This window comes from Panicum virgatum, chromosome 5N (assembly GCF_016808335.1).
Source record: "Panicum virgatum strain AP13 chromosome 5N, P.virgatum_v5, whole genome shotgun sequence".
Taxonomy (NCBI): Eukaryota; Viridiplantae; Streptophyta; class Magnoliopsida; order Poales; family Poaceae; genus Panicum; species Panicum virgatum.
This window is the reverse complement of record NC_053149.1, coordinates 57541732-57681727: the sequence shown is the minus strand read 5'-3', so window position 1 is coordinate 57681727 and position 139996 is coordinate 57541732. Positions and strand designations below refer to the sequence as shown.

The window sequence follows — 139996 nt, the reverse complement described above, 5'->3', positions numbered from 1 at the left end:
GCATAACAGAGAAAGAACACGAACTAATCTTTTGTCACATGCTGCGCAATCAACTCGCTCCAGTTTTAACTCCTTATGACCAATTGATCTAATCAAACCGTGTAAAAGTAATAGATCCAATCTACTACAAAAACATATCACCTATTTGCTAATGATCCAGACCAAAAACTACGCAAGATGGCTCTGGTACCACTGTAGGTAAACGGGTAGGCTACGCTAGCATCACTACCGCATATACCCAAGATGCTTGCGAGTAGAAGATCATAGATCGTTACCACTAGACGCGCAGCGCAGCGGAAGAAGTCGCGCGTCGATATAGAGAAAGTAGTCGATCACGTCCCACGAACCGAGCTCCTCGTATTTGATCCCAACAGCCGATCAGCACAGCAGTCGCAGCAGCGTCTCCACGGAGTCCACACGTACGGGGATGAAACGCCGGGCGTCGGTGTGCTAGCACCGCACGCACGGCAAGGGCGGCGGCCAAGAGAGGGGGGCGGCGGCTAGGGAGGTGGTGCGGCTCACAGGGTTGTGTCGCCCCCTAGCCCCTCCCTCATATATATAGGGTGTACTAATGGGCTTCTATTCTTAGGCCCATTAGTAACCTTTAAACCATATTGTGATGATGGGCTTTTGGTGATATCACCGACAACAACAACAGAAACACCGGCTTGATGTCCGCGACAATCGTCCACAACAACAGCACGAGGAGGCCGGACGTGGCTTTGATAGTCGGAAGCGACACTTACACCACCACAGCGACCGTGGACTTGCCAAGCTTGCTGCCGGAGCATGTTGCTAGCTGTCGGCTTCTCGGAGGGGACCGGGAATACACTAGCAATCACACCAGTTCGAGTCTGATTAGCCTCCATCGTCCATCGCCGCCTGACCCTGATTACCAAGTCCGTAGACTGTAGGTGAGCCTGCTGACGACGTTGTGCTACTCGTTTTCGTGTCCTTGGTGCTGGCATCTACCTCCTTCTCCTCTACATCACCAGCAATTCCTACACTGGTGCTCTTCTTGTCCTAGGTGATTAGGTGTGGGCGTGTAGCGCTTGCTCTCACAAGAGGGCCGCTCTACTTTCCTCTTTCATTAAGCTTGTCTTCGTCTACAGACGTAAATTCAATTACACCCTTCTCTTTTATCTATAACTATATACCTACTTCAAAAACAAGTAAAATTTTCACCTAAATTTTTGATTTGGTCCGTCTTGTGTCATTGATAGGTAGGCTTTAGTCCATTTCCTATACGAGTCGGATGAGCTTTTCATCAGTCAGAATCCTAATTGGAACCCGGACAACTTAATCAAAATTATAGTCGGAACCTTGATAAATCAATCGGAATCCCAATTGGATTCTGGACAATTAATGTCTCGCATGATCACAAAAATAGCCTGTACATGAAGTGAACGAGCACAAAGTTGGTGATATTACTTTATTGGTGATATTATGTAGATTTATTATATTACCCATAGCAACGTAATCAAGTAAAGTTTCCACCTAAATTTTTGGTTGTTCCGTCTTGTGTTATTGACAGGTGGGTCTCCACCCTGTATACGAGTCGGACTAGTCATTCGTCAATGAGGAATCTTGACAAATCAACCAAAATCATAATTGAAACCTGGACAAACCAATTGAAATTCCAATCAGATCCCGATTATCCGTAGCAACGCACGGGCACTATGCTAGTATTATATGTAATTCATGAAGAATAACATTAATATTATAAATTAAATTCTAATAATGTTAATATATAATTCATGAGATGCTCGCGCAGGCCACGGTGGCACCACACTAGGCGGCATGCGTGTGCGTGATTACGTGCCGAGTGCGTCGGACTCAGGTCTTCGGTTTTGATGTCTGGTCGTTTGGAGAATGAGAACACCCGACGCCGAATCCGATGAAGCAGATGAAAACGAAACGTCGAAGCTTGAGCCGCGATCACAACTCAGGAGGACAGAAGTGCTGCATGACTGGCTACATACCTGCTGCCTACTTATATACTCCGAGTTAGACCAAATATTAGTACTTAGTACATACTCGATCTTAGGCCCCCTACTCCGTGGGCCCCGGGCCATCGCCCTGGCTGCCCCGCCCTTTAAGCCGGGCCTGCGTGCAAACCATGCAAACTCTAATCTGGGCCACCGGATCAACATCCAAAGGGAGGAGGAGGGCGCAGATAGTGAAAGGGGGAATTTGCAAAAGTGTGATTACCCAATTTAAGAACAGACGGTTAATTATAAAATTATATATGCGCGCGCATATATATAAATAAGTACCGGGCATGGATGGATGATTCAGTGATCTCGCCACAACTGGCCAAAATGAGCTCGACCGACTATCGACATGGACAACACATTGGATGATTCAATTAGGGATGCAAATGGGTGACCCTTAGGTGAACCTCCAACCCTCTTTAGTTCAAAATTTTATACTAGTTTTCTAAATTGAGATACGGTTTTGGAAAATTAGTACAAAATTTTGAACTAGAGAGGATTGGAGGGGCACCTAATGGTTATAACTTGGCACTCCTAGATTCAATGATCAAGGGTTCAAGGGCTCAGGGCTGCCCTTGTTGTATATTAGTATATTATGGTGCACTGTTTGTTGCTGCCGCCACTTTCGAACGAACAAAAGGAGGAAATTAAAGGCCCTGCTGGCAGCAAAGCAGTAGACAAATTGCACTAGAAAAGACGAAACAAATGAGGGAGGAGATAAAGAAAAGAAAACCAGACGCGCGCAATCATCTCTCATCTGAGCCATTATTTGTCGTCGCACGACGACGACAAGAGGAAGCTCATATGCCGAGATCTTGCTGCTGGTCAGTCTTGCATTGTCAGATCAACACCACACGCCAATCAGGCCGTGTTTAGCTCGGTAGGCTGTAAACGCAAAAAAAATTGGGAAAATTCGATTGATGCCACCACAACTCCGTGAAATTGGGTGTCATGTTGAAAATCATGCCACTCAATGGCATGGATTTCAACATGAGATCTAATTTCCAGAAATTAGAGTGGCATGGATCCAACTGACCCAAAAAAATTTGCATTTCGAATCTTCCCAATTTGAAGCACTAAATGAGTCTATTTACAAAACTTTTTCACAGATGGGTTGTAAATCGCGAGACGAATCTAATGATGCTAATTAATCCATGATTAATCAATAATTAGCGGATGGGTACTGTAGCATCACTGTTGTAAATCATGGATTAAGTAGGCTCATTAGATTCGTCTTGCGATTTACAGCCCATTCATGTAAAAAGTTTTATAAATAGATTTTATTTATTACTTCAAATTAGCAAAATTCTTTTTTACTTTAATGCGTTTACGATTTTTTTACGTTTACAAGGTGGGTGGAACTAAACACACCCTCAGCCGATCTATCTGACCGGTCATACTATAGGACACCACAAGGATTAGGCTGGAGGGGCATGCATGAGCAGCTGCTACAATCCTAGAATCAAGAGCGCTAGCTTCAACTCGCACTCGCCGTTTCTGCGGAAAATTTGTCCGGATCAGGACGAGGAACAAAAAGAAAGGTTTCAGATTCAGAGGATCGCCTGCACTGTTCGTACGATCAGACGTGGAAGCTTGCGTCCGGGCAGAGAGAGTTGCGATTCGCCACGGCAGATCGTGATCGTCCCCTGGTGGAAAGGCGAATCGCGCGCGCAGAAAAGACACCGGGCTCTCTGACTCAGGACGAGCTGAGAACTGTGCACGAGCGAACGGCCCCATCCAGGACCGTGCGTTCCTGCGTGCGCGTGGCCGATTGCTGGACATTCACAACGTGCGGTTTCGAGACCGATCTGCCATGCATGCTTGCCTACGACTACGCGTGCGCGCGCGCGTCGCCCCGCAGCTTCACCTGTCCCGTCGAGATCATGGCGACCTTCGGCGATCGCGGCGGTGCCTGAAACGAATTGACAGTTGCAGACGAGACCCGGCCCCTGTCACTGATTGCCTATCAGCGGCCGGCGTTGCACGCTATGACGACGCTAGTTTTCTTGAGGTCCCAACCCTGCGTCGTCCCTCGATCACGCGCCTCACGTAGGAGTTCTCATCCCGGAGAACGGCGTCGCGTTTCGGAGCCAGGGAGATTTGAATCTGATAGCAAGCAACAGCAACAACACTACAGAAGTAGTGGATGATCTAGCACCGAACGGCAATGTCGCGCGCCCGCAACAGTGGCGCCGAGCTCGGGCCTTATCGTGTCGACTTTTCGAGCATCGAGGAGGATCGGTTGCGTTCTTCCTAGCTCTAGCTCTTTTCCAGCCGCCTGCTGGCTAGCACATCAACATGCTCCTCGCCATGGCGGCTCGACGCGTCCACGGACGATCATGGACGGGCGCCGGCGGCGGTGGATAACGCCTCAATTATCCACGCGCGCGCGTCTTTAACTACTTGCTTTCTCCAATCGGCAACGCATGGCCTGTGCGTTGTGGTTCCTGACACGGATCTATGGAGCCCCCTTTATTTCTCTCCCCGCCTTTTACCAGCAGCGAACGTCAAAAGCAGGAGAGGAAAATATTCTCCTGGAATTATTGGAGCCAATGAAGCCAAGCTGCGTGCAGCAAGCCAGCAACAAGTGACAAGAGGCTGAGGCTGCGAGGGCAGAGATCGCGTATCCCTGGCCGGATGCTTCGCGAATCGCGAGCGCAATGGACAAGCGGCGTAGTATTGGCCTGCCTGCGCACTGTGCAGTTTGACACGCCACGGCCGGCGCGTGCCCGGGGTCGTGACGATAAAAAGATAGAAAAAAAAGAAAGAGGACTAGGGCTACGGGGGAGGCCGGTAGTCCTCGCGTCGCTGTCGTGAGGCACATGCACATGCGTAGCGCTCGTACGCACGCGGCGCGCACAGGCACAGCGTGTGATCCGATCCGATCCGGAACGCGCCGGCTGCTGATCCTAGCTAAGCTAGGGCACTCGCTGATCCACCCGTCCGGTTCCGGGGGGGGGGGGGGGGGGGGGGGCAGCTGCACGTTCGCGAGCCTCAGCAGGGGGAGGAGGTGTGGATCCGCGCGCCTCGCCCGACGCGCAGGGAGTTTTGTCGAGGGGATCTATTCCCCGCATATGCGAGGGGGGAGCATCGCGTCACAGAAGGAGGGTCGGCCGCCGCCCCGCCTTGCTCCTCCGCCTCCCGGGCCCGGCGCCTCCGCCGCAACCCTCCACCGCCGCCAACACCAACCGAGCTCTTCTTCGCGCCGTCCAGCCGCCGCCTCTTCTCGCCCCTGCCGCCGGCACCGCCCACCGGGGGTCCGGCCCCGCCCGGCCGACGGCGCTCCCTCCATCCCCTCCCCTCCCGTCCTTGCTCGCTGGCTGCACCGCCTCCTCCCCTGTCCGGAGGAAGAAGATGAACAGAGGAGGAGCTCGCGCGCGCTTCGTGATGGTGCGGCCAAAAATCGCACGCACGATGAATATATTTACCGGTTTTGTCTCGCCTGCCGACCACGCCAAGCCGCCGCCACGTGTCCTGCGCACCGTCCCGTCTCCCTCGGCCGACACGTACGCCACGGTACACTACTCCCGCTGGACGCTGGTGGTAGTCGCGCACGGGTTGCCCTGCTTGCGCGCCACGTGTCGCGGGCAGGAGTAGATTATACTGCCGCGCAGCATCTGGTCCACGCGACATCCTCTGACTTGGCGCACAGCAAGGGCGAGGATCCACGCGACATACTCAGGCATTTCCTATAATCAGATCAGACATGTCCTAAGCCGTGTGGAACAAGTGTCAAACGCACCCCGGAACTTGAACGACCACGTCAACGCCCAACCAGTCCGGTCAACCAGAGGTTATAGCGTACGGTCTCACCTCATGTGCAAATTATCGAGTCCGGATGCGGGCCCTCCGGACTGGAGAGTTCGGGTCCGCCCAAACGCCCATCCACGGCACGTGAGCCGCGGGTGTAATTTTATCAAAGGCCCGTGCCCCGTGCAGACACCTGCCCGCCCCAGATCCCGTCCCGTTCGTCTTCATCCCCGAGCGGTCTCGCCGTCCCGCTCCGCCTCGCGCGCTGTCCCGGAGCCTTGTCAGCACGCTCCGCCCACGAGCGGCAGCAGAGGCCAGCAGCTGGAGGTGCAGGAGATCGACGACGACCGGAGCTGGTGCTGGTGCTGGTGCCGCTGTTCCCGGGGCCAGGCCGCGGGATCGACGGGTGGCGTTGCGTGCGGCCTCGCGGGCCTCCAGCGTGCGTGTCCGGCGCCTGGCAAACCCTCGGGCCTCAGGCCTTGTCGCAGAGACTCCTACGCGGACGTATTGGACGGTATCGGAATATCATATGATTGCCATTTGGCATTTGCCAGCACCAGTAGTGTATTGTTCGTACGCGGATAGATGCACTGGATGCTAGCGTAGCGACGGCCTTTTCAAACCTTTTTGCCTGCCCCCCCTGGCTTTTCCTTTTTAATAAAAGAAGCGACGTATGACTTCTCAGTTCTAATACCGGTGAAGAAATACGAGCATATATACTAGCATACAGTTATGCGGTTCCTTCTGCCCTGACAAAGTGAGAACAATGCAACGCCGATTGGCTTCTGGACTTTCTGTTTTTGCGAGTCTTGGATGGACCTTTAGCATCCCAGATTCCCAGCAGCGATCAGCGGCCTCCCGAGGCTTGGATTTGGAGCACACACGCATCGACCTGCAGCAGAACGATCGGCGACATGCACGCTCAGGTGTTATCTCGGTTCAGAGCACAATCATTCCCCGGGCTATGCTAATTGTCCCCCCTAATCAGCCGCGCACCTGTCGACGACGGCATTACGCGCAGGTCGCCGGAGCAAGGGGCACGATCGGCTGGCCTCCATTCATCGCAACAGCGACGGCACGAGCCAGCCAACACATCATATGTCTCTGTTACCGCTGCTCCCTGCGATTCCTCCCTCCCGGCTGCAGCGCAGGTCCGCAGCAAGGCGCGCTCCAGGCTCCGGTTTTGCAGAGGATCCGGCGACGTCCCGGCGCACATGACGCGCCCATGGGAGCCAGGCGCCCAGTCCCCTACCTCGCTCGACCTAGATGACCCAAGTACAAGGTTGGGGTTGGGGAGGAGTGGCAATGATTTAGGGCCGGGGGTTCCACACCTCCACTACTGGCAGGGCCGGCGGGCCAGCCAAGGGATAAGGTGCATGAAAGGCAAAACAGAGTGAACAGGAGCCGGATTGAATTCACAGTTCCTACAATCCTAAGCCTTGTTCGGCTTGCTGATCCAGCCAGCCACCAACAGTGCTTTCATCTCACTTCAAATCAGCTCAGCCACCAGCCAGCCAGGCAGCAGTATTTTTTTCTCACAATAAACTAGCCACCAGCCCAGCCACCAGCCAACCGAACGAGGCGCTACTAGTCGGTCCCTTCCCTTGCACAAGACTACCGCCTCTTTGTGTACATCTCCCATCATCCACGCCACGTTTGAATGAGTGAAACTACCAACAAGAGATCGAGAGACTGGGCAGTGGAAACAGTAGGAAAAAGAGATCGAGCTACTGGCCTACTGCATTGTTGAGCAGCAGCCGCGGCGGCTGTGCTGTGAACTGATCTCACGAGACACGAGAGAGAACAAGATCGAACCAGTTCCCTCTTCCGCCCGTGGCCGGTACAAATACCCCGTGTCCCGGCGCATCCCCCTTCTCCAGCTAGCTCGGCTAGTATCCTAGCAAGGTGCCGCTATATAAAAGCGAGCAGCTCGGACATACCCGCACCGAAAGGACCCAGGCCAGCCTCGCCTCGGGAGCTCGCTCTCTCTCAGCTCGCTCGTGCGCGCATCGCCCAGCTCGACCCCCTTGCCGCCGCCATATGAGCTAGCACGCGGCCGCCCGGAGGTGAGAGGGATAGGCCAGGGAAGGAAGGATCGGCGAGGTCCGTCGGGGGGCATCGATCATCGATGGAGACCATCAAGTGCTGCATCGCGTGCATCCTGCCGTGCGGGGCGCTGGACGTGGTGCGGATCGTGCACTCCAACGGCCGGGTGGAGGAGATCAGCGGGGGCCCCGTGCTGGCCGGGGAGATCATGAAGGCGTACCCCAAGCACGTCCTCCGGAAGCCGCCGTCCACGTGCCCGGCCGACGGCGGCGGCGGCATCGTCGTGCAGAAGCCGGTCATCCTGCCGCCCAATGCCGAGCTGCAGAAGGGCAAGATCTACTTCCTCATGCCGGTCATGGCAGCCCCGGGAACCGAGAAGGCGCCGGCGCCGGGTCCCGAGAAGAGCGCGGCGCCCGCTGCCCATGCCCATGACTCCGCGGCCGCGGCGGCCAGGAGGCGGAGGAGGAGGAAGGACCACGCCACCGCGCGGGAGGGAGCGCCCGCCCGCAGCGCCGCGTCCGCGTCCGCGGCGGGGCCAGCAGCGGGCGGCGCCGCGGAGGGCGAGAAGGAGCGGCTGCTGGCCAACGAGAGGTACCTGTCGGAGATCATGAAGGAGAAGGCGTCCACGGCGAGGGACCGGCGGCGGGGGCGCGTCGCCGTGTGGCGGCCGCACCTGGAGAGCATCACCGAGGATGACTTGTAATCAAGCAAGGTGTCTTGTTCCCCCCTTTTTTTTCCTTCTTCTCTCCATTTCTTTTGGTTTTCGTCGCTACGGGAGTAGTAGTGGTAGTTCTCTTGGCTTTCTCTTTTGTTAATTCCTCCTGCTTTGCCTTCCCTCTGGCCTTTATTTTTTGCCCCGGCCCGCGTCTCCTTTAGAGCGCCACCATCATCGCCCTCATCTCCCCTGCTCACCTCCTTTACAAGGTGAATCATGTCTTTGTGAAGAAAAAAGATACAATTTTTGCTATGCTCCTTCTCTTTACAGTACATGATTAGGTGATGAAGTGTACAGTATCAACACTAGTATTGATTCCGAGTTGGTTGTGTGAGTAAATCTCTAGCAAAAGGTAAGAGAGTGGTTACTAGTAAATGGCATCAATGGATGGATCTTCTCCCCTCCCTTTCTGCTCAACACCCCATGCTCGATTGCCCACACTAGGAGCTCCAAATTCTATTTGTTGAGCAGTAACCTTGATACTGGCGCGCCCCGACTTGTAAATTCCTCCAGAAAATTTTAGAATTCCGTGCAGCGGCCTACACTCCATTTTGTGCTGCAAGACCGCAGCATGCAGGAGGGGAGAGAGAGAGAGAGGGAGAGGGGGAGAGAGAGAGAGAGAGAGAGAGAGAGAGAGAGAGAGAGAGAGAGAGAGAGAGAGAGAGATGCAGAGCTGCAGCTGCTGCTGCTGCGCCTGTGCGTGCATGTTGTCCTGGCCATCCATCCATGATGAGCATGCGAAAGTTCTGAGAGGCGCTAGCACTCAATGAGTAGACCAATCATTGCCGGCAAGGCCCCATGCATCCGACCTCCTCCACTACCAGCGAGAGCGAGTCCAGGGCGGCATGGATGGACGGAGCTCCAGCAGCTTTAGAGGCCGGCCCCCGGGCGCCGTGCAGTGCTGTGGCGCCATTGACGCGCATCACCCCACAACCGTCGTCGGAGCAACCAGCTGAGGAGAGGATTAAACGACGCTATTAGGCCGGGGATTAAGGATAAACACCTCTCGCGCGCCCCGGCTGTGACGACGCTTTAATGGAGCTGAAATGATCGATGCATATATGCATCCAAATCCTCTTGGCTTGGCCCTGCCCGGGGGCCCAATCGCATTGATGCGTTAGGAGCTTCGCTTTGGCTTTAATGATTTCGTCCATCTCCGTAGGGGGGGTTTATGGTTTGTTTTTTGCCTTGTTGGTTGGCTATATCTGCAGCGCTGAGAGCTAGTGCCGATGCTCTTTTCAGTTTTCACTTGGGAGGAATTGAAAAAGAAAGTGGCAAAGTAAAGTTTCGTCCTCGGAGGAGCAATGGAGTGGAGTATGGATTTGACGTAAAGATGGGCACGCACGTTCAATGCGTTTCGTCCCCGTCTTTCTCTCAATCAGACGTCCCAAGACCACTCAAGTCGCCACCCTTATCTGAACTCTGGAGGGCATTTGGTCTGTTCCTCCAGCGAATCAGCGAGGTACGCGTGGACGGTCCTAGCCTCCTAGGAACGGATATATCACACGGGTATGGCAAGAGAAAGTGAGAAACCAACAATGCACCAGAATTACTCTCTTCCTTTATTTAGCTTTCTTTTAGTTGAGCATCATATCAGCCCTTTTTTAAAAACACTGCTGATGGATTAGTTACAAGCAATAGTGTAGTGGTAGTATACTAGCCTATATATGGTTTTGAATCATCTCTGTCGCGGGGATTTTCAGGGGTACCCACAGCCGGGTGGCGGAGCGCACCCGCCTATTCCCAGTGAGGGAGTACTCGGGAAAGTACTAGGCGATGGGGCTAGATCTACGCTGAGATTGGGACTCAGGAACACACGATTTAGAGTGGTTCGGGCCGCCGGAGCGTAATACCCTACGTCCACTGGGAGATGTATTGTCTTGGTTGTGTGAATGAATCTATCCTCTGCTGGTCTTGGCTCTCACCCAGCCTGAGGTTTTCTAACGGCGCTCTCCCCTTTTATAGATCAAAGGGGGGGCGGATACATAGAACGTTGATGCCCCGACAGGTGGGCCCAACGTGACTGTGGCTATAGTGGTAGCGAATCTTTCCTTCGATATGCGTACTGCTGCTCTTCTGACACAGGGGGTCTTCTCTTGTCCCGTCAGCGAGGCGCCCGTTGGAGTAGCGTAGCTTGCGGCGTGGCCTGCTGAGGCTATTATGTAGCGTCATAATGGGTGAAGCCGAGCCGTCGTATCCGACTGTTACGGCAGACTGGCAGACGCGGCATGGGCGGCGCCATCGGCTCCACTGCCTTGGTAATACGCGATCAATAGTGCCCCTGGTCAGTCAAACGCCTCGGCTTCCACTATATCAAAGTGGACGTCCACCTACCGCAATAAATGCGAAGGTAGGTGGACCTCAATATGGAGACCAAGGGCCTCAATATGGAGACCAAGGGCCTCATACACGTGTCGGCCCCGGACCACCCTGAGGCGGGGCGTCCAAACTTTCCCTTGGAGAGGGGTCCGGTTGCTATCCAGGACCCTATGAGGGGTCCGGGACCCCGCGGGGGTCCGGATTCCTTGGGAGGTCCGGAGCCCTGGCTGCTTGCGCTTGAGCGCCTGTTTTTCCTGGGACACGTGGCGTTCCCAGACCTTCCCCGGCCGTGGAACAGGTCCGGACCTTTGTCGGGAGGACAGGACTTCGGACTGCAGGGGTCCGGCTGTTTGGTTGTAGTCAAGGATGACTACAAAGGCTCTTGCCTAGTCACAGCAAGAGGGGGTACCCCAGTCCTGGGGTACCGACAGTGGCCCCCGGCCCCACCTCGGGAGAGGTCCGAACCCGCGGGTGGGGCCACCACCGTGATGTGTTCCTACGCAACTTGATTGCGTTGGTGTGCTCTTGGAGAGAGTGGGCATCCCGGACCCTTGAGGCCGGTATGCTTGTTGCCTGGTTTAGGTACTAGAGTGCTCTCCACGGGGCGACGAAGGTGTAGGCTTAGGGTACAGAACCAAGCTAAGCGGCTACACGGACTTCGGATCGCTCAGGGGGTAGCGCTACTTCCCGGACCCGGCTTTTGTCGACCGTGGCGAGCGGTCTCCGCCGGAGCGGGCCACCGGAGTGGACTTGGAGCGACCGGGGCGAGCGGTCTCCGCCGGAGCGGGCCACCGGAGTGGACTTGGAGCGACCGGGGCGAGCGGTCTCCGCCGGAGCGGGCCACCGGAGTGGACTTGGAGCGACCGTGGCGAGCGGTCTCCGCCGGAGCGGGCCACCGGAGTGGACTTGGAGCGACCGGGGCGAGCGGTCTCCGCCGGAGCGGGCCACCGGAGTGGACTTGGAGCGACCGTGGCGAGCGGTCTCCGCCGGAGCGGGCCACCGGAGTGGACTTGGAGCGACCGGGGCGAGCGGTCTCCGCCGGAGCGGGCCACCGGAGTGGACTTGGAGCGACCGGGGCGAGCGGTCTCCGCCGGAGCGGGCCACCGGAGTGGACTTGGAGCGACCGGGGCGAGCGGTCTCCGCCGGAGCGGGCCACCGGAGTGGACTTGGAGCGACCGGGGCGAGCGGTCTCCGCCGGAGCGGGCCACCGGAGTGGACTTGGAGCGACCGGGGCGAGCGGTCTCCGCCGGAGCGGGCCACCGGAGTGGACTTGGAGCGACCGTGGCGAGCGGCCGTTGCTGACAATCCGATGAAGCATGTTACCGGACCTCATAGTAAGGTGCAAAGAAACCAAGCCTTATACTAGAAGAGAGCCCGGGACCTCTAAAGTCAGCAGTCCTGGATACTAGAGTACTTGTAACAGGGTAGTGAAGTACGTAAACTTAGGGTACATTACCAGGCTAAGCCACGCGGAGCTTCTCTACCCCAGGATACAAATACCACTTCTCCAGAGCAGGTCCCTAGGGGTCCGGACTGCCTTCCAGCTAGAAGGGGTGTCTTCACCTGACCACAAGCCAGCAACTCAACTTGGATTGTTAGCAACAATGGTAAAGACTCTGTTGAGGAAGAAATGGTCAACCGAAAAAACAGCCATCCAGAATGAATGAATGTAACCGGGGTGGAGCCTAGATAAGGTCAAGAAAGAAAATCTCCTTTATCATTGTGGTTATCACGGTATACATCAGAGGTCGGGATTACGAGGTCGGACCTCCACCGCTCCGGACCGCTTTTGCCTGTTTGTGTGATAGGGCCAGAGGCCGGGTTTACAAGGTCGGACCTTAACCGCTCTGGACACACACATAGACACCACGCTATTACAAAGGAGAAATTCTCTTATTCCTTTCTTAGGAGTAACCTACGGCTGCATGCTATACAGCGTGTTCTTCGGAGGTGAAGGCACCTTGGACGTGCCTGAACCGCATCATCCAGGATCACCTCGGGAGCTCGGGGGGCCCCTCCTTGCCTAAGAGCTGTCACATGCTTACATGGCATGAGACAAATTCTTTGGCCTTGAATGGAAGAGGCCCCCTCCCCCTGCCGTCGCCGTTGCCGATGGAAACCAGAACCCTTGCGCAGCAGATGGACCGGTGCGACGCACGGAGAAGTGCGGTCGTTCGCCGGCTTGTCCTTGGTGCTAGCGCCAAGGGCCCCCGCGCGAGGTGGCGGGGTCCTGCCTGCAGCAGCACCGAGCAACGCTGAGGTGGATCTCCGGTGCTGCTGCGGCAGGAGGTCTCAGTCAACTTCCTCCGGGATGGCTGTCGGCTCAAGGCTCCAAGTTGAGAGAAAGCCTTGAGCCGACGTCATGCCATCGCAGAGGGGGCGTGGCCGTTGCTTGAGAGAAAACCTTGAGTCGACGTAGGAGCGGCGGCGCGCAGCGGCGCCTCCGCTGCATGCTGCTACGCCGGCTCTGAGGTGTCGCGGTGGCGACACACAGCAGACGCCGCTGCCGTGCGCCGCCGCACCGAGGTCGTCGGAGCGCCGGTGCCATAGCATGCGGAGTGAGTGTGCCTTCCTTCATCTTCAAGTTTGCCGTTGCAGAGGGAGAACGCAGCCCAGAGGCCTGAAGATCCAGCCAACGCCTGTCTTCCCCACGGACGGCGCCAAAATGTCGCGGGGATTTTCAGGGGTACCCACAGCCGGGTGGCGGAGCGCACCCGCCTATTCCCAGTGAGGGAGTACTCGGGGAAGTACTAGGCGATGGGGCTAGATCTACGCTGAGATTGGGACTCAGGAACACACGATTTAGAGTGGTTCGGGCCGCCGGAGCGTAATACCCTACGTCCACTGGGAGATGTATTGTCTTGGTTGTGTGAATGAATCTATCCTCTGCTGGTCTTGGCTCTCACCCAGCCTGAGGTTTTCTAACGGCGCTCTCCCCTTTTATAGATCAAAGGGGGGGCGGATACATAGAACGTTGATGCCCCGACAGGTGGGCCCAACGTGACTGTGGCTACAGTGGTAGCGAATCTTTCCTTCGATATGCGTACTGCTGCTCTTCTGACACAGGGGGTCTTCTCTTGTCCCGTCAGCGAGGCGCCCGTTGGAGTAGCGTAGCTTGCGGCGTGGCCTGCTGAGGCTATTATGTAGCGTCATAATGGGTGAAGCCGAGCCGTCGTATCCGACTGTTACGGCAGACTGGCAGACGCGGCATGGGCGGCGCCATCGGCTCCACTGCCTTGGTAATACGCGATCAATAGTGCCCCCTGGTCAGTCAAACGCCTCGGCTTCCACTATATCAAAGTGGACGTCCACCTACCGCAATAAATGCGAAGGTAGGTGGACCTCAATATGGAGACCAAGGGCCTCAATATGGAGACCAAGGGCCTCATACACGTGTCGGCCCCGGACCACCCTGAGGCGGGGCGTCCAAACTTTCCCTTGGAGAGGGGTCCGGTTGCTATCCAGGACCCTATGAGGGGTCCGGGACCCCGCGGGGGTCCGGATTCCTTGGGAGGTCCGGAGCCCTGGCTGCTTGCGCTTGAGCGCCTGTTTTTCCTGGGACACGTGGCGTTCCCAGACCTTCCCCGGCCGTGGAACAGGTCCGGACCTTTGTCGGGAGGACAGGACTTCGGACTGCAGGGGTCCGGCTGTTTGGTTGTAGTCAAGGATGACTACAAAGGCTCTTGCCTAGTCACAGCAAGAGGGGGTACCCCAGTCCTGGGGTACCGACAATCTCTACTCACTAGCTGCTACTAGCTAGCCACAACAGTATAGTGGCAGTATGGTTTAGCATTAGAGTATGGATACACATGCAAGAATATATAAAACGCAAGTTGTTGCGAGGCCCGGAATGGAAATTGCTTTTGCCGGGGATTGCCGACCGCTGCATGATTATCGATCGACCCCTCAACCATCCCCACACACACGCACCCGGCTATCTAGTTTGTTATTTATCAATCCTTCAGTTTCATTCCCCAAGGAGAGCAAATCTACTCGATAGATTTACTATTGGATTTGGAAGCTCGCTTTGCTGCCCTAGCGGAGTAGCGGGGCGCACAATCAGTAGCCCCGCGCCTTCTGAAAAAAAAAAGAGAAGAGAAGCCCGGGCCGCCGTAGGCAGCACGACGCCGTCGACAGGCAGGGCCGGGCGCGCGCCGCGGCGGCCTCGGCTCGATCGCCCCCTGTAACCGGCCGGAATGCGAGAAACCTTTGCGCGATCATTGCTCCGGAGTTCGCCGGGAATGATGATTGCCCGGTATATACTTTGGCCGTTACTAAGTCACCTGTTGGCCAATCACAAAGCTACGAGTACCTTTAGTACATACGTCTATCTTCTGTAGATGAAAGGGGGGAGCTTTTCAGCTCATTTAGTTTGTTTTCTTCTTCTTCTTCTTTTCTTGCGTTTTATTTTCACTTGTGATTGGCCTACACTAATAGATCGATTGCTAACTGACAAGGGAACCTCGACCGACCGACCAGCGGTGACCAATGCAACAAGGCTTACTATTTCAGCATTTTCCTGATGTTAATTAACATGAGGAAAATCATCGCGAAGTTAGTTAACTAGTTAGGAATTAGGAGGCCAGTCCATGATGGTGGCACGAGTTATTAGCTTGCTCCATAGATAAGCCGCGCTGTCCGGTTTTGCAAAGGAGGCAAGTGGATGCATGGAGCGGTAGCTTGATATGCAGATTAATAGAAAGGGGCCTTTAAGCAAGTGCCAATGCAAGCTGGTTAAAAAAAAAGAATTGATTGGGCGCCTGCATGTGTGCATGTGTCCCGGGAACCCTTTTTTCAGATAGATATGCGCTAACCGAACTGCTCTGTAGGAGCCCTTTAGGCTTTAGTTGTACTGACATACCATACGACTCGGCCTAGCCTGCCATAGCTCGTGCCTGCAGCGACATGTACCGGAACGTGAAGGTGTCGACCTAATTGACTAGCTGGCCGGCCGGCCGGCCACGGCCATTGCCAACTCCCAAGAGATCTTGAGAGGGAGGGCCGGGGCTTGCTTTAGTTTAGAGGCCATTGCCAACTCAAAAAGCTTGCAGCTCGTGTGCACGCATGTGTGGTGTGTGAGCGCAAGTGATTTCCGTGCGCTTCGTGAGGGGATAGGGAGCGCGGAACAGAAGATGGCGTGTGGGTGGGCCGGGCCCCGCCAAAAGCTGTGTTGATCTCGCCTCGGCGTGGGCCAAACCCATCTTTATATAGGCGCGCAGAAGAGCCGTGGACCACAGGCACCATCATGGCGATGCCTCCACGGCGCACGAGCTAGCTCTCCATCGCAGCAAGCTAGGCAGCTGCTAGGTCGTCTCGTCTCGACGTCTCCCTCCCTCCCTCGACGGAACTTTTGGCGTCGATTCAATTCTCCGTCCGGCGGCCGAGTTGGATGGAGCTCATGTGCTCGGACGGGCCGCCTTTTGGCGAAAAGCTGGAGGGCTCAACTGCTTCTTCCAGGGTAAAAGTGGGGCGCCCAACCACCGATCTCGGAGAGCAGCAGCAACGACTGGGTCGGGACTCGGTGATGGAGCGGAGCCTACGGTTACCTGCTGCCACCAGTTCGTAGCTAACGATGGATTTGACATGACAGTGCCGCTAATTAGCGTACGTAATCCTCATCAGATCAGACCACCACCACGTCTCTCTCTCTCTCTCTCTCTGATAGTATCATCAGTCGCCGTCCAAGCACAATTCTAATAAACATTAAACAGCAGCTGTGGGTTAGTGTGTTATAGCACTCACCGGCATGTCCATCCAGTACATTATTGGCCTTGTTTGGATGCGCGCTAGGATTCTAGCGCTAGTAAATAGTGCCACTTTGACCGTTAATTACGGTGTTAAATAAAGCCAGTTTACAAAACCAATTCCAGAACCCCCGCGCTAGTGACCCTAAAGAATCTAATGAGGCCTTTGACCGCGCGATTAGAGGATGGTTACTGTAGCATCACTGTAGCAAATCATCGATTAATTACCGTCATTAGATTCGTCGCGAAAAGTTACACCCATCCCTAAAAAGGTTTTGCAAATAGACTTCATTTAGTGCTTCATGCATGCGAGATTCTTTTTTCGGGATTCGTGCGCGCTAGTTTCCTAGCGTGCCCAAACAAGGCCATTGTTTCAAGGTTTTGACACCCAAGATAGCAGTCCAAGAGATGCTGTTATTTTACTGTGCCATGCTCGTTGGGTTCTTATCAGCGGACTGCTTACTGCGTGGCGTGGTGCCCTCGTCGCTTGGCAGATCGTCGTCGTGAACTATGGAAGGCAACAGTTTCTGTCAGAGGCCGCTTCAGCAAAAAAAAAAAAAGTTTCTGTCAGAGGAACCTCGCATTGCTTCGAAAATATCCTTCCCATCGTCCTACACACGGCGTCAGAAAACGATGATGAAGATAAGGGGGCAAACGCGACGCCAAAGAAAAGTAATGTAAATCGAGAAAACAAAGCGAACGAATGCCAATGGGCACACTATATATTGATGAGGGGGGAATTGGAATTTTTTTTGCTGTACCATATGCATGCAAAAGTTATGTTTAGGCCCAAGTATTGAATTTCCGGGCCATTATCTGAGTAAGCACAGCAGTCTGCTGGAAGGATGGAAGTCGGGCCTAAGTGTTTGATTGGCACAAGCTCGGGAAGGAGGAGGAGGTCACCAAGCCGAACCGTATAGTGCGTGTGGGCTGGGCTGAGAGCCCTTCCTTTTTCGGCGATTTCTCATGGCCCATCCAGCCCATGTAGAGAGAGAGAGAGAGGAGGGCGCTCGTGTGCATGTGGTGTGGAACGAGGCCATGGGGATCGATTCGATTCCCCACCACGTCCCTCCCGTCCCGTCGGTCTCCTCCCTCCTCCGGTCCTCGCATGCTGCCCCCATGAGACCACCGGCATATTCGCGCTCCACTCCACACCGAAAGCAGAGAAGCGACGCGGAGCATAAGTTGTCAATGACTTTTCCTTAAGCACCCTGCCCCCGATAATGCCACGCCTTTTTGAGCTGTGAGAGACTGTGCGATTGTGCCCCCATGTGTTAGCGCACAAAAGCTCCGCCTCCTTTGCAAACCCGGGTCGTGAAGCGGCAAGGGTGCAAGGCAGTAGTAGGCGTTCGGCGCCGCTTGTACAATACCCCGACGAAGCCGTCGATGGCTCAACGATCCTGAATTTCCCATGGCTCGGGGGGCGCTCGGCACGGAACGGTTGGCCAGGGTCAAATGCAGAGGTCGCGCGGCAGCGGGTTCGCGACCGGAGCACCGGCAGCACCAAGCCGCCCGGCGCTGACCAAGCGGAGTGGTGGTAAGCGAGCGAGAGAGTTCAGCACTTCAGCTGCGCAGACATCATGCAGCGCGTCAGCGGTCAACGGTGCCTAGGCCCCCATTCTTTAACTTCAGCGATTAATACTCTACTTACTATGCACCCCGGAGAGGGAGGCTCGAGAGCGACCGAACGCTCCGTGGGTGACACGTGCCCGGGAGAGGAAAACTGGCGCGGGCTGTCGATTTGCAGCTCCCGCTTTCGTTGCGGTGCTGCACCGCCTTGCCTGCTTGTGGAGCCTGCCGGCGGGAATTTTTTTTACCGCCTTGCCTGCTTGTGGAGCCTGCCGGCGGGAATTTTTTTTAACCTATTTTTCAATTTTATTTTAAAAATAACCCACCCGGACATATATTTGCAGATCTAACTCTTTTGGTCGCGCCGGTCTGCGTGGCGTGACAAGACGTGCCACGTTGGCACGCTTCGGAGCGCTTGGAAGGGGTCTGCCAGCTCATATTCCACGTGTCAACCTTGTCACGCCACTCCCACCGGCGTGACAGTACAGCCTTGTCACGCCACCCCCGCTGGCGTGACAAGGTCTGACTTTAGAAAAATTATATATTTTTCATACGAACTCGGATGGAGATGATTTTTATACGAAAATTGTAGCTCTCAACGATATCTACAACTTTGTAGTTTTGAATTTTTTCATTTGAAGTCATTAAGATGGTTAAATAATTGATTTAAATTTTTGACAGCATATTAAGCACTTTACCTCTATCGGATCATCTCTAACTTGACATGTTTATCATAGTTCTACAAACTAAGTTCTATATAATGTTTGATATATGAAATAATATGGACTAAATAATAATAGTTCGATAATAGATACAATAAGAAATCAAACTATATCATCATTGAGTACGGAATATAATGCAACACTCTATGTATTATTAATTATAGCTATAAACTAGATCAAGTATTTTTTTGAAAGATTAAGATATTAAAATATGATAACAGTTTGAAAAAGATACAAATGTGTAAGTTTTATACTAGTAATTAAGTGGTTTAGATGAAATGGGTACTTTGTTGTTCTCCATCGTATGGCCTTCTTTTCATTGTATCTCCTTTGGTCAGCGCAGCGCTTATCGATTGCACTGCTTGGTTTGGCTAGCCAAGATCATCGCTCAAGGTGCCTCCATGGTCCCACCACTCTAGATATATATTATATTAATAAGCAAGTGTTGTTATAGAAAAAAAAAGAGACACCACGTTCGTCGAGAGGGTCTAGAAACTTATACATTAATCTAAAAAGGAGAAGAATTTACACCATTGTATTTTACGAAGAACTAATGATCTAAACTGACTCAAGAGGCCATATCATATACAATTGAAAAATATCTAATTTCATAATTAAAGAATTAAAAAATTAGAATATAATTATAGAGTCCATGTCGAATACAAAAATTCGTCAGACTTTCCCACCCAATCAAGATTATGTCGTATGGCACGTCTAATGGGGATCAAAACAGGTTGATCCTGATAGATGGAAGTAAAATGATGGGGCATGATGATGGAGTCAAAACAACATAATATATGGATGCAAAAGAATAACACAATTATTGATTGTTTTATATGCTTATCTGTATATGGGCTTCCAACAACGTCAGGGACCGTAAGAAATTCGGCACAACGGTAGTAGAGAAGTCTCCATACAGGTGGTGGTGGCAAAACGGTTGTACATATGCACATGTAACTTCGGAGTTGATTTGTACAAAATAGATATAATGTATATGCACGTAATTTGATAGGCAATGTGAAAATATGTATAATAAGACTTAGTGATGTATAGTGGTTGAAGAACAAACTCCAGGGGAACAAACAAAATAGCCTGCTACAACAAAGTATTTATAATAAAAAAACAAAACGTAGCAAAACTAGCCACGCTATTAGTATGGACCAACTCACAAGTTAAAGCTATAATTAATAATACATAGAGTGTTGCATTATATTCCGTACTCAATGATCGATGATGATATAGTTCGATTTATCATTGTATCTCTTATCGAACTATTATTATATTTAGTCCATATTATTTCATATATCAAACATTTTATAGAACTTAATTTGTAGAACCATGACAAACATGTCAAGTTAGAAATTATCCGATAGAGGTAAAGTGCTTAATATGCTGTCAAAAGTTTAAATCAATTATTTAACCATCTTAATGACTTCAAATGAAAAAACTCAAACCTACAAAGTTGTAGATATCGTTGAGAGCTACAATTTTTGTATAAAAATCATCTCCATCCGAGTTCGTATGAAAAAAGATATGATTTTTCTAAAATCAGACCTTGTCACGCCAGCGGGGGTGGCGTGACAAGACTGTACTGTCACGCCGGTGGGAGTGGCGTGACAAGGTTGACACGTGGAATATGAGCTGGCAGACCCTTTCCGAGTGCTCCGAAGCGTGCCAACGTGGCACATCTTGTCACGCCAATGCATGTGGCGCGACAGCGTGTTTTTGTCACGCCGCGCAGACCGGCGCGACCAAAAGGGTTAGATTTGCAAATATATATCTGGGCGAGTTATTTTTAAAATAAAATTGAAAAATAGGTTAAAAATAAAAAAATATTGGGGGGGGGGGGCGAGGCCGGCGTGGCGTGGAAGGGCACGGCCGCGGGGCGTAGCAGCGAGGAGAAGACCGGCGGGCTGGGGGCGTGCTGAGGTGCGCCGACGCGTGGCCAGGCCCGGAGCCGGGCTGGGGCTGGGGGTGCCCCGCGCGGTGGCGGGGTGAAAGGCGCCGCGGGGAAGGGAGGAGACGCGCGCGCGCCGGCTGCGGCTGCGGCTGCTGCCCCGGCGGCGTCTCCTTCATGCCGAACGCCGCGTCCGCGCCGCCGGGGATGGGGTGGCGGTGCGCGGATCTGGAGGGCGGGCTCGGGGAGCACTGATATGGAGGGTGAAGAGGAAGGCGGGCTCGATGGGGAGCACGAAGAGGAAGCCGCGGATAGCAATGGAATGGGTCAGGCTCAGCATGCGCCCACGCGTGGCGCAGCACAGCAGCCGGCGGTGAGAGTGGCCAGGGAGGGCCGGAGCAGAGCAGGGAGCAGGCGCATGGCGTGTTTTGGGATGGGACAAAGCTCACCCAAGGAGTGGACGGGCGAACGACGCTGCAGGGAGGTGGCGCGGCGAGCAGAGGCGATGGCGGGCGGAGCAGCTCATCGGGAAGCCTGCAGGGTTGGGGAAAACGAGGGGTAATGGCCGGAACGGGTCGAGGGGAGTGTGAGGAAGCTTTGGTTGCGAGCAATTTGAGAAGGGCTCACCGGAGACGACGAATCGAAGATGGCCGGATTTGGGGAAGAAGGAGGTGGCGGCTGCAATGGGGAAGAACTGGAGAGGGGCTAGGGTTTAGGGGCCGGATTGGGGGAGCGGGCGGCCGGGCGCGGCGCCCGGCCACGCTGGCCGAACCCGCGGCTGCCGGCGTGGTGCGCCGTCCCTGCTGCACAATGGTGCACGAGGAGGAACAGGGGAGGGGTGGAAGAAGGCCCTGACGGGTGGGCCCAGGGTGACGTGAAAAAAATGGCTGTGATTCAAAATCTGAAAACAAGGTCTTCCTGATCTCTAAAAATCGCCAAAATTTAACATAAGGAAGACAAACTGAGGAATAACACAACACAACAAGAATCACACAAAAATAACTTTGTAGTTTAGTCTCAGAAAAAAAAAACAAATTGGTTGTTCTTAAACTTTCAAAGAATTTTGCAGCTTGGTCAAGGGTCATAAAATCCCGCAAAAATATTTTAAATTCGACATTTGAATTATAGTATTGGAATAAAATGTTGGAGACACAGTTGCATAGCAAAAATTAAATTTTCTTCACAAGCATTCATTTGCACAAGCCAAATAAACAATCAACCCATAACCACGCCCTCTAGCGTACCTCTCTTCATGTTATGTATACATCAATCATTTTGCTCCACATTTCTAAATGGGCGCTATGATTTTCCTCCACATTTTCAAATGGGCGTGGGCCATCGGCTACGCACGAACAAGATTGCTCAGCCGTAATTCACTAATTCTTCTTCGATTCAAACAGCCAGTGAACGTTTTTTTAAGCAAAAACAGCCAGTGAACGTGAACGGTGAACCAACACAAGCCAATTTTGAGACGACCGGGCAAACGTTCGGGAAACCCTGCTACAGTGCTGGCAGTGCGAGGCTCTACAGTGCTAGCCTGGCAGTACAAAACAACTTGAAGAAATTTACCATGCTACTACCTCCGTCTTAAAATATAAACATTTGTTGACTTCCGCTGATCATATTTGATCATTCGTCTTATTCACAAAATTTAAGAAAAAATAAAAATAATTAAGATATACTTCAAATATATACGATGATAAAACATGTCATAACAAAATAAATAATATTTTCACAAATTTTTTGAATAAAACGAATAGTCAAACATGATTAACAAAAACCAATAAATATTTATATTTTGGAACGGAGATATTATATGTGCACTTCCCATGGGCCCCCTGCTGTCAATTCATTTGAACTATGGTGTGCGTACTTACCTCCTGCCGTCCACCCGTTTCGTTCCACGGCGTTCTCCAACCCCCCAAGCTTTGCTTTCCCTCGGCCTCAGCAAGCCGAGAGCGAGCGGTTTAAAGCAGGCACGCCAGTATCAAAAAAAAAAAAAAGCAGGCACGCCAACCGGAATTAAAGCAAGGAATTCCCCAGCGGGGCGGCGACACGCACCAGGTGGGAACCCGAGCGCCACAACTCGCTCCCTCCGCTCCCCCCTCCCTTCTCCACAAGTCGGGAGGCGGCAGCGCTCTCTCCACAAAGCCCCCGCTCCCACGCGCGCGCCGCCCTCGCCGCCGGGGAGGCGGTGCTCAGGCGGACTCCGGACCGCGCCGCCCTCTTCCTCCGCCACCTCGAGGTACCTCTCCCCCGTTTCCCCAGTGAGGCTGCTCCCGCTCCCTCCGCTGTCACGCCGCCGGGGAGTTCCTGCTTTCAGTGGAGCGCGTGCGCTTGAGTTTGTGGCGTGTTCGCTCTGGAAGTCTGGATTGCTGGTGCGAACACAGGAACACTGCGAGGGGATTAGCGCACGGCGAAGTTTTCTCGCCGCCGGCGGCTGGGAGATTCGGGGGGAATATGTCTGTCAATCACGCCCCGCGAGTGTTAGCTGTCCACCCGTCGATTTTTGTTAGCTGGAGGGTGCGAGGCTTGGGTTTGTTAATTGAGACGATCTGGGACGGCTCTGGATGAGCGGTTGCGAGCGGCAATTAATTATCGCGAGAGCGATGTGCTTGTCCGTTGCGCGGATCGCTGGCGCTGTGCGGGCGCGTGGGCGCGGCAGGCCATAGACTAATGCTACTAGTAGCAGTAGGCTTGACAATGACAAGGCTCGTCCCGGTGCCACAGGAAGGAATACGCATGTGTTAGGGTTGCGGGAGGGGAGGAAAAAAAAACAAGCACCCCGCCTCGGCAAGCCCTAAACGGCAAAGCTCCACCTCGCTAATCCCCTTCCTTCATTCCTCGCAAGGTTTTAAAAAACGCTAGACGTTAGGTGAACGCTAGCCTATGGTTTAGAGTTTTTTGTGATTAAACGTAGATTAAACGTCTTTTGTGATTAAACGACACTGTGATTAAACGCAACGCTAGGCCAAAGTTTAGAGTTTAATCAAGATTAAACGTAGTTTTAAAACGTTTTTTAAAACAGGGATTCCTCGTCCCGTGCCCTGGCCGTGGCGGGGCCGCCGGCCAGCTGACGGCACCCCCCCCGCCGTGGCGCGCCGCCTCTGCTTCCAAACGGCGGCACTTCGCTGGTGAGAACCCTAGCCTGCTTTGAGTTGGATGGATGGGTTGCTCGTTTTGCTGCGAGCCCCGAAATCCAAACCTTCCTTGCCTTTTGGGGGAGTACTGGCTCGTGTTTGTTTTCCAAAACTGTTTGAGGGTTCAGCTGAACCCCAGCCCCCACTCCCCGTGTTTGAACCCCACTTTGGATGCCTACCTTATTGCTAGATTGAGTTTTGCTTGCCTGGTGGTGAACCACTGAATTTTTTTTAGACCAATTAACTGGGGTTCTGCTTCGAGGACCCTTTTTCAGAATCAATTCTAAACACTCATTGATGTATCCGTATGTGTATAAATTTCTACATTATTTGTATTCGTCTCATAATCAAATCTGGTCTGCCTGCCTATTTTGCTTTTCATTTCTATATAGATTTGACTTTCAAGCACCAGTTATGCAAAGGGACACCAGCTCTAGCGATGCTTCTGCTTCTCACACAGGGCGTGTTAGACGTCGGAGACAGCCAAGTGAGGTTAGCAATTTCTTCTTTTTGCTCTTTATCACATTCTGTCTTCTCTATATATTTCAGATAATACTTACATTGCTGCATGGTACAAAGCTTGACTAGCAGCCTGCTTCAGGTGCTCCTTTTCGTAACTAATCATGATAACATATTCAGGCTACCGCGGATGGGAATAGAGCTAATGGACAGCCATTGCTTGTCAATGATCGGAACAAGTATAAATCAATGCTTATCCGTACATATTCAACAGTATGGATGATTGGAGGCTTTGCCTCGATTGTTTACATGGGTCATCTATATATCTGGGCCATGGTTGTTGTGATTCAAATATACATGGCAAGAGAGCTTTTCAACCTACTCAGAAAATCCAGTGAAGAAAAACAACTGCCAGGGTTCCGACTGCTGAATTGGTAATCTTTGGGCCATTTTGATCCTACTACCTTCAAATAGGAATTTGTCAATCCCACAGTTGCCATGCATTTCAACAGTACCTTTTTCCCTTGTGTCGTTTATGTACAAGGTTATTTCCCATTGTAGGCACTTCTTTTTCACGGCGATGCTGTACACTTATGGGCGCTTTCTTAGTCGGCAGCTTGTGAATACAGTAACTTCAGATCACTTACTGTATAAGGTCGTCAGCGGCCTAATAAAGTACCAGATGTTTATTTGCTATTTTCTTTATATTGCAGGTAGGTTCAGTACTTCTTGCAACATGTAATGATTTCCTCTAGTAAAGACATTACAAAACTTCATTCTGGATTTAGAATGTTTCAATGTGATTCTGTTCTAATTATGATCTTGATTCTTGCATTAAAAGATTCTATCCAAACGGACTATATCCTCTTGATAACTTATTAATATATCACTGTCTGCTATTCTTCAGTTTAGTTAGAGGAATGCGATGGTGATTCCATGTTACTCTGCAATTTTTTTGCTAGGCATTGTTTTGGCTGATAGCTGCTCAGTTGATTTAAATGGGAAAATTCACCTTTGTTTTTTTTTTAAGGTTTGGTGTTATTATTCATATGAACATCAGCGGGTGGAAACGTTGCATCAGTAGTTTTGATTATTGAGCATTAGAGTTTGCAAATGTCCAGCGCCCAATTTTTGTACTGTAAATGCCTGCCTAAGTGGTTACCATTACGTACATATTAGTCTTTGCAGTGTCTTCATTGATACACTTAGATTGCATGGGTTTATGGTCATGCTTTAACAACGGATAACCTGCTTATCTCCAATTTCTAGTTCATATCTGGCAAAAGGTAATATTTGTGGCTCCCTTGATCCAGGGTTTGTATGGTTTATTTTGACTCTGAAGAAAAAGACATACAAGTACCAATTCAAACAGTATGCGTGGACGCACATGATACTTTTAACAGTTTTTGCACAGTCCTCGTTCACTGTGGCAAACATATTTGAAGGGATTTTCTGGTAAGTGATTTGTTTCTTTATTAATACCCTGTTTAGTGTTTCAACTTTTTGGGATATGTGGAGTGCTTTGCCATTTTTATTCAGTTTTTAGGTATTAGACATGTATTTATTTGGTATTGCCATCGGCATCCAGAAGATTCGCTGTCTTCCGGAAAAGGAATCCTAATTTTTTATCTTCATCTGTTCTAAACATGCAAATTAATTAAAACTTTGAATTTCATTCTGCCTTACTTTTTGTACAGCCATAAGAAGAAATTTTCTGCACTTCCATTCTCTGACACTATGTGCCTCTCTACAGTATTTAGCGTTCACATTTGTTACTTTAGTAACATTAATACCATGCTCTGGTTTAGCTTTGTTGACCTGTATGAGCTTCTGTGATAGTGAAGGCTTCTAATTAGATCCTGCAATATATCTTATGAATACTAATGTTGGTATAATGCCCTGTGGCCCTGTCTGACTTTTGTGCCTTTTGATTCGTTCTTGCACTTTCCATTTCATTGGAAGGTATATTGTTCTTTTTGTTTCTTCCTTTTGAGTTGAGTTTGAACTATTTTATGCCAAAGATGTATATTGCAGAAGATTTGTTCTTTAATTTACTAAGTAATTGATATTATGCTACAACTGAAACTGATGAACTCCGTGCATCTACAATGCTGTACTTAGGTTTCTTCTGCCTGCTTCACTCATTGTGATCAATGATATCTTTGCTTATTTATTCGGGTTCTTTCTTGGGAGAACACCACTAATCAAGTTGTCCCCAAAGAAAACTTGGGAAGGTTTTATTGGTGCATCAGTGACAACTATCATCTCTGCATTTCTGGTGAGGCTTTGTTAAATTCCCTATCAGGCTACTTTTTACAGCAACATTTGATTTTTTTTAAATGATGAACATTAAGTGTTGCATTGGTCTTCCTGATGTGTTATAGTATTGTCCACTTGTGTTTTCCTGTATGGAAGTGTGGTTAGAGACTGCATTACAGGTTACTAATTACACTGGCACCACCACCTTTTCTCTTGTTAGTTATTACTCACAACCAAAATTCTGACCTCCCTTCTCGTTGATCACTTGCACATCAGTAGTATTACTCATATATTTATAGTGCACTAGGCACTTTTCCCATGCGGACCTCGACAACAGAATCATATTTTCAAGAATATGTTTTGCCCATTCTTTAGAGAAAAATGAAAAGCCCTCAGCGCTTTCTCCATGGCTCAATGTTGTTTAACAATCTCTCGAGCAATGAATGAATCAACAATACTTCCTTTCCGGCTTTCATGCCATCATCCCTTGTGCTGCTCCCATTAAGAAGAAAAATATAACGTATTCTTGAACTATTTCATGCCATAAGGAAGGGTGTAAACCCTACCAGAACACACCCCAACACACAGAACTAGAATATCGCGGTGCCAACTACAAAAGTACAGCGACGAGCCTGCACTACAGGGCTAAAACCTGAGGCAAGCGACTTATTTTCTTTCATTATCAACCTTACAAGTCAAAAACATTCTGCAATGTGAAGATTTATGTTGGTCCCTCAGAGTTTATATATCCTGGGAATACACCTGTATACAAACTCTTGAAGGTTGGGTTTTCAAATAATAATCCACTACAATTCTGTCTGGAAAAATATAGCTATTTGTTTTTAGTTCTAAATGATATGTTGTTCATTTTCTTTTTTCCTGTGGCAGTTGGCAAATGTAATGGGCCATTCCCGATGGTTGACATGCCCCAGAAAGGTGACAGAAATTTTCTTCTGAGTATGATTGTTGTATGGCCAAGTTGCTACTGTGTTACTAATTTTTCATGCAAATAATTTCAGGATCTGTCAACTGGATGGCTTTATTGCGATCCTGGTCCAATGTTTAAGCCAGAGCATTACTCGTTGGGAGAATGGGTAGCACACTGGGTGAGGAAAATGTCTTTTGCTCAATTTAATTATTTTAATATTTTCCTTGTACTCTAAAATGGCGTCTTATTGATAGTAATCCCTAACCAACACATTGTTCCAAAAGGAACAAATTTTTTCATCCAATTCGAGAGGTGGTTGCCCCAAAAAACACCTGGTTCTGTTTTTGTTGAGCTGAAGGAAATAATGCTACTACAACTAGCTCAATTGTGCAGAAACGGCTGATTGTATACATTAAACTTGAACAGAAAAAAAAGGGATGGTATTCCGAGTTCAACTTCAATCCTTTTTGCGATACCATCAAATAAGTACACTTACACTCAGGGGAAGAATAGTCAGATGGAGACTTTAACAGATATCATCTCCTTTTATATGGCCGCTACATGAGATGACATGCCATATTTATGTAGTCAAAACATAGCCATGATTGATCTCATTCTGTTGATGTTGCTGTGGGGAACATGATAATTTTAAATTGCTTGCAATTTGGATACTTGGTTCAAAAGGTAGCTAGCCATTTGAATTTTGTAAAGGAATCCATTCAGACCTCGGGAAAAAACAGTGATATCTGTATGTCATGGATGGTGCCCACATGATCTGAGTAGGAGATCTGAGCCTAACTGAGGTGGTGGGCGGTGTATAGGTGTACATAGCCACCACCCGGGTTCATGTCGTGTTTCCCCCCGAACTTGGGTTCCTATTTCTTCTTATATGCAATGCCACCTAGTTCTTTGTGTTGGTCTTTCCTTTTTCTTTCTGTTGATTGCTTGAGTCCAAACTGAAGATTAAAGTTAGCTTGATTCTTTTTCCCATCCCTATATTATCTTGTGTAGTATTACATACATTAGAATTAGTTATCTTTAATCTATTGCTTCATCATTGGTTTTGTTTTTATCTTTCTAGAGTTTCTGGATCTTTGTTTATTGAACTTATTTAATTACATGTGTCTCTTAACAGTTCCCATGGAAAGAAGTTGCCATTATGCCGGTGCAGTGGCATGCTTTAGCCCTAGGTCTGTTTGCATCAATAATAGCACCATTTGGAGGTTTTTTTGCAAGTGGCTTCAAGAGGGCTTTTAAGATAAAGGTAATATACTGCTCCATTATTTCGCTAACTTTAGGGTTACTTGTATTTTTTTACTTCGATTGATACAACAACAACATAGCCTTTTTTCCCAAGCAAGTTGGGGTAGGCTAATTTTTACTTCGATTGATAGATAATTTTTTTCAAAAAATATAGGATTTTGGTGACAGCATACCTGGGCATGGGGGGATTACTGACAGAATGGATTGTCAAGTAAGTATCTCTGAGAAACATTCTGGCTATATGGATATGTTGCTGACCTATATTTTTGCAAGCTTTTAGCATCCTCATTCTATTGGTATTGTGTAACAGGCCTTTGGGTTGTGGCTAGTCCAAACAATCAGTTATAAAACTATCATTTGAACCAAATGTCTAATCTGATGATGGCAGTAGTAGCAACTTCAAATTACATATGTCATTCCTCCATTTAGCTACATTTTGTGCTGCTTAATTTGTTTGGGCTTGATCTTCATGTGTCTTTATGGATTGACCAATAAACCAACTAGCAAAATTATGTTGAGAAAGTAGAAGTGGTGGGAGATGAACCCTTTGGTATATGACTAAATTTACATTGCTGTAAAACAAAATCTTGGGTAAGTGCAACTGGAGCCACATGAATGGCTATGCGAAAGCTTCATTTGAAAATACATATGTTGCTGGTAATTGTCTTGTTCTTGTGTTGATAAAAACACATCAGTTTATTGAAAGGGGAATTCCGCCCTTTGTGTTTTCACTTGCTCCAAACTGAAGCAATCTCATGCATTAATATCATGATCAATATGTTACATCTTAGAAATTTTTTCTGTATTATTTTCCTCAGATGGTTATGGCAGTGTTTGCGTACATATACCACCAATCATTCATTGCGCCCCAGAATTTCTCTGTTGAGATAATCTTGGATCAGGTTAGGATCATTATACCTTATTATTTAATAATATTTATTCCATTATCTTGAGCAGTTCTCTCTTCTTTTCAGCAATTTATCTTGTGTGATTCTAACCAGTATCAACCTTCTGTCATTCAGATTATAAGAAACCTAACCTATGAGGAGCAAAAATACTTGTACAAGCAGCTTGGCGAAATCTTCCATGAGAGGCAGATGCAAAGCTGAGTTAATGTGCTTATGAGAAGCATGATGTGTTGTGTATTTAAGCCTTCGGCTCATTCTGTAGCTCTAGATTCGTGTATAGCAGCATTGCTCTAATGCACAATGATATAGCGATGCCTTGTTTAAACCATTGTACAGAATGGTAGAAAGGAGAGAATGAATGGCTTTTAGGTGCTTTATTCGCTCTCCACTGACGCTGCCTTATGCAGTTTATCATATATGCCGTGCTAATTATATTCCCTTATCATCTTTTCTTCCCTCTTATATTGTGACCAGGGACCTGGAAAGCTGTATTCTTGCTTATCACTTAGTGGTCCTGATTCCGGACCAAATGTTCGAGGATGCATAGAATAAGAAGGGAGCAGAGCAAATTCTTATTTCCTCGCTTTTTCTCTGCCATCAGGCTCTTCCTTGCATGTTTATTAAGTTAGCATGCGTAGCAAAAGAAATGTTATTGTTTCCCTTAACCTGCATTCATGTGGTGCATCAATGTAAACGTTTCTTTCTACAATCATGCATGCTCCGTTGAAGGGAGAATGCTCGCAAGCCAGGTAGAGGTAGCCAAGACTATGAAAGGCTGAAAGCGTTGATGACATCTACAGTGATCCATATATCATGGCTAGTGGCTACCAGACTCCGAAACCTTCCTTGTGTGCATACGGAAACATCATCGGAGAAAGTAAAGTTGGCGGGACACATCATCATGGCTCGAATAACCGGTGTCTTCCCTTCCGATTCTGTTTCGCCGTGTGCTTGAGGTTCGCCAGTACAAGAATCTGGAGGTGGAGGAACCTGTCGATGCTTTATGTTTGAGCCATGGTTATTGGTTAGTGCGAATCAACGATCATCAACACGCAACGGTTCTACCCTTGGATATCTGCTCCGGGCTAGGCCTTGTTGCTATCTGGGTTGTGATGCCTTGTGATCAGGATAAGCACCTCTTGCAAATCATGGCAATCGCCCATGATATCTTATTGCATAATACGCGATCGATTATGATGTGTTAGTGTGAACATCTGGCAGATAGCTTTCTATTGAGTGAACATGGCCACGTTACAATTACAAAATTGCGAGGTGCCGTATAAAGTTTCCACTTAGGGCAAACAATAATTCTAGTGGGAGGAAAAACACCATATGCATGAGGATAAGAGGATTGTTCTTAAATGGAAATGTATCCATAGTTGCATTATCGATTAACTGTAGTGGGAGTCCTTAAAATGTGTGTAACTTTGGTCACCAACAGACTTAATGGAGAAAACTGGGCAAAACCGGAGATGACATATCCATCCATTTTTTGAACTAACCCATCCTAATCCCTCAATACAAATACAATCAGCCAACCCGAAAAAATAAGGATCATCTCATTCTCCATCCTATCGCAAATGTTAGGGATAGAACCATCCCATCGCATGTTACCCCCAAACTAAATGCATACTTATAGTTTAACACTTATATCACGGACATGCCTAAAACATGATGGAGAAAAATACAAACAATTCGCTTATACTTCTCTAATGCGCAGACTCCCTCAAACCTAGAGCATGGAACATAGGAGCCAACTACAACCATTTTGACTAATTGCGTCCATTAGAATAAACCACTAATCTTGATATCATATTGATTCGTATGCACCAACCAGTTTAATTGTTTCATAAAAAAAACAACCAGTTTAATTCATAAGTTTAAACTGATGGAAATAATTAAGCATTTTACATAGATTTCTACCAATATAAGATTGTCATTTCTAATGATGTCTGAAAATGTGCATAAATGAGCGAGATAGTACCTAATATTAGCTAGGCTAACCATCCGATTCGTTTTAGTAGACCGACCTAAGTTCCGTAGCAATGCATCATCCCTCACTTCTCTTGCGCTTCTAACGACGACTTGCTCCCTTGGCCCTTGCCCTGTCCTTCAACCTAAGGCTGTGTTTGGTAGGAACTTTCAAAAAGCATTTCTCTTCATAAACAAGATAATCTCTAGTCTCTAGCGAACGGCAAACATGAGAATTCATATTAAGGATTCAGAGATAAAAACAAAAAATGTTTCCAGTATCCAACGAGTCTATAAAAGTCTTTTTTTACTACAATTTGCACCTGTATCTCCACAGAAACGTTTCTCCGAGAAACGAATCCCTGAGAAAGTCTCTGATTGATTATGGGGGCGTTTATTCATCACTACCTGCAATCGCATCAGCTAGCGCCCTTACCTCCCACGGCCTCGGCGCCTCTGCCTCCACCACCACCATCGCTAACCAAGCTCGGCGCCGTGCCATCTGTCTACGGCCGCCGCCTTCTCCTTGCCCCCCCCCCCCCCCCCCCGCCGCCCACCCCCACCCCGGCCCCCTCCTCTATAGGGCCGCCGGCCATAAAAGCCTTGGCAACCCAAAACCCTAAAGCAGGGGCGGAGCTATGTGTTAGTGTTGTTGTCAGCTGACAACGATGACTTCCTCAAAAATCAGTGAGAAAACACTGTTCATTCACTGCGCTGACACCAACCTCTAATAAAGCTGACATCGGTGGCTGCAGCGTCTAGCTCCGCCCCTGCCCTAAAGGCTCCACCATCTTGACCACCACCCGCCGCTACGTCCACCTACCACCCCTCGCCAACGGCTGCTCCACCCCCTCCCTCTCCCCTTTCTTCTAACCATCGCGAGCTCAAGGAGGAAGATAAACAGGGCTTGCGGGCTTACCTGCAGGGACGAGCATCCCCTTCTGCGATGCGGCACCTTCTACCCACGCGTGCGATAAATAGATTTGTCGTTGATTCTTACCCGTGATACTATTTGTATCAACATGCTATTTCCTTTACCTCCTGACCACCAGATCTGCTTCCACATCGCCACCGTACCTTCAGCCTTCCTCTGATCCCAGAAGGAATCAAATAAATCTCTCTAGAAAACACATTGCGCTTTAGGAGGTATGAATAAATTAACAAAATTCTTCTTCAGAAAACAAAACTCCCGGCGGGCCTCCAACATGAAACCATCCAGGAGGCGAGGGAATAACGCTCCACTTGGGCCGTCACCACTCACCACCATAGTCCAGCCAAGTCTCCCTGCACAAGCGACGGTCCTGCCCCGTCCCATAAATACCTAATCGCACCAGAGAGAGGCAGTGGATGTCTGTCCGTCGCAGGAAACCCGCTATAGCATCAAGGAACGTTTTTTGTCGTGTTGATCTCCCCCCACCCCGCCCCCCGTCTTGGCCTCACCAGAAAGAGAAGCCTGTTCCAGGAGAGGTGCTTTCCTCTCCTCCCCCTTCGATAGTTCGATCCGTTAGGATTGTACTAGTCTATTTCCTAGATCTTGTTCTTGGAGTGGTACAGTCCCTAGTTCGTACAATGGGTGATTTTTGTGGGGTTTAATCGACATTTATTTTTGCATTCGAGAAAGCCCTGTGCTTTCTTGGAATCCGCGAGGTTAGGTCTCGGCGGATCGTCCTCTCGCAGCGAGAGGTTGTCAAAACCCGGTGGGATTCGATGGATTTCTGGGGCTTTTCTATTCCTATGTCAATTCTTGGGTTTTGATCTGTGTGCTTTCTGTTGCAGGGGTGCGAGCGGGGAAAGGAGGGGTCTTGGGGAGACGGAGATGGCGCGCAATGCGGTGGACAAGGCGACGTCCATCGACGCGCAGCTGCGGCTGCTAGCCCCGCAGAAGCTCTCCGACGACGATAAGCTGGTCGAGTACGACGCCCTGCTCCTCGACCGGTTCCTCGACATCCTCCAGGACCTGCACGGCGAGGACATCAGGGAGACGGTACATTAATGCTCCGCTTGATTCTTTCCCGTGATACTATTTGTACATTAATGCTCCGCTTGATTCTTTCCCGTGATACTATTTGTTCCCGTCCTTTTTGGTGCTGGTTGTCGATTTAGGAGGTAGATAGCATGATCATGCTCGGAAATCTGTTTATACAATTGCGCTTGCATGGTCGCGAAAGCAGAGGAATCAGATAGGGCATTTGGGCCTTGAGGGTTTCAATGGTGACGTTCTTCACATATGAATTTGTTACTCACTCTAGAGGTGGAAGTTAGTGCTGTGTTTAACAAAACATAGTAGTACTGGGGCGGCACCATTTTTTCTCCACTTGATGATCACTCTTGTACAAGATGTACTTTGTGTTTTTTTATGGTACATTACCATGATGTTCAAAACTAGTGGGCTGCCATGATGTGCGGATCACTTGCACTATAATTATGGCCTTCTGATGATCTTTTAGAGTTATATATGCCCTTTGAACTGTTTGCTGGTACAAGGTAGTTTGCGGGTCAAACTTATTTCCATTTCAGTACCTAAGTACCATAATAGAATTGAAAGCTACATTTTTTTATGCATCGGAGTATCAATACACAATTTTACATGATTATGTTGTACCACACACAGTATGTTGCTTCTCTTTGGCTACTTATGGATATCTGTTTGCCCAAATATCTTTACAATGATGCAAGTTTGTTCTTCAACCCACTCTACTTTTCAGTGGTAATTTATATCTTGCAATGCTGTAAAGGTAAAGGTCTCCTTTTGTGTAAATAGGTGCAAGAATGTTATGAGTTAGCTGCTGAGTATGAAAGTAAGCTTGACCCCAAAATGCTGGATGAGATTGGGAATGTGTTGACCAGCTTGGATCCTGGAGACTCCATTGTCATAACCAAATCATTCTCACACATGCTTATCCTGGCAAACTTGGCTGAGGAAGTCCAGATTGCATACCGCAGGAGGATAAAACTGAAGAAGGGTGACTTTGTCGATGAAAACTCGGCAACAACTGAATCAGACATTGAGGAGACATTAAAGAGGCTTGTGCATCAGCTTAAGAAGTCCCCTATGGAGGTATTCGATGCTCTGAAGAATCAAACTGTCGACCTTGTCCTGACTGCACATCCGACTCAGTCAGTCAGGAGGTCACTACTCCAAAAGCATGGCAGGTTAGTTTTAAAGCTTGGTGAATTATTAGAGATGATAGGATAAGATTTATTTGATGGAATTAAAATTCTTGTATGAAAAACTGTGGATTATGTTTGTTATTTGTGTTCAATAAACCAGATGAACACAGTTGCTCATGTTGAATTATATACACATAGGTCTTTCTAGAAAACATGATGTTTTTCCCTTGTTTTTCAATCCTCCTTTTCATTTTTGTAAATATAAGTATTTCCTTGCATGGTTCTATGGTAGACCATCCTTTTAGAAACAACAGAAATCGAAAAAATATTTGATATTCTTGGGTCATGTTGAATCATATGTTGCCTTTTCAAAGCTATAAATGTTTTACCTTTCAATCTGCAGGATAAGAGACTGTTTAAGCCAACTTTACGCAAAGGACATCACTCCAGATGAGAAACAGGAACTTGATGAAGCACTTCAAAGAGAGGTAATTTCCTTATCTTTGACACTTTTATGTGTTATTAGTGTTCTATCTTTGACACTTTTATGTGTTATTAGTGTTCTATCTTTGTACTAGCTAATCATGAAAACTTTGTCATCTTTACTCAAAATTTATTTAAATGGTTCAAATATCACATATTATTTCTTATCTACAGATTCAAGCTGCCTTTAGAACTGATGAAATCAGGCGGGCACCTCCTACTCCTCAGGATGAAATGCGTGCTGGGATGAGTTATTTTCATGAGACTATATGGAAGGGTGTACCCAAGTTCTTACGTAGGGTTGACACTGCCCTTAAGAACATTGGCATAAATGAGCGGGTGCCCTATAATGCTCCTCTTATTCAGTTTTCTTCTTGGATGGGGGGTGATCGTGATGGTACATGACATCTATTGCATGCTCTCTCTCCCTCCCTCCCTCCCTCTCCCTCTCCCTCTCCCTCTGGTCTATTGGATACTTTTTGATAATGTGTTGAATCATGCAAATAAAAGTTTGCAAAATGGATTGAAGTACAATTCTAATCTGATATCCACCACAGGGAATCCAAGAGTCACACCAGAGGTTACAAGGGATGTGTGCCTGTTGGCTAGAATGATGGCTGCTAATTTGTACAATGCCCAAATAGAGGACCTTATGTTTGAGGTAAAAATAGGACATATTTTTATATTAGAATACTGTAGTTATATTAGTCTCACGAGAAATTTTATTATACATGCAGTTATCTATGTGGCGCTGCAGCGATGAGTTACGTGTCAAGGTCGACCAACTACATCATTCCTCCAAGAAAGATACAACAAAACACTATATAGGTGCAGATGACATTATAATAATTTTTTTGTTTAACTATCTTATGTAATACCTTACGCATTGTCTGTAATGTGCTGCCAAGTATTTAAAACTAGTCGCTGACCTATGCTTTGACATGGGATTGAAACTGCTGTACTTTTTTGTCTTATTGCTTGTGAGTATTATGGATCCTCATCAATTAGGAACAGAAGATGACATTTAAGAACCATAATAACTTAATAAGTGCAGGTCCAGTTTGATAGTTTATGCTATTGGGTTATGAATCGAACATTATTAACCACATGAATATGAGTTGCTGAAGAGTGAAGACTGATCTATGAGACATGCAGATCAGGAATGTAGCCTAAGTTCTAACCAAAGTCAATATAGGGGGGACTTTAAACAGTAAAATCCTAGTCTTATTAGTAATTAGAAAAAATGGGGCATTTCCAAAAACTGAGAGAAGAAGACAGGGAAAATCTTTATTACGAAAAGTTTAAGCTTTAAGAATCAGAAGCATTTTAAGGATTTCAAACATTCATTTAAACTAGGGTATCAGGTATGATCCAGAAGCTATCTTAAGAAACAGCTAGATATCATCAGGATTCACATCGGTACATGTGCTTTCTTTTCAACGTTGGAGTCATGGTCTTGATATCTGAAATCTAAATCATGTTTTTCTCTTTCTAGTTTGTGATATATGTGGATGTCTATTTCTGACTTTTACAATGTTTTGTCTTGATTAGAAATTTAGAATCATATCACTGTGCAAGTATTTTCTGAGAGATTGTTGCCATATTCATGCAGCCTGTAATATTTAGCTTGGCATCATAGGAAATTGACATGAATTTACTACATACGTCTTAACCTTTTGTCATTTTGTGTGTGCTTCTTTTTGCGTTATATTCCTTCATATTTCTGCAGTTTATACATAGCTGGGTCAAGTTAATACATGCTGACATTGCTTTTCTTGGATGCAGAATTCTGGAAACAAGTTCCCCCCAGCGAACCTTATCGTGTGATTCTCAGTGAAGTCAGAGATAAACTCTACAACACACGTGAGAGAGCACGACATTTATTAGCAAGTGGGTTTTCTGAAATTCCTGAGGAGGCAACCTTCACTGATGTTGAACAGGTATCTAAAGTGAAATAGTGGTGTTCATTTGATTTGCATGACTAGGATTAAAAAAAAACTCTATGTACACTTTTAGTATGTATTAAGATCAGATTCTATGATGTATGGTAACAGGTTGAAACTTTCCCAAGATAATGGACAATTATTTTGGAACATATTATGTCTTACGGATTGAAGCTTTCTTTTGCAGTTTTTGGAGCCTCTTGAGCTCTGTTACAGATCTCTCTGTGCCTGCGGTGATTGCTCTGTTGCAGATGGAAACCTTCTTGACTTTTTACGGCAAGTGTCCACATTTGGACTATCTCTTGTTAGACTTGATATCAGGCAAGAATCTGACCGACATACGGATGTTATGGATGCTATAACTGAATACCTCGGAATCGGATCATATCGTGAATGGCCAGAGGAGAAACGCCAAGAATGGCTGCTCTCAGAACTTAATGGAAAGAGGCCATTATTTGGTCCTGACCTTCCCAAATCAGATGAGATTGCTGATGTTCTAGAGACTTTCCATGTGTTAGCTGAACTTCCTTCGGACAGCTTTGGTGCATATGTAATATCTATGGCTACAGCTCCCTCAGATGTTCTTGCTGTTGAGCTCTTGCAGCGTGAATGTCATGTGAAAAAGCCACTGAGAGTTGTGCCATTGTTCGAAAAACTTGCAGATCTTGAGGCGGCACCAGCAGCACTAGCCCGGCTGTTCTCTGTTGAGTGGTACAGAAACAGGATCAGTGGCAAGCAGGAAGTTATGATCGGGTATTCAGATTCTGGGAAGGATGCTGGTCGTTTCTCTGCTGCTTGGCAACTGTACAAAGCTCAAGAGGAACTTATCAAGGTTGCTAAGCTGTATGGGGTTAAGTTGACTATGTTTCACGGACGAGGTGGGACTGTGGGAAGAGGTGGGGGCCCTACCCATCTTGCTATACTGTCTCAACCTCCAGAAACTATTCATGGATCACTTCGGGTAACTGTTCAAGGTGAAGTCATCGAGCAATCCTTTGGAGAGGAACATCTGTGCTTTAGAACCCTGCAACGTTTTACAGCTGCTAGTCTTGAACATGGCATGCATCCTCCAATTTCACCAAAACCAGAATGGCGTGCTTTAATGGATGAGATGGCTATTGTTGCCACAAAGGAATATCGATCGATTGTATTTGAAGAACCACGCTTTGTTGAATATTTCCGCCTTGTAAGTCTTCAATTTTCTTTGCTTGTGTTTTCTCTTTCACATACCTTCACTTCATTGCAGCTTTTATCGAGTCTGGCATTTCACTTTTTTTCTGTGTATTGGATATTTTACAACCTAGTCCTGAAGATTAATTAAAATACAATACTGTTCCAAGCAGAACATCTACTGTTATTTCATTACTCATTGTAAAACTCCAAATTTCTTAATTTTCGTAATGATTCTAGTTGTGTGCATAACTAGTCCTGGCATTGTGTTTTTCTTTCGAATAGGCAACACCAGAGATGGAATATGGAAGGATGAACATTGGAAGTAGACCATCAAAAAGAAAGCCAAGTGGAGGCATTGAATCTCTGCGTGCAATTCCTTGGATCTTTGCTTGGACGCAGACTCGTTTCCACCTACCAGTGTGGCTTGGTTTCGGTGCAGCATTCAAGCATGTCTTGGATAAGGACATACGGAATCTTCAAACCCTTCAAGAGATGTACAACCAGTGGCCCTTTTTCAGGGTCACAATAGATTTGGTTGAGATGGTGTTTGCCAAAGGTGATCCTGGTATAGCTGCTCTCTATGACAAGCTTCTAGTTTCTGAGGATTTGTGGTCATTTGGTGAGCGCCTTAGAGCCAACTATGAAGAGACAAAGCGGCTTCTTCTACAGGTGATTGTCTTGCACCTTTGTGAATTCCTTAAACTTGCTTAGTAGGAAATAGAAACTGAATAAGATTGACCGTAAACGAGTTAAAACGAAACCATAACAATCACTGGATCTGGTCATAGGATTTTCACTGCATCTTGCCTCACCCACTGCAACGTGATCTGCTGGATTTCAGGTCGCCGGGCACAAGGATCTTCTGGAGGGTGACCCTTACCTGAAGCAGAGGCTGCACATCCGTGATTCCTACATCACCGCACTGAACGTTTGCCAGGCCTACACGCTGAAGCGCATCAGGGACCCCAGCTTCGAGGTGAAGCCGCGGCCTCACCTGTCAAAGGATATCATGGACTCCGGGAAGCCAGCCGCGGAGCTGGTGAAGCTCAACACCACGAGCGAGGACGCCCCGGGGCTGGAGGACACCCTCATTCTCACCATGAAGGGCATCGCCGCCGGCATGCAGAACACCGGCTGAAGCAGAAGAATCCAGTGCCTTGTTATTGAGCTGGTGTAGCCATAGTAGTAGGGGGAATCATGGACGCCTTGGTGCCGTGGCTTTGCCAGCGCGAACCATTCGCGTGCTTAGTATCTTATGCTACATGCTTATCCATAATAATTTCACCCAATATTCCTACTCGATCGCCATCTCTTATTTCAAGTCATGAGCCGTTTGGTGCTGGTATGTTTGTGTCAAGGAGCTAGTCTAGTGAATACTATTTGGTTAGATCACGGTGTCTTCGCTGCCGCACGGCAGCTTGTAGCAGGCTGCAGAGTGGCCCCGCGGCGTGCAGCACGAGCCGCGGCAAGAGAGGCCACGGCAAGTGGAGCGTGGACGGTGCAGGCTGTGGGCCGCCGCGAGCACCGGGTGGTGGCGCCGTCGTCCCCGTCCAGGCGCGGGCGGCGAGAGATGCGATGCAATGCAACAAGCACGGCGACAGCCTCCGGCCGCCGTTGCGGGCGAGAAGTCGAAGCACGACGGAGCGCGCTGCGCGTCCGTGCCCGGGACGAGAGAGGGGCATCGACCGGGATGATGCTCCACTACAAGTCCACTGGAATATCGATGTGGCGCGCACGCGGAGATCTAGGTCTCTCACTTTACACTGATATGGCTAGGCCGTCAGCTTGTGGCGTCAAGGCGGTTACGCAACGGAACGGATCAGATGCCTTTTCTTATTTACGTTGCTGGAGAAAGAATTCTTCAAAAAAAAACACAAGAAAGAAGCACGATCCAACTCGCACCTCTTTTCTGCTCAAATTGTTTTTGTTTTTCTAAATGCAGCAGAAGTCAGTTGCAGGTCAAATTAGTACCACTAGTACTCCAAGTTGATCAGCGTACTTTACGGATTGAGGACTGGGAGTAGCCGTATCTACGCATGGCACCATGATGCGTACGCCGTGCGCTCCCGTAGTTGCTCGCGAATTTATGCGGCCTGTCCCCCCTCGGGGCCCTTCTCGCACGCCTCCATGTCTCGGCCTCGGGGGTCCCCGGCGAGCCCCTGCCCGTACTCGCCACACCACCATAACTCCCTGGCGTTCGGTCGCACTTGCGCAGCGCCCCAGCCAGAGGCCGCGGCGAGCATGACCAACAAATCATTGGCGAGGTAGGTGCGGCGAGCAACTCACCGAGGAGAGGATCGCGTCGTCCCGTTCGGTCCGGACAAGCTCCGAACGAACGAACGAGCATGCAGACCGGACGCGGACGGGCGTTCTCGCGCGCGCGCGCACGGACCACGGCCGCCGCGCCGCGGCTGCTGCCGCTCCCTCCCAAACTGATTGATGGCACGCTCTGGCTCTGCCGCCGCCGGCACGAGCAGCAGCCGAGGGAGCCGATGCGGCAGGGGCGCGCTCTGGCTCTGCCGCCGCCGGGGCTGGGCGGCTGGGCCCCGTCGCGGCCGGCCCGACGAGGCAGATCGCGCGCGGATCGTATCGCGCGGCATCGTGACCCGTGCGGGAGGCGACGCGAGGCCGACCGGCGGGCCGCGGGCGGAGCCGGAAGCGCTGTACCGCGGACGCGGCAGGCGGAGCCCCAGATGTTGACCGCGTGCCCCGCTCCCCTCCGTTCCGCGCATTCACTCGCTCGCGTCCGCTCCCACCACACCACACTAATAAGAGGGGATGTTTAGTTGATGAAAATTTTTGGTTTAAAGGTCACATTAAATATTTGACCAGATGTCGAAAAGATTTTTCGAACATTAATTAAAAAACTAATTTCAGAACTCACCTGAAAACTGCGAGACAAATATTTTGAGACATTTGACCGCATCATTAGCACATGTAAGAGTTACTGTAGCACTTATGGCTAATTATGTACTAATTAGGCTCAAAAAATTCGTCTCGTCCTGTACATCCAAACCGTATAATTAGTTTTGTTGTTTAACTATATTTAGTGCTCTATGTATGTGTCCAAAGGGAAGTCACAAATTTCGAGGTTGAAATTTTTTTGGTAACTAAACAGCCCCTCATTGATTCACTCATTCACTCCGTCGTCCGCTAGCTCGGCCTGCACCTGCGAGCGAGCCCTGACGGTGCCGGGGGCGCTGGCGCGCACGGCAAAAAGAGCCAGCCGGACTGGCAGAGGCGCGGCAGGGGGACCGGGCCAGGCCATGCGCTGCTCTGCTCTGCTCTGCTCCGCTCTCCGCGCTCCGACGCCGGCCGTACCCCTCCGCGGCGGAGATCTCCATTAAATTGGCGGTGACGCGCCCACGTTCTCTTGCGGGATCGATGGATCCAAGGGGCACGACTGTTCACTGTTGGAGAGGTGGTTTTTGTATGGAGCCGGCCGGTAGCGCCTCAAGCTCTACTCCACAGTTCCACCTGTGCGTGATGAGACCGATGGGGAGAGCACACAGCTCTGCTTGGCCGTAGCACGGAGCGCTGTTAAATCAATCGCCGGCAAGAATCGCCACCGTGCGCGTACTGCTCTGTCTCTAATCAATGCCAAGGTTAGGGGTGATAAGGAGTCTTAAAATTTAACTTATATTATTTAAGAGCTGAGTCGGTTTCTAAAAAAATTAAGCTCTAATTTTATATAATTTTGAGCTAAAAAATATATAAAAATCAACTTAGATTGTGTTGAGACCACTAGAATCATGTAGTCCATTACCACTCATAGCCATACCCCACGGGCTATACAGATTGCGGGTCGGTTTGCGATAGCAGCGTTCAGCGTTCTGTTTTATAAATAATCACGGTGCAAAATCCAAAAGCGTCGCTTTAGGATTATAACAAGAAACAAAAAAAGGCAGCAAGGTTTGGCTTTTCCAACCTAAGCGACGCCCTCTTTTGTCCGCACCAAAAGCTACTGCCATTTTCTTTATAGGGCCAGAGTTGCAAAACGCACGCCAAAAGCTCACCCCTTCCCACGATGAAGAAAGGGATAGATTCTTGTTTTGGATTGTTTGATGCCCCGAAAGCAACCGGTCGATTGGAAAGCGCGGAAGGTGCCTTTGCATTTTCATAGTAGGTCGGTTTCTTAGTAAACAAGACACGTTCGCGTTGACGCTTGAAGCCAACGTTCTGGCCGAAACAGAAAAAAAGCTTTATACATTTTGATTCGAAGAAAAACATATAGTATACTAAGCCAGACAAAATATTCTTTTGCAGGCTGGAAATGCCATTAGATATTTGCAAAAAAAAAAGGTGAGCCCAGATATATATGGTTTGGGATAAACATTCATGGACTATAATAGGATTTTCAGTAAAATCGTATGCCTGTTTTTCAGTAATAGGACTATAATAGAGTTTTTTTTGGATACTGCACATATGTGCCCGCCTATAAGAGCATGGTTAATAGTAGAACCAAGTGATTGGCTATAAACCAAGTGATAAGAGCTAAGTCATACAATAGTTGTCTTATATTTGTCTTTAAAAACTTTTTTTATTATTATGTGATGTCATGTCTTACTTTCTCTTTCCTACTCTTCCTCACATGTATTTTATTTGGGTCCACAAATGTCTATGCTTCTGTGCCAAACTTGGCTCTAGAACAAGAGCCAAGCTCTCTTCTCTTTTCTCCCTTCTCTCCTCCACATCAGCAAAAAATGCTGACTAGCTTGACTTTAAACTCATTGTTGTACCTGCTCTAACTTGATCCAACTATTTTTTTTCTTTTTCTTTTCCTTTTCCGAGATAAGCATGCACCCACATTGAGATTGTTCCAAAAGCTTAAAGAAGACCAAAAGCTGGATGGGCATGCATGGACTTTTTCGGGTAAAATACTGGCACATGCTCGGACGCGGTGGAGGTGGGATCGACGGACGAACCCTAGAGAGAAGAGAAAGAAAAGGGCCAGGGCCGTGCTCGCCCTTTTGCTTTATTCTAACCCTGGAGACTAGTTTAAGTCGACGCCCCAAAAAGTGAGCAGCACGTCAGCTCGGATTTCCGGGGCAAGTGGTAGCACAGCAATATCCTACTGCGAAAAATCCGGCGACCATTTTTATCTTCTGCGTGGCCTCCATCTCCGTCCCATCATCCTGTGGTCGACGACGGTAGCCAGATCTTGTTTAGTTGCGAAATTTAAAATTTCAAATCTATGACATTGAAAAAGAATCTTATATGCATAGAACATTAAATCTAAACAAAATAAAAATAAATTACATAATTTATTTGTAAATTGCGAGACGAATCTAATAAATCTAATTAGATTATAATTAGACACTAAATTGCCAATTGCGAACATGTGACCCTGCACAGGCTGCAGTGCAGAGTGCAGACCGTACCCCCAGCACAACCACAACGGTATCCAATCTTCAACCTGGCGGTACGTGTACGTGCCGGGTCAAAAAGAAAAGTTGCTAATTGCACGGATGGACGCGACACGATGCACTCAGAGAATTGTGGCTGCGGGGTGCTGTCGATAGAATTGTGGCGTAAAGGAAGCTGTGTGTGGCCTGGCTGTCGTAGAGAATCTGTGCTTGAGCTCACTTTCCGAGCTAAAAGGCGATACGGCCCAGCCTTTTCAAGTTGCTATTAGCTCTTTTTTTCCAGAACGAGGCTTTCTCTAAAGTACTTTTCGGGTTCGCTTTTTCCTGCGCTGCCCCAGCGGATTTCCTACGCCGAGCCGGGGGTGCTGGCTGGCTGGCAACCTTTCTTTGTGCATAGGATCATCACTGCGGCGCCCAGAGAGCCACCCAATCGGAGGGAGTCTTTGTTAAAAGCAAGGGAAAAAAGCATGTACTCACGCGCAGGGGCGCCCACCAACTCAGCAACTTTTGGGTTGGTTAAACGTACGTACGCTTCCCTTTGATGCTCGGGGAGCCGATTTATGGCACGGGTTTCGGCGCCCCGGTGCCGGCGAAATCTGTTGCATTGCAGTGCGATCGGTTCCGGAATGGCGTGGTGTGCCCTGCGACCCAAACAGTGATGAATTGGAGTACCTGAGCTGAGCTTTTTTTTCCCCTCAGGAGTGCAACAAGTACAAAAGAGTTTGGAAATGGAACTTTATTATATGCCACTTGTTGTTAGAATTATTACTGTGTACTCCTAGCGAGCACTTCCAGTTTTCTTTGGAAAGTACCTGGCAGCTTTAGTAACTTGTTTGCAAGATAGTATGAAGAAAACTTAAATGCTCAATAGTGGTGGACCTCGCTATAGAAATTTGTAGAATTATGATTCGCGCCTTCATTGCAGCCTTTTTCCTAGCTTTTAACTTTGAACTTTGCGATACTTTAATAGAGGCGGGCTTAGGATTGCAAGAGTGGGTATTCAAAATTGAAAATCTACAAAAAAAAACTGGTTTAACACTATTTTTTTTGGCAACTATGTTCGTGATTAACATTGATTAGTAAAAGTAATAATAGGTATTCAATGAATATCCATGAATACCCCTGGGCCCGCCTACTTATTGATCTAGCGAGACTCCATTTTTGCGCCATCTCATCTATATATCCATTCTAGAGTAAGGAAAATTGTTGGCTGCAAGAAATATTTTCTTCAGCTTTGTTCCGCCGATTACAGCACGAAATGATGGTTATGCAGTAGTAGATTGGTTATTTCAAGAGGCAGAACCATTATGCGAGATGCATTTCAACATTACATTATATCCAGCTAGTGTTCTTTTGTATGGTTGCTAGGATCAAATAGAACAAAATTTTGTTTCCGCACAAGATGGAGATTCAGTTTTAGATTCTTGGATTGACGTTATTGGTAGCATCGGTTGTGTCAGATCGACTCCACCGTCGCTGTACTCTGCAGGGGACACGGGCGGCTTTGCGGGTTACCCAACGACCCGCGGTGTCCCGGCGCGTAGAGGATCCGGCGGGGCACGCCAGCCACGCTACGCTCGGGCGACGCGCCCCCATCCCTTCGCTTTTCCGCAACGGATTATCCCAGGTCCACTGCCAACCCCCCACACGCGCGCAACAGTGCTGTACAAAAACCGCGAGATTCTCCTCGAACCACAAACTCCACATGCACCCACACCCTCCGACCCCCGATCGATCATCGCCGCCCCAAAAACCAGCATCAAAATCACCCCACGGACCGACCCCCACCCATGGTTTCATTTACCGACCGGACCGGCGAAACCGCCGGGGTCCGGGACCGGACCGGTTCGGTTTGGCCGGAAACCGGTCGGTACCGGTCGAATTCAAATTTGAATAAAAAAACTCAGTTCAACCGGTCCGTACCAGTACACCGGTCGATTAGACCGGTTTGAATTCAAATCCAAATTTAAAATCGCATGTGTAACCGGTTTGGAACGGTATACCGACCGGTTTGACCGGTTTACCAAGTGGGCCTTAATGGGCCGTCTCATTTTTTCCTTTTCTTTTTTGGTTTAACTTTAAATGCCCGAAAAGTATGTTAAACGAATGAATTTTTAAGAAAATTTGACACAATTAGATTCGTCGCACCTTGAAGTATTTTTAGAATTTTTTTAGGAATTTTTCATTTTTTTAATTCAAATTTAAATTTTGAATTCGGGCCGGTTTGGTACTGGCCCAAACCGGAACCTACCGCGGAACCGGACCGCTTCCCACCGGTAAACCCTGCCCCCACCCCGCCGTTACTAAGGATGGATTCGGATCGGATACGGATGAAATCGGATCCGGATGTCACCTTTTACCACATTTTAATCCGGATACGAATACGAATGCGGATCTCATCGGATACGAATACAAAACGGATAGTTCGAATCCGGATACGAATCCGAATACCTTCTCGATTTGAAACATAGAGCTATCGTAAGTATGTTTATTTTGTAAATAATCTTATAGTAGATCAAAATCATTATATACTGTAAGTAGGAAGTAAAGGATTAGGAGATAGCTAATAAAAAAATATATAATTATCTATGCATAGCTTTTATATTAAATATATAATACTAATTATAAATGTAAAATAAATAAATATTTAAATACTTAATAATTAAGATATATAAAAAAGATTTTATCATTAAATAAATAATTAATTTGACTCGTATTAAATAATTTTAATCATGAAATAAATATATTAAATAGTTAAAGTTAATTTTTATATCATTACTAATTTTAATAAATATATTATTAGTTATCTAGCTTTCTAAATAATTTAAATATTGTACATCATTAAGTAATAGGTATAAAGATAAGTTTAAGATTGTCTCACTAGTCATTTTTTCTTTGCGGATACGGACGGATACGGATGTAATCGGATATTCTTCGAATACGAATATGGAATCGGATAGAGAAAAGTTCTTAAAATCGAATTCGGATGCATCCATATGACATCCATATTAAATTCGAATACGGATACGGATATCCATATTTACGTTTTAAGCGGATACGAATACGGATAATTCGGATGTTCAGACATCCGAATCCATCCTGAGCCGTTACAGATACAGATAGAAGGGGGAGCCCGAAGGAAGGAAGGAAGCCGACACCGCGCCACCCGCGGCGTGACCTTTTCCCGGCCGACTCATCATGAGCGTGGGCGTGTGTGTGTATCCGTCCATGCACCTGCGGCTCCCGTCCGTATGTGTGAGACGGGACGGGCCTATGAGCTCCAGGGCATTTAAGTAGCAGCAACCCCCTCCGACCCCGCCCCTAGATAGCTCGCTCGCTCTCGCCGGCTCACCGCTCTCTCTCTCTCTCTGACTCTCTCAGCGCTAGCTCCAGGCCGTTCTCTCTCTAGCTAGTGTTTCCTTTCCTTCCTCTTTGCTGGGCGCGCTTCTTTGCTTCCGAGGCGGTTCGGATGCTGTCCCACGTCGAGATGGCCCCCGTGGCCGGCGGGTTCAAGCTCTTCGGCAAGGTCATCACGCAGTGCGCCGAGAGCGCCCCGCCGGTGCCGGTGCAGCCGCCGGCGAGGGGCGCGCGGGAGAGGGACGACCCGGACGAGCGGGACCAGCCCATGGTCAAGCGGGAGGCGGCGGCGGCGGCGGACCACGACTCCGCCGAGAAGCAGCAGCACTCCGGCGCCGGCGGGGAGAGCAAAGGGCTGCAGCCGCGCCCGCGGCAGCAGCAGCAGCCGCAGCACCAGGACACCGCGGAGGCGCGCGCGGCCTCGTCGGCGCCGCCGCTGCCGTGCCCGCGCTGCCGGAGCCGGAACACCAAGTTCTGCTACTTCAACAACTACAACATCAACCAGCCGCGCCACTTCTGCAAGGACTGCCACCGCTACTGGACCGCCGGCGGCGCGCTCCGCAACGTCCCCGTCGGCGCCGGCCGCCGCAAGAACCGGCCCCTCGGCCCCGTCGTCGCCGCCGGCGCCGTGCCCGCCCACCTGCACCACCAGCACCGCGTCGCCGCCGCGGGCTTCGTCCTCGGCTTCCCCGGCGGCCAGCACCCTTCCTCCCCGACCTCCCCGTCGCCGGTCTACGCCGACCGGTGGCCGGTCTGCCCCGACCGCCGGTTCTGACGTGACGACGATCCGCCATCCGATCAGCCTCGCGGGCCCCCGGCTGGGTTTGGCCTGCGTAACTTCCTGCTGAGGTGGGGGAGGCTGCGCCTCTGCTTGCCTTGCCTCCTTGTTGTACGTGCGCCCTTGCACAATCACCAAAAGGGTATGGATGGAATGGATGGATGGATGGGAGGAGGACGACATGGAAAAATGGCCTTTTTGTTTCTTCTCCCTCGCTCTCTCCCCGTGTGTAGCTCGTCCGTTTCCTTCCCTTCTTTTTGTTGTTTCCCAAGCTTTGGATAGAGCTCAAATTGCAGGCGGGGCGGGTTGCAGCTGGCCGCAAACCCGCCGTGTTTGCCACTAAGTTTATTTTGCGGGTTTGCGGCTGCCCGCTAATCTATGCTACGCCGCTGATATGCAGATGGGAAACAACAAAGAGAAGGGAAACAACAAAGAGAAGGGAAACTCTTTGTTGTCTCCCTTCCGCCTGCAATCCGAGATAGAGCTCGTAGCTAGGCTGCAGTCTTGCAGATGTGTGTAGTGCAATGTAAACAGCACCGGCGTGTTGCGAACTCCGTGGAAACGAAAACCTCTCCGTGCGTGCGTGCGGGACCCCTGCTGATGAATGTGTGATGCGATCAGTGATCCCATGCTGCCATGCACTCCTGTCCCTCCCTGGAGTCGGTGCTCACCTCATCACCCTCGGCTCGGCTAGGCCGGCCCGACCCAAAGGGATGGGCACGGGGTCGCGCTCCGTAGCTGCCGCCTGCCGATTCACCTGCCCGTTCCTCCTCACATGTCACGTTACTGGGAAAAGGTGACGACGGGGGGTGAAAGTGAAACCCTGGAACGAACGGTGGCGCTCTGCAGATCTCGAGCTCGCAGACACTGATGTTCCTCGCAGTTGCAGCTTGCAGAATCGAAGTGAGCGAAGAGAATACCCATGCCGCCACTGGAGCTGTGGCTGGTGTTTGACCACGGCGGACAAGACGGTGGGCGGGGGCGAGGCAAAAGGAGGCGCGGCGGCCCTGCTGCTACATGGGCGCGGTGACATTTCTGTGAGTGGGTGGCCCAGCGCTTTTCACTACCTTTTGGGAAGTTTCATCGCGACGGGGGCAACACCTGGAGCGACTTTTACCGGCCATCAATGCGGCCCCGCCCGCGAAAGATCGCGCGGCCTTTACTAAAAGCGCCGGGAGATAAATATTCCAACCGTCAACTTGTCAGGGGTAGTCATGGAGTTGGGGCGAGTCAAGGGCAGGGAAGGAAAAGGGTCGCGAGGAAGAAGAGGGCTAGCCTAGGGCCAAGGAAAAGGGAATCGCTGCTGCCGCTGCCGCCGCCGCTTTGCGGGCTTTTAACTGCTCGCAAAGTTACTTTTTGCGCGGTAGCGGCCGCGAGAGCTCTGGCTTTGCCGCGGGTTTACTGCTCTCCCTCTCTCTCTGCCTGGCTCGCCTCTCCCGTCCGTCGTCAAGTGTGGTTGGGAGTTGCGCGGGCGGCAGGGGGCGCAGGGGACCTTCTCGCGCGGCCGGCTCCTCTGCTGGCAGCTCGCCCACAGCCACAGGGGCGGGCCAAGAGCTGCTGACGTAGTAGGTACGTGGGCGCGCCTGTTTTGGTTTCACAACGAGTCCCCCTAATAAAGTTGTAATGATCGTTTCGACCTGGTGTGCAGTGCAGTAGTGGAACTAGCAAAAGTGCCCATCCATTAATACAAGCTGCTACCCGTGGCAAATTCCTGCCGCTTGGCGACGGCCCGCCCAAAAGCGCACCATCCTGCTGAGAGTAAAATGAAAGATACATTGAATAGAGATGAGTCCTTGTGTTCCCATTGATCAATTATTGCTTATATACAAGACCAAAAAACACCATTCTCCAAGACATATCCCTTTGGGATGGTCCCTTTAAGACACCCTTTGGGGGTGGAAATTCCCCAAGTGGGATTTGCTCCCTCCATATCCAAAAAACCTGACGTTTAGGACAAGGTTTGAGTCAACTCAAACCTTGAAAATATAAATCATGAATAACTCTCAAATTGTTGAGTTTGAAAATGTAAAAATTATATGAATAGATTTGTCTTGAAAAAAACTTTTATGAAAGTATACATATATCACTTTTTGATAAATATTTTTAGAGAAATAAGAAGTCAAAGTTGTGTTTTGGAGACCGTGTCGCTGTCCTAAACGTCAGGTTTTTTTGGGTATGAAGGGAGTACCTACTAATTACAGAATTATATAAATAATTACACTAATTGATCACTAATTAACTATTTTCTTCATGACACATCCATCTTGGTGTATACTGGCGTCTGGCGTCCTCTTTGCAAAAAGTCGGCGAAGCTTGTGGTAAACTTACACCATGAAAGCGATCGGGTGCTCTAGCCTAAGAGGGAGAGGGGGTGAATTAGGCACTCTAAAATCCTTAAACTATGGCTCCAACTAGTTTGCACAAAACTTAAACTAAAATAATCTATCTAGATGTGCAACTACGGTTCACTTTGGTGTGAAACCCTCATCCCAAAAGAGTTTTGCAACCTATAACCAATCCTAGCAAAATACTACACTAAGAAAGTAAAGGCACACAAGTTGCAATATGAAATGCGGAAGCTTAAAGGGAGGGATGCGAGAAAGCGAACTCTCGACACGAGGATTTATCCCGTGGTTCGGTTTGCCACAAAGGCGCCCCTACGTCCACGTTGTTGAAGCACTCACTAAGAGTATCGCTTCCCGGCAATCAAGTCTCTTCCGTGAACACAATCACGGTCACCTTGATCCCGATCTTCACTAAGGGAGATTGCTCACGAAGGAGGGGTCTCCGTCCCCCGCACAATGTTGTCGACGCCACTCCACACCAAGCCGGAGGGTCGTTGACTTGCCGGCGAGCCACTAATGCTCCAAGGAGACCGGCGCACCGAGATACAAGTTTGGTTCACTCTAGAACCACAGCACAAGGATCTAAACCTTGCTTGATCACTCACTCAAGAGCTAACCTAGCACTAACACTCACAAAGCTTGTGCTAAGGACTAAGGATTTGAACTCTATGCTCTTGGATGGCTTGGAGGTGTTCTTGGGTGTGTGTGTGATGTCTTGGGACTCCAGCAAACTCAAAATAGCCGGGGTGATGTGTATATATAGGTCACCAACTCTAGAGAGCCGTTACTAGCCGTTGGCCAGTTTTCTGCGTAGGCATCGGAACTTCCGGTGCATAGGGCATCGGTTCTTCCAGTCACTCTGCGCTCTGAAGTAGCCGTTGGCCTCTCTGACACTGCTGCAGCAACTTCAAGGACCATCGGATGAACCGATGCTAAAGCGTCGGAACTTCCGGTGACATTTGATCTTCATAAAGCCGTTACACCTTGCTGACGTCATTGCACCGACGCATTGCTCCGATGGCCATCGGTTTATCCGGTGCTGAAGGCTTGGCTGCTGCACGCTTGACATCGTCTCTGGAACATGGTACATCGATTGCACCGATGCCTCTGAATGGACCGTCGGTTCAACCGGTGCTTCACTTCTTTCTTCACTTGATCTCCAGAGGCGCTCAGTCTTGCACCAAAGCCAGGCCGTCGGATCTTCCGACAACCATCGGATGCACCGATGTTATAGGCATCGGTTCTTGCGGTGCTACTGATTTCAGTAGAACTCGTCCAATTCAGCGTTTCTTTGAGTTCTTTCTTCGTGTTTTGTTTTGAATGGTCTTTTTACTTCATCTCTGGAATCTAGAAATGTTCACTTAACACAATCATTAGTCCTATTAATTATATTATTATACGATCACCAAAATCACTTAAAATATCGTAAATGGTGCCATGTTCGTTACACACGAGTAGTCACCGGCAGCGGCAGCATGGGGCGACGGCGCAAAAGCACCGGGAAACCGCTCCCTAGTGGCACCGATCGGGGAAAACGACGTGTGGACGGGGGCTCGTCCTAGGTCATGCGTGCTGGGCTCGCCCTCGTCTCCCGCGGTCTCCCGTCGATCGGGATGGAACAGGGCTGGACGGGCTTTGGAGTACTAGTACTAGCTCGGGGATAGGGACAAGGACGCGGTTGCTTTATTACCGCACTGCAATCAAGCGGAAAAGCCCAAGAAAGGAATATTACTGTAGTACATGTTGCCCTCAAGGAAACGATTTTGCTGGGAACATCTGCTGACCACAAGTAGCTACGAGTAATGCATGTGCATGTTAGGTAACATCAAGTAGGCTAATTGAGCAGAGGTTCCTTACTTCCTTATGGTCTGACTTGTCCACTGGGTTGTAGTTACTCAGTTCGTCACGTGTGCTCGTATTATCCTCAGTTTAATTTAGGAAACTAATAAGTGGAGGTTTTTTTCTCAGTGTGCAACATGCTCTATGATACCAAGAAACCATAATATTGTTTGATTGCTAAAGAAACAATCTACCAACATAGAAGGAACTAGGCAATCTGGCTTCATCAGTTATGGTTGGTCACCACTCACCAAGTTATCTGACTCCTCTTCAAAGAAACTGTCTTCTTTTGTGGAAGTAGTCCCTCGGACCCATGAAAAGTGCAATTATATATTTTTTCGGGTGGTGTACATGAAAAGACTCTCATACCCTTATTTATTTGTTACATATGGTTAGTTTTGGCATGTAATTCAAATATGACCATTTAATAGGCAAACAGTTGAGATCCAATCTTTAGAATTGCATTTTTTGTGTATTTTTTTTTCTTTTTTAGGGTCATGTGTGGGATTTTTTTTTCAAATGCAGTATTTTATTTTTCGTTGGACGGAGGGAGTATGGCCATGTTTAGTTCCCAAAAATTTTCAAGATTTTCCGTCACATCAAATTTTGGACACATGCATAAAGCATTAAATATAGTTTAAAAAATAACCAATCGCACATGTCGTGGTGTGGAAAACCACAACCGGGTGGCGGAATGCACCCGCCTAATCCTAAGTGTAGGATGTGCTTGGGGGCAGTCAGGGAACGCTCGATCTAGAGGCGTAAGAACACGGAAGCACACAAGGATTTAGAGTGGTTCGGACCGCCGGAGCGTAATACCCTACGTCCACTGTGTGATGTATTGTCTGAGCTTGTGTGCAAGCTGGGGAGGAGCTATGGCTGTTTCTGCATGTGAAAAACTTGTGGACCTTGTCTTCTAGCGGGCGTGCTCTCCCTTTTATATGTCCAAGGGGAGCACGTACACTGAGCGGGGCCCCGATAGGTGGGCCGACGATATATTTGATATTTTACACGGCGGAGCCTTAAATGGTACAGATCCAAAGATCTTCGTCGTCGGCTTCCGTGCGTACCTTCCGACTGGGTATGGTCTTAAGCCGTCCTGTCGGTGTAGGCAACTACGAACGCAGAGGGTAGGGTGCAGCGCCGTGTTACCCTCTTTGCTCACTGTTGCGGCGTACTGTTACCGAGTTGTCAGAAGTAGGTTAGGGTGCAGCGCCACGTTACCCTCTCTGTTCACTGTTGCGGCGTACTGTTACCGAGTTGTCAGAAGTAGGTCATCATGACTTGCTGTCCATGTGTGGCGCTGGGATTTGACTGCACGCCTCGGTAACTCGCGATCCACACTATGGACTGACAAAAGCTGCCCCGTGCCCAGCGGCAGCAGAGCACGCCTCAACCACTCGCACTTAATGCAGGTGGGTGAGGGAGCTTCCAGCGGAAGGCTTGTGCCCGCGCCCGCACATGCGGGACAGGTGGGCGAGCTTCCTGCGGAAGGCTTGCGCCCGCGCCCGCATCTGCGTGACATGTGGCGGCTCCGGATCCCTCCCGAGCGGAGTGCTGGCCGTGGGCTCGGGGGGTCCGGATAGGCACGTGGAAGTCCTGGACCCAACTGTGGGGGTCCGAATCCATGGCAGAAGACCCTGAGCATTTCCATCTCTGGGACACGTGGCGTCACCGGACCTGTCCCTACGTGGTGGAGTAGATCCGAGGCCGTTGGCCCGGTGAGACGGAGTCGGACCGCTGGGGTCCGGCTGCTCAGGCCCTCAGGGTGTAGTTACGGATAACTACGCGTGTATCAGCCTTGACACAGTAGGAGTGGGTACCCCGGTCTGGGTACACCGTCAGAGACCCCCGGGCCCACCTGCGGGTAAGGTACGAACCCGCAGGTGGGGCCAGAACCATGTCGGAGTCATCGGGAAACGTCGTTCTTCCCGTCCTGGATTCTGCTGTCGAGCGCCTGCGTCGCCTGAAGTCCGCCCTCGGCGCACGCCTTGTCGCCGAGGGTCAGGAGACTGTTCGGATGGTGGCCGAGCAACTCTGCACATGACTTAGGATCGGCGGTTAGTAACCTACCCACGTGGTCCCAAATCCTGTTGGCAGAGGTCCTTTGAGATACGCAGCCGGACCTGTGGAACAGAGCTTAGGAGGCCAGCCCTTAAGCTAGAATGAGGTCCGGACCTCTAGATACGTAGTTCCGGGTACTAGGACACCTGTTACAGAGTGGTGGAGTGCACAGGCTTAGGTACGGAACCAAGCTAAGCGGCTGCATAGGGCTCCGGACCACCCCCCGGGAACAAGTACCCCTTCCCCGAAGCAGGTTCCTAGAGACCCGGACCCCCCCTCTAGCAGTGAGGGGGTCCCAAACTGAACCACATGCCGGCCAACTCAATTCGGACACAGGAGTGGGAACCACGCGGGGGTTAGTGCAAACAGAATGCGTAGATTGAAATTGGAATGTAACATCCTTAGAGGCGAACTGAGAATAAACTTTTCCTTTATAACTAGTTGTACATGAGATGTGCGATGTAAGCCAGAACACGGGTTTATGAGGCCGGAGCTGTCCGGACTTCCAGGGCCCCAGTCTTAGGTACTACGGTACTCGCCCTAGGTAGGTAGAGCATGCAGGCTTATGGTACGGAACCAGGCCAAGTGGCTTCACAGCTCCGGACCTCCCCGGAGGGTGAGTACGCTTCCCTGAACCTGGTTCGCAGAGGTCCGGACCCCTCCACGGGGGAGGCTCACCGGACTGGACCACACGGAAGTACTACCTAGTTGCAAAGGAAAAGGTTTTATTCCCTGCTGGGCCTCTAAGGGTAGGACTTACAGAGATGTAAAGTCGGGGGTGCGACCGGAGTCGTCTTTCCGCCGGAGAGAGCCACCAGAGTCGGCTTAGTGCGACCGGAGTGGGCTTTCAGCCGGAGCGGGCTTGGTGCGACCAGAGTGGGCTTTCCGCTGGAGCGGGCTTGGTGCGACCAGAGTCGGCTTTCCGCCGGAGCGGGCTCCCCCATCGGGTGGTCATGGGGCTCGACAATCCGAGCCATGGAGATGCCAAGTGGGCGATCAAGCGGAACCCAAGCTACCCCCTACCTGGCGCGCCAAATGTCGTGGTGTGGAAAACCACAACCGGGTGGCGAAATGCACCCGCCTAATCCTAAGTGTGGGATGTGCTTGGGGCCAGTCAAGGAATGCTCGATCTAGAGGCGTAAGAACACGGAAGCACACAAGGATTTAGAGTGGTTCGGGCCGCCGGAGCATAATACCCTACGTTCACTGTGTGATGTATTACCTGAGCTTGTGTGCAAGCTGTGGGAGGAGCTATGCCTATTTCTGCATGTGAAAAACTTATGAACCTTGTGTTCTAACGGGCGTGCTCTCCCTTTTATATGTCCAAGGGGAGCATGTACACTGAGCGGGGCTCCGACAGGTGGGCTCGGCGATATATTTGATTTTGTACACAGCGGAGCCTTAAATGCTACAGATCCGGAGATCTTCGTCGTCGGCCTCCGTGCGTACCTTCCGACTGGGTATGGTCTCGAGCTGTCCTGTCGGTGTAGGCAGCTACGAACGTAGAGGGGGTAGGGTGCAGCGCCGCGTTACCCTCTCTGTTCACTGTTGCGGCGTACTGTTACCGAGTTGTCAGAAGTAGGTCATCATGACTTGCCAGCCATGCGTGGCGCTGGGATTTGACCGCACGCCTCGGTAACTCGCGATTCACACTGTGGACTGACAAAAGCTGCCCCGTGCCCAGCGGCAGCAGAGCACGCCTCAATCACTCGCACTTAATGCGGGTGGGTGAGGGAGCTTCCAGCGGAAGGCTTGTGCCCACGCCCGCACATGCGGGACAGGTGGGCGAGCTTCTTGCGGAAGGCTTGCGCCCGCGCCCACGTCTGCGTGACACGTGGCAGCTCTGGACCTCTCCCGAGCGGAGTGCTGAGCCGAGGGCTCGGGGGGTCCGGATAGGCACGTGGAGGTCCCGGACCCGACTGTGGGGGTCCGAATCCATGGCAGAAGACCCTGAGCATTTCCATCTCTGGGACACGTGGCGTCACCGGACCTGTCCCTACGTGGTGGAGTAGGTCCGAGGCCGTTGGCCCGGTGAGACGGAGTCGGACCACTGGGGTCCGGCTGCTCAGGCCATCAGAGTAAAAACAAAAGTGCTACGATAGCCGAATCCAAAAAATTTCGCAAACTAGACACGCACTATGTTTTGAGGACTTTTTCTAGAAAGCCTAGGTCTTGGGTAATCGTTAGTAGGGGCGCCTGGCGGTCTGAAGGTCAGTCCTGTTGGGTGGTTTCCCCTATTTCCCTACCTGTTGCTGTATGAATCATCAGTATTCCCGTTCTTATAATGGAAATGGGTTTTCCTCAGTAAAAAAAAAAGAGTTCTGATCCACAGCAAAAAAAAAAAAAGAGCAGCTAGGAGGATAACTCTTCCGCTGTGATTGTCACCAAATGTCCTTCCCCCCTTTTCCGACCGGCAGTGGAGCTTTTTCTCGGAGGAGAAAAAAAGAAGAAGAAGCGCTGAACCAAAGCTAAAAGATGGACAGGAAAGTGCACTTTGGAGTGATTGATCATTGTGTGCTACTGCACGGAAAGGTTCCCCTTTATGAACGCATCCTGGCGATCAACTTGAAATTGCGTAAAGGCACACAACTCTGACGTGGGGAGCCGAGACCTTTCGCACCCTGAGTACTGCCGGCCCAAATGCGCAGACGAGGCTTAGGGCCAGGCCAAAGTAGCTCTGTATCCATTTCTGCAGTCAAAACTGTCTAGACGAACTGCCACGGAAATACACGGCACGCTACATGTTCCTTTCATACGCTCTTTCTAGCACTACAAGATCGATCAGTTAGCTTAACTCGTTTGAGAAACTTTAAGGCAGCCAAACCCAAACACTGCTACTCCTATGTGCGAGCAGGCGTCAAACTTGTCAAGTGTCAAGCGTGATCCATTTGATCAGACACGAGGCGTCAGGCATCTAAAGGCTGTAACGGTAATACCATTCGTATGAAGAGGAAAAGGGGACCGGTTGCAGCAGCACCCAAAGCTTGAATGTGAATAAATGAATGTGAAGGCCTCAAGCATCTATCTTTAAAACTGATGAATGAACAAGTCACCAGAAAATTGGCAGTTTGTGATTTATTGATCATGGATATGATAAAGAGTTATACACACCCACTGACGGATCGAAGAACCACACATGACGACCTAAATCTTATACAAAGAAGATCTAGCCAGATTATCAGCATTTACATTTGAGCCTCGGCCTTCATGGATGAACTGTACGAACTGAAAGTCTTTGGCCGTCGTCTTGATTTCTTGCACAATCTAGCTATACGGTCCCATCTCAATCACTCACCATCACCAGGTTGTGCAGAAGCAAATTCTTTCCTAGGACCAAGCCTTCCCTGCATGCAAGAGCCTCGTGTGTCGGACTGTCGGGCCGGTTGTAAAGATTGATGATGGGCTTTAGCATGGCAATGTACTGTAGTAGCTAGCGGGGTACGCTATTTTACGGTTGACCGTAAGTTGGCCCTCTTCCGGTCGATTCGGACCAAAATATGTTTCTGTTTCCGGCCCCACTCCATTCTCTTTTGTTTTCGGCTCTGGCCCTCCACCTAACTGCTCTATTGGATTCCCTAACTCACGCTGGAGCTTTGGTTCCGCACCCCATCAAAATTCTGTTGCATATTCTTTTTAGAAAAAACTATATTGATGGGAAGTTTTTTATAATAAAATAATATGAATAGAAAAAAATTGTAAAAAACTTTTTTTACGACAAAATGGAGACAAGAAAAATAGAAGCGAAAAAATTAAACCCAGAATAAAAAATAAAATAAAAATTTAGGACCAAAAACTAAGAGCAGAAATTGAAAAAAAAACTTTGTGTTGAAAAATTTAGGAAACAAAATTTGTGATAAAGTTAAATAAAAAATTTTGAAAATAAAAATATTCAGAAACATTATTTGAAAACAAAAATTCAAAACAAAAAAAATCATTTGATAACAAAAAAGTTTAGGACAAAAATTAACACAGGAAAGTTGGAAAAAAAAGGGTGGAAAAGTGGAGCAAGGAACCGCAGTACCTGTGGTGCGTGGCACCGTAGCCCACTAGCCTAGGACCCTAGGTGCATCCGTGCCTGGCAGTGCATCGACCGCTGGTAGCGCTCGGCGCGGTCGACTGCGGAACCAGCATCGCGGTAGCTAGCTCTGGACGCGCGGCCCAGCACTACATATACTACTCACCATTCCGGCCCGCCGAATAAATAAGTCAACTTGTCGCAGCCGCCACCGAAGGCAGGGCGGGGCGGGACACGGTCCGGCGCCGCCACCGCCAACCAGCCGACTGGCCTCTGGCACATCCCAGGCGTACCCTGCAATCCTCAGCCGCATGCTCGGCGGCCTCCATTTCCGCCGCGCTTTCCTCTCACGAAACACGGCATGGGAAGCAAGCCTAGTGCTGCTGGCTGAGGTGGCCGGCGGCTGCTTGCGTGCGTGCTCCGGGCGAACTTCCAAGTCGGCATCGGCGTCGTTTTTTACGCACCGGAACTGAAAATCGTGTGGAGCGCGAAGCAAGCAGTCGGTGCAGGAGCGGTACTGAAAATCGTTAGTCAACTCCTTCCTCGCCCTGGTGCCGACCTCACCTCGCGGCCCAACTGCCATTGCCACATGCTTCCCGGGCGGGCGTGGTGACCGTTACACGGCACACCCACATGCTCTGACGCGCACGACACTAACATATATGGGGGATCCGCACAACTTTGACACAATACAAACATCACAATCTGAACTTGCATCGCCATTCGCCATTGTCAACTGCCTGTCAAGAAGACTGAAGAACTGCAGGGAGTTATCTATCGATCGATCGATCCAGCTCGAAAGACGAAAATGACGGTGAGTAGTTTCGTCCCTCTAAGCTACGTGCGTGCATTTTTTTTTTCATTCAATCTGTCGGCACCATCATCCCTTTTTTTTTGTGTGTGTGTGTGTCTGACCGATTCATCTCTGCTGGGTGTTGTCGATTCATCCCTGCCGGCGAACAGCTCGTGGAGATGTGCGTGCACATGGACTGCCCGGGGTGCGAGAAGAAGGTCCGGAAGGCGGTGCAGCGCCTGGAGGGCGTGCACGACGTGGAGGTCGACATGGCGCAGCAGAAGGTGACGGTGAACGGCGACGTGGAGCAGAAGAAGGTGCTCAAGGCGGTGCGCCGGACGGGGCGCCGCGCCGTGCTGTGGCCGCAGCCCTTCGCCGGCGCCGCCGCCGGGGCCGCGCACGTCCTGGCGCAGCAGCAGCTCTTGTACAATCCCGCCGGCGCGGCGGGCCCGGCGCACGCCACCCACGCGGCGCGGCCGGGGTCCTCGTACAACTACCACAAGCGCGGCTACGACGACTCGCGGCTGTACGGCGCCTACTACCACCACGGCGCCAGCTCGGCCGTCGCCGGCACCAGGGCCACCGACTACTTCAGCGACGAGAACGCGCAGGGGTGCGCCGTCATGTGAGAATGACTGGCAGGATCGCACGTCGCCGCTCGTTGGCTGTTCTTCCTGTGTCTACTCTTTCGGCTGGAAGGGAAGACGGGGAGGACAGCGGCGGCGACGGCCGCCGGGGAACGGGTCGGAGCCGAAGCCGTACGAATCAGGGGGCTAGGTCGAAATCTACATTGTAAAGTTTACAAATAGCCCTCTACTAATTTGAATCGCAGCTATTATTTACAATTCAAAGTAGAGTTTTCCGAAAATATTCCGATTAGGTATTTATTAGGTGTAGTTCGGGTCGTGATTATTTAATCGCGATCTTTAATCTTTTATATAATTTTAGAATCCATTATTTATAAAAAGCTCCCTAATCGATCCAGTCGAGGGGGCATTGTGTAAATATATATACTGGGGCGGTGCTGGAGCAGCGGGCTCGCCGTCCATTCCAGCGACCCCCTGAAGATTCACCGCCTAGCCGGTGCCCCTATCTCCCGCCTACCTCCGCAGATGCTGTCGCGGCGGCACGACGGGAGCACGGTGGCCTGATCTGAGACGGCTAGGTGCCTACGGCGAGGCGAGACGAAGCTCGAATCGACCAAGAACAGAACTGGTCCAGAGTTGCATGACCTGCCAGTTTTTAGTTGCGAGAGAGATTCGTTTTTTTCATCAGAGCTTGCTGCCGACTGCCACCAGCTCGCCGGACTCCTTCTTGCACCACCACCGGTGCAGGCTGCGGCCGTGAGTTTGCCCTTCCGGCCAGAATCGAGTGGGGACGGGTGGATAGAAAATGGAAAGATTTTGGTGTGGTGTTGCTAATGGTGAATGGTGATGCATAGCTGTGGGCGAACGCACGCACGTTGTGGTGTGCGGGCGAGAAGTAGGACACGGCGTTCTTGGACGGTGACCGCCGGCGCGCCCTCTGCCGTGAGCACCACCGCGGAGCACACGTTGTCCGCCGCCGCCGCGATCGCCCCGGCCCCGGCGTGCCACCTCCCCTACGCGTCCTGCGCGCGTGACACCACCCAAGAAGAAGAAGAAACAGCGCGGCAATTGGGATGCTGTTGGCGGGCGGCAGACGACACCGACGGTGAGCGATGCGAGCAGAGGACGCGGCCGGGGTTCGGCGATCAGGTAATATTCCTTGCTCGAATAGTTTATTCCACCTGTGCAGTAACCGCACGGTGAACGTACTAAACCTCACCGCTCGCCGCCACCATGCCTCACCGGTGCGCCGGACTAGCGGTGGCGCGGTGACCCGAGCCGAGCGCGCACGCCCCGCGCCGCCGCACGGCGTCGGCCCACGCCCCACGATGGCAAGAGCAACAGGGCAGGCACGGAACAAAAGCACCCGGTTCGGTTCTACCCCGCGAGCCAACCAGACCCGATTCTGCCAATTGGCATAGTGGCATCCCCCCTCGGCGGCCACGGCCAGTGGCCTCCGCCTCCTCACGCACTTAAATCCCCCGCGCCGCCTCCCCGTTTCCTCCCCATCCCGCGCCCTCGCCTTCTCATCGCCCCATCGCCTCGACCATGGCGGCGGCGCACCAGGTCTCCGCGGTGATCTTCGATCTCGACGGCACCATCCTGGACACAGGTACGCACGCGGACCCTCCCGCGCTCCGTTCCACTGGCACCGTCGCAGTGCTGTTCTCGGCGTAAAGTGTTGATTGTCCGGGCGCAGAGAGGGCGACGAGGGATGTCTTGGACGAGTTCTTGGCGGCGTACGGGAAGGTCCCTGACCCGGAGAAGGAAGAGAAGAGGCTGGGCCAGATGTACTTGGAATCCACCACCGGGATCATCAGAGATTACGGACTGCCGCTGACCGTCGAGGAGTACTCCAAGGCGATGCATCCACTCTATCTGAAAAGGTTTCTCTTCGGTTTCAACATGTCTGTAAAACATCATGTATACATTTACCAGCACTTATGTTGGGTTGCTGTTACTTTCTCCCCAGGTGGCAAAAGGCAAAACCGCTTCCGGGAGTGAAGAGGCTTGTTAAGCATCTTTTCAAGAACAGAGTGCCACTCGCGATTGCTTCAAATTCCGTCAGGAGAAATATTGATCACAAAGTTCCAAAACTAGAAGGTACGAGGAATCGAGGATGACTGTTTGCTTCAGTCTGTACTTTACCAGTGGCATAACTAGACATGTCTTTTGATCTATCGCTCTTGGAGCAAATTAGTATACCTATACTGAAGGGAATGCAAAGTCTTCCGATGCGATTCTAAGGATTTATTTTGGTGAAATATGCTATGCATACTGCTTTACTCATTGACCGGGCGATGGGCGTCCATACTCAATTTCAGACATCATGATCAAGTAACTAAGCATTGCTAGTCCTGATGCAACATGGTTCGAACAAGTAACTAAGCATTGCTAGTCCTGATGCAACATGGTTCGAACAAGTAAAAAAACGAATGTCGAACTAGTAATGAATAAGCACTCTTATCTATCTTTAGTTGGTACATTTTCTTATGTCTAGCATTATTTGCTTAATCCATGTACTAAGAAACTCCTTTATTGTTTTCCAGATTGGGGAGAGTGTTTTTCTGTTATTCTTGGTGGAGATCAAGTCCCTAATGGAAAGCCTTCCCCTGACATGTGAGTATCTTTAGCACTGTTCACCAATCATCCGTTGTTATTGCTATTTAACTTGCTATATCTCGGGTGCACAACTGTTGTGCTGTTTCCATGCAACTATATACTTATCTTTAGCATCTTGTATAGATTTTTGGAAGCCGCAAAGCGACTTGGCGTAAATCCATCATCATGCTTGGTCATAGAAGATTCTGTGTAAGTACAGGCAAAACTTCTTCCCCGCCAGTTGTTATCTTGTGCCCTCGCAAAGAAAAAGAAAAGTTACCTTCACTGTGCAACCAAATCATATATATAATTTTAAGTAGATTCCAGCATGCCATGATGAGTATGTTTTAAAGCGGATCCCATATAGCTTCCATTGCGCTCAGCCTCACAAATCACAAATTTAAGGAATTGAAGGTTGAAATTTCTTAGCAAAAAGGTTCGAAATTTTCATATGCAAAGATAATGACTTCATATGTAGAACTTCATATCATGTTGTACAATACCTACATTTACAAATGTCATTTTTAAATCATGTACACTTTTCTATGGAAAAAGGTCCTTCAGCAAGTTTGAATCATAATCTTCTCATTTGTTTTTGTTATATCCTTGATGAATGAATGTCCAGGACTCTCATCATAAAAGTTTTTTCTTAATCACTACCCCACACAACTTATCTTTCTTAAATGTTTCCAAGTGTCATGAAGTTTCAAAATAAGTGATGTCTGTATGATGCACTTCTTTTGATCCAGTGGAAATTATAAGGATCACAAACTAATCAATAAGATTTTTTGTAATTATTCCCTCAGATAACCCTATCAACTGTGCTGAAGTGGTAAATTGTATGCTTCCAATGTCGATGCATTGAAAAGAATGCACTTGTTCTGTGCTATTGAGTTACACTTTCTGCTTCCTTGGTGGTATTTCTTAGTGTTGGAGTCAAGGGTGCCAAGGCTTCTGAGGCGAAGGTGGTTGCAGTACCATCACTTCAAAGTCAAAGGAAGCACTATAATATTGCCGATATCATCCTCTATTCACTTTTGGACTTCGATCCTGAGCTGTGGGGTCTTCCTCCATTTGAAGATCGTAAGTCTCTTCATTGACCACTGATTTTGTTTTCTTATCATTATTTAAAATCATATGGGTGACATTTATTGTAGGCATTCAAGGTGTTTTGCCCATTGATCCCTTAATTTCAACTGGTCAAATAGGCGATAGAATTCTAAATAATCTTCATAGGCTAATTTCAGGTTAAACTCTTTCCGACTACTCTTATATACTATACTATTCTTTAGATACCCATGTTTTTACATTGATTATTTGTAAACAGATGAACATACCTACGACTGTATTCCTGACCAAATATCAGGAATTTATTTGGGTTGGGCCAAGTTGAAAGTGCATGGGTTTTCTAAGGTGGTCATAGGTACTGGGTGGGACTTTTCACAGCAGACCGTCGAAAGAGTGATGGTTGGTTCTTTTCCCTCGTATTTGTGGTTGTTTTCATCTGGGAGACCACAGTTGCCTAAATGTTCTCCTCCTATAGTTCTAAGTTTCTTTTCTGGCACAAAATCTGTGAACATTGGTGATCCAGTAATATTTACAAACAGATTATGCATAGCAAGGTTTCTGCACTTTTCTTTCTTGTATGTTTATTTGATTTGTTATTTTCCTTTTGCAGGTAGTAGAGTTTCTTGATTACTCTGGCCAGATTGAAACAGAGCCTGTGAAGCTTCTTGTAATTGGTTACGTCAGGAAGCTACAAAGCACAGTAATAACCGTTTCTTAAATTTTACTAGAAATTAAAGAATCTGACTCCACTGATTTTTTTTCATATTGTTTCATGCCCAACAGTATGGCTTATATATTATGGAATACAATGAGATAATACATTATATTATTTTCAATTCATGGAAATATATGACAGTAACAACTGATACTAATAGTACAAGGAAATAGACTACTAGGAAACCTGGAGAATGAGAAAGCTAAATAACCAAACGGCTCGTCCCAAGCATGAACAAAATAGCCCGTTTCCTGAAGATTCTGTCTGCCGTTACGTTGGCTTCTCATAGCCGAGTATGGCATCTTTATTTTATGTGACATTTCTATTTGTTATTCTGTTACAGATACCCTTTGACAATATGTCATTTGATTCTGGAGTTCTTAATTTATCAACAAGCATATTTCTTTTCCTCAAATAGTCAAACACACATCACATCTCAACATATGACTGACCATGGATATATTTTCATGTTGCAAGGTCACAATATGATTACAGTGACTCAAACATAACCTTTTTTGCAGGATGATATATTGCAAGCTTTAAATGTAACTGATGAAGACAGAAGCATTGCAAGGGACGCATTGGACCTCCCAACTTTCTCTGAATACGCCCACGACATTCATTTTTCCTGAGAGTGACCGCCCACGACATTCATTTTTCCTGAGAGTGACCGTATCTTTGCGAGCTCTCACACCATTTCCTCAGGTTTGGCATTGTTATTGTTAGCTCATGATGGGAGCCACATTTTCGTCCAGGAAACTCTACATGAAATACGTGTCATTCGAAGAACAGGAAAAAAGTACAGAGAAAAAAACGTGGTTCGATGTTACCAATTTACCATATGTTGTAATATTTGTTTAGTCCTCATGTCTTCTAAGAAAATATCATTGCATCTGCACCTTCGTCCTAAAGGGCAGAGTGATATAAAATTTTTTGTAAGCATGAACGAATGGTATAAATGAACCGCACAGGCATTAAACGGGACATGAACAAATCGTTGTTTACACATGCAATGATATTCAGATTTCCATCATATTTACAGAGGCGAACAATAATGGATTCACCCTTCTCTTGACAAGCTACCATCCAACTGTTAACGTATCTGGCTTGAACTTGAGCCCTCTACGCAGTTTACAATACACACAGGGGCTGTTTTTTTTGGAGAAGAATGAAGAATAAACAATCTAAGGACTAGCATATCAACACTTCTAAGACCTTGCGGGCTGGAAGTACGAAGAAATGGTAGAACCCCGTCGCTTGGTGCTCGGCTGCTTCGATGGACGGGTCCACCCCTGTATTTCTCTCTGGATCTCTGGCGGCAGCTCCTTCACTACTGCTGGATCGATATCTTCAACGTTGAACATCCATGCGTTACTGCCAGAGGGTTCAGCACCACTGCTGGTGCTGCTTCTATCTGCACCTTGTGCAGGCACATTGAGCTCTTCAGCTCTGTTTGCTTCCGAGGAACTCCCTGGACCTAATATGATCAGTATTCAGAGACAGAGAGACGTGTCAGCGGTTAGATTGGTATTTGCGTCATTGCATCTGTACACAAGTAGTCCACCACACCTGGATGACTGCAAATCAGTTCATTGGATTTTCTTTTCTCATGGAGGGCAGATTGACCCCGTGAAAGAAACTTCAATATCGAGGAAGTTCCCTATCAGAAAAATAAATCTTGGGTGAGTTACAGGAAAGCTAAGAATTAGTTTGAAACTTCTATACTGCCAATACAAGAGTGAATGATTCAAAAATTATGAAGTGAACGATTAGGACATGTTAAAATCAGAGACTTAGGAAGCCAAAGGTAGCATGTATGTGAAAAGGCCATGTTTTAATCGTTACTCATACAAATAGCAACACAAAGCACAAACGTCTGGGATGTTTGTCAAATTATTAAGCAACAAAGCAAGCAAAAGACTAAAAACAAACTAAGTGTTTCATTGACCAACTGCTGAAGAATACGACCTCACAAGTAATCAGTTTGACGATATCCAGTATCCACAGAGGAGAATAGGACAACTGACCTTAACTTCAGGCAACTTCTTTGAGATTCTTTTTTCTTCATTCGCTGAACATTGTTTGGCTGAAATCCCTGAATATCTTTTACCGTCTTCTTGCTCTGAGATAGATGGCTCGCATTGTTCTTCATGAATTGGCATCCCATATACATTGTTATCTACAGAAGCACATTGGCATATCAGTAAAGTAAGAGCAAAATTTATTTTTGCAAACAATAGTCACACTTGAACTCAGGAACATCACCGAGGGATGGATCCTCCGGTACAGATGAAGAATCAGGTATAGCCGGAGATGCAGCAGAACTAGGACCTTTAATGTATCTCAAGATTGAGCTTGTTCCCTGACGAATGAAATGGAATAAACTAAAGGAATAAGAAATCATCAAAATGCATTCGTGATTTTACATTGGGCCTGTGTCTAATTATGAATAATGACAAATTGCACAACCCTGGCAGCATTAGCTAATATGAGATTAAGACACCAAAATAGAAATGATTGAAAATAAGGCTGCATATATGGTAGCACAGATTGAATAAAAATTTATTTTTTCATTTTGCTCAAAGTAACTAAAGCAAGGAATAAGAAACCATCAAAATGCATTTGTGATTTTACATTGGGCCTGTGTCTAATTATGAATAATGACAAATTGCACAATCCTGGCAGCATTAGCTAATATGAGATTAAGACAGCAAAATTTAGAAATGATTGAAAATAAGGCTGCATATATGGTAGCACAGATTGTGTTAGAAGCTCAATTCTAACTCTCATTGAGCTCAGAGGATGACAATGAACTTGGGGCAATTTTCTGGGTTTTCTTCATTCACAAACTCAAAGCCATGCCGACCCAAGGGGCTGGGGATACATACTTATAGGCAGCCAGGGCAGGCAGCCAAAGATTGCTGCAGCGAGGCAGCAGTCAAGCAAAAGATGCTAAGATGCTAGTCAAAAGAACTAAAGCTAGATGCTGTCCTAGCAAACTGACTGTCCTAGCAAACTGAAATATGCTAAAGGAATAGATGCTCTGGTCCTCGCAAGGACCCTATGCCTTATCCATCCAGCACAAAGACTTATCCATCATTCTCCCCCTAAGTCTTGTGCGTCGTCTTGTGGGAGGATTGGACCATCCCGGTCCTGGAGCAGAGCTCAAGGAACTTGATCCTCCCAAGGGGCTTGGTGAGCAGGTCTGCAAGCTGGTCCTTGGTGTTGATGTAGCTTGCCTTGATGCTCCCGTCCTCCAAGCAGCCTCGGATGAAGTGGTACCTCAACCGGATGTGCTTGCTCCGTTCATGAAAAACGGGGTTCTTCGCCAAGGCCAGGGCGAACTTGCTGTCCACCCTGAGCTCCACCGCTCCAATGTCTCTGCCGAGTAGATCACCAAGCAGTCGAGCGAGCCAGAGCACCTGAGTCGACGCGGTGGAGGCCGCTATGTACTCGGCCTCGCAACTGGACAAGGCCACCACCTGCTGCTTGACCGACTGCCAGCTAACAAGGCACTCGCCGAGGAAGAAGAGGACCCCGCTCGTGCTCTTGCTGGTGTCGATGTCGCCGGCGTGGTCGCTGTCGCTGTACCCGACGAAGTGTGCCGCTCCAGGGCACCTCGGGTAGTGGAGACCGTGGTCGAGAGTCCCCGCAACATAGCGGATGATCCTCTTCACGGCCTGCTCGTGCTCCGTCGTCGGTCGCTGCATGAACCGACTAACGTAGCCGACGGAGAACGCCAAGTCCGGCCGTGTGAGGGTGAGGTAGCGGAGGCTCCCCACAAGGCGCCGGTACCGAGTAGCGTCCACCTCCTCTGTCGTGCTGTCACGGCTCAGCTTCAGCCTCTCCTCCATCGGAGTGAGAGCTGGGTTGCAGTCGGTGAGCCCGGCGAGCTCGACGACGCGCTTGGCGTAGGCGGTCTGTCGAAGTGTGATCCCGGAGTCGTCCTGGTGCACCTCGATCCCCAGGTAGAAGGAGAGAGGCCCCATGTCGCTCATCTGAAAAGTGGCCTTCATCTCCTCCTTGAACGCCACCACCTCATCATCCTTGGTGCCGGTGATCACCAAGTCGTCGACGTAGACACCCACCAGCAGGGCATTGCCTCCATTGCCCCGCCGGTAGATAGCCGCCTCGTGCGGGCTTTGCTCGAAGCCCATCCCCTTGAGCGTGGAGTCCAGCTTGGCGTTCCACGCCCTCGGGGCCTGCCGCAAGCCATAGAGGGCCTTGCGCAGACGTAGCACCTTACCCTCCTTGCCGGGGATCGCAAACCCCGGCGGCTGGTGCACGTAGACCTCCTCCTTCAAGTCGCCGTTGAGAAACGCCGACTTGACGTCCATGTGATGGACGCGCCAGCCCTCCTGGGCAGCCAGCGCAAGGAGAAGCCGCACGGACTCCATCCGTGCCACGGGAGCGAAGGCATCGTCGAAGTCGACTCCCTCCTGCTGCACGAAACCTCGTGCCACCAGGCGAGCCTTGTGCTTGACGACGGTGCCGGTCTCATCCCTCTTCAGCTTGAACACCCACTTAAGGGTGATCGCGCGGTGACCACGAGGGAGATCAGCAAGCTCCCAAGTGCGGTTCTTCTCAACCGCGTCCATCTCCGACTGCATCGCGGCACGCCATGCCGCGTCCCTCGGCCTCTGCGAAAGACCGAGGCTCGCCGTCGTCGCACGCGAGGTGCAACTGCGCCTCCAGGTCGTGAGGCACCAGTCCCGGCACCGGCTGATCGCCGAGAAGGTCCTCCATCGTACGGTATCGCAGTGGCTCACCGTCGTGGTACGCGTCGATGCGCTCCTCGTCGTGAGAGAGCGGAGTAGCGAACTCCACCGGGCTGTGCTCAGCATGAACAGGTGCTGTAGTAGGCGTGCCCGGGCCAAAGGGCCTCTAGCTGAGTTGGTTAGAGGAACCCAGCGGCACTCCTCAGGTCCTGGGTTCGACTCCCCGTGGGAGCGAATTTCAGGCTGAGGTTAAAAAAATCCCCTCGCTGGCCCCGGTGCCAATGCACTGGTGTGGACGGCCCACCAGGTCGGCCTGAGGACCTGACAGAGTTCCCATGGGCTACGGCCCCCAGTGTCAGGGCGGGGCCAGGGTTCGGGAATTTTCTCGGTCGGGGAAGCCGAGGCTTCTTCTAGAAAGTCAATACCGGTGGGGCGGTCTTTCCCCAACCGGCCGAGTTTTTTTTTTAGGCGTGCCCGGAGGAGTGGCTGCCGGTGCTGGAGTGCGCGGCGTCGCCGGCTGTGGTGGTGCAGCCGAGGAACTCGGCGCAGCCGGAGTCGTAGCTGAAGAGCGTGGTGCCGCCGGTGTGGCGGGCGCCGGAGTCGGTGGAGGCTCGGGGACCGGGGTAGGCACGCTCGGCGAAGAAGAGCTGCCTACTCCCCCGGCTCCCTCGAAGTGGACGTACTCGACGGTGAAGTCGCCGTACGTCGGAGCCGAGCCGTCGTCCACCGCCTTGTCCCACGCCCATCCTCGCCCTTCGTCGAACACAACGTCGCGCGCCGTGCACACACGCTGTGTCTCCGGGTCGAGAATGCGGTAGGCCTTCGAACCCTCCGCGTAGCCGATGAACACTCCCGGAGTGCTCCTGTCGTCGAGCTTGCCGATGTGGGCAAACTCCTTGGCGAACGCGAGGCAGCCGAAGACCCGCAGGTGGGAGACCGCCGGCTTACGCCCATGCCAAGCCTCATACGGCGTCATGCCGTCGAGTGCCTTGGTGGGCGAGCGGTTGAGGATGTAGACGGCCGTCACCACCGCCTCTCCCCAGAAGACGGCTGGCATGCCCCTCTGCTTGAGGAGGGCCCGGGCCATCCCCACCACCGTCTTGTTGCGCCGCTCAACGACGCCATTCTGCTGCGGGCTGTACGGCGCAGAGTAGTGGCGCTGGATGCCCTCATCCGCGCAGTACGCCGTGAACTCGGCCGCCGTGAACTCGCCGCCGTTGTCGGTGCGCAGCACGCGCAACTTGCGGCCGCTCTCCGCCTCCGCAGCAACCTGAGCACGCCTGATGGCGTCCGCAGCCTCTCCCTTGCTGCCGAGGATCATTACCCACATGAAGCGGGAGAGGTCGTCGACGAGCAACAGGAAGTAGCGCCGTCCTCCTGGTGTGACCGGTGTCACCGGGCTACACAAGTCCCCGTGTACGAGCTCGAGCCGCTCCTTGGCTCGGAAGCTCGCCTGCTGGGGGAAGGAGTGCCGCCTCTGCTTCGTCAGCACGTAGACGTCGCAGAGCTGCTCCACGTGGTCGAGGCACGGGAGGCCTCGCACCATCTCCTTGGCGCCGAGCCGCTTCAGGGCCTCAAAGTGGAGGTGCCCAAAGCGCTCGTGCCACTGCCATGCCTCGTCGTCCCTGCGAGCTGCAAGACAAAGAGGCTGGGCCACCCCGACATGGAGAATGTAGAGGCGGTTCTTCCCTCGAACCACCCTGGCGAGAAGCTGGCGACGGTGGTCCCAGATGCGGAGGACCCCGCTGTCGATCACCACGCGGGAGCCGCTTTCATCGAGCTGCCCAAGGCTGATGATGGAGTTCCGCAGCGCCGGGATATAGTAGACTCCGGTGAGCATCCGGTGCTCTCCGGACTTGGCGGTGAAGATCACGGAGCCCACGCCCTTGATCTCCACGGCGGAGTCCCCGAACCTGACGGAGCCACCTACGTCGATGTCCAGGTCGGAGAAGAACTCCCGCCGCCCGGTCATGTGGTGCGTGGCGCCGGAGTCGAGGTACCAGCCATCAACCCTGTCGTCGTCGGAGCCGTTGCCGAGGAGAACTCGGGCACGTAGCTCGTCGAGGTGGAGTAGAGCGGTGACAGGCGGTGCCGCCGGATGCGGCTCCATGTCCCCGTGGAGTAGGAACAGAGCCGGCTCGTCATCCGGTTGGGCCTCCGCGACGTGGGCTTGGCCCCCATGCCTCCGCTACGGGCAGTCCCTGGCCCAGTGGCCGGGCCTGCCACAGTTGTGGCAGGCGTCGTCTCGTGCCGCCTTGGGCCTGTCAGCGGCGCCGCCCTGAGCATCTCCGCGGGCGCCACCCTCGGCGCGCCCTCCTGCCCCGGCTTGGGCACCTCCGCGCCCCTTTCGCGGCTTGCCGCGTTTGCGGCCACCAGTCGAGGAAGAGGGCTCCCCCCTCCTCCTGTCACCGCGCCGAGCCTCCCACTGCTCCTGAGTGAGGTGGAGCTTCCCACCGATGGAGATGCCTCCCGAGGGAGGCTGTGACTCGTCGCTGTCGACGACCTTGGGGTGACCTATGTCGACGACCTTGAGGCGACCTATCGCCTCCTCGATCGTCATGGTGGAGAGGTCCAGCAAAGACTCGATCGAGCGAGCGGTCTGCCTGTACTTCTCGGGGATGCAGCGGAAGAGCTTCTCGACGGCTCTCTCTCCTCGTCGTAGGTGTCGTCGCCGAACTGCACCACCTTCTGCAGCAGAGTGTTGAGACGGAGGGCGAAGTCATCAACATCCTCACCTGGCTTGAAGGCCAGGTTCTCCCACTCCTTGCGAAGTGCCTGGAGAGTGGTCTTGCGGGCGCGATCGCTGCCGATACGTGCCGCAGCGATGAGTCCCAGGCCTCCTTGGCAGTTCGCTTCTTGGAAAGTGTGAACTACATCTCGGGCGGGGCTGCTGCGATGAGAGCATCCAGCGCCCATCGATCCTCATCGTAGCCGACGTCGCCGTACCGGACTGCCTCCCACATGTGCTGCACCTGGAGCTTCACCTCCATGACTGCGGCCCACTCGACGTAGTTGGTCTTGGTGAGGGTGGGCCACCCACCGCCGGGACCGACGTCCCTGACCACCGCCTGGAGGCCGTGGTAGCCGGGGGCGCCGCCGCGCGCACCCCAGCCAGGAGCGCCGCCACCGCCCTGCGCGCCGCCGCCAGGGGCGCCGCCTCCGCCCTGCGCGCCGCCGCCAGGGGCGCAGCCTCCGCCGCCGGGTGCGCGGCCCCCTGGACCGTCGCCGGGCGCACCACCGTCCAGGCAGCCGCCGGGCGCGCGGGCCCCTGGACCGCTGCCGGGCGCGCCGTCGTCCAGGCGGCTGCCGCCGGGGTGGGCTGCTGCCCACCGCGCGGTCCGCTCCCGCGCTCTCTCCCTCTCCAACTCCTCAAGGTCCTCGTCGGCGGTGGGCGTCGCCGGCGATGGAGCCGCTGCGGCTGCCGCGCAAGGTCTCAACCTCGACCTCCGCCGCACGCGCTGCATCCTCCGCCTCTTCTGCTTCCACCTCCGCCCTGGCCGCTGCCAGCTCCGCTGCAGCCAGCCTGGCCGCCCTCGCCGCTGCTGCAGCGGCTTGAGCCGTCGCTCGCCTGCGCTCCTCTGCCGCGGAGCTGAGAGGATGACAATGAACTTGGGGCAATTTTCTGGGTTTTCTTCATTCACAAACTCAAAGCCATGCCGACCCAAGGGGCTGGGGATACATACTTATAGGCAGCCAGGGCAGGCAGCCAAAGATTGCTGCAGCGAGGCAGCAGTCAAGCAAAAGATGCTAAGATGCTAGTCAAAAGAACTAAAGCTAGATGCTGTCCTAGCAAACTGACTGTCCTAGCAAACTGAAATATGCTAAAGGAATAGATGCTCTGGTCCTTGCAAGGACCCTATGCCTTATCCATCCAGCACAAAGACTTATCCATCAGATTGAATAAAAAATTAGTTTTTCATTTTGCTCAAAGTTCATTTGTATTTCAGGATGGTAGAAGCTGGCAAAACTTCCATCTAAAAAAAACATATTTATCAGTATAAGCTAGTGCCATCTCAATATATGTTTTGTTTGAAGGAAGAGATTTCAAAATTGCTAAACATCTTATCAGGAGATCAAAATCATGTAATGATGTTTCATTGTTTCTTTAAGGTGGCTGGACAGTATATGACAAATGTATCAAATCATCGATAGTTTATGACAAATGTATCAAATCATCGATTAGTAAGAAAGTTATTGTAAGCATACACTTGGTATATCATATATTTTGCTTGCAGTAACTGAAAGAGATGTTATGCTCCATCCAGTGTTTTGAGATTCTAAAAAATCGTGAAGGCCAGATTGAAATAGCTTCATTGCATCCTCTTGAATTTTCCCAGTCCCATAGCGCAATGGACAGGATTTAGAAGGGAATTTCTTCGTTGAATCACGTTCATTTTCCTGCAGCAAAAGTAGAGAAATGAGGACACTAAGCTGCATAATGTGAAACTGAACTCGATACATGCTGATCATTATGTCAGAAATTAAAAATAACAAAACCTTAAAAGAAAAGATATTACACAAAATACCTTAGACGCTCTGGCGTGAAGAGTGAGTGTTTGAGCAATTCTCTTGTTCTGGTTCAGGTCAGACTGAATCCGTTCACTTAATTCCTCACAAAGTTGATCCAGCCAGCCTTTGACCTAGAACATTATGAGACTGATTGAATCAACAAAATTTGAATCTTAACACTATCTTTCCTAAACTCGTAGTCTCCTATACAGAGATGGGATCTTATCTTTTAGCCATACATATGGGATCTGACTCAGGCAGCTTGAAAACTTATTTAAGTCAGGTAGGGTACTGTTGAATGCATCTAGTATATCCCAAGGTCATCAAACTATCAAAGTGCAGCATTATAAAGCACCAACATAATTCCATGTGTACAACATGCTGCTCACCAAACTATTATTTGATGAAGCGCAGCAAGTAATCAAGTGCAGTGCTTGTTTACAATGAGCCTGGCGTAGGCTCTACAAATGTCACTGACATGGACGGCATGATTCATAAGTTTGTAATATGGAACTGCCAAGTTTTCTTAAGTAGCAGCTGATCATCTCAATGACATGTGGGGGTCCAGATTCTAGACCTACAATGTCACAAGGTACCATATTTTCAATTTGTTTCACCCTAATTAAGTCTGGTTCTTCCGGCATCATTAGCACATATGTTTTTTTCACAAACCAAAACATGTAAATGTTGTAAATGTTTAGATGCTTCTCAGATACCCCGTTTCTCAAGCAGCCAAAAATACTTGAGAACAACGAAAATAACAAGAGTAAACATTCTTACAGAAGCGCTGTTCTTCAGTGCTTTTGGTCCAGGAAATGTCTTTCCACAGCCGTGACTCTTCGGTAGAAGACGATCCTCAACTTCTTCTCCACTAATGCCCCTAGCAATCTTCCATAGCCATGTTCTGCATGAAGTCAAGGCTTATAAAATGACAGTATTAGACACAATGATAAAAAAGTGGATGCAAGGAAGCATGGTTTTTCCATGTTTGATACAATGTACCTACTATCAAGTTAAAAGCTATGTCATCCACTAAAAGCTAAAGGGAATAAGAACACTTAATCTTTAAAATGTGATATCGTATAACTATAAGCTTATGCCTACATAGGTCAAGGCAAACCATATAGTAACTCGTTGATAAAAGCGTTAATATAATTACCCAGTATTTACACCATACTGCTCTTGTAACTTTTCCTCTGTAAAACTTAGAAGATCACCAATGGTCTCGACCCCAAGATCATCCTGCAAGGAACTTCCAAGCTTACCACCAAGCTGTTTCCTGAATAATATGGATATTCTCACCGTTCAGTGTCACACCATGCATAGTTTCAAGTAAAGCATAATGTTATGTGATCTAAATAGCAATGTGAAGTGTCAAAAACTTTTCCCAGGACAAAAGCAAGAACCCAGCAAGGACAGAGGCATCATGTTAGATCATTACATTTTCTTCACAGGTATTGATGCTAGAAAATCTTGAACTGATGAAGAAGGGACAACTGTTTGTTGAGCAGGCTTGTGCATTCCACTGACAAGTTTAGCTAACATCTGTGCGGCATAAGAACAATGAGTGGAGGATTATGATAGGAAGAGCAAGGAATCGAATAGCACAGAAAACAGAAATAAAGGAATTTGAGCTGATATCTTGAGCATGGCAAACTTAAACAAAATAATAACCATGAACTATTAAACATTTTAATCAACAGAAAGAAAAACATCTACTCACTATTATGACTTATTATAAACCTTATTGTGAGCAATCCCAGCAGAGCATGTGAATTGGGTTTCCTCCAGAACTCTGACTCGTAGCTGTGCAACAATTATAGCTCCACATGCCAATAACTTATCCTCGTAATCAGCATCCGGTCGACAAAGCCATGCCCTCACATTCTTTTCCTTCTCACTGGCATCCTGAACATATAATGACCTACGATCATGCTCATATCAAATCGAGCAGTAAAACTAAATTGAAAACATTCTTACAGAAGGAAGGCCCAAGATATTTGACTTTGCTGCCTCAATTAAAATCTCCTCTGGTGAATCTGGGGGAGCTTGTAAGAGCATTTCCTTTGCGGCATCGGTAAGGTCAAGATAAACTTCGTCAATGGATGCCCGCTCACACTTCCCTTTGCTTGCAAGGATTGCAACAACCTGAAAGTCCAGATGCAAAACATAGACTTATAATTCTATATATGCCATGCAAGTCCAGTGCTGTTAACTAGTAGTAAAGTAGCCTACACTGGTGAACATACCTCAGAGCCAGCACTTCTGTAGAGATTAAGGTCGGCCTTGCCACGCGCCACAGGGACCTGAACCAGATTAATACCAGGACAGACCCTCTTTGCCTCATCTCCACGCATGGACCTGAATAACCACCAGGAATCCGGATGTGAGGGCCTCAGCAAATTGCCAAATTCCAAGGAAACGAGTCTGTCAATGGACAATCGAGAAACGGCACTCACCTCTTCACACCAAACCCGCGAGCCTCGTAGCTGACAGCGATCAAACCGCCGCCTTTCCAGTCGTTGTACTGCACCACGGCGGTCGGCTGGCCCCTGAGTGCTGGGTTCCTCCGTTGCTCCACTGCGGCAAAGCAAATGGCCACTCTTTCAGTCGAAGAACGGTTGGTCAATGGTCATGGGTGGGGTGGGAGAGGGAGAGGGAAGGAAAGTTACGGACCTTGGACGTAGAAGCAGTCCATGTCAACATGGGCGATCACCCGGGGCTCCTGAGACTCCGGCCTTGCCACCGGCATCCCCTATCCTCTTCTACGGGGTTAAAAATAACCGCTGGACTCTGCTTCAGCCGGTCAGCCCTCACCTCCGCCTTCCCCTTTCTTCGGCTGACAGGGTGGGTAGTAAACAAGCGCCACGGCAGGTCGGACTGGGAGGTAGCAACCCCTAGCCTAGGTCCGGTCGGCGGCGGCCATGGCAGCCGGCGGGGGTCATTTGGCAAGAGGAAGAAGATGGATGGACAACTACAAAAGGCCCATTTATTAGAACAGCCTACGGCCAACTGAGAATTGGGCCCAAGCCCGAGTAATATCATTAGACATTAGCTGTGGGTGATTTTCTCCCGAAGAGGAAAAACATCCGGGAGATAGGGATTGCAAGCTGCAGCCGTGCCCCGTGCGGTCGCTCCCCTCCCCCGACTCCGGCGAGAAGAAAAGACGGTGGCAGCAGTCGAGACTCCACTCGGTCGCGGTGGTGGCTGCCCATTCTTTTCCGTCTTCTCCTCCTTGACTAAGGTAGGGGGAGAGGATGAGGAACAACTCGATTTCTTGTTATTCTGTTTGAATTTTAGCTAGCTACTAAATACCATTTCATCTTGCTCGCTTAATTTGATCTTCTGCTCCTTTGTAGAATGTTTTGCTTGAGGAACTATTGGTCGCCTGCATTTGCCTTAGTACGGGAACGGGCTGCTGTTCGATATCCTGGGGAAGGAGCTACTGTTGGACATCCTCCAAAGTTCAATTCTGTAGTGGTGAGCTTAATTCTACTCTGTGGCATGCGTTTGGTTATTTTTGTACTTGTTGTGCGGTCTATCCTGATTCTTATTTATTACAAATATGCAACAGGTTTGCGGTGCCAGGGGTCCAAGACCGAGATATCCCCGTGTGTGGAAAACTCGTAAGAAAATTGGGACTATTTCCAAGTCACAGAAGCTTGTCGAATGTGTGAGGTTCTTCTAGTTTCTCTATTTATACTACTGTGCATCGTCCTGTTTAGTTGTTGAGTTCACTTTAGGCCATTCTCACAACCCCACAATCAGGGAAATATCTTTTGGTTCAGATTTTGCAGTAAAAACGTAAAATTTCTGTTTTGTGTACTTGTAGAAATCTCAGGTATGTAGGATGCCTTTATGCTAACTAAGGTGTGAAATATAGCTTGTGTAGGATGCCTTTTGCAAATACACATTTTTGTGCTTGTGCACTGTCGAATCAAGTGTCTGAAACTATCAATATTTTATCATCTCGTGCAGATTAAAGGTCTGTCTAATGTAAAGGAGGAAGTTTATGGCGCACTTGACTCATTTGTTGCATGGGAACTGGAGTTTCCCTTGATAGTAGTAAAGAAGGCACTGAAGACACTTGAGGATGAAAAGGAATGGAAACGAATAATTCAGGTGTTAATGGAAGTTCCTAGTTTTGGTTTGAACTGTCTGGGCTAAATTCTTTTTCCTACATATTGCTATCCATTTCCATGGATTTCTAGTGAATTTTTCATACTATATGAAAATTGCTCTTGGACAAGTCAAGAGTTAGCTGCTCCCTATTCTAGAGGATAGAATTAGCTGCTCCCTTTTAATAGTATAAACCCTTTTTCCTGTATCAAGACTACAGCTAGGATTAGTTTCTCTTTTATAATAGCAAACCCTTATTATGAATCAAAACAATGACTGCATGATTCCTGATCTAGGTTATTAAATGGATGTTCAACAAAGGTCAAGGAAAGACAATGGGAAGCTATTACACCTTGTTGAATGCTTTTATCGAGGATGGGCGGATTGAGGAAGCAGAAGAATTATTTGGAATGATATTTTCACGATATATGGAGGGTTTGCCTCGAACATTTTTCATGAGAATGATTTCTTTGTATTACAGTGTGGGAGCATACGATAAGATGTTTGAGGTAGGAAATGATGTTTTTTTTTCTTATTTAGCATGCCATCTTATAAATGTGCATTTGAATCTAGTGGGTCCCAATTGCATTGAGGCCGAGGGGCAGTAATTTTACTTCAGAGAAGTGAAAGCTGTCTGCTAGTAGTGATATATCAAGAATACCATTATCGTTATCATTATGCCAATGTTTTTTTTCTTTGATGTTACTTTCCTTGGCCACATAGCAGTGTAGAGGTCTGGGTTGATAATTTCTCCTGCTTCAGCAATGCATAATATACATGGTCATCCAATATGTTACAAATCACATTCATGGCCCCTATGCATTTATACCACGCCACGCTGACGCATATACAAGCTTTTCTTTTCTGAGGAGGGTCGGTATTCCAAGGCAATACTACAAGATTTATTTTTCATTTTGGAATTTTTATGGGATCATTTTCCTATGCCAATCTCACTCGGTACCTTGGACCCTGTCTTATATAAAGCCACTTGTTACCTTAAAAAAATTAAAGCCGCTAGAAGCCTAGCCCTCCAAAAGGGGGTTTGATGCGCTTTATTGGGTTTCTCAGGGGAATTTGGGCCATAGCAATATCTTTTACATGTGGAATTTCTTCATGGAAGAGAAAAGTGAATAAATTATGAAGCAATGTCATGCAGATGTAGTTCTGAGGCAGATGATTTTTGGTGAGCAGTGACTTTGGTCTGTTAGCACAGAAATATAAATGATGGTGTCAGATTCCAACTTGAAGACTTCTGGATTAGTGTAACATGATAGCATAAGGCTAACCCCTATGCATACTGTCGGTACCCCAGGACTAGGGTACCCCCTCTTGCTGTGTCTAGGCAAGAGCCTTGTAGTTATCCTTAACTACGTCCAGCAGCCGGACCCCTGCGGTCCGGAGCCCTGTTCATCTGACAACGGTCCCGGACCCGTCCCCTGGTTGGGAAAGGTCCGGGAGCACCACGTGTTCCCGAAGAAGCGGGCGCTCAACCCGAACAGCCGGAGACTCCGGACCTCCCGTGGAGATCCGGACCCCCTGTCTAGTAACCGGACCCCTCACCAAGGGAAGGAATCGACAACCCGCCTCGGGGTGGTCCAGAGCCGCCACGTGTCTGCAAGCACAGACACATATATAAGGCCGCTTGGTCTCCATATTAAGGCTCACCTACCACTGCATTCATTGCGGTGGGAGGACGTCCGCATTGATGTAGCAGAAGCCGAGGCGATTCTTTGACCAGGAGGCACTATTGACTGCGTATTACCAAGATGCATAGTGGGGCTGCTGGCGCCGCCCACGCCGCGCCTGTCAGTCTGCCATGACAGTTGGATACGACGGCTCGGCTTCACCCATTATGACGCCTACATAATAGCCTCAACAGGTCACGCTGCAAGCTACGTTCCCCCAACGGGCACCTTGCTGACGGGACAAGAGAAGACCTCCCTTCGTCAGAGGGTCAGCAGAGCATGGAAGCTTATCGGAGGAAAGATTCGCAACCGCTGTAGCCATTTAAATACTCTGCGCAGTATGCTACACAGTCACGTTGAGCCCACCTGTCGGGGCCTCAACGTTCTATGTATCCGCACCCCTTGGTCTATAAGAGGGGGGCGTCCGCTAGAAGAAAACTCAGGCGGGGTGAAAGCCAAGACCCGGCAGAGGATAGATTCATACACAACCAAGATCAATACCTCTCCCAGTGGATGTAGGGTATTACGCTCCGGCGGCCCGAACCACTCTAGATCGTGTGTTCTTGTGTGCTTGTCTCAGAGCCAGATTAGCCCAATCGCCTAGTACTTCCCCAAGTACTCCCTCTCTGGGAATAGGCGGGTGCGTCCCGCCACCCGGCTGTAGGTACCCTAGAAGTCCCACGACATTTGGCGCCGTCCGTGGGGATGCAGGCCGGGCGCTGGCTGGATCTTCAGGCTTCTGGGGCTGTGTTCATCCTCTGCAACGACGAACGAGAAGATGAAGGAAGGCAGGGCGTCACCCACGCCACATGCCGTGGCACTGGGGCGCCAACGCCCACAATGCGGCGGCGCACGGCAGCGGCGTTTGTTGTGCGTCGCCACTGCGACACCTCAGAGCCGGCGCGGCAACGCACAGCGGAGGCGCCGCGGGGCGCTGCCGCCCCTACGTCAGCTCAAGGTTTTCTCTCAAGCAACGGCCACGCTTCCTCTGCGGCGGCATGGTGTCGGCTCAAGGCTTTCTCTCAACATGGAGCCTGGAGCCGACGGCCATCCCGGAGGAAGTTGGCCGAGTCGTCGTATCGTCTCCGGCACCACCCGAGGTGCTTGGTGCTGCTACAGACAGGACCCCGCCGCCAGGCGCGGGGGCCTCTGGCGCGAGCACCAAGGACAAGCAGGCGAACGACCGCCCTTCTCCACGCTCCGTGCTCGTCCATACGAGCACACATTCTCCCGCTGCGCCAGGGCGGAAAACCAGTTCCTGGCGCAACGAGTAGCAGGCGGGATGGCTCCCGGTGCAAGACGACGACGGCTGGGGGACTCTACCATTCAAAGCCAAAGAATTTGTCTCATGCTACCTAAGCATATGACAGCTCTTAGGCAAGGAGTGCCCCCCCGAGCTCCCGAGGTGATGCTAGATGATGCAGTTCAGGCACATCCAGGGCGCATGCGCCTCCGACAACTATGAAGAATTCAGGAGTGGCCGTACCACTTCCAACCGGAGAAGAACATGCTGTATAGAAGGCAGCTATAGGTTACCCCTAGATAAGACTAAGAGAGTTCCTCCTTTGTAATAATGTGGCGCCTACGTGTGGTCCAGAGCGGTCAAGGTCCGGCCTTGTAAACCCGACCTCTGGTTTTACTGCACAAACAGGCAAAAAAATGGTCCGGAGCGGTAGAGGTCCGACCTCGTAATCCCGACCTCTGATGTATACCATGATAACCACAATAATAAAGGAGATTTATTTTCTTAGTCTTATCTCGACTCCACCCTGATTACGTTCATTCGTTTTGGTTGGCTATTTCTTGGTTAACCGTCTCATTCTCCCAAACATAGTCTTTTCTTTGTTGCTAGCGATCCAAGTTAAGTTGCTGGCTTGTAGTCAGGTGAGGACACCCCTTCTAGCCGGAAGGCAGTCCGGACCCCTAAGGACCTGCTCTGGAGAAGTGGTATTCGTATCCTGGGGTAGAGAAGCTCCGCGTAGCTTAGCCTGGTAATGTACCCTAAGTTCACGTACTTCACTACCCTGTTACAGGTACTCTAGTATCCGAGACTGCTGTCTTTAGAGGTCCCGGGCTCCCTTCTAGTGTAAGACTTGGTTTCTTGCACCTTACTGTGAGGGCCGGTGACATATTTCATCGGTTCGTCAGCAATAACTCAAGTCCACTCCGGTGGCCCGCTCCGGCGGAGACCGCTCGCCACGGTCGACTCAAGTCCACTCTGGTGGCCCGCTCCGGCGGAGACCGCTCGCCACGGTCGCCAAGAGCCGGGTCCGGGAAGAGGTGCTTGCTCCCTGAGCGATCCGAGGTCTGTATAGCCGCTTAACTTGGTTCCGCACCCTAAGCCTACACCTTCGTCGCCCTGTGGAGAGCGCTCTAGAACCTGAACCTGGCAACCGGTGTACCGGCCTCAGGGGTCCGGAGCACCCGCTCTTTGCATGAGCACACCGACGCAATCAAGTTTGCGTGGAAACACATCACGATAGTAGGCCCCACCCGCGGGTTCGTGCCTCTCCCGAGGTGGGCCCGGGGGCCACTGTCGGTACCCCAGGACTGGGGTACCCCCTCTTGCTGTGTCTAGGCAAGAGCCTTGTAGTTATCCTTAACTACGTCCAGCAGCCGGACCCCTGCGGTTCGGAGCCCTGTTCATCTGACAACGGTCCCGGACCCGTCCCCTGGTTGGGAAAGGTCCGGGAGCACCACGTGTTCCCGAAGAAGCGGGCGCTCAGCCCGAACAGCCGGAGACTCCGGACCTCCCGTGGAGATCCGGACCCCCTGTTTAGTAACCGGACCCCTCACCAAGGGAAGGAATCGACACCCCGCCTCGGGGTGGTCCGGAGCCGCCACGTGTCTGCAAGCACAGACACATATATAAAGCCGCTTGGTCTCCATATTAAGGCTCACCTACCACTGCATTCATTGCGGTGGGAGGACGTCCGCATTGATGTAGCAGAAGCCGAGGCGATTCTTTGACCAGGGGGCATTATTGACTGCGTATTACCAAGATGCATAGTGGGGCTGCTGGCGCCGCCCACGCCGCGCCTGTCAGTCTGCCATGACAGTTGGATACGACGGCTCGGCTTCACCCATTATGACGCCTACATAATAGCCTTAACAGGTCACGCCGCAAGCTACGTTCCCCTAACGGGCACCTTGCTGACGGGACAAGAGAAGATCTCTCTTCGTCAGAGGGTCAGCAGGGCATGGAAGCTTATCGGAGGAAAGATTCGCAACCGCTGTAGCCATTTAAGTACTCTGCGCAGTATGCTACACAGTCACGTTGAGCCCACCTGTCGGGGCCTCAACGTCCTATGTATCCGCACCCCTTGGTCTATAAAAGGGGGGCGTCCGCTAGAAGAAAACTCAGGCGGGGTGAAAACCAAGACCCGGCAGAGGATAGATTCATACACAATCAAGATCAATACCTCTCCCAGTGGAGGTAGGGTATTACGCTCCGGCGGCCCGAACCACTCTAGATCGTGTGTTCTTGTGTGCTTGTCTCAGAGCCAGATTAGCCCAATCGCCTAGTACTTCCCCAAGTACTCCCTCTCTGGGAATAGGCGGGTGCGTTCCGCCACCCGGCTGTGGGTACCCTAGAAGTCCCACGACACATACGTTTTTAATTAAAGTTGAGGTTTGGCCTCATAACATTTTTCCCCATGGTAGAAAATCTACTAAACAGAAACATGAGTAGGGGAGAATCATTTAGCTGTTCTCTTCTCACTGTGTGATATATTCCTTGTAAATTCTCCAGGTTTTTGCTGATATGGAGGAACTAGGTGTTAGACCTGATGGTTCAATTGTCCGGATGTTAGGTGATGCATTTCAGAAGTTAGAGATGATGGACAAATATGAAAAGTTAAAGAAGAAATACCCACCACCAAAATGGGAATATCGATACATTAAAGGCAAGCGCATCAGGATGAGGGTTTACCCTGATAGTAAAACTGAAGAGGCAACAAAAGGAGACCCTGTTACAGATGAACTGCAAGAGGCAGAAAGTATACACCTTGATAGTGACTTGGAAGAAGAAGCGGGCTCTGGCCTCGACAGGAATGTATTGGATGATGCATCTTCTGGAGACCTTGAATATGTATAGATCAGAGCTTCTGTTGGTATTTCTGCGCCTGCTTAGTCAAAGCAGGCAAGGGCAAATGAACTGGTAAGAATGTACTCACTCTATTTGTTTCGATCTGTGTTGTTATACTCTAAATCATGGGTGTTGGTGTCTTCAATCTTTTTAGACTGACTATATGGAACCTAAATGTCTAGTTTTAACTTGAACAGTGCTCTCGTGACACTATGGTGATTCTAGTATTCTACAGCAAGATATGTTCTTCAGAGTTTGGTTAATAAATTTACCAGATTTGCTTTCATAAGGCTCATGCTTTGTTAGATGCTATAAATATAACTATGGTATTAACTACAAATTAATATCATTTTTTTATGCTAGTAATGAGTCCATATTTCTGCTTTCCTCAGTTGTGTTGCAGCTTGAAGTTTTGGTGATAGCCAGTTTGCTACTGCTGCCATATTTGGAAATGGAAAAGCAACTCTCGTGTTCAATGGGTGTCCAGCAGTTTAGCATCGCATATTCATCAAATGATCTGGTGATCCTATTCCATGGCTAGCTGTACCTGATTGCTTCACGAAGAACTTGTGGTTGATTGTTAAAGATGGTATTCTGGACTGGCCATCAGCCAGGGCAGTATCACTGGTATCTTTGCCATAGCAATTACGCGTAAGAGCTCTGTATCTCTCTGTATGTATAAAGAGTCATCTGAAGCCGAGGCCCATGTCAACTAGGATGGGATGGCTTTGTTTCCGTTGCTGGTATCGATATGTAGCGAAATCGATCTACGAGTTTTAGTACTGGCCGTGCCTATGATCCACCGGAAGGCGTTCACACCATGATTGGGCCGGGACATTGGCCCATGCAAACAGGGCCATTGTCGGCGGCCTAGGAGTTTAGTACTGGGCCGTGCGGGCTGGCCTCGCCCACAAACAACAAGGTGTACACACTCCTGCTGTTCGGCCCTCCGTCGTCGCCTCCCTCGCCTGTCACAGGACAAACATTCTCTCGCCTCCTTCCCTATGCCGCCGCGCCCATTCATGCCACGTTCTGTGTGTGCTGCGTTCAACCAATTACCAGGGCAATGAGCTGCCTACGCAGCCATTGCTCTCGGCTCACCTGACCTACCTGGCGCAAGCCTCAGGCCTGGACCACGGCCACGGCCCAACAGCCTTTGTCCCTGGCCTCTCTTCTGTAGAGTACGCCCCGAGCTCAGCTCGCCACCAGCAGTAACTAGTGGAGCGGTGCGGCGCAGTAAAAACTATCGGCGCGCACGAAGACTAGGCCAATTTTAATAGAATTATTATAGGAGTGTTATGAACATTAAATATGCTAATATGTATTAATAGTATGATGAGAGAGAAGAAAGGAGTATCATGAAATATGAGAGAAGTACCGGTATAATACTCCACTAGCACAGTTCTCAAATTTTTAATTTTAATAATTATATTGATGACACTCCTACCTCATGCGTGACCGCCGCCGCGGATGCCGAGGGAAACCGCAAAGCTGGGTGGTGGCTCCGCTGCCCGCGGCCGACCGCAGCACGATTGGACTTTTGGAGGCACGGGGTGGCGTGGGCCGTGGCCCCGGCAAGCAAATCCGTTTCTCTTGTCCTCTGCGCCGCTGATGCTTGCCATTGCATCCCGCTTTAGCAGACGTAGTACTGTAGGATTAATAAGCGCGGCTTTGCAGAACTGTTTCCTGCCACGGCTCAGCTCGTGTTCCGAGGCCAATCAGTCTTACTACCATACTTTAACTCGAATAAAAATGAGGGAGAGAGCTGCGTGCTGTGGTGGCCACTGACACTGACGGTGCGTTTTCTTTAATCATTTTGATGGAGATTCATTAGAGAGCAACAGGCTCTTGTGATCTTGCCCCCAGTGATTATCGATTGGTGTAGGAGGTAGTAGTAGCATTTGCAGCGTCAGGCTAGCGAGACGCAGGATTTTAGAGGTCGGTTTGTACTGGAATTCTGGCAGTTGGAATGCAGTTGGAGCCGATACCCTTGTCACTTGTGTTCGCTGTACAAATGCGAAGTTTACCATAGCAGACCAACCATACCCTAAGATCATGCCGAGGAGCTAGGTTTATGAACAGACGTGCTCAAATCAGCCTGTGTTTAGTTGCAAAAATTTTACGGTGTAAAACACTGTAGTACTTTCGTTTGTATTTGGTAATTATTATCCCATTATAGATTAATTAAGCTCATTAGATTCGTCTCGTGATTTACAAGCAAACTATGCAATTAGTTTTTTATTTCGTGTAGATTTAATACTTCATGCATGCGTTAAAAAATTCGATGTGACGAAAAATCTTGTAAAGTTTTGGAATTTTGGATGCAACTAAACAGGGCCTCAGTCTAAGGCCCCGTTTAGTTGCAGACTGTAAAAATTTTGAAAAGGCATCTTTTTATATTTGATGTACTAAATATAGACTAATCACAAAAATAATTACAGAACTCGTCTGTAAATCGCGAGACGAATCTAATGTGCCTAATTAATCTGTCATTAGAGATTATTTACTGTAGCATTACTGTAGCAATTTAGCATCTAATTACAGCCTAATTAGGTTCATTAGATTCGTCTCGCCATTTACAGACAGCAGTCGCAATGCGTTTTTTATTTCGTCTAGATTTAAGTCTCCATGCGGGTGCCGGAAATTTTTTTTTGAATTTGGAAGTTTGCAACTGAACACGGGCTAAGTTCGCAGGAGTCGCTCTGCATTCTGACAGAAACTTGGGAGCTACAAAAAGCTGTCCTGACTCTGGGTGTGTTTAGTTGGTAAAAAAGTTTGGATTTTGACACTGTAGTATATTTTGTTGTTACTTGATAAATAATGTCCAATTATGGACTAATTAGGTTTAAAAAATTCATCTCGTGCTAATCAGTTAGACTGTGTAATTAATTATTTTTTTAACTATATTTAATGCTTCATGTATGTATCTGAAGATTCGATGTGACGAATATTGTGTGAATATTTTTGGAAACTAAACGAGGCCTCTACTGGAGGAAGGAACGGTGGAACCACATAAAAAATGATCCCAGAACATGAGTAGCATTTCACTTTGCCACGCATGATATGGTAGCAGCAACTGTTGATCTCCCAAAGGTTGAGGCACGTTTAGTTCGTGAAATTTTTTGGATTCGAAAACTGAAGCACTTTCGTTGTTATTAGACAATTAATGTTCAATCACAAATTAATTAAGTTTAAAAGATTCGTCTTGTTATTAAACTATATAATTAATTATTTTTTCAATTACATTTAATACTCTATGCATGTGTTCGAAGATTCGATGTGATAAATACTGTAGAAATTTTTTTCGAACTAAACAGGGGCTGACTCTACACTTGATTACATCAGAAGGACATCGAGACCTTCAGAAAAACAGTGTAACCACTGCCATTCTTTCACGAGCCCCGTGCCTTGCCAATCTGGTTACTGACTAATCGTCTCTGGCTAAGCGCGTTGAGTCGATCCTAAGTTACTGTTTTCGAGGTGTATAACGTTCCAGGCGCGTCCCCTAAATGTGATATAAATATTAGTCCCAATGAAATAATAACATATTTTTTACATCAGATGGTACATCACCGTACAACTCTACGCAGTAATGGACAATGAAGCGCCACTATCACAAGGACAACAACTAAAACCCAAACAATAACATAAACCACGTAGAGGTCATCAGAGTCTTGCGTCATACGAAGCTTCCTGCAGGTGACCGTAACCACAGAGAAGGTTGGGTGCAGAACGGAACCCCTACTCAACGTCCTCGGGAATAAAGTCTGGATTTTCCTCTGTAAAAATTAAGTAAGGGTGAGTACAAACGTACTCATCAATGTTGGAAATATGCCCTAGAGGAAATCATAGAGATGATCATATTTCCTTGTATTCATGATTAATGAAGTGTTCCTTGAATATCCATGAAAGGCAACTTGTATTGATTACCAATTATATGAATTGTTTGTGAGACTCTTTACTTGTATGGTTATTCTAAAGCTGTTCCAAGTCAGAGTTCATGTGAGAACACACATGAATATTAGACTAGCACATGTATTAGTTGATGACTATGTTTCACAAGTCATGGACATGTAGATGTCAAATTAATAATGTGGGCTCATGTGGGACATGAGTCTGAACTGACCGAACACGAGAGATGGTGATTTCTCATTACACAATATGTACGCTGTGTCCTAAGACCTGAGATCGTCGTATGTACTCAAGATGTGAACCGACTTACTTAGGAGCCATCAAACGCTGCACCGTAATAGGGTAGTCACAAAGGTGGCTTTCAGGTCTGTCAAGAAGCATGCTGTGAGACATAGTCGGTCAAGATGGAATTTGCCCCTCTCTACAAGAGAGAGACATCTCTGGGCCTGTAACGACCCGAAAAATGCACCAAATAAATCACACACTAAAAATATTTTTTTCAAAACCCTTTTTCATCGTTGAGCTCAGTTATCCCTAAACCCTAATCCCCTCTCAGTTTTTCCGCTGTCCTGTCATCCGATTCCAAACGCCGACCGAACCCTCCTCCCTTTTCCTCACCGCCCGTCGCGATCGTCGCCGCGAATCTCTCTTTTCTTTTCCCTGCCGCGTGCACCCGCGCGCCGCTTGGCCGCAAGCGCCGCGCGTGCCCCACCTCCCCTGGCCCGCGCACCCGGCCGCGTACGCCTCCCCTGGCCCACGCACCCGGCCGCGCACGCCTCCCTTGGCCCGCGCACCCCGCCATCGCCGCCGGCGCGCACTCACTCCCCCTCTCCATCTTCCCTTTTTCTTTTCCCCATTTTACTTCCTTTTTTCCCTTTTCTATTTTCTTTCTCTCTTTTTCTCTCTCTCTTCTCTTTTCCTCTTTTCTTTTCTTTTCTTTTTCTCCATTTTCTTTTCCTCTTTTCCCTTTTTCTTTTCTCCCTTCTCCCTTCTCCTTCCTTCCTTCTCTGCTCCTTGGCCGCACGCGCCCGCGCATGCCCAGCCCAGCTCCCAGTCCCTCCTCGCGCGCGCACGCCCCGGCCCCTGCTCGCCTGACCCGCGTGCCGCTTCCCTCCCCGCGCGCGCCTCTCCTCCCTGCCACGCGCACCCGAGCTCCGCTCCCTGCCCGCGCGCACGAAGCCCCTTCTCAGCTCGCGCACCAGCCGCCTCCACGCGCCCACGCGCTACAGTACGCGCCCCGGCTGATCCCGCGGGCCTGCAATCCATGCGCACACGCGCATGCTCACCAATTCGCAACGCCGCGTGCGCACGCCCGCGCGCACGCAGGAGCTCGCCACGCCGCGATACCGGCCGCTGCGCGCCTCGCTGCGCCCACTTGCGCACGACTGCGGTCACCACCGCGCCGCTCGCTGTTAACGCGCGCGCCCCCACGCGCACTCGCCGCGCCGCTCGCCGGCCGCCCTGACCCCGCTCGCCTCAGCCACCGGCCGCCCGCGCACGGCAAGCTCCGCGCCCACGTGCGTTCGCCGCGCCGCCCGTTGCTTAGCAACAGCGCCACCATGCGCTCTACCACACGCCAGCGCGCGCACGCCGCACGACGCCACTACCCCCCTATGCTCGCCGCTGTGCGCCTCGCCGCAGTGTGCCTCGCCGCTAGCGCCGCCGCGTCGCGACGCCGTTAATGCGGCCGCACCGCTCGCCGGCCTGCGCCGCGTCCCGCCAAGCCCCACCGCCTCTCCTCGGCTATAAAGGGACCTCCCCGCTCCGCTCTTTCGCCCCACGAGCACCCCCACCATCTCCAACCTCTTTCTCCTAGCCCACAGCGCCACCGCCGCGCGCACTGCCGCCCGCCGCCGCCTGCTCCCGTGGCTGGCCCGTGCCACCGCCTCCCTACTCAAACCCAGAGCCCAGGTAGGACCCCTCCCCCTCCCTGGAGCTCACCCGCCGCCCCTAGTCCCGTTCCCATGGCCACAGCACTGCCACCAGGGCCGCCGTTGGCCGCCACCGTGCGCCACAATGGGGACCTCTCCACGGGTCACCCCTGCACGAATTGGGAAGGGGAATCGGTCTCCCAGGGGCCCCTCTTCTTTTTTCCCCGGACCCGAGCGGCCGCCGTGCCTTGAGTCGCCGGCAAGGGCCGCCGCCGGCGCCCCGGGCGCGCCTCCCCTGCTCTGCGGGAAGGAGGAAGGGGAAAGAGAGGGCTTTTGCCCAAAAGCCCCTCCCCTTCTCCTTATTCCTTTAAGAACCCTCCCCCTTTTAGTCAATTTGCAAAAAGAAACCCTTCTCCTTTATATATTTCAAAATAAACCCTTCCCTCGTATAAACTCAATTCCAAATAGACCCCTAGCCCTTCCAGAATGATCCAAATGTTTCCAAAAATTATAAACAGGCCCCTGCCTTCTCAAGAATAATTACAAATAGGTGCCCGACTCTTTATTTAACCCCTAGACCTATATACGACCTATCATTATATGCGCCAAACCATCTCCGTTTGACCCAAAACTTTACCACGCCTTTCCTAGCATAGTTTTGGCCATGCCATTAAGAAATTGTCCAAAGATATTACTTCTATATCCATATTTTAATTATTTCCGATTCGAGCTCGACGATAAAACTTTTATTTCTTTTTCTTGATTACGTGTTTGTTGTATGCGTCATAGACCACGGTGTGAATGAAGGAGAGCCCGTTGACGAGCAGTACTGCGAGCCAGCGAACGAGGACCAGTTCCACGACGCTGAGCCCGAAGGACAATGCTACGACCAGGACCTCCCCGAAGGCTTCGAAGACGGCAAGTTCAATCCCGTCCTTTGATGCATATTTTGTCCTAGTTTTTATGAACACAACCTATTGGCCTGTTTTACAAAATTGCATATGTTTTGCTTGCTGAAAACACGATTGGATAGCCACCCCTTGATTTGTGACAACCATTCCTTGACCACCTAGATTAATGTCTGATTTTACTTGAACGTTAATCGATACTAGAACGCTTAGGACCTGCCACTTTATACAACTTGTTTTATAAAGAAAAAGGTGTGTGTGTGTGTGTGTGGGAAGGGATAAAAGTGGAATTTTCGAATGATGAGTCTAGACGGGATTGATGGCATTTCGGTGTGATTTGCCGTTTGGTGTGCTCGTGCTTGTGTGGCAAAGTAAGGAAGGGAGATATCCATCTTGTCACAACTAAGGACCGAGTTAGTGTGACAGATCACCTAACTCCACTATCGTGCAAACCACTCGACCGTTGTATGGGCAACGGCTTAGCATAAATCCCACTAGCTAGTCTGATAGCCATCAGGAGAGCTGAGAGCAACGGGTGACTAAGGAAAAGGGTTAAGCTCTGGGTGACTTATGCCCCGGTTAAACCTAGGTGAAAGGTCAATAACCCCTTGGTGCATCCCGTGATGGCTAGTCAGGTCTAGATAAGGTGGGTAATGGCTTTGTTGGGACCTGCACCGACACTAAGGTGATAGAGTTGTGGTACCCCCGCTTGTGGGTAAAGTTGCACACCTCTGCAGAGTTAAGAATCTATTCGAATAGCCGTGCCCACGGTACTGGGCGAGTTACGGTGTAGTCACATAACTAGTGTTTATTGTGGGATGGGTTGGCGTGAGTTGTTTTGGAAATGTGTCCGGCAGTTGTGCCGTGTGCTACGGCAGATGAGGAATCCGGTAGCAGCTTAAAACTTGGATTCTGTGTGAATCAACTCCTCGTGTTACTCGGTACAAGAGAACTAGTTTTGGAGAATCTTTCTTTCAAATGAACCCCTGCATAAAATATTGCTTTCCGCAAATCAAACCCTAGCCTTATCCTTGATTTACCCTGTGCATTATATTCTGTTTATACCCCCTCCGTGGGTATGGTTGGACTTGCTGAGTACGTTTGTACTCACCCCATTCTTTATTTTTACAGAAGAAGATCCAGACTTTGTACCTGATGACGTTGAGTAGGGGTACCGTCCTGCACCCAGCCTTGCTTGTGGATTAGGGTCACCCGTAGGAGATACCGCATGGCGCAAGTCTCTGATGACTTCTTTTTTATATTTAATATCGTTGTGTGTGTGTGGATTGTAATCCTCGCGATAGTGGCGCTTCTCTGCTCACTACCGTGTAGAGTTGTACGGTAATGAACCATCTGATGTAATAAATGTGTCATCAGCCTCCTGCGACTGATGTTGGTAACACATTTAAGTCTTCTCTTATGAGGAGACGCTGTAACGAACATGGCACCATTTATGCCATTTCGAGTGATTTTGGTGATCGAATGACAACACAACACTTGGACTAATATGATTATTAAGATGATCATTCTCAGGCTTTTAGGTTCAAGTGATGACAAAAAGAAAGAGAAGATAGGCGTAGCAAGGCCCGAAGGGCTGCCCCTACGGGGGTCGAGGGGGAGCCGCCCCTCGCGGGTCTCAGGGCAGCGCCCTAAAAGCTCTTCGGTTAGGAGCACCGGAAGAACCGACGCCAGGGGCACCGGTGCATCCGACGCTTGTCGGAAGAACCGACGCTACGATGTTTGGTGCAGGATGAAATGGAAGCCAAGTCAGCCTATAGGCACCGGTTGAACCGACGGTCAAAGAAAGGGCATCGGTGTTTTGGCCGGACTGTGTACCAGAGACGATGTCAAGTACCCAGGAGAAGATCCTTCAGCACCGGTTCAACCGATGGTGCATCGGTGCATACCATCGGTGCAATGACGTCAGCTGTCAAAAGAAGACCCTTCAGCACCGGTTGAACCGATGAGGCATCGGTGCATTGCATCGGTTCAACCGGTGGTCTCTGCGTTAGCCGTCAGGAGTCCAACGGCTACTTCGGGTTATGAGTGACCGGATGAACCGACGCTACCCCGCCAAGAGGCATCGGTTCTTCCGGTGGTACACAGATTTTCAGCTAACCGTTGGAGCAACGGCTACAAGACTTGGTGGCCTATATATACGCCTCACCCCGGCCATTTGAAGTTTGCTGGAGTTGCTGGACATCCCACACACACCCAAGAACATCTCCAACCACCATAGAGCTTCATTGTACATCATATAGGCTTAAGCACACTTGTGAAAGTGCTTAGTGCTTGTAATAGGGATTAGTTCTTGCGAGAGCTCCCTTAAGAGAAGTCTTGCTGCGGCAAGCAACTTGTGATCTGTCGTGTGACCCTCCGTATTGGTGTGGAGTGGCAACGACACTTTGTGCGGGGGAAGAGGAGGCCCCCTCCTTGGTGGAGAAGCTCCGTAGTGGATTTCGGCCGGGTGACCGAGAGAGACGGTGGCGGTGCACGAGACTCGGTGTCTTGTGGGCACTTGCCTTTGCTTGCCGGCATCGCCATTGGTGGCGTAGTGCAAGACGGTGATCGGAAGAGCCTCGGTGTCCCGTGGACGTAGGCGTTTGTGCCGAAACACGTTACATGACCGTGTCTACTCGGGAGTTTGCATCCCTCTTGCACTTACCTCTTTACTTACCGTATTACGTTTCCGCATTTACTCTTCTTGCGTGCCTATACTTTCCTAGTTAGTTTGATTAGGATTGGCTATAGGTTGCAAGTCTTTGGGAAAGTAGAGAGTAGCAAAGAAAAACCTTAGTCATAACTAGCATGCATAGGACGTGTTAGGTTTATCTTATGCAAGTAGATTGAGCCCTAGGTTAAAAAGCGATTAGCGACCCTATTCACCCCCTCCCCCTCTAGGGTCGGACACCCCGGTGATCCTTACGGACGCTTCAGGTGGTATCAGAGCCGTAGGTTGGCCGTAGGACGTGACCCTAGGAGCGAAACCTTTTTCTGGCCCCTTGACACTAGAACTTTTCTTTCCTTAATCTTTCTTTTCACACAAACACTCACCACTGGTTCTTGCCATGTTCCAGATGGCTAACAATGGATGGATTGGCAGAATCTGTCACGCAGAGCCCGGCCTTCCTAAGTTGTTGATACTCAGCCTGGAACGCATCAGAGTTGTGGACCCACTAGAGTTTGTCTACCGGGAGTACGACTCCAAGGGCACTCTTCAGTGTGACCTGATGATCTTCGTGGGATAGAGCACCCGCTACCCAGATGTGGACCCTTGGTTCATCTCCACCACTGGTTTTCGCTTCCCGGACACCTATCGAAAAGCCGCCCGTAAAGCCCTGCGACGTCTACGCGTGATCTACAGGCATCACCTTCAGCGGACTCCCATGGGATTTTTCCTGCCGACTGAAGGAAAAGGACGCACATGGATTGCCCGGATGAGAGGACTCGGAAGAGAAGAAGACCTGGAAGATACGGTCTCCCACCTATCCATCTATCTCACCGGCCGGGATGAGCTCTACCGCGAACAAGCGGCACAACTGAAGCAACAAATCCACAGAGCAGAAAAGGCAACCCAGGAGTTGGATGAACAACGGACAAGAGCCGCACGCGCCGAGTATTCCCTGGCCGCTCTCCAAGCTCAAATGCAAGAGTGTGAGGCAGAACTGGAAGAACAACAGACAAGAGCCACACGCGCCGAGAATTCCCTAGCCGATCTCCAAGCCCGAGTGCAAGAGTACGAGGCCCGCAGAGGAATAGGTGGGTGGATAGAAGAAGAAGAAGAAGAAGAACCCATGGAAACCCATCGGGATGTAGGCACTTAGACTGAAGAAGAAGAACCCGAAGAAACTCATTGGGATAAAGGTACTCAGACCGAAGATGACGTGATGGATCAGTATCTTCCACTGAAGAAGCGCCCTCTTAGGATCGAGGAATAATCCCCATGATAGAAGTGGCACCCCAAGCTAGAACCTTTGCCCTAATAATCGTTTATCCATGAAGTCTGTATTCCACCATGTTGCAATAATAAATATCATCTACTCCCTTTGTGTACCCCAAATAATTGTGCAAGTTTATTCACCCTATCTTTGTTTTCAGATGGCTGAGGAAGGATGAACCCAGGGCAATTGCCAAGCTGCACCAGGCTTCCCCAGCCTCTTGATCAACGCCCTGGAAAGCCTTGGCGTCACGGAATGCCCAAGGTACTACAGCAGAGAGTACGAGCACCATGGTACCCTCCGCTGCAGGGTGATCCTGGGCATCGCCAGGAGTGATCGCTACCCCGACATCCAGCCGTGGCGAGTGACCGCTATGGGGTTTAGGCACCAAGACACCTATCCCTTGGCCATCAGAAAGGCACTCCGCTACCTGTGCCGGATTTTTGAAGAACACCTAGCCCCCACACTAATGAGGTTCTTCCCGCCGGCCATCAGAATCCCAGTTTGGGAAGCACGCATGAGAAGTCTGGAACGGCGCCGCCATGAAGAGAACCCTCTGTACCAAGTGGCTACCTACCTAGCTGCCTTGGATCAGCTCTTTGATGACCAAGCCCTAGGTCGCCTTCGCGGATATAGCAATCCGGATCGCGACGCTTCTTCCCATATGTGTGGATACCTTGGAGGTGCTGCATATGCTGCACAAGGACGAGCCGCACGTGAGGAGGTTCTCGCAACTGCACTGTCGGCTTCCATCTATTCGACTACATCGACGCGCGACAGAAGTTCCGCATCCGCGCGTCTAGTGGTAATCCCGTGATCTATAACTGCAGTAATCCTGGTTTATGCGGTAGAAAAATTTCGTTTTGGCTACCCCATATTCCTACAAGCAAGTCCAATCACACCCACGGAGGGGGTATAAATAGAATATATGCACAGGATAAATCAAGTATAAGGCTAGAGTTTAATTTACGAAAAGCTATTTTTATGCATGGGTTTATTTGAAAGAAAAAGATTTTCTGAGCAATTATTTTGTACCGAGTAGCACGTAGGGTTGATCCACCTAGGATCCAAGTTTATAGGTTGCTACCGGACTCCTCGTCCGCAGTAGCACACGGCCCAGCTACCGGGCACCTTTCCAAAACAACTCACGCCAACCCATTCCTTCCCAGAAGAAGTACTAGTTGTGTGACCAAACCGTAACTTGCCCAGTACCGTGGGCACGACTATTCGAATAGATTTTATACTCTGCAGAGATGTGCAACTTTATCCACAAGTGGGGTATCACAACACGATCACCATAGTGTCGGTGCAGATCCCAACAAAGCCATTATCCACCTTAGCTAGACCTGACTAGCCAACACGAAATCCACTAAGTTTCGATATAAAGTGATGCACATAAACCCGGTCGCTGCGGTTGGAGATCAATGTGATTGGTCGAATCGAAACTTAGGGCATAAACCAGATGCATGAGATGCATAGGGCAGTAGATTGGATCTACTGTGAATTCTGTTGTGTTGCAAAAGCGTGTTTTACAGTAAAACAGTCATAACTTTTGCATACGAACTCGGATTTAGGCGAACTTTATATTGATTTATATCTACAAAAAAGTTAGACTTGGTTTAGAATAGCATCGCTGTTTTCGCGATATTTAGATTTGCGAAATTCATCCCAGAAGATAGAGTTTTCGGTGATTTAAGTTCGAACGTCGGAATCGCATAAGTCTGTTTTGCAGGTTTTGTGATCGGTATGGCCCCTATGTGTATGTGATGCATATGTGTAATTATTTCATGACCTACGTGTCATGATTATGACAATTCGGCTGGAGCCATATGAATTGTTGCATTTGATTTAATGGCCTGCGTGCCAATCTGTGATGATCCAAGTCGTGAATGTAATTTTATTTACTAGCTATTAGGTGTAATAGCAAGTTCTAGTTCTTGGAGTTTTCATCACATGAAGAATGGTGCACATGTACATGGAGATGGAGATCAACATGATGAACAAGATCCATGAAGATGGAGATCTACATAGCGAACAAGTTCTATGGAGATGGAGATCACCATGAGAACAAGGGTCATACTGATTCACAATTATGTGCTTGCCATTCTTGACGTTTTACTACTATGTGCGTCATAGTAGAAGTAGAACGACCCCTCACAAATTTCGAGCTACCATGCCCTACCAACTAAACCTTGCACTGTCCCATGTCTTGTACGATTGGTGGTGGGTCTATGAAATTAGGGTGCCACCAGTTTTCCTTGGCTAGACAGGTTCGTATCGGATACTTACACGCATAAGGGTTGGTTAGCTTGACAAGGTTAGCTTAACGGTTAAGGTCCTTGGGGCATAAAGGTTGGGCGCCGAGACATGAGATGTCACCCAACAACAAGAGTCATATGAGATATGATTAGCAAAGAGTTGCTTACCGATCTACCTTGTCCTCTAGCGGTGATGCTAAAGCTCACTAGTCGACTTGATAGTTGTGGGTCTTGAATCACTAAGAATCAATGGAGGGATATTGATTTTAGTGGGAGTAGATTCTGTTAAATGGTTTAATATGATTTACTCCATCATGAATATGTTTGTCTTAGTATTTTGCATTATTTCATTGTAGATCTATGGCATGAAACCACCAACAATTTTTCATTGCGTTCGGTCCTTGAGAAGGACAAACAAAATGGGACTAATTATACGAATTGGATCCGTAACCTGAGAATTGTTCTCAGGACCGAGAAAAAGGAAAATGTTCTGGATACCCCATTACCAGAAGAGCCTGCTGATGATGGCTGTCCAGAATAAGCCTACCTTCAAGAAGAAAGGTTCTTCTTGGAAGAAGAAGGGCAAGGCTAAGGTTGTGAACCCGAAACCGAACCCAACTCCCAAGGCTAAACCTGGACCAGCTGCAGACAAGGAGTGCTTTCATTGTCACCAGCCAGGACACTAGAAAAGGAATTGCAAACTGTACCTCGCTTCGTTGAAGAACCGTTCTTCAACCTCAGGTACGCTTGCTATTCATGTTACAGACATATTTCTCGCTGACTCTTATGTCAATTCTTGGGTATTTGGTACCGGATCAGTTGCTCATATTTGCAACACGATGCAGGGAGTGACCAAGAGTAGGAGCGTTGAAAGAGGAGAAGTTGATTTCTGTGTCGGCAATAATGCAAGAGTTGCTGCTTTGGCCGTCGGGACAACGCAACTACACCTATCGTCAGGATTTATCTTGGAGCTTAATAATTGTTATTTCGTTCCAAGTTTGAGTTGAAACATTGTGTCTCCTTCATGTCTGATGAAGGATGGTTATTCTTTTGCGAGTGAAAACAATGGTTGTGTGGTCTCTAAGAATAACATGTTTGTGGCTCTGGCGTCCATTGAGAATGGGTTATTTGTTTTAAATCTTGATGATTCACCTATCTGTAATATTAATGCTAAAAGGCCTCGGCTTACTGATTTGAATCCTACCTACATGTGGCATTGTTGTCTCGGTCATATAAGCGAGAAACGCATGAAGAAGCTCCATTCGGATGGACTTCTAACTTTGTTTGATTTTGAGTCATACGAGACATGCGAAGCTTGTTTGCTAGGCAAGATGACCAAGACGCCATTCACAAGTTTTCCAGAGAGAGCATCGGACTTACTAGAACTCATACATACTGATGTATGTGGACCAATGAGCTCGATTGCTAGAGGTGGATTCCAATACTTCATAACTTTCACTAATGACTTGAGTAGATATGGCTATGTCTACTTGATGAAGCATAAGTCTGAAACTTTTGAAAAGTTCAAAGAATTTCAGAGTGAAGTTGAAAATCAGTGTGGCAAGAAAATTAAAGCTTTACGATCTGATCGTGGAGGCGAATATCTGAGCCACGAGTTTAGCAATCATCTAAAGAGTTGCGGAATTGTTCCACAACTTACGCCGTCTGGAACACCTCAGAGAAACAGTGTGTCTGAGTGACGTAATCGAACTCTGTTGGACATGGTTCGATCAATGATGAGCCAGTCGGACCTAACGTTATCGTTTTGGTGTTACGCTCTAGAAACAGCAGCTTTCACACTGAATAGGGTGCCGTCAAAATCCGTAGACAAGACACCATATGAAATATGGACTGGCAAGTCTCCCAGTTTGTCTTTTCTAAAAATTTGGGGTTGTGAAGCATTTGTCAAACGACTCCAGTCTGACAAGCTTGCACCCAAATTGGATAAGTGCATATTCGTGGGATACCCAAAGGAGACCTTAGGGTATTACTTCTACAATCGATCTGAGGGCAAAGTGTTTGTCGCTCGGAACGGAGTTTTCCTAGAGAAAGAGTTTCTCAAAGGAGAGAAAAGTGGAAGAACGGTGCAACTCGAAGAAGTTCGAGATGAGCCAATAGGACAAGACTCTACAAGTGATGCTAATGTAGCTGAACAAGTGGAGATGCCTATGGCAACAGAAGCACCTCCGCAACCACAAAGGTCAGCAAGGCTCTGCGCAACGCGGGAATTATTATTGTTAGATAATGATGAGCCTGCAACATATGCAGAGGCGATGGCAGACCCTGACTCCGAGAGATGGCAAGATGCCATGAAATCCGAAATAGAATCCATGAAGGAAAATCAAGTTTGGAACTTGATAGACCCGCCTGATGGTGTGGGAACCATAGAGTGCAAATGGATCTATAAGAAGAAGAAAGATATGGATGGAAATATTCACATCTATGAAGCTCGACTTGTCGCAAAAGGTTTTCGACAAGTTCAAAGAGTTGACTACGACGAGAATTTCTCGCCCGTAGCGATGCTTAAATCTGTTCGGATTATTCTAGCTATTGCTGCATATTTCGATTATGAAATATGGCAGATGGATGTCAAAACAACTTTCCTCAATGGAAATCTGACCGAGGACGTGTATATGATGCAGCCCGAGGGTTTTGTCGATCCGACCAATGCTGGAAAGATATGCAAGCTTCAAAAAAAAATCCATTTATGGATTAAAGCAAGCATCTCGGAGTTGGAATATTTGTTTTGAAGAAGTAGTCCAAGGGTTTGACTTCATTAAAAACGAAGAAGAAGCTTGTGTTTACAAGAAGGAAAGTGGGAGCTCTGTTGCATTTCTAATCTTGTATGTAGATGACATACCGCTGATTGAAAATAATATTCCTATGCTTGAGTCCGTAAAACTTCACTGAAAAATAGTTATTTCAATGAAGGATTTAGGAGAAACAGCATACATACTGGGCATCAAGATCTATAGAGATAGATCAAAGAGGCTTATAGGATTAAGCCAAGATACTTACATTGACAAAGTGTTGAAGCGGTTCAACATGGAAGAGGCAAAGAAAGGGTTCTTACCTATGTCACATGGCATACCCCTTAGCAAGACTCAGTGTCCTCGAATGGCTGATGAGCGGGAGCGCATGAGCAAAGTTCCATATGCCTCGGCAATTGGATCTATTATGTATGCAATGATAAGTACACGCCCAGATGTTTCTTATGCTCTAAGTGTTACGAGCAGATATCAGTCTGATCCAGGTGAAGGTCACTGGACAGCTGTGAAAAACATTCCTAAGTACTTGAGAAGAACTAAGGATGTGTTTCTTGTCTATGGAGGTGAGGAGGAACTCGTTGTAACGGGTTACACCGATGCTAGTTTCCAAACCGACAAAGACGATTCAAAGTCCCAATCAGGTTATGTGTTCACAATGAATGGTGGTGCTGTAAGCTGGAAGAGTTCCAAGCAGGAGACTGTGGCCGATACTACAACAGAAGCCGAGTACTTCGCAGCTTCGGAAGCTATGAAGGAAGGTGTTTGGATAAGGAAGTTCCTTATTGAGCTTGGTGTGTTTCCAAATGCGTCCAGTCCGCTGGACCTTTACTGTGACAACAGTGGGGCCATTGCGCAAGCAAAGGAGCCTCGGAATCACCAGAAGAGAAAACACATTATACGTCGATTTCATCTCATTCGAGAGTTCATTGAACGTGGTGAAATTAAGATATGCAAAATACATACAGATTTGAATGTCTCAGATCCGTTGACAAAGCCACTCCCGCAGCCCAAGCATGAGGCGCACACAAAAGCAATGGGTATAAGATACATTCTAGATTGACTCTAGTGCAAGTGGGAGACTGTTGTAAATATGCCCTAGAGGCAATCATAGAGATGATCATATTTCCTTGTATTCATGATTAATGAAGTGTTCCTTGAATATCCATGAAAGGCAACTTGTATTGATTGACAATTATGTGAATTGTCTGTGAGACTCTTTACTTGTATGGTTATTCTAAAGCTGTTTCTAGTCGTAGTTCATGTGAGGACACACATGGATATTAGACTAGCACATGTATTAGTTGATGACTATGTTTCACAAGTCATAGACATATAGATGTCAAACTAATAATGTGGGCTCATGTGGGACATGAGTCTGAACTGACCCAACATGAGAGATGGTGATTTCTCATTACACAATATGTACGCTGTGTCCTAAGACCTGAGATCGTCGTATGTACTCAAGATGTGAACTGACTTACTTAGGAGCCATCAAACGCTGCACCGTAACAGGGTAGTCATAAAGGTGGCTTTCGGGTCTGTCAAGAAGCATGCTGTGAGACATAGTCGGTCAAGATGAGATTTGCCCCTCTCTACAAGAGAGAGATATCTCTGGACCCCTCGAGTGATTCGGATCAGAAAATGCTTGGCCATGCTGGGGTTAAGAGTTAACCAAGTATTCCGAATCACATGATCGAGAAAGAGTGGTCGGCTTTAAACTAGACCAAATATCGTGAGGCAAAGGGAACAACATGTATATGATATTGTGGCGGCTCATCTGATATGATCTTTGTGTGCGTATAGGAGTTGACATGTCTTGCTAGAGGCCACTGTCTACTATTGGGCCGAGTAAGAGTACTCGGGTTATGTCTATTCGCATATGAGCCCATAGGGTCACACACTCAAGGGAAAGAAGTCTGATAAGGATGAGATCCGAATTAGACTGGGCTTAGGTGTACTAATGGGCCTTTTCGGCCCAAAAGGGGGCGCCCAAGGTGGGGCCCAAGGCAGCCCACCTAAGGGGCTATATAAACACAGGGAAGGGGGGCGCCTAAACCCTAGGCCTTCTACTATTCATAGGTAGCCGCCCTCTCCTTCGCGCTCAAGCCCTAGGTCGCCTTCGCGGATCTAGCAATCCGGATCGCGACGCTTCTTCCCGTACGTGTGGATACCTTGGAGGTGCCGCATCTGCTGCACAAGGATGAGCCGCACGTGAGGAGGTTCTCGCAACTGCACTGCCGGATTCCATCTGTTTGACTACATCGACGCGCGACAGAAGTTCCGCATCCGCGCGTCTAGTGGTAATCCCGTGATCTATAACTGCAGTAATCCTGGTTTATGCAGTAGAAAATTTTTGTTTTGGCTACCCCATATTCCTACAAGCAAGTCCAATCACACCCACGGAGGGGGTATAAATAGAATATATGCACAGGATAAATCAAGGATAAAGCTAGAGTTTAATTTACGGAAAGCTAATTTTTATGCATGGGTTTATTTAAAAGAAAAAGATTTTCTGAGCAATTATTTTGTACGGAGTAGCACGTAGGGTTGATCCACCTAGGATCCAAGTTTATAGGTTGCTACCGGACTACTCGTCCGCAGTAGCACACGGCACAGCTGCCGGACACCTTTCCAAAACAACTCACGCCAACCCATTCCTTCCCAGAAGAAGTACTAGTTGTGTGACCAAACCGTAACTCGCCCAGTACCGTGGGCACGGCTATTCGAATAGATTTTATACTCTGCAGAGATGTGCAACTTTATCCACAAGTGGGGTATCACAACACGATCACCATAGTGTCGGTGCAGATCCCAACAAAGTCATTATCCACCTTAGCTAGACCTGACTAGCCAACACGGAATCCACCAAGGGTCATTGACCTATCACCGAGGTTTAACCGGGCATAAGTCACCACGATCTTATCCCTTCTTCTTGATCACCCGTTGCTCTCAGCCTCCTGATGGCTATCAGACTAATGTTTATGCTAAGCCGTTGTCACATACAACGGTCGAGTGGTTTGCACGATAGTTGAGTTAGGCAAGATGACATATCAACTCGGTCCTTAATTGTGACAAGATGGATATCTCCCAACCTTACTCTACCACACAGGTACGAGCACACCTTTTGGCAATTCCCACAGAAGTGCCATCTATCTCATCTAAACTTATCTTTCATTTAGTTTCCAAAAATTTCACATTCTCCCTTCCCACACACTCACACATTTTCCTTTTATAAAACAAGTTGTACCATGTCTAATGTGTTGTAATTCAAGGTCCTAAGCATTCTAGCAGTGATTAACATCCAAATAGAATAAATCATATTTAGACATTAATCTAGGTGGTCAAGGCATGGTTAGAGCAATCAAGGGGTGGCTATCCAACCATGTTTTCAGCAATCAAAGCATATGCAGTTCTGTAAAACAGGCCAATAGGTTGTGTTTATAAAACTGGGACAAAATATGCATCAAAGGATGAGATTGAACTTGCCGTTCACAAAGCCTTCCGGGAAGTCCATATTGAGGTACTGTCCTTCGAGTTCGGGGTCGTGGTACTGGTCCTCGCACACTTGCTCGCGATACTGCTAGTCGACGGGTTCTTCCTCGGTCACTCCGTGATCTATGGCGCACACAATAAAGAAAAAGAAATAAAAGCTTTTTCGTTGAGCTCAAAATAGGAAAAATTAAGATATGGAGATAGAATATTTTTGGGAGATTTCCTAATGGCATGACTGAATTTATATTAGAGATGGCATGGTCGAATTTTGGGAGAATCGGAGGATGTTTGGCACATGAAATGATAAGTCCAAGGAGTGGTTAGGGGCTAAACGGAGTTTCAAGGGCCTATTTATAATTATTCTTGGGAGAGGAAATGACTTGGTCGCAATTTCTAGGAATATCTGGGCTGAACTAGAAAGGACAGGGGCCTATTTATAGATGTTTCTGTAAGGTGGGAGGATTAGTTTTCATAAAAAGTGAAAGGGAGGGCTTCTTTTGTAAAAGGGACAAGGAGGGGGAGGGGGCTCTTAATTAAAAAGGAGAGAGAGGAGGGGTGTCGATACCCTGTAGCAGGGATACCCACTCCTACTGCAGCAAGGCAGGGCCTGCGTAGTTATCCGTAACTACTCCTAAAGGACGGAGCAGCCAGGCCCCATGGGTCAGGCTCTTACCTCACCAGGCCAACGGCCCCGGACCCACTCCCTTCTTGGGATAGGTCCGGAGACGCCACGTGTCCCTGAGGAAGGGAAACTCTGAAGCTGACAGCCGAGGCCCCGGACCCCCCATAGGGGTCCGAGACCTCCCGCGTCCATCCAGACCTCCCACACGGTAGAACCAACATACCGCCGGGGGGACCGGACCCGCCACGTGTCCCGGGAGCACGTGGCGCGGGCTCGTGCGTGCACTTTCCGCTGGAAGACTCGCCCACCCACCGCATTGAATACAGTGGGATGAGGCGTGCTCTGCCACCACGGCACGCGTTGCAGCCTTTGCCAGACCTCACTATGCACCGCGTATTACCAAGGTACACAGTGCAGCCGCCTACGCCGCACCCGCGCAGAGCCCGTCTGCTGCATTAATTGGATACGACGGCACGGCACTTTTCCATCATGCCGCCTACGCCGCAAGCTACGCAGCCCGTTCAGCTACGTGGCAGGCGACGCCTCTAGCTACGCCTGGCGCCGTTCCGATAAGACGGTGCCTGGACATGCTGAACGGGGGAGAGATCTCCTTTGCCTGTGATGCCATAATGTATGAACATTATGTTATTTTATACTACATCATTGGGCCCACCTGTCGGGGACCCAGCAGCCATGTACGCGCCTCCCTTGAGATATAAAAGGGAGGCGCTCACTGTACAGGACAAGCTCTCTAGATCACACACTCAGGCTCGCCCAAGCTCTCGCGGACTCTCGCGAGGCAAGGCAATACAACACACAGTGGACGTAGGGTATTACTCTCCGGCGGCCTGAACCACTCTAAATCCTTGGTGTTCATCGTGTTCTTGAGCGAGATCGAACTGGTCGCTAGCTAACCCCCGAGTACTCACCCTCTAGGCTTAGGCGGGTGCATTCCGCCACCCGGCTGTGGTTTGCAACACCACGACATTTGGTGTGCCAGGTTGGGGCCAGGTAGCTGGTTTCGGTTCATCGCTTGCTCGTCTCCATGGTTCGGGTGGACGACATGGAGATGACAGAGGGTGTGGCGTCCTCCACGCCACATGCCTCTCGCGTTCCTACTCCAGGGGCAACCGTGCCTGTGGAACAGCCACCGTCGGCGGCGGCGCGCGCTGCTCGTCGGCAGAAGTCAGGGCGCCCGTCAAGGGCCCCCTCACAAGCTGCAAGCGGCGGAGCGCTAGCGGCGGCTATGGAGTTGCTTCGCAACCCTCCGGCTGCTGCAGCCTCGCCAGACGCCCTGAGGCAGTGGCGGGACGACGTCGACTGTCTCCTCCATCTGGCTCAGGCCTCCCCCAGTTCAGCAAAGACTGGGCAACGACCTCCGCCTGGCAATGCGGTGGTACCTTACCGCCGGCGCCAGGGGGGTGCGTCGGCATCCGTGCGCTCCCCCATAGTGAGGGGTGTGCGAACAGAAGACCTGCGGGCGGAGCTCAACCGCAGGCGCGTGGGTGAGGATGCCCGCATCTCCGTGGAGAGGGCGTGAGAGCACCGTCTCAACATCGAGGGTCGCAACCTCAACGCTGACCTAGACGCGGTGGTACCCAAGCCTCCGGTGAATGCCCGGATACAGTCGGGCGCCCCGGTGGCTGGGGTAGGCTGTGCTGCACTCGCGGATCACCTCCGCGCGGTGGCATGGCCGTCCAAGTTCCACCCGCACCTGCCGGAGAAGTACGACGGTACCACTAACCCCTCAGAATTCCTGCAGGTGTACGTTACCGCCATCACATCAGCTGGTGGTAACGACGCCGTCATGGCGAGCTACTTCCATGTAGCCTTGACCGGGCCAGCCCGGACTTGGCTCATGAACCTTACTCCTGGGACGATCCAGTCCTGGGAGGAGCTCTGTGCGAGGTTCACTGCCAACTTCGCCAGTGCGTACCAGCAGCATGGTGTGGAGGCTCACCTCCACGCTGTGAGGCAGAAACCCGGGGAGACGCTCCGGGCCTTTATCTCGCGCTTCACCAAGGTATGGGGTACCATTCCTCGTATCTCCGATGCATCTATTATCACTGCGTTCTGACAGGGGGTACGTGACGAGAAGATGCTCGAGAAGCTGGCGACGCACGAGGTGGAAAGCATTACCACGCTTTTCTCCCTGGCAGACAAGTGCGCCAGAGCCGCCGAGGGCCACGCATGGCACTCAGCCCCCCAAGACGGAGACACCAAGGCTGGTGGCTCCGGTGTTACCGCTCAGGGCGGTAGCAAGAAGAAGAAGAACAAGAACCGGAGTCGTGGGGAACCACATCCTGGCGGACCAGTTGTTGCGGCAGCGGCCCCGGCAACGGCGCCAGCAGCTGTGGCAGCGGCTGGGGGCCTGAATGCGCATGGCAAGCGTCCGCGCCCGCAGAGTGGCAGTGGAGGTTCATGCCCGGTGCATCCCACCACTCGCCACAGCGCCGCTGACTGCCGCGAGATCCAGAAGCTCGCGAAGTGGGTCAGTGGGCAACGTGAGCAGTCCTCCAAGGACGGCTCACCTCCTCCTCGCCAGCGGCCTGGTAAGGAGAAGGCCTCCGACAGCGTGGCCGCGGGCGGGGAGAAGGAGCTGGGGTACCAATCCCCCGCTCGGGAGCTGAAGGGCGTGTACCAAGGCGACAACTCCGACTCCGACGACGGCGACCGCCGCAAGAAGCTGTACGTAATGTACGGTTGAAGCTGGGAGCTTGTCTCCCGGCGGGACATGAAGACGCTTTGCCAAGAGGTCCTTTCGGTGAAGCCGGGGGTCCCGAAGGCGGCGTCGCACCAGAGGTGGATGAACACCACCATCTCTTTCGGGCCATACGACTACCCAGAGAATATGGCTGGGGCCGGTGTACTACCTCTAGTCACCGCCCCTGTCATATCCAACGTGAGGCTTTATCACGTGCTGATCGACGGTGGAGCCGGCCTCAACGTCATCAGCTATGCAGCATTCAAACAGCTGCAGATCCCGGAGTCCAAGCTGACTCCCTCTCGCCCATTCTCCGGAGTGGGCCCACACCCGGTGTTCCCTCTGGGGAGCATCACAGAGAGCGTTCAGTTCGATGTTGCGGAGGTGAACCTCCCGTTCAACGCCATCATTGGCCGGCTGGCTCTCTATCGCTTCATGGCCATTGCCCATTACGGGTACTTGGTCTTGAAGATGCTTTCCCCTGCCGGTGTCCTCACCGTGCGGGGCGACCGCACCGCTGCCGTTGCTGCAGTTGAGAGGCTGCATGCTCTGGCGGCAGAGGCTGCACGTTCCGAGGAGGACCCATCCCCCTCGCAACCCAGGGTGCCTCCAAAGGCACCTAGGGTTCAGCCGTCTGATCCGGACGATGTTCCCGTGAAGACGATGCAGATCGGAGCAGACTCCACCAGGACCACCCGCATCGCGGGGAACCTGGAGGAGAAATAGGAAGACGCGCTCATCGCTTTCCTCCGGGCAAATGTGGACATGTTCGCCTGGGAACCGTCACAGATGCCCGGGATCCCCAGGGAAGTGATTGAGCACAATCTGAGGATCTACCCTGACGCCACGTCGATGCGCCAGAAGCCTCGGAAGCAGTACGTGGAGCGGCAGAACTTCATCCGTGCAGAGGTCCGCAAGCTCCTACACGCTGGCTTCATCGAGGAGGTCCACCACCCGAGTGGTTGGCCAATCCGGTCGTCGTCCCAAAGGCCAACGGGAAGCTTCGGATGTGCATCGACTACACCAGCCTCAACAAGGCATGTCCTAGAGACTCCTATCCTCTTCCACGTATCGATCAGATCGTGGACTCCACCTCCGGGTGTGACCTTTTGTCTTTCCTAGATGCATACTCTGGTTTCCACCAGATTCAGATGTCTAGAGAGGATAGGAAGCATACTGCTTTTGTAACAGTAGATGGGCTTTATTGCTACATTGTCATGCCGTATGGTCTGAGGAATGCCTTTCCCACGTTTGTACGAGCTAGGAACAAAACCTTCTACAATCTAATTAGAGATATTGTTGAGGTGTATGTCGATGACATTGTGGTCAAGACTAAGGTAGGGTCAACACTAGTTGAGGACCTGTCCCTCGTCTTTGACCGACTGCGCGCCACGCGCACGAAGCTGAATCCCGAGAAGTGTATCTTCAGCGTCTCGGCGGGGAAGCTGCTAAGTTTCCTGGTCTCACATCGAGGCATCGAGGCAAACCCAGCCAAGATCAAGGCGATCGAAGCAATGAGGCCTCCTGGCCGCATCAAGGATGTCCAGAAGCTTACTGGATCTCTCGCCGCTCTTAGCCGCTTCATATCGAGGCTGGCTGAGAGGGCCCTCCTCTTCTTCAAACTATTGAGGAGGTCCGGTCCATTTTCTTGGACCGAAGAGGCTGAACAAGCCTACCAGGAACTGAAGCGGCATCTCACCTCACTGCCAGTATTGGTGGCTCCAGAGCCGGGTGAGACGTTGTTTCTGTATCTTGCTGCGTCTGCGGAGGCAGTCAGCATGGTGCTGGTCGCCGAGAGGACGGAGCAAGCCCGCCAGGGGGACACCAGGGTCTCCCCAGTCAAGGGTGGTCAGCCGGACCCCGGACACGGGGCCCCGTCAGCCTCACCTCTGCCTGAAGCTCCGGAACCCAAACAAGGGGGTCCGGAGGAGCCACGTCCCAGTGGGAACCCAGAACCGCTGGATGCCCAAGGACCTGACAAGGCGGACAAGGGCGAGCCGGACCTGGTCACCAGGGTCCGGACCATCCAAAAGCCAGTCTACTACGTCAGCGAAGTCCTCCACGAGGCAAAGGCCAGGTATCTTGAGACGCATAAGCTTATCTATGCGATACTTATTGCATCTAGGAAACTACACCACTACTTTCAGGCACATCGAGTTGTTGTAGTGACCTCTTACCCACTAAGAGCGATCCTACACAACTCCAACGCCACGGGCAATATCGCCAAGTGGGCAGCAGAGCTGGCTGAGTTCCAACTGGACTTCCAGCCTCGCCATGCAGTCAAGAGCCAGATCCTGGCTGATTTTATAGCGGAGTGGACTCCTTCCCCAAGCAATTCTAGGGGTCCGGACTTCAACGCCGGACCCCCGGGGCCGGGAAACAGGACACCAGTCTTCACCGAGCCCCACTGGACACTCTTCTTCGACGGGTCCGCCCGCGAGAAGTGGGTCGGAGCTGGTGTGGTCCTCATCGACCGAAACGGAGATCAGCTGAAGTACATGGTGCACCTTGAATTCAAGGCCACCAACAACATGGCGGAGTACGAAGCCCTTATCTTTGGCCTGACTCAAGCCCTATCTTTGGGGGTCCGGCAGCTTCTGGTGAAGGGAGACTCTTAGCTAATCATCAAGCAGGTCCAAGGGAATTGCAGCTGCAACAATCCCCAGCTCGCGGCATACCTCATCCATGTGAGGAAGCTCGAGAAGGACTTCGACGCCTTGGAACTGCAACATGTTCCCTGCGAACTCAACTCAGCAACAGATGATCTTTCCGCGAGAGCAGGTACCTGGGCATCCGTGCCCGAGGGCGTCTTCGAAAGACGGCTGCCGAGACCTACCGCCCAGCCTGCCGAGCTGGGTGAAGGGGATCAAGCTAGCACCTCGAAGCTAGCGGTCCCGGCGGCATACCACCTTTGGTGCCCGCTCTGGGTTGTGAACTCTGTCAAGGATCCTAGAGACCTCATGGAGCTACTCCCACCTGCTCAGGGAGCTCCCGATGCATGGATCTCCGAGATCCAGGGCTACCTGAAAGATAACATCCTCCCTGATTACGATGTGTCCGCTAAGCGCATAGTCCGATTGGCTAAACGCATTGCGGTGGTAGAAGGGGATCTCTACCGCCGTGGCGCCAATGGTGCCCTCATGCGGTGCATTTCCCAGGAAGAGGGCTGCGAGTTACTCACGGAGATCCATGGAGGCGAGTGTGGAAGTCATTCCTCATCTCGCACGCTTGTTGGCAAGGCCTTTCAGCATGGTTTCTACTGGCCAACAGCACTCCAGGATGCGGCTAAGCTGGTAAAGTCCTGCAAAGCATGCCAGTTCCATGCAAAGCAAATACACACACCGGCCCAAGCTCTGCAAATGATCCCGCCCTCATGGCCATTTGCCGTGTGGGGTGTGGATATCCTGGGGCCTTTCCCCCGGGCCGTCGGTGGGTACCGGTTCCTCTATGTCGCCATCGACAAGTTCACGAAGTGGCCGGAGGTTACCCCTGTGGTGAATATCACTAAAAAGTCAGCAGTCGCATTCCTCAAGTCCATTGTGTGTAGATTTGGCGTCCCAAACCGCATCATCGCGGACAACGGGACGCAGTTCAAAAGCAGACTCTTCCAAGAGTACTGCGAGGACATCGGCATCTAGCTATGCTTTGCGTCCGTAGCACATCCCCGCGGCAATGGGCAGGTTGAGAGAGCGAATGCAGATATCCTCAGGGGACTCAAGACCCGCATCTACAACTGCTTGAAGAAGCATGGTGCCAAATGGGTTGACGAGCTTCCGTGCGTACTATGGGGCAACCGGACGACACCCAACCGAGCCACCGGGGAGACTCCATTCTTCCTGGTCTACGGGGCTGAAGCATGCCTTCCCACAGAAATTCACCTGGGCTCACCAAGGGTCCAGGCTTTTGACGAATCCATCCAAGAGCAGCTGTGGCATGACGACGTGGACTTCGTTGACGAACGAAGGTGGCGAGCAGCAATCCGAAATGCACGCTACAACCTGGCGCTCCGGCGTTATCATCAACGGTTCGTGCACAGTAGGGAGCTCCGGGCTGGCGACCTCATCCTCAGACGGATCCTGAACCGAGCAGGGCTCCACAAACTCTCCCCCAGCTGGGAGGGGCCCTTCAAGGTTACAGAAGTATGCCGGCCCGGATGCGTTCGCCTCGCCATAGAAGATGGAGTGCCGCTGCCCAACCCATGGAACATAGAGCATCTGCGTAAGTTTTACACCTAGGCAGAGCAGGGAAATAAACTTTTCCTTTGTAATAAGATAGAGTTAGTGTGCGGCCCAGAGCGATTGGGGTCCACCCTCGTAAACCCGACCTCTAGCATCCATCGCACCGTCGGCTAACGCGCAGCTCAGAGCAGTAGAGGTCCGACCTCGTAAACCCGGCCTCTGGCATCCATCGCGCAAGCCATGTACATCAAGTTGCAAAGGAAAGATTTTTCCCAGTTCTGTCTTTGAGTCAAAATTTAATTTCGCATTCTGATTCTTGAGACCTTTTCTAACCCCCACGCGGACTTCCACTCTGTCGCTACAACTAAGATCTGTATTGAGTTGCTGGACTGCCGTTCTGATCCGGACCCTCTTGCTGCTAGAGAGGGGTCCGGGCCCCTAGGGACCTGCTCTGGAGAGGGAGTGCTTCTTTCCTGGGGTGGTCCGGAGTACTGTGTAGCCGCTCAGCCGGCTCCGTACCCAAAGCCTACACACTCCACCGCCCTGTAACAAGTGCTCTAGTACCTGGAACTGGGTAATTAGGGGCTCGGACCTTATTCTAGCTCAAGAATTGGCTTCCTAAGTCCTATACGGCAGGTCTAGCTCCATATCTCAAAGGATCGGCTGCGGCAGAGTGACCTCACCCACTGCTAGGAAGGGTCTGGAGCATTAGAGCCTGGTCCGGGAAAGTTGTGTTGTTTCCTGGAGTGGTCCGGAGCCCTGTGTAACGCCTTAGCCTGGTTCCGCACCCTATGCCTACACACTCCACCGCTCCGTAACAAACACTGAACTACCTGGACCTGTGCATCTGGAGCTCCGGACCTCGTACTAGCCTGGGGGCCGGTCCAGAATAGGTCCCACGAGCCTGCTACTAAGCTGTAACTTTGAAGTGGTGCACAGGTTAAGCCTTGACTGGTGGTAGCCAGCCTCACACCATTGAGCATACCTACCAGGGGGTCCCGACATCCACTTTAAGGTTTCATGTAGATCGAGGTCCAGTTTCGATGGTAGACAGACTCAACACAACTGAGTCTATCTCCCAGGGGGCCCGGGGCGCTTGCTTTGAGCCACAAACCAGATCGATCCTGCATGCATCAAAAAGCTAAGTTGCAGTTTCATTGCTTTCATACAAGCGAGTTTGATTCTTCTGTCTGTAGTTCTTTCTGCTACACAGGGAAGAGAATAACACGCTCGCTCGGCTTGCAAACTATGCTACACCTATGCCCAAGGACGCTTGCCCAACCTCATATGGGGGTCCGGAGTGTCTTCTACGGCTCAAGTGGCAGATAGGTCTAAACACCTGAACCTATCCACCAGGGGGCCAGGGCGCCGGGGTGCTGTATACCGCAAACCAGCAATTGACAAAAAGCTAAGTTGAAGTTTTTTTCTATTCCAAAATTTCAACTAGTACAATGTTTGTTACATAACGCAAAAGATGCAAAGGTACAATGCCCAGCTCAAGGCTCTGCAGGCTCCCGCTTGAAGTAGGCGAAGATGAAGTCGATGACCTCCCGCACGCTGTCCCGAGCGGCGGCCTCTGTCTCCGCTACAGGACCGTCGACCACGGGCGTCAGTGAGATGGCCGGGTCATGGCTCCGGAGGCAGGTCAGGATGTGCTCCGCCACCATCCAAATCAGCTCGTGGCCCTCGGCTTCAAGCTGGCCAGCAAGGACCGGCTCCAGACGCCGGAGCCTATCCGAGGCGGAGTTCAGCACGGGGAGGGCGTCAGCTATCGAAGCTGGCGGCTCCGCCACTTGGATTGGGCTCATTCCAAGCGGCACCAGTGCTAAGCTCACTTCGAACGCCCAGTCAGCAATTCGCTGGGCCCCCGCGCGTTGGTCCTCCTGGAGCTTCCGGACCGCCTCCTAGACTGCCTCCTGCACCCGGGTGTCAAGAGCCGCCTTGGCCACCTCCATCTCGCGGGACCTCTACTCGAGCTCGGCCTTCCTCTTCTCCGCCCACTCCTTTTGCTTCTTGAGGGAGTCCCGCTAGCGCCCAAGTTGCTTCTCCGTGTTGGCGGCGTGGGACTCCCGCCTATCGAGGGACTTCCGGTCCTCCTCCAGCTCCACCACGGCAACAGCCAGCTTGCTGGCTTTCTCTGCAGTTGCTCACGCCATCCCTGCAGAGTCGCAGAGAGATTGTCGAGCTCCTACCTCCGGACCTCGAGACCCTGGCTGCGAGTCTCCAGCTCGGACTACTGGGCCACGAGGCGAGTCTCGAGTCGGACCGCTGAGCCGCGAAGCTAACAACCTCCAGGGCGAAGGTCTCCTCCCGCTACGCCACGTTTTTCTCCCGGCTCGACACTGCGAACTCCCGGTCAAACACCTTCCGAAGGTTGACCCGGTAGGCCTCTTGGTCGGCCTTGAGTTTGGACCGGACTTCCGCAGCATGGGAGGCTTCAGCCTTCGTGTGCGCTTCCAGGCAGGTGTGCCAGTCGGAGAGGCGATGGCGCTCGCTCTCCAGAGCAGCCCACTAACGCCGGAAGGCCGCCTCGGCGGAGGAGGTTGCCTCCTCTATCGACCGCTGGACCTGGACCAGCACCTAGGGGAGGGGAGTCGCTTCCTCCTCCGAGGGTTGAAGCTGCAGGAGCTGCCTGCCAAAGACCACCTCCAACTCCTCCTCTGCAACAGGACCGGAGCTGGAGGTGGGAGCTTCTGGTGCAGGCATCGGAGCCTCAATAGCCGTTGCGCTCGCCGCTGCAGCGCTTGTCTCCGGCGCCTCCGCTGCCACCGCGTCGGGTGCGGCTGCGCCCAGTACTGGCGCCTCCGCCTCCGCCGCGTCGGGTGCGCCTGCGCCCAGCAACGGCGCCTCCGCCGCCGCCGCGTCGGGTGCGGCTGTGCCCGGCACCGGCGTCTAAGCTGCCGCCGCGTCAGGCGCAGCAGCGCTTGACGTCGGCGAACCAGCCGTCGTCGTGTCGGGCGCCACCGGGCTTACGAAAGCCGCTGCACCTGCGCACTCCGCACCCGTCGTCGCACCCACCGTCGCTGCCGAGGCCACTGACACCTGGACCCCCGCTGACGGGCCAGCGGCGGTGGAAGAACTGCTTGGGCGTGGAGCCCTGGCAACAAAGAGGAGAAGCCTTCAGTAAAGAACAGAGCACCCAGAACAAGCGGAGTAAGCAGAATGGCACTAACCCAGGAGCGCCGGGTATCCAGCGACCACGGAGGCCCGACGACTGCTACTGTTGCTGCCGCTGTTCCCGTGGTGGCGACGGAGGCGCAACCCGGGACTGGTCGTGCTGCTGCTCCTGTTATTGTTGTTGTTGCTGCTGCTCCCGTGGCTGCCGCCGCTACTGCTGCCGGAGGGAGCTGTCTCTCGGTGGTCACGGTGGCGGCGCGGTCGCCCCGGAGGACCCGCGAGGGCTGGTGGGCCGGGAGCTGCCCTGGCCCGCGCCATCAGCGGTCCTCTGGCACTTCGCGGCGGGCTCCCCAACTAGGGTCCCGTCGCCCCGCTACAACCTGCGCCGGCTCGCATCCCCCGACGACGCACCGGAGCTGCTCCGTACCTGGCTGGGACCGACTGTGGCGGCGCTAGTGGCCACGGCCTGCTTGCCCTTCGTAGTGGGCCGGGCCCCCACGGTGCTCGGCGTAGCTTGATCCCCGGACGAGCCAGGGATCCGGAGCCCACGGTTCGGGTCGCCTCCGGTCTAGCGTGGGGCCAGCCCCCCGTCGTCAAGAGTTGGCAGGGTAGCCAGCACCGCCATCCTCGCAGAGTCCTCGCAGAGGAGGACAATACCCTGGGGAAGGATCAGGTTCTCCGGGATGAAGGCGTCCCCCGTCACCGCCCGCACCAGGACCTCCAAGGCTTCCTGGGTCAGGTCGCTCCCCTCTCCGCGGTGGGTCCTGCTGCAGTCATTGAGGCCGGTGAAGCTCCAAGCAGGGCGTGGGCGCTGCTTCAGGGGGGCGATCCGGCGCTTCAGGAAATCTCTGAGCACGTGCCACGAGATGAGGCCGCTCTCCGCCAGCGACCTGATCTTGTCCAGCACAGAGTCGAATTCCGGCTGCAGGGACGGCTTGGCCCTCCAGGATGCTCGGTCGGTGGCGGGTCCCTCGGTTGGCAAGGCAAGGTGCTCGTTGGCTCCGGTGGTGGCGATCACCCAATCCTTGCGCCACTCCTCCCACTTCCCGCCAGTAAGGCCGGGAATGTAAGGCGTCGGCGGGTCGCTCCTTGTCTGGAAATAATACGCCCCCACCTCGTCCTTCGCCCTCCCGGACTTCACCAGTATGAAGAAGTAGCGGAAGATGATGACGCAGGGCCGCACTCCCACGAACATCTCGCACAAATGCACAAAGATGGACGTCGGGAGGAGGGAGTGGGGCGTCAGGTGCTGAAGTTGGAGGCCGAAGTCTTCCAGCAGCAACAGCAGGAACGAAGAGATCGGCAGCCCCACGCCGGTGGAAATGTGCGAGGTGAATAGCACAAACTCCCCGGTGCGGAGGTTGCCAAGGGGAACCGAGCCTGCTCGAATCCCCCAAGCAATCTCCTGGGCACTCCATCCAAGCATGCGGCGCACCGTGCTCAGCTCCTCCTCGGACTGGAAACGGCGGGGATGAGCAAGGGATGCCATTTCTCTGTGGAGGTGGGGAGAAATCTGTGCGGGGGAGCAAGGGGCAAGGAAGCTCGAAGTCAAAGGGGCGCAAAGGTTGGAAGGAAGAAGGCGAATACGGGAAAGTAACCGCGGTATGCGGTTCACCCCATTATAAAGCCTGACTCAACCAGCGCGCCCTGGAACCGTCGCCGGAACCCAAGCGACGCCCGCACCTGGTGTTGACCGCCCAATCCATGATAAGGGGGGCCCAGGCCCACCTGTCAGGGGGGGCGGGTAACAGACAAAGGTTTGAAAAGGCGGGATCCGAACCGTCGCCCACGCGCGGAGCGAGGCGGAAGCTGAGCTGACGTGCGCGTATTAAGCACTGGCGTGGCCAAGCTTTTTGGGAACTGTGCCGGTAGTAAATATCCCATTTACTCCGGCCGCAACAATACCGAGCGTCGCGCGTGTGACTAGGTGAACCACTGTATGTGGGGACCATGAGTCAGTAAGCCGTCGCGATGCGATGAGGCCTCAAACAACCCGATAGATGGTCAAAGCCGGTCAAGACCCCTGCAGTAAGAAGCTTCAAGCTATGAAGAGCCAAATCGCAGTAGTGGCCCCACCTGCGGGTTCGTACCTCCCCCGTGGTGGGCCCGGGGGCCACTGTCGGTACCCTGTAGCAGGGATACCCACTCCTACTGCAGCAAGGCAGGGCATGCATAGTTATCCGTAACTACTCCAAGAGGACGGAGCAGCCAGGCCCCATGGGTCAGGCTCTTACCTCACCAGGCCAACGGCCCCGGACCCGTTCCCTGCTTGGGATTGGTCTAGAGATGCCACATGTCCCTGAGGAAGGGAAGCTCCGAAGCTGACAGCCGAGGCCCCGGACCCCCATAGGGGTCCGGGACCTCCCGCGTCCATCCGGACCTCCCACGCGGTAGAACCAACATACCGCCGGGGGGACCGGACCCGCCACGTGTCCCGGGAGCTCGTGGCGCGGGCTCGTGCGTGCACTTTCCGCTGGAAGACTCGCCCACCCACCGCATTGAATGCGGTGGGATGAGGCATGCTCTGCCACCACGGCACGCGGGGCAGCCTTTGCCAGACCTCACTGTGCACCGCGTATTACCAAGGTACACAGTGCAGCCGCCTGCGCCGCACCCGCGCAGAGCCCGTCTGCTGCATTAATTGGATACGACGGCACGGCACTTTTCCATCATGCCGCCTACGCCGCAAGCTACGCAGCCTGTTCAGCTACGTGGCAGGCAACGCTGCTAGCTACGCCTGGCGCCGTTCCGACAAGACGGTGCCTGGACATGCTGAACGGGGGACTCCAGGCAGTGGCGGAGGACCTGTTATGGCCTACTATGGCAGCTGCCATACCTAAAATTTTAAAGTCTACATATCATAGTGTACAACATAAACGAAAAGGAGATGGTGCAGATCATAGTCTACAGATCATTTTGTTGTTTTTCCATTCCCCCCTACGTTTTCTTCTTTTCTTCTATATTTCCGCCATACCTGGCTTTACTATTGTCCTCCGCCACTGACTCCAGGAGCAGGCAAGGATATCCGGGAGAGAGATCTCCTTTGCCTGCGATGCCATAATGTATGAACAGTACGTTATTTTATACTACATCATTGGGCCCACCTGTCGGGGACCCAGCAACCATGTACGCGCCTCCCTTGAGATATAAAAGGGAGGCGCTCGCTGTACAGGACAAGCTCTCTAGATCACACACTCAGGCTCGCCCAAGCTCTCGCGGAATCTCGTGAGGCAAGGCAATACAACACGCAGTGGACGTAGGGTATTACGCTCCGGCGGCCCGAACCACTCTAATCTCCTGGTGTGTTCTTGGATTCTTGCTCCATGGGTAGATCTGAAGAATAGCTTGCACCTCCCCGGGTAACCACCCTCTGAGGTTAGGCGGGTGCTTTCCGCCACCCGGCTGTGGCCCCTATCCGGAGCCATGACATCTGGCACCGTCCGTGGGGAGCGCGCAAGCGTTGGCCAGATCTTCGCTCACCATCTAGCTTCTGAGGTTGAGCTCATCCTCTGCAACGACGATGAGAAGATGGAGGGCGGCACGGTGTTGCCTGCGCCACATGCCCTGATGCCGAGACAGCAGCGTCCTCGATGCGGTGGCGCACGGTAGTGGCGCCTGCTGTGCGCCGCCACTGCGACACCTCTGGGCCGACACGATGGTGCGCAGGGGCGGTGCCTGCTGCGCGTCGCCCTGCGGCATCCCGGTGTCGGCTCAAGGTTTTCTCTCAAGCAAACACCGGGGGCCCCTGCGGCGGCATGGCGTCGGCTCAAGGTTTCCTCTCAAGATGGAGCTGGAGCTGACGGCTGTGGCTCGAGAAGGATGTCTGTCGCCTTCCCCCTCGCCTGGCTCGGGCCTCCCTTGGAGCTGCCGCAGATAGGCGGCAGCCCTCACCACATGGCGCGGGGGCCCTGTGCCCGCACCAAGGAGGAGCTGGCGAACGACCGCCCTTCTCCACGCTCCGTGCTCGTCCAAACGAGCACCCGTCCATCCGCTGAGCCGGGATGTCTGGCTGGCCCCGGTCGGCAGCTGGCTACAGCAGGGCCACTCCCATTCAAAGCCAAAGAATTTGTTCTCATGCAAACTAAGCATGAAACGGTTCTTGTGCAAGGGAGGGTCCTGCAAGCTCCCGAGGTGATGCTGGATGATGCTGTATAAGCGCATCCAGGGCGCCTCCGCCGCCAACAGCAGAAGAATCTCCAAGGTGGCTGTCCCACTCCGGCAGGGAAGTAAACGCCTTACGAATATTGGCTGTAGGTTACCGCTAGATAGGATTGAGTGTGATTTTCCTTTGTAATGATATGGTGCCTACGTGTGGTCCAGAGCGGTAAAGGTCCGCCATTGTAAACCCGACCTCTGGCTTCATCGCATGAACAGGCAACACCAGCAAGTGGTCCAGAGCGGTAGAGGTCTGTCCTCATAATCCCGATCTCTGATGTACACCACAAACCAAGAAATAAAGGAGATTTGCTTCCTCAGTCTTATCTTTACATTAACTTAACAGCACTTGCCTGATAAGCTTGCATTTTTCGCTAACGATCCAAATTGAGTTGGTGGCTAGTGGTCAGGTTGGAATGCCCCTTCTAGCTGAAAGGCAGTTCGGACCCCTACGGACCTGCTCAGGAGAAGTGGTGCCCGTATCCTGGGGAAGAGAAGCTCCGCGTAGCTTAGCCTACGTACTTCACTGCCCTGTTACGAGTTCCCCACTATCCGAGGCTACTGTTCCTAGGGGTCCCGGGCTCCTTTTTAGTATAAGGCTTGGTTTACTGTGCCATACCGCTAGGTCCGGATACGTATCTCGATGGATCGATAGCGACGCTCCAAGTCCACTCCGGTGGCCCGCTCCGGCGGAGACCGCTCGCCACGGTCGCTCCAAGTCCACTCCGGTGGCCCGCTCCGGCGGAGACCGCTCGCCACGGTCGCTCCAAGTCCACTCCGGTGGCACGCTCTGGCGGAGGCCGCTCGCCACGGTCGCTCCAAGTCCAATCCGGTGGCCCGCTCCAGTGGAGACCGCTCGCCACGGTCGCTCCAAGTCCACTCCGGTGGCCCACTCCGGCGGAGACCGCTCGCCACGGTAGCTCCAAGTCCACTCCGGTGGCCCGCTCCGACGGAGACCGCTCGCCATGGTCGCCTGAAGCCGGGTCCGGGGAAGTAGTGCTTGCTCCTTGGGCAGTTCGATGTCCGCTTAGCTCGGTTCCGTACCCTAAGCCTGCACCTTCGCCGCCCTATGGAGGGTACTCTGAGTACCTGAACCTGGCGACAAGTGCTACGGCCTTGAAGGGGTCCGGAGCACCCGTTCTCGACATGGGCACGTCAACGCAATCAGCATTGTGTCTTGGTAATGGCCCCACCTGCGGGTTCATACCTCTCCCGAGGTGGGCCCGGGGGCCACTGTCGGTACCTCAGGAGTTGGGCAGTCGGACCCCTGGGGTTCGGTTCCATCTCACCAGACCAATGGCACCGAACCCGCTTCCCGCTCAAGGCAGGTCCGGTGTCGCCACGTGACCCAGAGAAGAAAGCACTCAAGGCTAAACGGCTGGGGGCCCCGGACCCCCACGGGGTCCCGGACTCCCACATACTATCCGGACCCCTCAGCAGGGAGAGAACAGACACCCCGCCCAGGGGGTCCGGAGCCACCACGTGCCCGCAGGTGGCGGCACGCGCGCGCGGCCACGACGCTTCCCCGGGAAGGCTCGCCCACCCACCGCATTCAATGCGGTAGACGAAGGCACGCTCTGCTGAAGAGTCCGAGGTGACTTTAGCCAAGCTGTACTGTTGACCGCACGTTACCAAGGCGCAGAGTGCAACTGGTGCCGCCCACGCCACGCTCATGAGCCTGCTATGCCAGCCAGACACAACAGCTCGGCGACGGAGTATCATGACTCCTACGCGGTAGACTCACAGTCTGCGCCGCAACCTATACTGCCTCAACGGGCGTCTCGCCGATGGGACAAGACCCCCTCGGTCAGAGAGTCTACAGGACGAAGAAGCGTATCCAGCAAGAGATCCTCCAGCACTGTAACACCATTAGAATCTATCTAGTATAATATATGTCCTGGTTGGGCCAACTTGTCAGGGTCCAACGCCTGTGTACGCGTCCTCCTTGCTCTATAAAAGGGAGACGCCCGTTAGGGGACGGCTCAGGTCGAAAAGGAGACCTGAGGGCAGAGGATAGACTCATCCTTAAACCCAAGAGCAATACAACACGCAGTGGACGTAGGGTATTACGCTCCGGCGGCCCGAACCACTCTAATCTCCTGATGTGTTCTTGGGTTCTTGCTCCATGGGTAGATCTGAAGAATAGCTTGCACCTCCCCGGGTAACCACCCTCTGAGGTTAGGCGGGTCCTTTCCGCCACCCGGCTGTGGCCCCTATCCAGAGCCACGACAAGGGGGTTCTGGGCAAAATCGCCCCTTTCTTCTTCCTCCCATCAGCAGATCAGGGGAGGGTGCAGGGGGGCCATGGGTCGGCGGCCCTTGGGGCTTGGCGGCGCCCTGGAAGAGGGGGAAAACAGAGAGGGAGACGCGGGGATTCGATTCCCCTGCCTACCTCGAGCGGAGACTGCCTGTGGAGGCGGCGCGGCGGTGGCGGGCGCGGAGGCGGCGCGGCGGGCTAGGGAGGGGCCGGTGGTGATGGTGGGAGGGTTGTGGAGGTTGAGAGCGCGATGGAGGCCTATTTATAGGCGAGGAGAGGCGGTTGAGAGGGCGGGGCACGGTGGCCGGTGGCCGGCGAGCTTCCCGACGGCCATTAATGGCGTTCGTCGTCGCAAAGCGGCGGCGCGAGCGGCGAGGCGGCACAGGGAGACGGGACGGCTCGGGCAGGGGCGCGTGGAGCGCGTGGTCGCACAGTGACGCGCGTGGAGCGCGTGGACGAACAGGGGGGTCTGTGCGTGGGCAAGGAGCAGGAAGAGAAGAAGAGAAGAAGGAAGAAAGGAAAAGGGAAAAAGAAAAAGAAAAGGAGAAAAGGAAAAAGAGAGAAGGGAAAAAGAGGCAAAAGAAAAGGAGGCGCCGGCGGGATTCGCGGCGACGGTCGCGAGCCGGGCGTGGCGTCGGCGAAAAGCGACGCACACGAGAAACGAGGAGACAGGGAAAGTTTTAAACGATGATTGATTTCGGTGTCGGGACGGAGATTTGATTTTTGGTGTCAGGACGACGAATCGCCGGAAAAGATTCGAGCTCGGCGATGAAAAGATTTTGAAAAATATTTTTGACGAGTCATTTATTTGGGTGAATTTTCGAGACGTTACACTATCGCGATCTTTTTAGATGAACAAGCATGAAGCATGCTGTGAATTCTAGCTGAACGGTGCAAATCAGTGCTAGTACTTGGTGGTTTTGCCGGGTACAGTACCTCTCAAGAAAGCTGACGATGGTTGCAAGGGTGCAGTCGTGCAGAGTCCTGCAAAAAAAAAATTCACGGCGGCCGTGGCATGCACCATGCCCAGCATGTGTTTCTCGGTTCTTCCTGGTGTCGCGACGAACTCGAACTGAAACTTTGTTTATAGCTTTCCAAGACGGTGCAAGGAAAGCTCCCAAGCAGTGCCCACGAAGCACACGAGCACGAGGACCCAAGCACGTACGACGCATCCTTTCATGGGCCTCGCGTGTCTCGTCTCGCCCCCGTGCTTTGCTTGCCCTGTTCGCAGGGTAGGCGTGCCCTCCAATTCCCACCGGAAAAAAAGTTCCGGCACCTTTATCTGTACTGCACCATTCTGCCCCCATCGTCTCCTTTGTCCTCGCCTGCCGCCATCCGGCCACACCTCCCGCACCAGGCCACACAGCTCGGTAGTCAAGAGGAAGAGGCTCCTCCAAGAAAAGAGAGGGAGCACTGCTCACTGCTGTGGTACTGCCATCCTGGCAGGCATCCTGCATCTAGGGCGCTCTTGCAATCAGTCCAACCAGACATGCCTGCATGTGTCATTGTCCACGCTGCTTGTGTGTGTGGTGCTGAGTTCGTTGCATGATGCGTATAGCTTCCTTTGGTAATCTTTCATTGCTCGTGTTGTGCCATGCAGGGTTTTTTTATCCGACCGACCGGACCGAACCGCCGGCGCCCGGTTCCGGCTAACCGGTCCGGTTTGACCGGTTACCGGTAAAAACCGGTCAAACTCAAATTTGAATTCAAAATCCGCAGTTATACCGGTTTCGAACGGCTAACCGGCCGGTTAGACCGGTTTACCAGTCCGGTTTGACCGGTTACCGGTCGGTTTGACTGGTAACCCGCTAAATTCAATTTTTTTTCTTTTTTTGTTTAAATTCAAATATCCGCAAAGTATACTAAATGAATGTTTGTATAACATGTTTTAGCCTAAATGAACCCTCCAACCCTTTTTTGTATTACTTTTACATTGTATTTGTATACTTTTGTATGCACGTTTTTTTGTTTAACTTCAAATGCTCGCAAAGTATACTAAATGAACGAATATTTGAAAAAATTTGACATCATTAAATTCGTCACAACTTGAAGTATTTTTAAGATTTTTTTGGGGATTTTTCCATTTTTTAGAATTCAAATTTAAAATTTGAATTTGGGCCCGATTTGAACCGGCCGGAACCGGAACCGGTCCGGGCCGGTTAGACCGGTAACCGCGGTAACCGATCCGGTTCCCAGCGGTTTTTTTAACCCTGGTGCCATGCTCCCAGTTGGAGTGGGTGCAAGCGTCGCGGTCGGTCTTGCGATGCTTCTTCCTCTTGGATGCATTTGCGATTTGGTGGGCAGGTGATGTCTACGACTACGAGCGGCGAGATATAGACCGGTTCACACTGACATCACCCCCACGGTGTGATGTTTTCTTTTTCTACTTTCTGAAAAAGTTACAGTGCGATGTTCATCGTGTAGAGCATGTGTCAAGCAGAGACCGCGATCGGTTACCTCGCAGCATGGACTTTCAGGGCGCACATCGGTGAGCTCCGTGGGACTTGTGCAACCGTAGACTTCTCGTGTCCCCGTTCAAAGTTCGCTTTGCGTCGGAGGAACCGGAGCAGTGGCTCCTCCCTGGCTAGAAGCCTCCTCGAGCTGACCCTGACACCTACAGCCACTAGTCTCTGATGAAGTGACGACCATCTCGCGCGCGCTTGACGGGGCCTTCACCTGCTTAAAAGCCAAGATTAGATTAGGCTACCAAGGGATGTACTCCTACGGAGTAACTGCCGATGGGGCCGCCCGGTGGCGTGCCGATCACCTGGATCGCGAATTATGGGAAGCGGCTTCGCCCCGGCAGGCCGCATCTGCCTCAATTGATTTCCCACCCATCGCCCAGTTCCCTCGCTCGTCCCCATCCCTCGTTGCCGGACTCCACCCGCAATTCCACGTACAATTTGCACTCCCTACACCACTCGTTCGGTCTGTGCTCAAGCTCGTGCTGCAGTAAATCTCGCATTCTTGCGAGAGCCAAAAACAACCGAGGATGGAGTATGGACAAGGGCGAAGCTTTCTTTCTTCAGCGTCTCCAGCATCGATGGGCGGCAGCGTTCTTCATAGCCTTCGTGGAACGGCAGCAGGTAGGTAATCGAGCGCAGGGCGTGGATCAGGCCCATAGATTGCCGCCTGATTGCTTCGAAAGCGGAGGATATCCAGTCCCATCACTCCCTGCTGCTAGTGGTAAGGCGGGTGATGAGGATCTCTCGTCACACAGCAAAACTCAGCTTGTAGTTGTACTACCCGCACAATGTGAGCACAGGTCCCGTGCTCGCCGGCTCCAGCTGCGTGTACCGCCGCGCAACTGCTGGTGCTCCTCGTCCCCTCCTGGCAGCGCAGGGCACATTTCCGCCTTCCGAGCAGCTCTGCCGCTCGCCCGCTCACTGACCATCAGGAGACGGGGACGGCCAGGGTTTGCCAGCCACTTGACAACGTCCCCCCATGTGGCCCGCCTCACCAACTCGGTACGGCATGCCATGCCCGCCGCGACGGCCCAACCCAACTCGGCGCTCGGCGGAACCAGCCGTGTCCGAACCCGAACCCCAAACGCGCGCGCGGGCGCGGGCGGCGCACACCAACCAGCCAGCCAACGCCCACCCCAGAGCAAGAGTAACGTTGGGCTGGGGGGGGGGGGGGGGGGGGGGGGGCGCCGCGCCGCTGGCGTGGATTGCTCCAGTGATGTTCGAATTTGAATCGCGCACCTCGTGGGAAGCAGGGGTTTTTTTTCCCGACCGGTTGACCCAAACCGGTTAAATTCAAATTTGAATTAAAAAAACTCAGTTCAATCGGTTTGTACCGGTATACCGACCGGTTAGACCGGTTTATCTGTCGGTTTGACTGGTTTATCGGCCGGTTTGACTGGTTTGAATTCAAATCCAAATTTAAAATCGCATGTGTAACCGGGCCGGTTAGACCGGTTTACCGGCCGATTTGACCGGTTTACCAAGTGGGCCTTAATGGGCCGTCTCATTTTTTTTGTTTTAACTTTAAATGTCCAAAAAATATGTTAAACGAACGAATTTTTAAGAAAATTTGACACCATTAGATTCATCGCACCTTAAAGTATTTTTAAAAAATTTTCATTTTCTTAAATTCAAATTTAAATTTTAAATTTTGACTGGTTGTGTACCGGCCGGAACCGAAACCGGTCCGGACCATTAGGAGAACCCTACTGGGAAGTCGGCCGGTCGCGTCGGGTCGTGGGAGCCGGAGCCGGCGCCGCTCGCCTCGCCTCGCCTCGTCTCGCGGTCGCGGCCTCCACCCCCATTTATTAATACCCAAACAAATTCCCCCGCCCGTTTCCACGAGAAAGCCCCGGGCCTCGCTCGCTCAAAGCCCCCCTCTTCTGCTGCTCTGTGCTCTCTTCTGTCCGCGCCCGCCGCTCGCCTCCGCCTTTCCATGACCCCAACGTCTTTCTCCTCGCCCCTGCTCTGGTCCTAGGACGCCACGCCGCGCCGCCCGACTGCCTGCCTGCGCGCGCCGGGAGGGGAGGTTCGACCACGACCGCCGCCGCTACGAGCTCGCGGAGGACCATGCCGAGATCCAGGTGCGCGCGGAGCCGGAGGCGGAGTTCGAAGCCCACCGCAGGCAGTGCCGTTGCGTTTCCGGGTCTCTGACGGACCTTCTGATTTTCGCTGCAGGGGGTCCGAGCCGCCGCAGCGGGCGTCGCCGCGCGCGCCGCTGCACCTCAAGACGACGGCCTGCTCCGAGGCCAACGGCGCGCACCACCGCCCCGCCGCCGACCGGGCCAGCCCCAAGGTCGGGGACCGCCACTCGCCGCGCAGCCCTCTGCCCGAGGCAAGTTCCTCGTTCCCGTTTCTCCCCCCATTTCTGTGAGGAGTGTGTGTTCGCTTGGGTGGCCTGTGGCTCACTGTTTCGCCGGCGGTGGGGGTGTGCTCCGCAGAAGAAGCGCGCGGCGGGGACGCGGGTGTTGGAGCTGGAGGCCAAGCTCGGGAAGGTGCAGGACGAGCTCAAGAAGCTGCGGGAGCGGCTCGCGTCCGCCGAGGCCGCCAAGAAGGACGCGCAGGTCGCGCTCGAGGAGGCCAAGAAGCGCGTCGGCACCAAGGGGAGCCCCGCCTCCGCGGTGACATCTCCTCTCCCTGCCCCCTCGGCGGGGGTCGAGAGCGCGAACAAGACGGAGGAGCTGAAGGCGCCTCCACCGGCGGCCGAGGAGGAGGACGGCAGCATAAACTCGCCGGCGACCGACGTGTTTGAGGTCGTCCCGGCCGAGTCAGGGGACAAGGAGAACCAGAGCGCGGCAGCCGCCGCAGATGACTGCGAGGCGGTGAGCTGCGGCGAGAAGGCGGCGCTGCCGGAGAAAGAGGAGGTGGTGGAGGAGGTGGAGACCAAGAAGATGATCGAGGAGGAGAGCAAAAATGCAGCTGTGGAAACCGACGCCACGGAGGAGAGCCCGGAGGTCGCGGAGCTTAAGGCCAAGCTGGCGGAGAAGGACACGGAGATCGCCGCCCTCACGGCGGAGAACGCGGAGCTCAAGAAGCAGGCCGGGGAGGCCGCCGAGGCGGCGAAGAAGGCCGAGGAGGACGCGGCGGCGAAGGCGTCCCAGGCCGAGCACGACCTGAAGGAGGGCACGGCGCGGGAGGCCCGGATGGGCGAGCAGCTGCGGGCGTCGGAGGCCGCGCGGGAGGCGCTGGACGGCGAGATCCGGCGCCTGCGCGTGCAGACCGAGCAATGGCGCAAGGCCGCCGAGGCCGCGGCCGCGGTGCTCGGCGGGGACAACCACCTCACGGGGCTGGCCGGCAACGGCAACGGGTGGGGCTCCCCCGCCACGATGCCCGACGACGGCGACGACGAGGGGTTAGGCGGCAAGCGCAAGGGCGCCGGCATCCGGATGCTCGGCGACCTGTGGAAGAAGAAGGGCCACAGCAAGTGATGGAAACGTGGGATCGGTATCACAAATTCAGCAATGGTGAGCTCGCTCAGCCCGCCTGCTTGAACTCCATGCCTTCCTCGCACTAGCTTAGCACCACCATTTTACCGCGTTTTGGTTCGGATTCTGCTTATGTTTGTATGATGATGAGATGATGCTCAATCGTGAGATTGAACTATGTCTGTAACGCCCGGTGCTGCATTGGTGCAGCTACCTCACTGTACGGAGCAACAAAGCCGTGTTTAGTTCCAACGCAAAAAAAAAAATTCGATGGAATTTTTTTAATTTGAAGTACTAAATGGGGATTTTTTTTAATTTGAAGTACTAAATGAAATTTATTTACAAATTTTTTTTAGACAGATGATTGTAAATCGCGAGATGAATCTAATGATGCTAATTAATTCATGATTATCGAATGGTTACTGTAGCATCAATGTTGCAAATCATGAATTAAGTAGACTCATTAGATTTGTCTCGTGATTTACAGCCCATTTATGTAAAAAGTTTTGTCAATAGACTTCATTTAGTACTCAATGTATGTATCAAAACATTCCATGTGATGTTTTGTTTTGTGTTTAAGATGTTTACGGTAAAAATCTAAACATGGCCACGATGGTTTGGTATTTCCCTACATTGCCGTGCTGTTGATGATTGAGCAGTAATCTTTCTTTTTTGAGATTTTCATGGTGGAATCGTGGAATGGTTGATTGCAGCATCTGAAAATACCTCTTGCCCCTCGAACCAATCGCAATGTATCATTGCAATATACCTCTTGCCCCTCGAATCAAAACGAGGTCCATCATCATACCTGCTGATTGCGTGGTGGTTGGTTGCTCATGATGCTACTGGGATATGATTACGTCTGATGAGAGGACTGTTGGGAACACAGCCAGAGAGATTCGAGCCTATTGCATTAGCATCTTGGTGATGTACATAGGGCCACCTGATAATTGGGCTTCAAAATAGCTGCTATCCAGTCAGAAGTATCGTTCTCTCGTAACATATCAGCACCAGCATCAGTCATAGCCAAGCGAACACAGTGAATATCTCTTGCTAAATCTTCATTGTGTCACTACAAAGGGGATCCAACCGGATCATGCTGCGCCGCGCCCAGTTCCCACTCCGGCAGCTCCCGCCAAGCCACAATCCTCGACGGCCGTCTCGGTGCGCCACATGAGCGTCTCCGCCGGCTCCGGCTGCTTCAGGTTCTGTCGCCATGGGCAAGCCTTGTCTGGACCACGAGGGTGTCAAGGCAAAGGCCAAGGCGGTCGCCGTCGCCGTCACCCTGTTCGGTTCGTCGGGAGTGGCTGGGGCTGGTTGCTGGGCTGGTGCCCGATCCCACCTGCCAGTCGCTGCTACCAGCCACCAGCAGAGCTGAAATCAAAATCAGCCACCAGCCCAGCCAATTCTGCTCAGCCGAACGGGGCGTTCCGGAGCGTTTTTTTATATATTCAAAAAAAATCAAAATTTCAAAAATATATGTCCGTTTTGAAAAATTTCAAAACTACCCCCGGTCGCCCTATGGGGGGCGACAGGCCCTAGTTGTAATTTTTTTTTCTTCAAATTTGCAACGAGGTTCATGGCCGAAAAAAATGAAAGGGGGGCTGTCGCCCCCCCCCCCACGGGCGACAGGGGCCCTCGGGCGACCGGTGGTCCTCGCCCACAGGGGCGACAGGGGGGCCTGTCGCCCCCCCCCTCGGGCGACCGGGCCATGCCCCCTTATATAAGCAGCAGACCCTCATTCCCTCCTCATTTGAACCCGCAAATTCCACCAAAAATCTAGAAAAAAAGAGAGGGGTGAGGAGAAGAAAAGCGGCAAAGCCCTGCCGGATTCCGCAATTGTGATTTGCAGGTTAGTACATTTAGTTTATGTATTTTTGCATTGGTATTGTAGAGTAATTTAATTTAATTAGTGCTATAGTAGAACCATTTAAGTAGGAGTATAATGATACTTTAGTTACATAGTAGTAAATTAGTTTAGAAAATTAGTACTACACATTTATTATTACAATTGCAGTACTATTAGAGACGTATTTATAAATTAATTACGATTTAGAATATAATTTGGCATATGCAGTATAGAATTTGAGTGTCATCACGTAGTTATGAATACTTATACGTTCTAGTTGAATTCCATACTTAGTTTTTATAGATTATTGAATAAGGTAGTGAAGTAAAGAGTATAACTCGATAAGTATTCTGTGATATACAGATATGTCGAGCAAGATGCAGTTTCAAGTATTTTATGGGGACTACAATATTTTGTATGGGCCAAATGGAGTAGACCTTTCTGCCTTTAAGTGCACATCTAGCGCCATAGATAAATCTCTAGAAAGGAGTTTTGGTTCCATATGTAAGTGGCTACAGCGTGGGTTCCGTGTTGATCCGTTGACACATGTGATGACCGTCCAGTCTCTTATTAATTGGGAGGTAGAAAGTGATTTATGGGAATTGATGATGATACACAGCACTGATGACTGGCAGAAGTACATGCAAGCAGCTCTAGAGCGTGGGTGGCCTCTGGCCATTCTTGTTCAAATCCGGGAGAAGACACAAAATGAAATCCAACATGGTGCAGATCAAGCAACTCCGAGTATTCGAAGGGAGACCAATTATGTTGAGCAAGATGAGTCAGAAGAGATAGAGAACCAAAACATGGGACCACAAGGCCTTGCTGATGAGGGAGAGAGGATACATAGCATTGTGGACGAGATAGAGGCAGAAGACCAAACCGCAATAGAGATGGAAGAATATGAGGGCTCATCTGATGACGAGCGGTACTCATTGCCAAAAGAGTGGAAGGAGCATGATTTTGGCAGTCATGTCGCAGAAGACGTACGAAATCAGGAGTGGGAGTACAGAGGGAATGAGGTAGTGCAAGGTGCAACATATCCAAACATTGAAGCCGTAAAAGATGCTGTGAGACTATGGGCAATATCATTGAAACAAAAATTTAGAGTCGTAAAATCTGGCAGTAAAGAATATGAGGTGAAGTGTGTGAATGATGGATGTCCATGGCGAGTACATGCATTCAAGAAAAATGGAAGTTGAACTGGAAATGTTCCATTGTGACAGAGCACACTTGTTTGCTGTCAAAATTTCTTCCCTCGCATCGCAATATATTATGCGACTTTGTTGCAAAACAAATATATGGGTTGATTATGGACAACCTAAATTATGAGCCAAAAATGATTGTTCGACACATTGAGCAGACTTACCAGTACACCATTAGTTATTTGAAGGCATGGCGGGCTAAACAAAGGGTGTTCGAGATGCGGTTCGGCACATACGAGGCATCATATGATAACCTACCTCGTATGTTATCCCAGGTTGCTGCTAGAAATTCTGGAAGTTTTTATAACACATACCTCGTACCAGCCGTGACTAGGGGGCAAAAAATTATGCAACGAGCCTTCTTTTGCATAGGTGCTTGTGTTAGAGCATTTCAGTGTTATCTTCCGGTGATCTGCATTGATGGCACATTTCTGACTGGAAGGTATAAAGGTCAGATACTCACCGCAATTGGGGTAGATTGCAACAACTAAATAGTTCCGCTCGCATTTGCATTTGTTGAGAATGAGAACTTAGACAGTTGGTATTGGTTCCTTGAACGAGTGAAGGTTCATATTGTTGCTGCACGTCCAGATGTGTGCCTTATTAGTGATGGGCATGCAGATCTGCTGCAATCAATACTGAAATTGCAACGTGGAACTGCGACAACGCCTCCATTATGGCCCGATGTCCAAAATAGGTGGTGCATTAGGCATATGGGTGCAAACTTCTATGGCCACTTAAAGAACAAGGATCTTAAGAACCTGTTTAAGAGGTTGTGCACCTAAAATCAACAGAGAAAATTCAATGCATTATGGCAGATGCTTGATCAGTTGACTGCAGAGCTAGTGAAGGTAAGGGCATCAGGAACAGGCACGAGTCAGGCTGCAGAAGCTAGGGATTCAATTGAGAAGCCATTTTCACAATGGATTCGAGGTGCACCTAAGAAGAAATGGTCATTCCTTTATGATACCAACGGAATACGGTATAGTATTCAGACAACGAACCATGCGGAGCGTTTCAATATGGTTATGCGTTCTTGTCGTGTCTTTCCTCTTGTGGGAATTGTTGAGTTCATCATGTATGGGTGCATGAAGTATTTCAGAGAGCGTTACATGGCTGCAAGCATAAACATCAGCAACTCCCAAATTCAGTCTTGCACAAGAGTGACAAAATATATGCAAGAGAAGATTGAAAAGGTCAAACTGCACCGCGTCATATCGACAGGTACAATGAAGCATAGATTTGAGGTTCTATGAAAGGAGAGAACTGGTCGTGGTATCCGTAGAGATAGGGTGGTACAGGAGAGTTTGATTATAGTAGATGGCAAAGTCTTCTGCTCCTGCATGAAGCCTAAGTTATTACATTTGCCATGCTCGCATCTCTTTGCGGCATGTGCAGAGTCTGAGTTGCAGCCAGTAGTATTTGTTTCACCTTATGTAAGGATCATCGGGGGTGTCCGACCCTAGAGGGGGGTGAATAGGGTCGCTAATCGCTTTTTACCCTAGGGCTCAATCTAATTGCATAAGATAAACCTAACACGTCCTACACATGCTAGTTATGACTAAGGTTTATCTATGCTACTCTCTACTTACCCCTAAAAACTTGCAACCTATAGCCAATCCTAATCAAACTAACTAGGAAAGTAAAGGCATGCAAGATAGAGTAAATGCGGAAACGTAATACGGTAAGTAAAGAGATAAGTGCGAGAGGGATGCAAACTCCCGAGTAGACACGGTCATGTAACGTGGTTCGGCACAAACGCCTACGTCCACGGGACACCGAGGCTCTTTCGATCACCGTTTTGCACTACGCCACCAATGGCGATGTCGGCAAGCAAAGGCAAGTGCCCACAAGACACCGAGTCTCATGTACCGCCACCGTCTCTCTCGGTCACCCGGCCGTAATCCACTACGGAGCTTCTCCACCAAGGAAGGGGCCTCCTCTTCCCCCGCACAAAGTGTCGTTGCCACTCCACACCAAGACGGAGGGACACACGACGGATCACAAGTTGCTTGCCGCAGCAAGGCTTCTCTCAAGGGAGCTCTCGCAAGAACTAATCCCTATTACAAGCACTAAGCACTCTCACAAGTGTGCTTAAGCCTATATGATGTACAATGAAGCTCTATGGTGGTTGGAGATGTTCTTAGGTGTGTGTGGGATGTCCAGCAACTCCAGCAAACTTCAAATGGCCGGGGTGAGACGTATATATAGGCCACCAAGTCTTGTAGCCGTTGCTCCAACGTTTAGCTGAAAATCTGCGTATCACCGGAAGAACCGATGCCTCTTGGCGGGGTAGCGTCGGTTCATCCGGTCACTCATAACCCGAAGTAGCCGTTGAAGTCCTGACAGCTGACGCAAAGACCACCGGTTGAACCGATGCTTTGTTCTGATGCATCACCGGTTCATCCGGTGCTTAAGAAACTTCTCCTGACAGCTGACGTCATTACACCGATGGTATGCACCGATGCCTCACCGGTTCAACCGGTGCTGAAGAATCTTCTCCTGGGGTCTTGACATCGTCTCTGGAACATAGGACGCCCAATGCACCGATGCCCCCTTTTTGACCCGTCGGTTCAACCGGTGCCTATAGGCTGACTTGGCTTCGATTCTCTTCTGCACCAAACTTCATAGCGCCGGTTCTTCCGACAAGCGTCGGATGCACCGATGCTTAGGCATCGGTTCTTCCGGTGCTCCTGATCCGAAGAGTTTTCAGGGCGCTGCCCTGAGACCTGCGAGGGGCGGCTCCCCCTCGACCGCCCCGTCCGCTAACCGGGTAGCGGAACCCCCGTAGGGGTGGCCCTTCGGGCCTTGCTACGCCTATCTTCTCTTTTTCTTTGTCATCACTTAAACCTAAAAGCCTGAGAATGATCATCCTAACAATCATATTAGTCCAAGTGTTGTGTTGTCATTCGATCACCAAAATCACTCGAAATGGCATAAATGGTGCCATGTTCGTTACACCTTACTTCAGCAAGGAAGCAGCTGTATCCACCTGGGGACATGAGGTATACGGGATTGGAATAGTGGGGCCTTTCATTCAGGATAATGAGAATAAGATGTTTATTCCTGATCCAGCCACTAAGAAAGGCAAAGGCCGCCGTCAGACGCGTCGTATTCGGAATGGTATGTACGAGTCTGAAGCAAGCAAGGCAGAAAAGCGTTGCAGCCAATGTGGAGCATTGGGTCACAACTACAAGAAGTGTCCTCAGAATGCACTTCACAATGCTGCTGACGTCGGTCCTTCCGGAAATCCCAGAGATGGAGCTCCTCCTACGTTCAGATGACCATCGGCGAGAATTGCTCGTGGAAGGCATTCGGTGTCATGATCCACAATTGTGTCGAACATATCTATAATATGTAGTAATCGTACGTCCAGTTTGTATGGAACATATCTGTAATTTATAAATATCGTGCGTAGAGTTTGTATCGAACCTATCTGTAATATATAGTAATCAAACCTAAATGTAATTTATAAATATTACGCATCCAGTTGTATGAAACATATATGTACCTATGTGTTCTCATATATTTTTGAATGCAGGTATGGAGATGGACTCCTTGCTAGACCTAGTTATCGACTCGAGCCACAGGTCTTACTTTGCAACAGTTGAGCACCGAGCCCTAGAGGTGCTACGTCCTCGTCCACCCGGTGAGGCGATCTCTATACACCACGATTGGTGTGACAGGTATGTAATGAAATATTATTGTTTATCACTTATGTATTCTTCGGTATTCTTTTGTTTCGACAATTTTGTTTATTGCAGGTTACGTGAGGCCGATCTACTGACTCTGAGCCGTCTTGTCGAGGGTGGGCCTATTCAGCTCGACCGATCCCTCTTGACGGCGCTCGTCAACAGATGGAGGCCGGAGACACATACGTTCCACCTCCCGTGTGGGGAGATGACTCCTACGCTGCAGGACGTGGCCTACCTCCTCGGCCTCCCTATCGTCGGGGAGGCTGTAGATCCGCATGTGGTGGCGGCCTCGTGGAAGGATGACCTGGAGGCCCGTTTTGCCCTGGTTGACCACGTGGAAGAAGTAAGTCCGATCAACCCGCACCCGCGAGCAGCAGGTCTTTCGAAGACTTCTTCCTACAGTTTACAGTACGTATTCATTGCATATTTAAATTTAATTGTTGCAATTCACATGTTCCATTGTCAGTTGAAATCATTAATCTTAATTGTTTATGCAGCCTGCCCTGTTGGCTGCGGATGCCGACGAGTACAGTGTAACCAGATCGCTGGAGACGTACCTACTTTGGTTGTTTGGTTACATCATATTCAACAACACTCATGGCAACTCGGTCGATAGGATTCTCCTTCCGTATGCACGGGAGATTGCATATGGGGACGAGGACGTACCTCGTTGCAAATTTGAAAAAAAAATTCCATCTAGGACCTGTCGCCCCCATAGGGCGACCGGTGGTATTTTTGAAATTTTTCAAAACAGACATATATTTTTGAATTTTTGTTTTTTTAAATATAAAAAAGAAAAAAGTCTCGTTCCGGAACCACGCCGTCTCGTTGGGCATCAGTGGGCCCGTATCGGCATGGACCGGATAGCCATCGTGGACTGGGCCCGACCAGACCGGCGTATGTATAGCGTCTAATTAGAGGCATGCGTTTTCTTTTTCACCTGCGGACATTTTTGCTTCTGTATAACATCGAGCGCAGCTCAGCCATTGATTGCTTAGGATAAAGCTATATCTTGCCCGAGTGTTTCTACCAGCTCCATCACCCATTTTTGGAGCCGTTCGATTTTGTCTGGGCACGCATCTGGGGTCGTCCATCTGGGTGGTGCCGGTCTATCCTGTTCTTTTTTTATTAGCTTCTATGGGCCCATATTGTCAGTCTTTATTTGTTTGTTTTTTGGAAACCACGCCCATTTTAGCTGTGGGTGGCAGCTAGCCCAGGTCGCTTTCCCCATTTTTGCTTTTCCCGTTTGTTATCGAGGGCGCTCTGCTCAGAGCGAGGGGCTCTCTCTCGCCGCGCTCAGGTGAGGCGATTTCTTCATCTCTCAGCCCCCCATTCGATTTAGTTTGCAGATTTTGAGGTCTGCACTCTCTCCGCGAGGGTTTGTTATGTTTTCCATTCGAGCTAGTTCGCTGCTATAGTTTGATTTCAACGTTTATTTGGAATTATTTTCTGGGATTCTCGTTCCTAGGTCTCTGTTTTTGGTGAATCCGCGCTCGTCCCCTGCTCCCCCCACCTCATCCCCCTTGTGTGGTTTTCGATCTGCTTGTTCCCTGTGTGCATATTGGATGGGCGACTCGAAATCCCCCCATATTTTCTATCGGTATTTTCTGCTGCGCACCCACACATCCCCTCTCTCGCGCTTGATTTTCGATGTTGAATCCCCCTCCTCCACCACCACCACCACGGCGCACACCTCGGCTTGATTTTGATGCTGGGAGATATTCTCTTTTAGTCAGCCTGAGTATATGCATTTTTTGGTGTGTTTAATTTTGTTTGGGTATCTACGGCCGATTGATTGATAGAGATTTTTTAGTCCATCTCGCCCCCTTTGCTCTGTTCTGGTACGCAACGTGGCTGCCGATTGGTGCATATTTGCAAGGGAATTTTGGTTTTCCCAGAGTACAGTTTGCAAATCTATTCGTTATTAGGGATTTGGGGATTCCATGGGGTATAGTATTCTCGGTATTTTTGAGGGGCAACTAGTTATTCCAATTTTTTATAGTGGCTTCATGCACACACGCCCCACACATTTTCAGTTATGTGAGGTCAATTTGATAGGGTTATATGCTTTTTGTTTTTTATTTGACTTTTTCATTTCAAATGAAAAATGCATTGTGCTACAATTTTAGTGCTGCCCTTCCAATATTCCCAGATCATATTAATGCACTATATATCTTTTGTTGGTGTATATAGCAGTCATTTTACTTTATTAGTGGTGCCCAAACTACACCTGCAGCTTTCTCTGATCCATATTTTGACTACGAGATTCACTATGTCATATACATCTAGGATGAGACACATTTAAACTGTATTGCCTTTGCAATGAACTTAAGACTATCAATCTACTACTGCTTAGTTTCTACACAGAGGTACCTGAACCCCTGCATTTGTCACCAACTTTGCGGAACCAATGGTTCCTAGTGTCGTGCTAATTTTTAGAGTTGATGCCATACCCATCTCTGTCTCGATTGAATCTCATCTAAAATTTTCTGTATAGTTGAACAACTAAACACTTTTGCACTTGCAGCTTGTTGAATATACAAAGCTGGTAGTTGCACTACATTTTTGTTAACTCTTTGGCGTCCTTGATGATTGTTAGAGAATATATTAAGTAGTAAGCATTCTTTTATTTTTTAGTCCTCGTTTGTACTTAAAGTGTGTCATTCACATTCGTAGTTCTTATTTTCAGTTAAAGTTATATCATTATATATTTTCAGCTCTTTGCTAATTGAAGCTGCTCCATTAGTAAATGCAAAAATCTGAACCCTCCCACCCTCTTGCTCTCTCGCGTCCCGGGTAAAGTTGCCTCTAGTTATCAGTCTTTTCCAATATCATATAGGTTCACTTACAGCTAACCTGGATTAAAGTTACAGTTAAATTTTGACCGTAATTTATGTGTTATCATTACGTAAATTTTGGATCTACTTGATATACAGTGTTTTGTTTTGTCATGTCCAAACTGAGTAATTTGAACCACCTATTCATATCAACATCTAGTGGCAATTGCTCTTCCTGTGCATTCGGCATTAGATTCAATAGTTGGTCATCTGCCTGGTTTCAATCTATTGGATTTTTTTATAGTGGCATTTCGTTGATAACCCCCCCCCCCCCCCCCCCCACACACACACACACATCAAAATCATTGATATGTGAGTCTTTGTAGCTACCCCCATCAAAATCATTGATATGTGAGTCTTTGTAGCTAATGGTGTATTATGTTCATTTGATTATTTTGGTTCGGGGGCTTAAAGTTCTTAGGACATAGTTATTTGTTACAATGTGTATACTGTGAGAAATGAAAATTGATTGGGAATGGTATGAGTTTGCTACAGTACAGTGTGTGTTCTCTAGGAAATGGAAATAATATTATTGCAGCTAAATGTTGGAATTCAGTAGTTAGTGCACAGCTTGGTTTTAATATTTGCATGGGCTATTCTTTTTATTTCTGTATTAGAATATCAAATGCAATAGTGAAGTAATTCTTGCTCTGATCTCTTAATCAATTTGCTTGCTCTGCTAGTGGTCAATTGCCCCATAGAAATAATCTGAACTTCTATCATCTATACATTCAGGATTCACTTAGGACCCAAGTTATGTTTTGATGTGGTTTCATGTGCAAGATACACCTCGCATTCCTGTATGGGTCTTGTAGGGGATTTTTGGTCTCGTCAGGGTGGTTGCAATCTTAGAAGGGGGGGGTTGCAGTAATAGTTTTTATTCCACTTTTTTTTGCCCCTTGATACTGCTAGTACTACAAACAAATATAATGTATTTTCCAAAGGGGAGGACATTGATAATCTCTATGTAACTACTTTTACTTTTAATTTACCACACATTTTATTCTCAGAATACAATGACTAGATAAGCAATCTATTTTTGCAAGTTTTATACCATGTGTATTTTTTTCCTTCTTTTAAATACACTATGACAATGTTTTAATTGCACCGATCTGCTCCACTGTAAGTTCTGAGTTGGTGTCATGTATCAATTTTTATACATGTCTATTAGATGGCTACTAGAAGACGCAGAGAGCTACCTGATTATGGTATGAGTAACATAGGAGAAGAAGTTGATGACGCCCCCATTGATGAATGTTCATCCGATTCTGATGGCGCTGGACTATCCGAGCCTGATGGTGATCCCGCTCAAAGTGAAGTTAGTGTGTCTGCCAATTTATATATTTCTAATTTCCCTTTCATTCCCATTTTTACTTGGTACATGCCTAGTTTCTTATTTTCATGCATTTTTTTAATCTAAATGATTCAGGGATCTTCCTCTAGTGATGACCAAGCTTTGCAGCGAAAACTGTACAAGGAAGTTTTAATAGATGTAAGTTTTAAAACTGGACCCCCCCTCACCCCCTTTTATGTTCTGCATATTGTCCGTCTTTTTCTATTTGTCTCTTCACTAATGTGACTGTCAATATTTTTGTTTTTTCACGTTCAACAGTATGAAAGGCTTAAAGAATTGAAAAGGAAACTCAAGTTGTCTGTAACCCTTGAGGTATTTTTTTCATTTTATGTACTCCCTGTTTTTTGCCTTCTCATGTTCTTGTTTTGCTTTATCTATTTTTTAAGCCCCGTTATTTTTTATGTACTCCCTGTTTTCTGCGGGTGTTGCAACTTCTGAATATTCCTCTTCAGCAACGCCTCCAATTGGTTCAATCTGCATTATTATAGCTTCTTCAAATTTTGCACATACATATATACTGGCAGGGCCTCCCCCCTCCCCCCTCAATCAAACTGATCTATGTGAATCAATATTTTTTAATACATGTTTTCTATGAGTGGGGTGGAGTGGGGAGAGGGGGTGGCTTTAGCATTTTTTCTGCCCTGCGTACCTGTTGTAACTGCATGCCTTGGAATATATCCTCTCTCCAGTTAGTGTGGTCATTGCCTGTTTCATCTTCTCCAGACAGAACCTGCATTTCCCAAAAGGGGGGAGGGATTATTTGTTATTGTAACATATTTGGTTCATCTAAAAATATTTTTCATTTTGCGGGATTAATGTGTCTGACCAAGATTTTTTTGCAACATGCATCATACAAATTATGTATTCTTTTTCATCACATTTTCCCTTTTCAATCTGTTTATTTTTTTACCTTCTTTTGTTGTGCTTCAATATCCACCAGGCAGTTTGCTGAATCTTCAAATGTTGCTTCCTCATGTCGCTCAAAGTCAAAAGTTTCCGACACAGTACCCTGCAAAAGGTATGTCTTTCTTTTTAAAAAAAATTTGTGTCTGCAAAGATGAATATTTTTTTCATGTCATATGTATATTAACATCTAGGTTTGCGCAATCTTGCTCTTTGTGTGAGCCCACGTTATCTTGACTTTTTTGCCCTTCACTCATTGAACCCATTGAAAAGTTGGTATTGTGACATAATTCAGGATGGCAATGTTCAGCCGCAAATTCCTACTCCCAAATTTGGATAGCATTAATTAATACCTTTTCTGGACACATACATATAAGCAATAGTTTTTGTGATCTGCAGTATGCAACATTTTTACCTCATAACTATATCCAGCGTTTAGCTTGCCCACCAAACCTGAATCTATCTGTTCTATCTCCGGTTCGATGTCTTGTTCTTGCGAGTTTTTAATCTGCTCAAACAAAAGCCCTGTGTATGTGCCCTGCAACACAAGTTTTGTGGTTCAATTGGTGCAGTATATACATACATATGTGCATGTGTACGTGCATGTGTATTTTTTTCATAAGCTCCGTGTGCTGTTAATATCCTTTTTCATTTCTATTTTTTTTTCACACTCACCGGGCAGCTGTTGGAAATAATGGTATTGAAGTAATCATTGAATCCAGGCATCCCATCATAATTGATCATCTGTATATCAAAAATTGATTCATCAGTTTTTTTCTTAAAGACCTCCAGACTTAGGAGCCTGAATCAATATGTTTCTATTTTTTGACTATACACCACACAAGTCACCTGTAGAAGTTGATTTGCTAGTAAATTTGACATCTGCAATTGGGTCTGCTGCTCGAGCGATAATTCATATCCCTTTTTCTCTGTCAGGTGCTCCAGTGTTAGCTAATCTTGTCTGCCCTATACAAAAAAGATACTTAAGTTATGCTCAGGGATCATAACTTTTTCGTATCTGAATATGGATATACTTATATATCAATCACTATTTTCTTTTCTGGTTTTTACATATGGAATATGTTGTATTTACATGACCATCATAGCTGTAAATTCAGATATATTGAACTGTAAAAACACATAACCAGCATATGGATGTTCACTGTGTGATCTGAAGTTGGAAAACACCATCTACAAGTTTTTTTGTACCTCCATATTTTGGATTTTGCAGCTGCATGTACTTTCAGTATGGCTTTTTTTGAAGTTTTGCATTTTCAAAAAGTGGCTGTAGTGGAGTCTCTCTCTTTGGAAAAGATTTTTTGTATGAAACATTCGGTAATCAGAAACATATGAGCAAATGCATGCATTACAATGAAATATATTGTATTTACAGTTTCATTCCACTTTTTTTTACATGACTGACTCCACTGTAATTTGTGCTAAAGTCTACTGTAATTTTGACCACTTTAATTTTGTGCTAAAGTCTACTGTATTTTCAGCATAATTGAACTGTAAAGTATGCAACTTAAGATGTCCTTTTTGTCTAGTCTACAATATGCCCATCCTACAATGCATGTTTATACCAGATTTAATAGTCTATGCCCCCACTATAGAAATTAGCATCTCGAAACATCAATTATGCTGGGGATTTTTCAATGGTGCTATTTTGTTGGCGTGCATGTTCAAAGTTTTCTTTGATCTAATCTCACCTGGAAATTTGTTGATGCACCCCCACACTGTTGATTGTTGGCATGTACTCTTCCCCAGCTATCCTCCACTCGGTTATTCTCCATTGGGTTTTTTTGCGCCCCTGCCCTCGAGGTGTTCTTCCCCCGATCTATTCCATCGGCTTCGAGGCGATATGGCTTTGAGCTTTCTTGCACGCCAAGATGGGAAGTCTGCCTAGTGCCTTTTTCCACTTTTGTGCAGCACTTCTCTTTTTTTTATGGGCTGCCATTTTTTTGGGCCTGGGTTTTTTATTTTTATGGGCCTTAAACCCTGCCTTAGTTCCCACACCTCCCCTATTTCATAGTTGCCTCCGTTTTGAGGATGGGCTGATGTTTTCACTGTTTATTTGGGCCTCAACATCTATTCATTTACTGTTTACACTTGTTTACACCCAATTTTACATGGCAAAGGCTACTGTAATTTTTTCAGTATCAAACTGTAATTTGCTTTTTTGAGATTAATCTGTAATATATGTTTTATTTTGATACATGCTTTTTTGTTCCATTTTTTGTAATGGATATATGATGTGTTTTTTAAGAGCCGTTAATCTCTAATCGGGTGGTTTATATATTCAAGTGATTGATTTGGATCCATCACTCGAATTTTCTGGAAACCAAATTCAGGTGCTAGGGTACAACATATTGCCCGAGTGATGGTGAGTCTTAAATTGCACGAGTTACAGGTAGACAGATCCATTGCTTAACATGAGAAGGGATGCAATGCAGCACTCTCATCTCATAACATGAAATTCCCATACTGGTACCATCAAATTTCGATGGAATCAAACAGTGATGAGGGTTGGCTGGCTGCCGCGCGAACAGGGATGAGGGTTGGCTGGCTGCTGCGCGGTTTGTTGCTCATGGACCTCATGGTATGATTGCTTCTGAGCAGAGGATTTTTCGGGGATGCAGCCTGAGATACGGGCAGCACCAGGAGACTACTAGGCGATACGGATGGACTCGTGAATTCGTTTCGAAAACGACCAGCAGCAACAAATATCGTCGCCTGGACCATCTGATGACTGCAAAAAGGCCTGGGCGGCTGAAAACGTGGAGTTGCAGGCAAAAGACGACCAAAAGCGCCTCTCCTAGTCTCCTTTTTCCACCCGTGCATTTCTCCGCAGCGCGAGCGTGCAGAAATTCTCAAGAGCAAACAAGGGGTTTTGTTTAGGCCACAGCACACGAGATTTTGAAAAAAAGTCATGTGGGGCCATCGATGATGTGCGGTTGGTTAAAAAGAGGATTGTGGGAGTGTTTAGTTCATTTTGCAAAAACTTGTAAAGATGTAAACAATGCATTTGAAGTATTAAATGAAGT

The 139996-nt window shown here is 50.1% G+C and overlaps 9 protein-coding genes and 1 long non-coding RNA gene across 17 annotated transcripts; 9 read left to right on the top strand and 1 right to left on the bottom strand.

The window, feature by feature from the left end:
• Positions 1-7614: 7614 nt before the first annotated feature.
• Positions 7615-10116, top strand: LOC120676298. The gene is made up of 2 exons (XM_039957532.1): positions 7615-8502; positions 9748-10116. The coding sequence occupies exon 1, from the start codon at positions 7873-7875 to the stop codon at positions 8491-8493; it is 621 nt and encodes a 206-aa protein (XP_039813466.1). The 5' UTR covers positions 7615-7872; the 3' UTR covers positions 8494-8502; positions 9748-10116.
• A 12650-nt stretch (positions 10117-22766) lies between these two features.
• On the top strand, positions 22767-30170 carry LOC120672556 (phosphatidate cytidylyltransferase 1-like). Of its 2 annotated transcripts, none has more exons than XM_039953040.1 (12): positions 22767-23001; positions 24289-24388; positions 24536-24789; positions 24917-25068; positions 25669-25810; positions 26477-26633; positions 27503-27550; positions 27634-27720; positions 28678-28806; positions 28960-29016; positions 29624-29707; positions 29828-30170. In XM_039953040.1, exons 2-12 carry the CDS (start codon positions 24311-24313, stop codon positions 29912-29914), a joined length of 1275 nt encoding a protein of 424 aa, XP_039808974.1. In that variant the 5' UTR covers positions 22767-23001; positions 24289-24310; the 3' UTR covers positions 29915-30170. The 2 variants fall into 2 exon arrangements, with proteins under 2 accessions (XP_039808974.1, XP_039808975.1); XM_039953041.1 differs by lacking the exon at positions 22767-23001 and adding an exon at positions 23840-23890.
• Positions 30171-32991: 2821 nt separating this feature from the next.
• On the top strand, positions 32992-39715 carry LOC120672408 (phosphoenolpyruvate carboxylase, housekeeping isozyme-like). 4 transcript variants are annotated; one of them, XM_039952790.1, is made up of 12 exons: positions 32994-33151; positions 33302-33381; positions 33461-33668; positions 34446-34837; positions 35199-35283; positions 35453-35675; positions 35836-35939; positions 36016-36106; positions 37064-37218; positions 37409-38407; positions 38677-39063; positions 39236-39715. In XM_039952790.1, exons 1-12 carry the CDS (start codon positions 33032-33034, stop codon positions 39530-39532), a joined length of 3141 nt encoding a protein of 1046 aa, XP_039808724.1. In that variant the 5' UTR covers positions 32994-33031; the 3' UTR covers positions 39533-39715. The 4 variants fall into 4 exon arrangements, with proteins under 4 accessions (XP_039808723.1, XP_039808724.1, XP_039808726.1 ...); XM_039952793.1 differs by having other exon boundaries at positions 33010-33151; positions 33306-33381; XM_039952789.1 differs by having other exon boundaries at positions 32992-33151; positions 33306-33668.
• Positions 39716-46879: 7164 nt separating this feature from the next.
• On the top strand, positions 46880-48481 carry LOC120672059 (dof zinc finger protein 5-like). Its single transcript, XM_039952351.1, has one exon. It carries the CDS (start codon positions 47230-47232, stop codon positions 47890-47892), a length of 663 nt encoding a protein of 220 aa, XP_039808285.1. The 5' UTR covers positions 46880-47229; the 3' UTR covers positions 47893-48481.
• A 10295-nt stretch (positions 48482-58776) lies between these two features.
• LOC120676856 (heavy metal-associated isoprenylated plant protein 28-like) lies at positions 58777-59901 on the top strand. The gene is made up of 2 exons (XM_039958184.1): positions 58777-58972; positions 59122-59901. Exons 1-2 carry the CDS (start codon positions 58967-58969, stop codon positions 59578-59580), a joined length of 465 nt encoding a protein of 154 aa, XP_039814118.1. The 5' UTR covers positions 58777-58966; the 3' UTR covers positions 59581-59901.
• Positions 59902-60890: 989 nt separating this feature from the next.
• Positions 60891-64908, top strand: LOC120672012 (bifunctional riboflavin kinase/FMN phosphatase-like). Of its 2 annotated transcripts, none has more exons than XM_039952290.1 (11): positions 60891-61150; positions 61238-61424; positions 61511-61641; positions 62088-62157; positions 62284-62349; positions 63068-63222; positions 63297-63386; positions 63467-63606; positions 63818-63907; positions 64444-64539; positions 64572-64908. In XM_039952290.1, the coding sequence occupies exons 1-11, from the start codon at positions 61087-61089 to the stop codon at positions 64584-64586; spliced, it is 1104 nt and encodes a 367-aa protein (XP_039808224.1). In that variant the 5' UTR covers positions 60891-61086; the 3' UTR covers positions 64587-64908. The 2 variants fall into 2 exon arrangements, with proteins under 2 accessions (XP_039808224.1, XP_039808225.1); XM_039952291.1 differs by having other exon boundaries at positions 60892-61150; positions 64444-64552; positions 64587-64908.
• LOC120672011 (DNA polymerase eta) lies at positions 64897-76154 on the bottom strand. The gene is made up of 14 exons (XM_039952289.1): positions 75826-76154; positions 75609-75729; positions 75399-75510; positions 75130-75297; positions 74893-75057; positions 74591-74694; positions 74309-74428; positions 73930-74053; positions 73167-73280; positions 72847-73038; positions 66188-66284; positions 65950-66101; positions 65492-65582; positions 64897-65399 (listed from the first exon to the last, which is right to left on the bottom strand). The coding sequence occupies exons 1-14, from the start codon at positions 75899-75901 to the stop codon at positions 65131-65133; spliced, it is 1905 nt and encodes a 634-aa protein (XP_039808223.1). The 5' UTR covers positions 75902-76154; the 3' UTR covers positions 64897-65130.
• On the top strand, positions 75584-83822 carry LOC120672013 (pentatricopeptide repeat-containing protein At4g21190-like). Of its 3 annotated transcripts, none has more exons than XM_039952295.1 (7): positions 75584-76393; positions 76509-76629; positions 76724-76827; positions 77128-77271; positions 77565-77777; positions 82705-83112; positions 83433-83822. In XM_039952295.1, the coding sequence occupies exons 3-6, from the start codon at positions 76819-76821 to the stop codon at positions 83047-83049; spliced, it is 711 nt and encodes a 236-aa protein (XP_039808229.1). In that variant the 5' UTR covers positions 75584-76393; positions 76509-76629; positions 76724-76818; the 3' UTR covers positions 83050-83112; positions 83433-83822. The 3 variants fall into 3 exon arrangements, with proteins under 3 accessions (XP_039808229.1, XP_039808226.1, XP_039808227.1); XM_039952292.1 differs by having other exon boundaries at positions 76165-76393; positions 76724-76822; positions 83433-83775; XM_039952293.1 differs by having other exon boundaries at positions 76236-76393; positions 76724-76822; positions 83444-83822.
• A 39692-nt stretch (positions 83823-123514) lies between these two features.
• Positions 123515-125322, top strand: LOC120675812 (interactor of constitutive active ROPs 4-like). Its single transcript, XM_039957021.1, has 3 exons — positions 123515-123768; positions 123863-124019; positions 124126-125322. Exons 1-3 carry the CDS (start codon positions 123755-123757, stop codon positions 125110-125112), a joined length of 1158 nt encoding a protein of 385 aa, XP_039812955.1. The 5' UTR covers positions 123515-123754; the 3' UTR covers positions 125113-125322.
• A 7347-nt stretch (positions 125323-132669) lies between these two features.
• Positions 132670-138134, top strand: LOC120675777. Its single transcript, XR_005675479.1, has 6 exons — positions 132670-133158; positions 135867-136013; positions 136125-136187; positions 136308-136361; positions 136990-137067; positions 137889-138134. It is a non-coding gene; the product is annotated as an uncharacterized LOC120675777 (long non-coding RNA).
• The last annotated feature ends 1862 nt before the right edge of the window (positions 138135-139996 follow it).

What these genes read in the sequence shown, in the direction of transcription:
- LOC120676298 (XM_039957532.1), top strand. Translation starts at nt 7,873, where the DNA reads ATGGAGACCATCAAGTGCTGCATCGCGTGCATCCTGCCGTGCGGGGCG.
- LOC120672556 (XM_039953040.1), top strand. Translation starts at nt 24,311, where the DNA reads ATGCAAAGGGACACCAGCTCTAGCGATGCTTCTGCTTCTCACACAGGG. An exon ending in GTCGGAGACAGCCAAGTGAG is followed by an intron (nt 24,389 to 24,535) that starts GTTAGCAATTTC and finishes TAACATATTCAG; the next exon opens with GCTACCGCGGATGGGAATAG. An exon ending in TTGAGATAATCTTGGATCAG is followed by an intron (nt 29,708 to 29,827) that starts GTTAGGATCATT and finishes TCTGTCATTCAG; the next exon opens with ATTATAAGAAACCTAACCTA.
- LOC120672408 (XM_039952789.1), top strand. Translation starts at nt 33,032, where the DNA reads ATGTCTGTCCGTCGCAGGAAACCCGCTATAGCATCAAGGAACGTTTTT. An exon ending in ATGAAGCACTTCAAAGAGAG is followed by an intron (nt 35,284 to 35,452) that starts GTAATTTCCTTA and finishes TCTTATCTACAG; the next exon opens with ATTCAAGCTGCCTTTAGAAC. An exon ending in CAAAGCGGCTTCTTCTACAG is followed by an intron (nt 39,064 to 39,235) that starts GTGATTGTCTTG and finishes GCTGGATTTCAG; the next exon opens with GTCGCCGGGCACAAGGATCT.
- LOC120672059 (XM_039952351.1), top strand. Translation starts at nt 47,230, where the DNA reads ATGCTGTCCCACGTCGAGATGGCCCCCGTGGCCGGCGGGTTCAAGCTC.
- LOC120672012 (XM_039952290.1), top strand. Translation starts at nt 61,087, where the DNA reads ATGGCGGCGGCGCACCAGGTCTCCGCGGTGATCTTCGATCTCGACGGC. An exon ending in CAAAGTTCCAAAACTAGAAG is followed by an intron (nt 61,642 to 62,087) that starts GTACGAGGAATC and finishes ATTGTTTTCCAG; the next exon opens with ATTGGGGAGAGTGTTTTTCT. An exon ending in TCAGGAAGCTACAAAGCACA is followed by an intron (nt 63,908 to 64,443) that starts GTAATAACCGTT and finishes CCTTTTTTGCAG; the next exon opens with GATGATATATTGCAAGCTTT.
- LOC120672011 (XM_039952289.1), bottom strand. Translation starts at nt 75,901, where the DNA reads ATGCCGGTGGCAAGGCCGGAGTCTCAGGAGCCCCGGGTGATCGCCCAT. An exon ending in TTCACGCCAGAGCGTCTAAG is followed by an intron (nt 73,039 to 73,166) that starts GTATTTTGTGTA and finishes CTTTTGCTGCAG; the next exon opens with GAAAATGAACGTGATTCAAC. An exon ending in AAATATATGATATACCAAGT is followed by an intron (nt 66,285 to 72,846) that starts GTATGCTTACAA and finishes TTCATTCGTCAG; the next exon opens with GGAACAAGCTCAATCTTGAG.
- LOC120672013 (XM_039952293.1), top strand. Translation starts at nt 76,510, where the DNA reads ATGTTTTGCTTGAGGAACTATTGGTCGCCTGCATTTGCCTTAGTACGG. An exon ending in CAAAGTTCAATTCTGTAGTG is followed by an intron (nt 76,630 to 76,723) that starts GTGAGCTTAATT and finishes AATATGCAACAG; the next exon opens with GTTTGCGGTGCCAGGGGTCC. An exon ending in AATGGAAACGAATAATTCAG is followed by an intron (nt 77,272 to 77,564) that starts GTGTTAATGGAA and finishes TTCCTGATCTAG; the next exon opens with GTTATTAAATGGATGTTCAA.
- LOC120675812 (XM_039957021.1), top strand. An exon ending in CGCGCAGCCCTCTGCCCGAG is followed by an intron (nt 124,020 to 124,125) that starts GCAAGTTCCTCG and finishes TGTGCTCCGCAG; the next exon opens with AAGAAGCGCGCGGCGGGGAC.